This window comes from Mastacembelus armatus, chromosome 15 (assembly GCF_900324485.2).
Source record: "Mastacembelus armatus chromosome 15, fMasArm1.2, whole genome shotgun sequence".
NCBI lineage: Eukaryota > Metazoa > Chordata > Actinopteri > Synbranchiformes > Mastacembelidae > Mastacembelus > Mastacembelus armatus.
Genome location: NC_046647.1, coordinates 15,884,624 through 15,988,968, shown reverse-complemented (window position 1 = coordinate 15,988,968; position 104,345 = coordinate 15,884,624). Strand labels below are relative to the sequence as shown.

The following is a 104,345-nucleotide window of genomic DNA, read 5'->3' as shown; positions in this document are numbered from 1 at the left end:
ACCTGTTTTACGTATAGCCTACATTCGTGTGCTTGTGTGTTTCTCAGTGTATTCTCCTTCCTAAAATAGACCTGTGATGTCAATATTCTCATTGGCAAGTTCTTAGAATAAGTCATCAGAGTAGATTAAGGCTCTGTCTAGACACAATCTGTGGTTAGTTTTGTGTTTTCTCTACATATTAGTTAAGGCTTTGGTGAGGTTAAGATTATCCTAAGTCGCTGGCCCGAGTCTTAGGCCACTTGTGGCTCTAATCTGTGGGGGGACAGTTTAGTTGGTTTAGTCTTTGATGAGGTGCCCTCTGTCTCCAATACTGATGAGCTGTTAGTCGTTACCACTGCCCAGCCTTACTGCTGTGGTCTGGGTCTGCCGCCTCCCTCCACTCCAAAAGGCTCATTCATCCCAAGACAAACAGACAGTCATTACAATTAAGCAGGGCTATTAAAGGGACAGGCTACTGGCAAATTAAATAAGAAGAAATGAAGTGGTTCTTTGTGTTATTGCAAGAAGTCACCTCATTAAACCTTGAGGTAGTAAAGTTTTTTTTTTAATTTGTCCATCAATCTAAATTTGCTTGTTAGCTTGCATGTGGGGATTTGTCACGTTCCTGGAAAAATAGTTTAGTTACTCAAAAGTTTTTATAAGTTAAAATTGCACTGCTTTTGCTGACTAGTATCTCAAGAGCAAATCAAAACAGGCCAGAGGAGACACTGAGTGCTCAGACTCCGTTTTTAAAGGGCCTTCAGACTTGAAAGATTAAGATTATGGGGGAGGTTCTTTTAAATGACTGATAGTACAAAGTGCGAGAGGGAGCAAGGCAGGGCAGGGCAGGAGTCTCTGTGGCGGACCAGCAGCAGCTTTACTCTTCAATCAGTGAGATGAAAATTGCCACTCCTGTCAAAGTAGAGGTGTTTACTGAAAGGAGGACAAGAGAGAAAATGAAATGGTGAGAGACCTCTTGAGAGGGAGAGTTATGCAACCTGTATGGTCGAGGGATCCCATGCGGCAGGGCTGCTAAATTTGGTCAATCAAGGCTGGAGTGTGTGCCTCTCAAAGACTGTGGGTAGAAATAGCAGAGGTGTTGAGAGGTATGATTGGGTATGATCCTGCACTGATGTGTATTGACAAGAAACCAAATTGCACATCTCTGAATGTGGCGAAAATCTGGCAAACAGAACAGCAATTTTCAGTGAATAAAAGCAAGGCATGAGAGTGTTGGACACACACTATATCAAGGAAAGTGATGGAGAAAAGCAACTCTAGAAAGCTGTTTAAGGCTAAAAGAGGTTGTTGACATGTAAAATTTCACTCATGACCTCAGCTCTTAATCATTTACAGGGATTTGAGCATAAGTGATTCCCATTAGAAGTAGCCCAAACCTAAGCCTGGTGTGGTTTAGGAGCATGGTGGTCTCAGTGGTGATTTATGGTACAGTAGGGCCTTGTGGCGATGCTGCCCGCAGTGTATTTTGTGTCTGTCTAGATTTCATCGATCGCTCAAGTGATGGAGAGCTGCAGTCCACTTTCTTTGTCAAGGCAGGATATCATTGTTAGGGCACTTTAGGATTCCTTGTTTTATGACCCCAGTGGCCTTAGTGAATTGTTTGTAAAAATGTATTTTTAAATATAAGCTTCAAAACTTTCAAATTTTAGCATTCTTTCAAACTCTGCCCTCATGCTACAAAACATTGCGGCCTCCATAATTCAGAGCAATTTGCAATTTGATGTCACCAAAAAAGGCCACTTACATTAAATGCTCATCTTTTTTAGCTTTTTAGGGAAAGTGGATCATATTTTTGTGGACTGCATTCTGACATCTTCATAAATCAGTCTAATCATAAGGTTGTGGTACACCCCTGGCTTGTTTGTGTCTTTGTTAATGCCATACACATGTGACCAATGACATGCTTGCATAGATGAGTGAGCACCAGTGCTCTCCATCAGCTGTAGAGGCAGTCAGTGTATTGTGGGAGGAACATGCCAGACACTGTTTCGATATTTGACTTTTAGTTTTGGCATAAAGCAGCACGCATACAAAAGTAAATATGATCTTTAACTGTTTTAATTTGACCCTAAATGGTGACTTCTGCTCACCTTTGATCACCTAACATTTGATTTTGCCTTACACATTGGTTCCCCACACCGATAATTGATTTTATTTATTTATTTATTTTGCTTTATTTCTCACAGGTGACTATTTATGACTGTATGGGGGTGAGATTGTCCTTATAGCAGAACCATTATTGCTCCAATATATTTAACCACAAAGACTGTAACTTGCTTCAGCTGGGCACCACATGCCCCCTTATCCTCGGTGTGTTCCATGAACCTCTCACAGACAAGACACTGTTCCTATCTTTCTTTCTCTTCATTGGCTTCTCATTTATTTTTTTCTCTTATCCGAAGATTTATATCACTCACCATATCTACAGGCTGCACCCATCATCAGATACTGTATTTAAGTTCTTTTTAAAGAGATCCATGTTGTATAAATTGGAGGCAGGGTTTCTTCAGATAGCAGCTGATGAACACTGGAATGCTTTTGGTCTTATCACGTTGTCGTCAAGGTGCAGTCACAGCAGCAGGCTAAGCCTGAGCAAGACACAGTGTTGTCTTCAACTCAGAGATTGGCACTTAAATCACTTCATTCTGCTGATTTTACAGCTTGAAGTCACACACAAGCAGCTGCAGTCAGGAAAAGAAAGTCATTTTTGTATGTAGATCCAGGTTGCTGCTGGAGCATTTAATCTTGTCTTTTTTGTGATGAATTACGGCCCTGTTAAGGTTAACAGTCCGATATAAATAGCTCTATAAAACATTTATCTGTCATTTAAGTGCTGAAAATGCACTGCACCTGCAGTGTTTAATCAAAGGGAGGCAGTGTTTTTCCTATGAGATCTACTGAGAATATTTTGGTTATCTTGTCAAACTGCTTGTACAAAGTACTCTTCACTATCTCTTCAGTGCCTCATTAGTTTCACTTTGAATGCTCCAGTGTGCTTTTTACATACCTCACTCTTTTCCAATAGTCTTGATTTTTTTCCCCATTTAGTTCTTTTAAGATTAGTCCTACTCTGTGTTTCAGAAGGATTGTTACTATAATCAGTTACTCTAGTTGACCACATAAAGACAACTAAATATTAAATCTAGTGGGTGGATGCATTTGAACGGTGAAGTAACTATCAGCCCAGTTACTAAAACATGAACCAGAGTGCCGGTGACACAGGCGACAATAGTACGACTGGCTGTCGTACAAAGTTTCCAGCAGTCAATTGCAGTCTACGGTGAGCAAAGATCTGGTTGTGATTACTATAACGGAGACAGTAAATCATGACACAGCATGAGACTAATTTGCGGTGGGGAAAAAAAGAGACCTGGCCCTTTCCTTATGGAGTCGCAGTTAATTGCAGACGATACATTAACATTTGCAAAAAAACATTGCAGTGGTAGAGAATCAGATAAAAGGAGGAGCACCTACAAAAATGGAAAGAGAAATCTCGTGTTGTTTCGTGCTCGTGAAATAATACACAGATGGGAAACAAGTTAAGGAAAACCCCAACATTAGGTGTCTAAGTAAGATGTTGAGCCACCATAAGCCACAAGAACTGCTTCTTTGTATAGATCCTAGAAGTACGTGGACTCCAGTATCAGGATAAATGTCATTCTTCTAAAACGCATTCTCTCATTTGGTGTTTTGGTTATGGTGGTGAGAGCACTGTCAAAAAGCTGGACATTACGTTTTACACTAAAAAGAATCCTATGTACTCTGTACGGAAGCATCTGCATTTGTTATGGGTTTGTTTTCTTTCATTTTTGTGTGTGACAAAGAGAGATTACCAAGATTCATCACTCGGTCTCCTTAAAGGTCTTACAACTAACAGGAAAATGCAGCATGAGTCATTTGTGTTTGTTAGGTCACCTGAGTGGATGTTGTGCATTTAAACAAGAGTCCTTCTGTCTCAGCAGCACATCTAACGGCATTTAAATCAGAATTTTCCACTCTACTTGGAGGCCTAGTGAGTCAGCATCAATAAAATTTTTAGGGCCATCATGCATTCAGTGAGCCAAAATGCAGCACTACAAACTGCAGGCAGATAAAGTGGGATTGCTTCACATATCGTCTTTCTAGGACAGCCAGAATAGCTTATTAGGACACTTAATCCTGGTCTACTTGTTTTGGAATGAAAATATGCCTTTTTTAATTGTAAAACCACAAAATGTCTAACATGGCCCAAAAGAGCATCCTTCCAGAGAGGCTTCAGGGGTAAGGGATAACTAATAGGCATTGTAAAGACGCCTTCATTTTTCAAGTCTCTCATACAGCACAAACAATGTTTAAAGAAGTGCTCAGTCTGCCCCTTAATCTTTGGCTGTTGAGATGTTTTTGTCTCTAGTGCTCTGCTTTTCAGTGTTAACTCCTTTGAATCTACCTCTCTGGGTCAAATGATTCCTTGGCTTCACAGCAGTTCTGTGGTGGCTCCACTAATGGCGCTGTAATTTTGCATCTCTTTGAAGTTCTCCCCGACCGTTGTGTTACCTGAAGTCTGCGCTTCTCTGAGGTTTTGGGATGGGGCTGGCTAGCTACCCTCTGCAACCTAATTAAATGTAATTGCTCCATTTTGTAGTGGTGCCCGTGTGGAGAGGGGAAGCCTTGTAATAAGGGAGTTTGCATGAAGGGTCCAAGGATCACAGACGCCAAAGAGGAGCCATGAGGAGACGATCTGAGACGCTTCCCCCTCTGTCGCCTCCTCTGTCCTGAGCAGACCTAGTCATTACCCCCTCCACTCTTCTCACTCTGGCTCTTTCGCTCCTTTCCTCTGTTGCTCTCTCACCCGCTCTTGCTCCTTCATCCTCTCTGTCATCATCACTCTTTCTTCATTCACAGTCATTCATGTGCATAGCAGCAGTGTTTACAATATACCACTCAGGGACATGCTTCACTTGCAGTTAACCTGCTCTTCACCCTGATCTTAAATGTCATCTGGACAAGAAACAGAGCATCATGTTGCTGCTTGAAGATAAATCCTATGTGTACAGGAAGTGTATGGTATGATCTCCATGGCATTCCCTCAGGTGGCGTCACAGTTGTGGGTGTAAAAGCTGGAATTCTTGGAATCCTTTAAGCACCTCTGGGACTCCGTAACTGAGTCAGACACTGAAATGAGTTGTTTAACACCCACCCCCAAACTGTCGGAGCGACAGGAGACACATTATTTTCCGGGAAAGAGGGGGAGGAAATTAAAGAGTAGGAGTGACACCATGACACAGAGAGAGAGGGAGTGCTGGCTTGACCGTGACCCTGTGGCATGACAGGCTAACAGGGGATTGGTGATGATGTGTGTGCTGTGGGTGCAAAGGTGACTTAGATCGAGGGATAAGCATCATTCTCCCACTCTAGTCTTTTTTTTTTTTTTGTGGGGAGGTGCCAGAAAACCTACCAGTGGAGATGATGACATTCCTTCCTGCTGCCTTAGCTCCACATACTTTTCCTGCGTCAGGGTGTCCAGCTATTTGCCTCCCTCATTTTCCTCCTAGTCCTCCTCCTCCACCCGTCTTCTCCGTTCAGTGGTGCCAGTGCGTCTGCCACACGGCCCGTTAAGGCTAATGCGACACAGGCTCCAGATCACATTTCAGCCTCATATGAGCAACCCCCTACTTCACCCCCCATACACCATCCTGCCCCCCATTTCCTCTCTTCCAAGCTGACCAGACCTGGCCCAGGAAGTATACAGTACATTTGATAGGACAGTGCAGATCAATAAAAGTGCAGGATCCCAAAGCCATCATTTTGATGTTTTATGATCCAGGAAAGTGTCCGCTAAATGATTTCTCTGCTTGTTAAAATAGTTCTATGAAGATGGAAATGTTTGCCAGCAGCCAACTTTCTGTGCAGATGAAGAAGGAGCAGCAGCTGTGTGTGTGTCTCAGTGTGTGTGTCTCAGTGTGTGCGTCTGCTTTCCTGACAGTGAGAGTAGGGGTCTCTCCAGAAGCAATGATAAAAGTCAAGGAGTAAAACATCAAAAGTGCGATGGGGAGTTAGAGTGGTGAGATCGCACACAGCGCCGGGCCTGCTGTCTCTCTCGTGACCTCTCTGTCATGTGGCTTCCATGAGAACCAAACATCCAGCCACAGTTGTTTCCATACAAAACCAAGCCGTTTTTGTGATTTTTTTTTTTTTTTTTTTTTTGTTACCACAAACCTAATCTTTTGTCTGTTTCTGCATGGCTGCTTTTTTCATCCTGTCATGTGTGAAAGTTTCACAGACGGTGGCATGTTTGATCTTTCTCATTTGTTACAAAAAGCAAAATGTCACAACTATCCCTGGCATCTCTTCATCATGAACCACATTCTCTGTGCTCAGTTGTTAACCCCACTGTTATTCTCCTCCTTTAGTATCTATTTTGGTAAAGATAGGTGAAAGAAAACAAAAAACATGCCTCTTCATAACATTTATGTTGTGTATGTTACTGCTCCATAAATCTGTCAACCTGATCACGTTCCTGTTCTAAACATGGGGCATAACCAATTAACAAGGCCTACACAGTAATTAGCTGTCTGTGTGTTGAATAACTCCTCACTCCCAGTTCCCATTAGTGGCTTATAGCTGCAGAGGTTCATAATTATACCATGAATTGTATACGTGCTTGATTCATAATTATACCATCTATATAATTATAGATTCAGGCTTCCTCTGCAACCTGTTTTGACACATATTTCATGAACTCTTGTGATCAGAGCTATTGGTGTGTAAATGTTGAGTCAGGGATTTCAGTAGATCTTTCAGCAAATGTTTTTGTTGTTTCCAAACACTGGGTAAAAACTGTTTTGGTGTTCAAACGTAGAAACGTTTCAGTCCCTTTCTTTCTGAGGAAGAGACTATCCATCCTTGTGATAACGGTGAATGGCTCTTACTTATAAGGAGGTCAATTTTATTTCATTTTTAAATTTTTTTTTTTTTTTTTTTTTTTTGCTCTTAGCAAACATGTTTTTTTCCAGGTTAATACAACTAGAATCATGGGGTATCTACAATGTGAAATTACATATTTTCAAACCACGTCTACACTGTGATTTGTGCTTTTTCTCTCCACAGTCAAAATATAGTAGGGCCTGTATTAATGTTTGAAGTGTAAAGTGTAAAATCAGCATCAGATGGTGTTCATTTATAAGTTTATCAAATCCAGATGGAACTATATTTTACGCAGCATGATTCAAATATCCATCTCTTTGAGTCTGCTTGCAATTAAACCATTCAGTGAACGTTCAACAGCCTGAGAAAAATCTGGGCTTTTGGAATCAGTGGGACAAAAAGCAGGGTGAGCTGTTAACACCAGGAAAGACCACCCCTGATTTAGACTGTAAATGATATTATACGTCCGTCAGGCCTCAAAGTCCGACATCAAAGGAGAGGAGACAATGCAACTGTGACTGGTTTTTGCCCTGTGTGAGAAAATCAGTAATGTTTTGAGTGCTGTAGAGCTAATCTCTTCTTTGGATACACAACAGTGATGGTTTTCCTCTGGAGGTATACTATAAGAAACACTGCCAATCAGGTGAAAAATAGAGGTTAGTGCCAAGGGGACCAGTAAAAGGTGCATTATGGTAAACTCCAGATGTTTGCTGCAATTGAGGAAAAACAAGAATAAGCCCTGTCAGAAATTGTCCTCAGGCAGCACTGGGTTGTAATTTCAACCCCATTAAGATGCATTAGTGTTAATTTGTTTAAAGACAAGGAGCTGTTGTGTTGTGAGAAGAAAGCCTATTATATTAAGAGCAGGGTGTGGACAGTGCCAATTAGATTTATCTGCCAATGAGAACGTCAGTTCTTAATGAATGGAAAATATTTGTGTGTGTTCAATTAAAAAGGAAAAAAGGAAACTCAGAGTAAACCTATAGACACAGCGTATTAAAAATGTGTGTTTTATGGCCACAAGCAAAAATGTACCATATAAATATTTAACATTAAACTCTAACAGAATGAAACAGAATGGGTACAAATCATGTTCTAACCACATAATGAGATGGTATAAAGATCAAATGGCTAATCCTAAAAACAGCAAATCTGTTGTGTATCTTTCTCATGAAGTTCAAAAAGTAGTTTCTGATCAGGTGACAGGTAGCTCAAAGGGTTGAAACCATTAAAGTCTTGTTTTTTTCCCTTTCACTTTCAAAGTGTACTGTCCCAAAGTTAGAAATAATACCTGAAAAGGACAAATGACTGGAATTCAGGCAGAGGAAACTTGCAGCGTGGACTGTTTAAGAACATTTTGACACAGTAAGTTTAGAGATGGACCACTGTACACAGAGTAAACTTCACAGGGGTCAAAAGGGCGGCATCTAAATGGAAAAAAAATTAAATGCGTATTGGCCTCTCTCATTAGAGTGCAGTGCACCGTAGGAACTTCCTGAGTTAATAACTGGGATGGAGTTTGCATTACTTTGTGTCTCAGCAGCAGGAGAGGAACACAACCCTTTAATACAGCAGCTTCAATTACACCACATCAGGAAAACGATGTCCCCTTAGATCCCATTAACTAAAACTAATACTCAGAAACTGTGGTGTGTGTTTGTGCATGTAGGAGCAACTTTAGTGAGTTAAATGTGTCTCCTCAAGTCTGATCTTTGACTCCTCTACTCAAAGAACTGCTGCAGAATTCGCAAATTTGTCAGAATTGTCCTTTAGTACATATTGGAAAGACTGATGTGTTTAAAAACAGTGCAGCAACATCTGTTAAATTGCTACCATTGATAATCATCACAACTACCGGCAAATTGCTGCATCTTATCCTGGGCAATTAACAAAATACGGAACTTAAAACACCCTCCGGCTGTCTTCTCTCTTCCTGAAATTCTCTTTCTTTTTCCTTCTCTCTCTCTCTCTCTCTCTCTCTCTCTCTCTCTCGGCTGCTCAGCCATATGTGGCCTCATGTCAGGGGATGCCTCGTGTAGTGAATGCCCATTGAAGGAAGCTATTTTGCCAAATGCCAGAGCCATTGAGTTGCTTCATATCCTGTCAGATAAGCAGTCACAAAGAGCTCTCTTTTTTTCCCCACTCCCAAAATGTTCCTAACATCTCAACATCCTCTTCTTTTCCCCCCTTGTTCCCCTCCTGCTCCTCTTGTTAGTTGATAAAGAGTGTTGTAATGTCAGGAAGGACACACATTCCTCACGATGTACTCATGGATCTCTGAGGAGTAGGGGTTAGCTTCCGCACAATGTGTGTGACAGATCAGAGGGAAGGAGAAGAGAAGGAGGCAGAGATGAGAGGAACAGTGATATGCACCATATGAGTGGGGCAAAAAGGAATTAAACTGAGAAATATATGTGGTAAAATAAGTGGAGAGTATATAACAATAATAATTCTAACCTTTAGAACACCTGTCATAAGACTGCAGCTCAAAGTGTTTTAAATGAAGTCAAACAAATTTACTTTAGCATCATAAATAAAATCATAAAAGCATTCAATCATAAATAAGCTGCTATTTTTTTTAAATAATTCAACTAGTGGAAAAACTTCAGCTTTGAGTGCCAACACTTGTGCATTGTGCTGACTATAATGTCTCACTAGGTCCTGCTTAGCATCCAAAGGGCACCAAGTTAAAAATGTAAGTGTATGTGATTGCTCCACAGGAGTCAACAGTAGCGAGTCCATCAGTTTGATTGTAAATTACATGCACAGCACAATAAAAAGGCCTCTGTATCTCCAACAAGCAAACGTTTCAGAACCTCCCCTGTGCCTGCATTTGGACGTCTCACAAGTGGAACGCTCAATAAAAAACAGGCTTGGTACTTAGCCTCAAACCATTAGTAGTGAGCTGAGGCACTCGATGTGGTACACAGGCGTTAATTGCCTTGCTGCCTGTAACTTTTTTTTTTGTACTCTGTTTTAATGTTGTTGTTTTTGTAAACAAGGTTGTTTGGAAAGGATTGTAAACACCTGTGTGCTGGGAAATATAGTATGTCTGTCTCAGGCTGATAACTGTAATGCTACCAGTGTGTTTGTTCACAGACATGTGATCTGTGTTATCTCACACAAGCTTCTGGTTATTGCTGTCCATTTTAAGATGTTTATCACTTTATTTTCTTTAATCTTTAAGTCATGCTTTTGTTTCTTACTCATCTTCCCTTCCAAACCCAAAACTGATCTAGAAACTGTCTCCAGATGATCCAGTTGCTGTCACTGGCACTAGTAGTATAAATTTAAAAAAAAGAAGAAACGGCCCAGTAACAATGAGAAATGGAAACTGTTTTACATAGCAGAGTGTTAATATCATCATTCTTGAAATCCTGAAAATAATATGTTTTTGATATTTAACTCCAAGTGCATTTAAAATGACCAAGCCTTTTAATTTTTTTTTCCATTGCTGCACAAGTAAACCTTAGCCCATGCTCCTTACATTTACAATCTGTGACATTTTACACTCCATAACTGCCTCAAGTTTATTTTCATTTTATTTCACATTTTCAATTTGTCAACATGAAGTGTTTCAATTTAGTTGCCCTGCTGACTCTGCAGAAAAGTCTGCTATATGTAGGACTAACAAAAACAGAGTTACATATCAAGCCTTCCCATTTTGGCTCCTATCAAAATGGCTGAGATGCTTGTGGCTTTGTGATTAAGCTGCTGCAAACCACACAGCCCAGGGAGAATAAACCCAACATTTAAACCAAAACCCAGATACAGGCAGCCTGGGCAACAACAGTGGCATATTAGTAATTACCCCAAGACAAAATGTCCGTCATTTGTGTGTAACCCACATTCAGGCAATTCAGCTTCTCAGCACATGGAATTAAGTCTGGGATGCTTGAGGGGGTTTGGGGTAGTATTATGCAGCCATTTGACAGCCCTGAATTGTCTGGAGGAATTAAGATGACTTGTTGTAAAACTGGCTCATGTGATTAATGTTGAGAAGTTCAGCTTGACTGTGTCGTTGTCATAATTTTTTTTCACCTTAAGTTTTTCGCTGCTGTCTCTCTTATTAACAATCAAATACAGATCCAATCCTAGTTAGACTTCAAAGAGAGCAGCAATTGGATATCATCAGCACCATTACTTACCAAGTCCCTGTGAATCCCTTTCTGGCCATTGAGACTTTGTCTAGAGGAGAAAATAACCCATCTGTCCAGCAAATGCTTCCATATGGACACAAAGAGTGGGGCACATTCTTGTGGAAATGAAAGCTGGTCCTTTAATCTAAGAGACATAATCAATAAATGATAAGGGCTGTAGCCGCAGGACAAAGAGGTAGTTAGAAGATAACTTAAGATTAGTGATGGGACAAAATGGGGTTGTTGGGGGTGATGTTGAATTAAAACATTATGCATGGAGGACTAGAGTTAGCTGCTTGGTAATCATATGTTCCTATCAGCTCTTTAGATCACTTCCTGCAAGCTTAGCTCAGTCGTATTCAAGTGATCATTGTTTTATCTGGAAGGAATGCTAATTAGAGTTGTAGGGAAGCCAGCCCTTGCCGAAATCACCAAAATACACTATGTGGTCAGTTTAAATGAGACAATAGATGCTTTCACAACAACTATTATGCAAAGGAGACACTGGTGTACCAATTTGGATTGCAATCTCCATCTAGCAAATATTTACCAAGGGCCAAAGACATAGAAAATAGGCTAAAAAACTGCTAGTATGTTTAATGACTGAGTATAGAGAAGCACTGAGATGTACATTTCAATAACAGGGGGTTAGACTGAGGCTTCTGAGTGCAATTCAAGTCCCTTGGGAATGTGCTGAGTTGCACATTTGATGCACAAGATAACCAAAGTAGTAGGCATTTTCAATCAACATGTCAAACCAAATTTCAGTAGAGATTCAAAAATAACACCAAGGATGGAGCAAGGCTTGGCTTTGATTTCATGGTACTATAGATTTAAAGACCAGAATTATATTTGAATGCCAGGAGAATTTGTTCATCTCTGGAGCTGTTTCTAATGATATGGAATGACCCAGACGGGTGCTACTGGTCTTAAGGTCCCTAAAAATAGAGATGCTTATTTGCAATCCCACATTTGGGCCACACAAAGAATGGCAAATTGTGACACTCGGCACACAGTCTAATTTTCCCTCTTTCGTGGTCATTGCTGAGAATTCACTCTAACAAGCCTGGTACCATTTGAAACAATAAATATGGAATATATTCTTTGACTTTTGGACAGAAGTGATATTTTTTTGCCATTGATGTTATGTTTAAGTCTGTGAATTAAATGTAAAGACACTTTTGATGTGTTTCCTTCTTCCCAGCAATGTTTGTTTTTCCTCCAATCCAAAAAGTAGCCACCTATTCTTTTCTCTAATGTGTGACCAGCGGTTTTAGGGTGATGCTAAAATGCAGCAGAGGTTCTGTCCCAGCAGATGCATGTGTACTTTGTGGTTTGTGACAGTAGAGGCATGTGTAGGCAGGTCATTTTGATGTCCACAGTTTATCAAATTAGGCAAAACAAGTCATGTGAACCTGATTTAATTCCTTGTTTCTGACCGTAGCTGACAATGGGTGCTGGAGTGTGTGTGTGTGTGTGTGTGTGTGTGTGTGTGTGTGTGTGTGAGATTTATACCTTTCTTTTAATGTCAGCTGGGAGAGTGACAGTAATATGACGTTTCCCACCCACAACGGAGGCACACACACACTGTCAGCAACCTCAACATGGCTGTTAGCCGTGGCTATAGGTTGTTCCCAATCATTTCCTTACCCACAACATAGACAATGAGCATGCTGCACTATTAAGGTTTGGTCCCGTGAGCATACGATCCATACAGTGCATAAGGAAATGAAACAGATTTGAGTCAGGCTGTAATTTTGTGGAAATTTTGCTGTTTGATGGAATTAACATCTAGACTTTTTCATTTGTCCACCTGGGCAGGTCCTAATAGTAAACATTAGCAATGAGGAGGAGAAGAGTTGTGCACACGTCTATAGAGAGAGAAGTGAATCTGAACACTTTGCTCATTTACATTCACTGGGCGTTTCCTTTTGTCAGCTCATTTTGGCTTCCTCAGATGTGGGTGTGAACAAATCAACATTTAGATAGCGTACTAATGTGCCACTGAGAAGGCCCTCTGAAGATAACTACCTTTGATATGACCTCCTGCGTCTCACACTGTCCCCAGCTTAGCCCCACCAGCAGGGGCAAGACAATCCAATCCATTTACCCCCCAGAGAGATGAAAGCCCCAGCCTCCTCCTTTTCATTCTATTACCAAAGGCTCCACCTTTGCAAAGTCCCTACACAAATGAGATTGTGCATCTGCCATTTTCTTTGGTGCAGGTAAATACAGTGTTTTTGAAAGGAGTAGAAACAAGCAAAGACATTAAAGAGTTAAGAGATAGACGAGGGGGCAGGGTGGCATTAAACACTCTCATTAAGGCCTGGTAACTGTTAACAGGACAATGTTTGACCTGCTGGTCTGAGTAAAGATATGTCTTTAACCAGCATTCAGGGATTTTGATGCTGTTGGCTACAGATACTTTATTCATCCATGTCTTAGACAATAAACCCATCTCTTATTGAGGATGTTTTATGAAATGTAATTTCAGGTCACTGCTGAAATATAGTCTGTCTGCTGTGAAGCCTCCCAGTTTTAGGCATGATCACAGCACTGCCTACAAATGACATGCACTCACACTGAGGTTTACCTATCATCAGTTAAACCATCTCTTCTCAGTATTATAAGGTATTTTTCAAAGTATAAGGTTTCTGTGGTAACCTCTGTTCAATCAGCTGTGCTAATTGAGTGTGACTCCATAAGCCTGCTTTTTTTCAATGTCATATCACTGGATATAACTTTTTTATCTGAATAATGACTCAGTCCATGTTAGTTTTCCACCAACTCTCTTACTCTGCAATATATGTTTTGACTTCTTCTGAAACATCTTGAATAATGGGTAAATTGTATGTGTGAAGCAGCTTTGTGCAATGTGGTTGTGGCTAAGGCAGACTTTACATAGCAGCCAGGAGCTGAGCCAGCTCTGGCCCTGGCCCTTGTCCTAGCCCCAGCCCCAAGCCACCAACAGAAAGCTCCTGGACCAACCATAATGAAGAGTAGGCATTTTTAATCCCAGCTCTAACTCCAACCCAAACCCCCACCACCCATTGCATCTGTTCACTCTCTCCTTGTCTGGTAGAATGAGCAGACATCAAATGGTGGGATATTAAATGTATAAACAATGAATTGGTCAGCTGAATTGGTCACAGCTGCATAAGCACTGGGATATATTGCACGTCCAGGCTCTGGAAAGAGTGAGAGAATCCACCTGAAGGGTACAGGTGGTGTGAGGATGAGCTGAAGTATTTAAATGGTATTTGAGACCTGCTACCTCAGGGTTTTGATAAAAAAAAAAAAAACAGTATCAAAGAGAAAATAAACATGTACTTGAGTCCAGAGCACAGCAGAACACAGGGTAGCTCTTTATTTGGGCTTGCGGTGTTAATGTAACACGCAGTCTATGCAACATAATACAGCCACTTGTTTTAGTTTTAGCCTAACATGCCAACCAACCTTCGGCCTTACAGCTGAGGCCAGAGCAGCAGAGTTTTCTTCATGTGGTAAATGGGGACTGAAATGTAGTATGACCTCATGAGAGAGGGACTGAGACCTTAAAGAAGGTGTCAGCTGCAGATGGAAGGAACACCAGGATGGATCAAACCAGTCATCCATGAGCCTCCCCCTTGGTTAGTGAGCCCAGTGTTGTGCCTCTGTCCCTAGGATAACAGCGAGAGAAAGGCTTTTCCCCCCAAATCTCTAACTATTGCTTTAGGTATGGAGCTGGAGCCAGATTGGTTTAGTAAAGATTCAAGGCTTGACAGGTGCTCTCCAAACTGGAAAATATGCCTACAAACAGCTCTGTAGGTGACTAGTTTACAGATTGTTTCTTTCCATACAGAAAGTGTAAAAATGATTTGTGATTTTAAAGTGAGCTCTGGGTGCAAAGTAAAAACTTGTTTTTGTCAAAACTCTGTTGTAGCTGGGCACACAACACCAAAGTGCTTGATAAACTATTATTTGTCATTTGTCATTACTCTCCCTAAAACCAAACATTGCTGATTTGAAACTTTTATCATGTGCCAGAGTGTTGTTTTTTCTTGAGATCAGACTTTATTGTAGTCTGAAGAGATCATGACTCCTCAAATAGACATTAGTGATGTTGCATTCTTATCTCACCCTCAAAAGGAAAGCTTATGCAGTTAAACTGTGCTCAAACCTTTACAAAGACATGGAGAGAGAGGCAAAGTGAAGTGAAATACAATACACAAATACGTCGGAGGTGAGTGAATGGAAGGTAACATGAGGCCCTATCAAAGCACAATATGTCATCACGTTGATCTGTGTGTGTTGACATCACCCAGAAGTTATATTAGTGGAGCAAACCTGTTCTCCGCCTGTATTCACACACTCAACACATTGTGCTCAGTGAGGTGTTCTTTGTTTAATTATTATTTCCCAAGGACAGGGAGATTTCCCCTTATTGCTCAATCAAGGAAATTGTCATCCCGCAAAGATGAATAGTGAGCATTGTGCTTCTTCTCTTTTAAAAAGTGATCGGTGCCAGCACCCAGAAGTTTGACACCTCCCTATGAAATTTTGTTTACATAAGAGGTTTTTTTGATCTGAACAGTCATTTGAGAAGTATGCCACCCCTTTCATCTGACAAACCAACATGTATTGCCTCTGACTACACTGCCTTGTTTCTTCAGCTTTTTATGCAATTATCAGTACAGCTAGATCTGATTTTCTTTCTCTGGAGGTGGTGCTGTTGGTGGAGGGGTGGTTAGGAAAATAAAATACACACAAAAATGCATAGTGGCATGAAAACTGGCAGACTTTGTAAGTGTTAATCAGTATATTCATGCATGCATATTGTTTGCACTATTAATGTTTCCAGTTTTTGAAAGTGTATAGTAGCATGAAATGCTGATTCTGTTCTGTGGTATGACAGTACTAAGTGTTGTTGGTTAGGATGCCAGAGCGTGGGCAAGTGTGCTGTTCCTCCTAACACAAACCCAACATACCCCAAGATTCACCCATATAAGGGAGTGTGAATGTGTGTGCATGCATGTGCAAACATGTGAAAATGTGTTTGTATGTGTGTAATAGCTGTTAGGTGGCATGTAGGGACATGACTGTGTGTGTCTGTTGGCGTGGATGCTGTTTTTGCTGTTGTTTCTCTGGAGTCCATTGAATGTACCATGGCTGCGTGTGTGACACATACCTAAACACACACATACACACACCCTGCCTTTCCTCAGTTAGGGCACATGCCTGTGGCCTGTGTCAGTCTGTGGTTGGTGTAATGATGACAGGCTCACACACTCACACACAGATTCCAGGACCCCCACAAACATGACTTGGCTGAACCTGCATGGTATATTGTACTGCTGACAATGCTCTCATTACTCTTAATTGCTCTAAAGAGTGGACACTAAACTGTTTAAATGGAATGTGTCTCTCTGTATGTCTGCCTGCCTCCTTGACAATAGATCAACTCTGACCAACAATAGAGTAACCATGCAGATTCTTTACCTAAACAGTAATTCCACAAAATCCAATACTCTACTACAAATGTGCAAATGCACTGTATTTTATATATCTTTGCAAAAATAACAGGTAACAAAAGCTGCCAAGTTTAGTGGAGAAATGTTTCCCTCTAGGACTGAGTTATAAAGTAATATACAATGGAAATAAAAGCTCAAGTAGCTCAGAAACACCCTTAATTGTAGTAAATGTTCTTAGTTATTTTCACCACTTATCCAGAGTGACTGTAACAGAAAATATCACCGTGTCTTTCACAGACAAACTTCAAATAAGTGTCTGTGGATGTAAACAGAAGAAAAGGTTATCTGGCTTGTCTCTGTCTTGTGCTGCTTTTGATCTGACACAAGAATCAAGCAGAATGTACAGTAATTTCCTTACCATCTTCTAATCTAAACAGGCCTAATTACAGACACAAAGGTGTATTACACATTAGAGCACATCCATTGTACAACTAGGAAATGGAGTGTGCAGTGCAATTGAAGAGGCCGAATACCAAGAGCCTTTTTTTTTTCTTGAGTTGCATCACTCAACTCAAAGTGCTGTGGTACACCTCATTGCATGAATCTTGGTGTAGATTGAGTAAGATGTAAGTAATTAGAGGCTTTAGCTTGGATAGCTAGCTATCTGCTCCACTGCACATGAAGGCAGGGAAGTTATAATTAGAAACTAGCCAGGAACAACAAAGGGTTAGGTGGCAAACACTGCCCAGGATACACATACTTTATTACCTTTTTGCAGTTATCATTTGATATGGCAGCATCCTGTCCTCATTTTAATGTTCATCTAATGACATTGCAGTGCTGGATCATCCTCTGCTTCCATAGCAGGATGTGGCCTGTTGAGGCTCCTGTAAAGTTGTGCGATTATCGTATGTGTGCCTGCACATATTTCAGCATTTGTGTGTAATGAAAAAAATATCTAAAATATCTGGGCCAAACATTTAAACCATCCACTCAGCCTCAACCACTGATTTGTGACGTCTGGGCTGCAAGTAAACCCCACTGATTGTGGCTGTCCAAATCTTACTTTCCAGAGTGGGCTAGCCATTATTTTGCCAAAAATGTTTCCCATCTGTACCAATCACTGAATGAAGATTTTTGGACAAATCATTCAGATTTAAATGCTACTTGGAAATTTTTATTTGACACATCCTCACTGAAGTTCTCAAAACAAATCTCAAAAGAGATTTGTTTTTGTAGCATGGTAGATCAGAAAAAAAATACTGACAAAAAAATTAGGGCCAGAATGAATAAGGTGTTTAATAAAACAAATATATTCACATTTTTTATATAATAACATTTTTTATAAAACAATATATAACACATTTACAATGCATGCAGCACCATGTCTTTATAATACTGGTGTTGACAGAATTCAATAGCTCACTTAAGTGCCACCTCCAGTATAATATTTACAATACAGTAATTTACTGCAATAACTGAGGCTTGAAGTTCCAAAAAAAGAGAAACAAAACAGATCTGCCATTACTGACGACATAAATCGATGTTCCCAGGACTTCTGAAATGTCACTTCCGAAGTTATGACTCCTCATCTGTTGATGAGGAATTGGATCAGTCCATTTTGCTCTGTTGCATCCTTCTGGATATATCACTTTTCCAGGAATCATGTCTATCCTTCCGGGTACTGTGTTTGTGTCAGCAGCTTTGGCAGGAAAGAATGTCTTAGGTGTTGGATGTCTACTTCTGTGTGTGTGTGTGTGTGTGTGTGTCAGCATCTGTGGTGTATGCAAGTGTTTGTCAGTGTGTGTGACAGATTTTTTGGTTTGCTGGGTGTGTGTTTCTGTGTGTGTGTGTGTGTGTGTGTGTGTGTGTGTGTGTGTGTGTGTGTGTCCACATGTATGGGCAGAAACACACCAAGCCAACATCAAAGAACTAACGCTGACAAAGGCGAGAGAATATCACCTTTATCAGGGCCAAAAAGTGGCTCTTGAACAGACCACAAAGACTATTGCTCATATTCTGTTCCTGCATGAGAGGAGGAAATAACTCTCCATACTGGCAGGTGGCTGTAGTCTGTACTGGTCATTCAAAAAGGGAAAGCGTAAGATGTATACTGCAGCTATACAAACTGTAAACAAAGCAGCATTTGCTTACCATTTTCAGACCACTTACTCACCACAGACTGTTTACAACTACTCCTAAACGTCTGATAACAAGTTGGGTGGCACTGGCATTGTCAACCCTGGTTGACTCTGGTTTTTTGGTTATGGAAATGGAAAGGAAGTGGCAGAGGTGAAAAATAAGGAGAAACCGCATTAAATGGTTGAACTCATGGATACCACACTGATCCACTAAGCTGAACAGAGTGGTTTCTCTAGACAGGATCCACTGCCAATTTATCATACTGAATTGGCTGAAAAGACTTGACAGGACGTCAACTAGTGCCAACAGTGCGGGACACACCGCAAAAACTTGGGTGATATAGACTCAGCAGCCTGACATAGGCCGATGGATGACTGTCGGCTTGGTGTGTCACAGGCCTGTGTATCAGTGTCTCTGACAGGTGTGTAGGTTCCGGGCTGCAGTCCTGCTGACACTGTGATCTCGCTCTCCTTTGTCTGGCCGGCAGGTCAGGCCATCACCACAGTCGCAGCGCTGGAACAGCTCCAAGCCATGGTTGCCTTTCCTGCGGTGACGCGTACACACCTGGCCCTCCGTCAGCACAGGTTTACAGATGCGAGACCAGAAGTGTCTGGCACAGCACAGACCCTCAGAGCAGTCTGCAGATCTCAGGCAGGTATCCCCCTCCTGGCCTAGAAATAGAGGGAAGGGAGAGATGCCAGTATGTTAAATGAAACAGACCTCACAGAAAACATCTTGTGTTGTTACTTGAACTTTATAAAGATTGATGATTTTTAACAGGACGCTAACCTTTCACGGGTTGAGGCTGATGGCCATTGCCAGTGGGAGGCCTCTTGGCCGGATGCTCCATGGTGTTGTTGTATTTGTGCCAGCCTGTGACGCTGGATGCATCTGTACCATCTATGTCATTTGCTTGGCAAACACCTAGAAAAGTCAAAGGGCAAAAGAAACAGTCTTTAGGGTCTGATTGTAGCACCTTAGATATTTACAGCTCTGGGTATGTTAGATTTAATGGATACCAGTAACTACATTTACAGACATGCAAGACTCTGTAACACTGCAAGCAAGTGATCCCCAGCGAAAACTACATCAAAATCTAAGTATTTATTCCAGACGAGATGTCTCTGCTCACCATTGCTGCAGCGGTTTCCTCCGCAACACATGGAGTCCCGTGCGCAACGCTTCCGGCTCTTACGACATGGAAGACAGGCGCCTCGGGCTTCGTTGCAGAATTCATCACCCCCGCAGTCTTCATCATCCGTGCAAACACCTGACTGCTACAGCATGACAAAACGAAAAGCGTTGTCATTTAAGCATGGAAATTCCACGATAATATAACTTTGGCTAGATCGTGTCGCTCAGACTTGACTTTTACGCACGGGAAATTGAATTACCTGCAAGGTGTCTACGGGTGATTTGTGTCCCACGCTGCCAGAGGGTGAGGTACGCGGACTCGGACTGACAGTGTCCGCGACTTTTCCGCCCGAAGCACCGGGCAAGTTTTTGATGGAGTTGGAGTTCATCAGGACCGTCCCCGCGTAAACGTCCCCAAGGTATCCAAACAGCGTGAGATACACAACCAATAAGCTGTGCGCTGACGGTATCTGCATTACTCTTCCTTTCATTTCTGCGTTGCTGCAAACACACGAAAAAAAAAATCCCTCGAGTTTGACTGGAAAAAAATGACAGAATGCCAAAGTCCAAAGCGGCCTTGAGTCCTGAAATACAAAGTCTCCAGGGAGTTTCGGCACGATGCTTGGAAGTCTCCTGCCTCACAGTCCTGGGATGATCGCTTTATACATGTGGACCTGTTTGTCTTCCCGCCCCTCGCTGTGCACAACAAAGACGGAGGGGTGGAATTTCAAAGAGAGCCCCACTGTACGGAAATGACCATCTATTCTCCCTGCGCAGTACTAGGCTTCACAGTGTTTGTGTAATGGTAATGACCTGCAAAGTTTGAATCCCCATCATTTAGTGACGCGTTGGGGAAATAAATTAGGAAAAGAAGTGTCAGCATAAGCATCGTGTCAGAATGTGCTCAGTCTACTTAATATTAAAACATTTGAATAAAAAATATATTACATTATCTATGTTCCCTGTTTTAACATGTCCGTTTTAAGGCGCAGATTGAGACGCTTAGTTACATTTGCTAAAGACAAATAACATCACTAATCATTTTTCTTGTATTAGGGGTAAATATTCACATTATAGGCATTTGACTTTTTCTAAAGATGCTGACACCAGGGCTTCACTATATATGCTGATAGAAATCATTTCAGTGACTTTTAGGTTCATATAGGTCTAATTAAACTACAGTAACCATGTTTTATTTGTTCAATGATGTAACTTTAAAGTTGTAGGGAGACGAACTCCATTGCCCTGCTCTATAAGAGCTGTTTGGTTATTCCACTTTCTTTGACATTCAAGTAGCCTACCCGCCCTTTGGCTGTGCGAAGACACTGATTGAAGTTACTTGCCTCGATTAACTATTTCATTTGATCCTTCTGATTGCAAAGGGGGCAATTATCCTCCAAAGTGTGCGTGATTACACCGGTGTCGGACATCAATGTGTAGGATATGCAGACCATTAAGGGGTGTGAAAAGTTTACCGAATTAATGGACTTCCGTGGAGAGGCCTTTCAGGCTTGACTGGCACTTTGGAGATTAAAGGCAACTCTGATCTGTGCTGCTCTTTGACCCTTTGGGCTTCTCCACTGCAAGAAATGTCAAGACGAAGGAAAGATGTATTTAGAACATTTTAAATTAAACCTTAAAAAAAAAGGACCAATGTCTGATAGCAAGCCAGCTCGTTTCACATTTCACCTATAATCAGAACACCTCTGATTACTCTGTGAAGTTATACTTATTATTTACTACATTCTGAGGGACGCGATTATTCTGAAATGTTTTCAAACAAACAAACAAATAAACAGAAGCCTGGGGCTTATTAACTTTTCCTGTCCTACAAGCTGTTTTACGCATGTGACAAAGTCAGTTTACAGTGTTTAGAGAAGCTCACAGGTGCTGAAGGTGCCTTTAGTTTCTCTGTGGACTTACCTCGGCACTCGGACGTCATCTGCTGGTCAGCTACAGCCTCTGTTTCAGCGTGAGCATGTGTTTCTGCGTGCATGCGTGCGACAGTAGGAGAGAGATGCGCCATAGACGCTTGACAAACACACTGCAGCACTTTGCGCGTTTGGATAACTGTATATCTTTTGAAGTAGGCTTTCGTCTACACTTTCCTAAATGTCAGTGCTGGTAAGGTGAGCTCCTTTGATCCCCTTTGATCTAGCAGAAGTGTCACCTTGTTGTTATGGCTGAAGCCATTTCCCTGTCTCTCAAACAGATTTGTTGTGCGAATAACACTGAAACCAGAGAAGCTGAATCATCTACACTTAACCACTAAGTGCATGACATTAACTGTACGACTGATTATTAGATCTCAGGCTTCCCTAACCAGTTCACACCAGGCTGACACAGGAGTGTTGAGAGAGATGCGTTACCTGCAGCTCCCTCCTGTGGCAACTACAGAGAAGTGTAAAATGCTCACAGCACAAAGCCTCAGCCATACTCAGTTGTTTAAAATGAGTAAGAGACAAACACCACTCAAAAGTATTGTTTTTACTCTATAATTTTAAAAATCTTACACATTGTTCAGCAAAATGCATTTACAGCAAAATCAACAACATAACACAAGGCAGATATCAGGTGACATTGCAGAAGGCGGTCAGTATAAGACTTGAAACCAGTGAGTTGTAAAATGATGGCATACCTAAGGCTTTGTGTTAAACATAATCTGCTCTTAATGCAGTGAAATACTTACGGTATACCTACACACTTAACTCTCATCGACATTATTTATTGATTTATTCGATTTGAATGTTAGTGTGTATGTGTGCTCGGCTTCCTGGGATGAAATATAAGTTCAACTCTTCAGCTTTAGTTAAACCCGAACAATAAAATAAGAAATTGGATGATGATGTATTATGATCAGTGCTATCATATGGTCAAAGATTGTCAACAGTGGTAAACCAGAATATTGTTTTTTTTTTGTTGTTTGTTTGTTTGATTGTTTTTTTTTTTGTATTTGTGAAATGTTCAAAACTGCAAATCATTCTTACCATCTCTACATGCTCAGATTTCATAAGTGAAAGGGATGCTCCCTCAGAGCTATGTTTTATTCTTCATTTCATATTGGGCTTGTTGTGGTTGAAGTCATGTGATCACAGTAGATACTGATTATAGAGAAAAGCAAGTCATTGCAGCCAAATCAGCTATGATCGATTTTTTTTAAAAATCATTTTACTGTTAACAAATGTTGACGTGAGGGTACAGCAGGAAATTTATTTTGTATATACTCATCAACTATCAAATGACTAGAAATTCTCCTTCCATAGTGATTAATGTATTTATTAGATATAACAAAGGTTCAGAAGCAGCCCTCTAAGAGGACACATACATTTTTGAGGTGTTTATGTGTTCATGCAGCATCAAAAAGGTCTCGTGATGTTAATTTTGTATGCCATTGATTTAAGGCACTTACATTTTTTTTTCTGATTTTATGCTCTGAATGAGAGGTGATGAGCTGGGATAGACGTCATGGCGCAATTGGTCTCACAAAACATGATCTCTTTTGTTTCCTTTGCCATCTGTCTTAAGATAATATGAATGTAGCAAATGTTGTCGCGAAAAGAGAGGACGATTCATTTCTATGGTTGAACTGAACATGATTAAACCTTTTTAAAAACCTCGAGAATGCCACTTAGCACAACAGAGCAAGGTGTCAAGTGATATCAAACAAATCTTCACTCAAGTTTACAAATTGACACAAGTCTCCAACTTTCTAAAGAAGAAAGTCAAGTACGGTACAAAGAAATAAAGCACAAAAAAATTACTATACAAAAACAATAACCAGTACTGCCATCTTACTATCGCCTATTATAATTTATCAACAACAGCACCAAAGACGTCGAAACCATTTTCACAGTTGTGTCAGAACTACATAAGATTTAATAGAACATGTCTGGTTTGGTTAACTGGGAAGAGGCATTTGGGTGATTTAAAAACAAAATTAAAAAGTATGTAGGTAGAGAAGCATTCATATGCATGATTAAAAGCACATTAAGGAACAAGAACAGAGTGTGACTCCACATACCAAAGCTTAAAATTAGCTAGAACGGCTGATTTTCTCTGTTAATGGTCTTAAGTGCATAACGATGCATACTTCATGGAAATACTAGCTGACATTTCATGTGTGTCGGTGTGTGATTCATTAAATTTTAAGCAGGGCACTTGAAGAGTCACATCTCTTTCCACTGAATGCACAGCATTTGTGTTTTTCAAGGTAGGTTCTTCTCACATAAAGTGTACTAAGTATTTGATTTTAGCCCGGTTGTAGTCATGTGTCAAATACTATGTACCATACATACTGTATTGTCCTAGGGATATTAAACAAGAAAAAAAAAAAAAAAAATCAATGACATTCAGTTAAGTCTTGAGCACTTGATACCAGTTTTACTTGCAAACTGTAGTGTGTAGATCTCTGGAAAGTATCAGAACTTGCAGCAAGCAGCTGCATGTCAAAATTTAGGGAGGAACTCCCGAAATATCTTATGTCCCCCCTCAAAGTCCGACAAACATTGCAGAGAAATAAACAGAAAAAAATCAATTATCTGCTTCCTCTCTTTTTCAGCAGTCCATCATCACACTTTTCACACTCATATTTATCCTATAACCAAACATTAGATAGACTATCAAGCATTCTGTCACGCGCTAAACAATTTTCCCTATTACTTGGGAAAATCTGGCTCCATAATCAGCCTCTGTTGTATTGTATGTATGTGTGTGCATCCCTGCACTTTCTTTGCTTTCGCCTTTAGAACTGAGTGTAAGACAACACTGGAGAAGTGCTACAGCAGTCCCATTATAAATGCTTGATCCAGAGCCACAGTGAAATAAAGGCATATCGGTGACCCAGAGGGTTTGCCATGATCTTCTTTTCCATCTCGTCTCTTTCATTTTTAATGCAGTCCTCAGGATGGCCTCCAAGCCAACAACAGAAGAGTTTCTTTTGGTTTTAGGGGAGAGGAGAACATCAAAAATCAATGTCCCAGCCAGAGTTGTCATCAGGAGGCGGATCCTCATTGTCCTCCGGGAAGCTGTCGAAGTTACTTGTGTCAACTGCTGATGTGACCTGATAGAAAGAGCGAAAAACCATTCACATAAAGAACAAACAAGCATACAACAGATTTTTAGCATAAGGTTCACTACAAAAGAGCAAATAGAAAGAAAATGTTTAAGAAGAGACTTACATTAGGGATAATAGGTGGTGTCAATGTCCCCTTCTTCAAGCCCTCCCAGTTAAAGCCCTCAAACCATCTAAAAGGAAAAACAGCATTAATACTAATACAAATACTAATTAGATTTTACTGCACAATTATACAGTGAAAAGAAACAAATTAATAGGAGGATTATATACAGCTCTATGTATGCTTACTTGTGCTTTTGTATGTCTTTGACACCATTTTTCAAGTTTCCCAGTCTTTCAGAAGGATTATCCCTGCAGTACAAAAAAAAAAACCTTTATGAGGACTCAGCATGCAGACCACTTCCCTGAATTATTCCAAACTGCCAGAGGCACCAGTACTCACCTGCATAGCTTTTTGATTAGGTTGGCAGCATTTTTGGTAATTTTCTTTGGAAATTCAATCATGTCAATTCCTCTCAGGATGATGTTGTAGGTTTTCATAGGATCAGGGCCAGAGAATGGAGGACTATATGATATAAGTAAAAACATTAGTTTTGAGTAAAAAGTGCCTTAGTATGGGAAGTTTTCTTCTAACTGAAACTTGCAACTAAACTGTTTGAATTGTGACTTCTGAATCTGAATAATTTCCCAATTTAAAAGTATGTCATTTTTTAATTTATTGTTTGTTTTACATGCTCTATAAATTAGATTTCAGCCCAGACTCGTGTGTACCTGCCAGTTAAGAGCTCAAACATGAGGATTCCTAGAGACCAGTAGTCAGCTGAGATGTCGTGGCCCTTGTTCAGAATGATCTCTGGTGCTACATACTCCGGCGTCCCACAGAAGGTCCACGTCTTCTTCCCAAACCCGATCTTCTTGGCAAAGCCAAAATCCACCTGAAGATTTTGTCAGGCAAAGTTAAATAAGAATTTGAATTATTTTTATATTAATACCCCAAATTTGTAGCAGATTATGTTTAATCAAGTGTATAATAATAGTGAGGCTGGAAATAGTGTAATTGTTTAAGTACTACAGTTTTTCACTTGATGCTTCGGCTTTGAACAGAAGGAGTTGAGCAGATGGTTGCTGCTCTGCCAAAAACTACAAACTGCCCTCTCCATGAGCAGAGAAGGGAATGGCTGTACCCCAAAAAACACACTCAACTTAACCTAAATTATACTTTTCTTTATACTATAATTTTATATTTTTCTTCACAGCCAACATGAGGCGAGTGCTCATATTTCACTTGATCATTCACTGTAGCTTCATGGAAATATGCGTTTTCTTTTGTTTGAATCATTAAAGACTTCTCAGAAATGACAGAAGATGATTCAGCGTTGTTTTGAGTGGTTCACACTAATCTCTTACCAGTTTGGCATAGCCTCTGTGGTCCAGTATAAGGTTCTCTGGCTTGAGGTCTCTGTAGATGATGCCTTTGGAATGCAGGTAAGCGAAGGCCTCCACCACACAAGCTGTGTAAAACCTGGTGGTTGAGTCCTCAAATGAACCCCTAGAAACACAGCAGGTTAATTATAAAAGTGAAGATGCAAGCAAGCACTTGGGAACGTGCTGGTAGTGAACTGCTGAAACCTCAATTGTGTAAAGGCCTGCTCCTTCACAAGATTGCCCATGCTTTTCACTAGAGAATCAGAGCTTACCGGTCTCGGAGAATGGTCCACAGCTCTCCTCCTAAACAAGCTTCCATCAACATGTAGAGGTACTTGCTGTCTTTGAAAGTTCTATAGAGTCTGGGAACACAAAGATGGATGAGAAACAGCTGTCAGATGCAAAAAATATTTGATGAACATGTGGTAGAAAAATGAAATTAATTGTCGTGTTTAGTCCAAAATGAATATTCAAAAATTAGAATGGCTGATACAAATTCTTACAAACTCATTGCTAATTCCAATATATGCACAATAGACTTAAATTTAAAACTGTATCTGGTCACTAGGTCACTATTTCTATAAAACAAATACAACCGTCAAGGAGGAAACAATTTTACATCAACATGCTAAACAGTTATCTATTTTTAAATGCAGTATATTGACAGAATTAGAGTAACAGGTTATTAAAATGAACTTTATTTATACTTTAGCCAAGTGATTGTAAAAAGAGCAACAAAAAGAGCATCTAAAATGCTGTGTAACATTTTCTATACTTATACAGTATCCATCCATCCATCCATCTTCTATACCCGCTTTTTCCTGGCTCAGGGTCACGGGGATCTGCTGGAGCCTATCCCAGCTCTCTCTCGGGTGGAAGGCAGGGGTACACCCTGGACAGGTCACCAGTCTGTCGCAGGGCCACATATAGACACACAAAGACAGACAACCACACACACTCACACTCACTCCTACGGGCAATTTTAGAGTCACCAATCAACCTAACATGCATGTTTTTGGACTGTGGGAGCGAACCCACGACCTTCTTGCTGTGAGGCAACAGTGCTAACCACTCAGCCACCATGCTGCCCCTTATACAGTATATACATTTTATATTGTTCATATATAACATAAGCAAGACGTGAATTCTTTGTGCCTTCTCATTATCTTTCAGTGTCATAAGAAGCTGGAACTCTGGAACCAGTATACACAGTTTTTTTTCTGTGTATACTGGTTCCACCTTGTATAACTCACCAGAGTATCTCAGGAAACCACAGGTAAATACACAAGCACTCCTACTCACATTCATTCTGCACCTATGATACAAGGCAAGTTGTTTCCAATGTACTTGATTTGAGAGTGGGAGGAAACCTTTATTAACACAAGAGAACCTGCCAGCTCCACAGAGAAATATCTGGTAATCACGCCCAAGTCCTTCTGGCTCTGAAGTAATAATGTACTGATACTTGTGACATGTATAGAATATACAGTATATTGTTTATATTGCCTTTCAAATAAGTTCAGGCGGTGTACCTAACAATGAAGTCTGAGTGGGCCTCCTGCATGATGAGCTTCTCTGAGCGAATATGCTCTTGCTGTCTTGTGTCGACTATGTGCCGCTTCTTTAGGATCTTCATGGCAAAGGTTTTGTTTTCATCACTCTTGAGCTGAACCTGCAGAGAAAAGGAAAGAAAAAAAAATGTAGCTAAAAATCAGCCCTTACATTAACCAGCACAGCCTGTTACACAGTTGTGACTACCAGCCCCTACCAGCTCAACACGTCCAAAGCCACCAACCCCCAGAGTGTCAATGATGTTGAAGTCAGCCAGGTTGAGATTGAAGAAAAAAGCATTCTCCGCTTCATACCTGTGGTGCCGGGAAAAGAGGAGAAAAGACAGTATTAGAGGTATTAGAGATGAGATGAAGGCTGAAAGAAGAGATAATCCACTTTCAACAACCTGAGACAAAATATCCATCTCTCTTTAAGCTCATTTGTTTGCGAATCCTAGAGGATTTAACTCGGAGTAATTTATCAAAGATATTATTGATGATGTGGAGTGTATAAACATGAAAACGTGAACAGGATATGTTTTAGTTTAGCCCTCTGCCAATTCACCATGACCTCTGTTTGGGCACAGACTGAATGTCCCCAGCCTGTGCCCATATAGAAAAGAACAAAGACAGGACATCCGTCACACGATAAGACTGACTACTCAGCTGGCTCAGAAGACATGCCTTGGCTCTGCCACTGTACACTATAACATGCCATTGCTGACCTGCACATGCTGACAGCCAAGACTGTTTCCATGGGTCCATCCCTTATCCTCTGACACTCAGTGCCGTTATTGTTTGATGCAGACAGAGTTTCATTGACTCTGTCACTGGATCAGTGGGCTTAGGACAGATCTGAGTCTGGACAGGCCTTTGTGGGTCAGTCTTTACAGACCTCAACCATAATCTTTTTATTGCACCAAAACAGTAAAGCTGTTAATAACAGATATTTATAAAAACAAGGAAGGCTTATTTAAAAATGCCAGTCTCTCTTCAGTGGCATTTATTATGTTTATTTTTCTAACATTGTCTCATTTTATGAGAACTATTTGATAAACACAAAGGGAAATAAAACATCTTACTTTTGCCTTGCTTCAATATAAGATTAAAGGGCCATTTGAGAAGTGGAAGGAGAATTTCACCTCATCAGATCCACCAGATTCTTGTTACACTGGCAGCCCGAACAATAAAATCTCTTCTCTGTGCTGCATGCCAGTAGGCATTATGGTGGCACGTGTTGGCAGTTTACTGAGCATGTTGTTTCTCAGAAACAAATCAGGTTTCCAGGACAGACACTGTTTATTTTCATGTACACAGGCCCTACTACTATCTTAGATTCACAGGAGATCCTTTTATCTTTTTCTTTCCTCCTGTCATCTCCCAAAATACTCTCTTTGTAAGAAAGGGACAAAGAGAAATAGCAAGGATTACTACATCTACAAGGATTAAATCTTGTGTGTGGGACAGGATTATTAATAAGGTCAGAGTGACTGATGTGTGTATCCATGGATTTATGAATGCACATACAAAATCACAGAGATGTGGACATTTATATATAATAGTTATATAATAAACATAAAGGGATTTGTTTTACATTATTTAAAGAAAGTGCTTTAAAAAGATTTAATAGTAATTATATGATTTGGCCAGCAGGTGGCAGCACTGCTCTGTTAAATAACAAGGTAAGCTAACCTGATGAAGAAAAACTCCATGCTATTAAAACTTGAATCCCAAAATAAGGCTATAAGGCTAAAATTAAACCCATAATAATACATTATTCAATTTGGGGTTATACAAGATGACCCCAAATAAAGCAAATAAAACAAGACAACATTTAAACCAGCTGGTCATAACTGCCGTAGAAAAACACTTTCTGTCTCTCCATACATCTTAATCAAGGGCACATACAGTAAGCTCTCTGGGAGCACTTGAAGCGCAGAAATATTTACTGCAGCAGCAACACAAATACTCTTCTCTCTGATTTCTTTTTCAGAAAGGCAGAGAGCAGCACTTATGTAAGCCCATGGCTGAAGCACTAGATGTCAGAAACAGGAATATGATATAGACAAGTAGACCCTACGGGAGTCAAAGCATACATCCACCTTAAATAGATGGCTAAACCATGACCTTGAATGAAAAGTAATGCACAACTCGGCAGCACCCGACACTGTAATATAACCCTAGTTAATTACATAGAACATGTATTTTTTTGTTCCCTTATCTGAGGTTGAAGTAACATGTTAACTTATTACTGTGGCAAATCCATTACTAGCACCGCAATACAAGTGTTCTGCCAGCACCCCAGTGGGTAATAATCTGCATCAGTGAACAGATGAGATCATAAAAAATGATGCAATCCCCATGTATCTAAGTGTGTGTGTGTGTGTGTGTGTGTGTGTGTGTGTGTGTGTGTGTGTGGACATTGTCTTCATTTTCTTTCCTCTGGTTCTTCTTGGTCTTGCCTGACTCAAGAGACAGGAAAGCATCTCTGACCTTAAAGTTGACTCTCATTAAATACTGCTTTTATTTAACAGCAGTTCCTGCTAATTAAACACCTACACCTGCCCAATGGAGTGGTAAATACTGAGTCATCCTTCTCATCGATCTTCAGTAATAAAAAGTTTTCTTGTTGGATGGGCCATGATTGGAAGAAACTAGAGATGTAAAATATTTATATTCAAGTAATGGCATCTGCAAATTAACTTAGATTTGAGACATTTTAATGACAGCTTGAATACAGAAAAAGAATGCAGTTGTCGACGTAGTTTACATAGATGATTTTATTTATGGTAACTCTGCATTGTAGGTGAAATTCTTTGTCTCATCTACAGATTCTCACTTCATTTGGGTTTTGTGTCTAGAAATACAAGTGAAACATCATAACAGAGATGGATCTATTTGCTCTAATTTGTGTCACATGACATTCCTCCTGCAGAGAGAAGCAGCAGCTTGATCCAAAACAATGTGCACATATAGCACATAGCAGGAAGGTAATCTTTGAAGACCTGTCAAAGACAGCAGCTGTAGTTTGCTGTATACTTATAGTACTGCTGCATGGTGCTTATCCGCTGTGACCAATTAGTGATAGTTTCCATCACTGTAGGATCCTGACTCAGTCTTTCCTCACTAAGAAACGAATGTGCTCGCTGGGCGGGGAGCAGCATCAAGAGATGACACGCCGCGCGCACGGCAGGAGAAGCTACCTTAATCATGGTGGAAACGGCTTTGATGTGACAGATTTCAGGGAACAGAGGTTATGGCTCTATTTTAAGGTAAAAGTGAGAACATGGTTGATAATAAGGTCATTAATAATACCCATGGCAAAATATTATATGTTACTCATTTACATAAAATCAATCTTAAACTAACTTCCTGAAAGACCTAGAGATGGGAATAATGGATCAGTCAAATCACACCACAAGTCTGTTTCTATCACATCTGCTGCTGGCAGAGCACTCATCAGTGGTAGTGAGCCTGGCCAGGGCTGAATGCCAGAAACAAGCCACAGCACCACCCCAACCCCCCCACCCCAGCCATTATACCCATTCCCATTTTTTCATTAGTGCCTCTGTCCAGCATAGGAACTGGTGTTATGTTCTGCTGTTGGCTCCCTAAATGCACTGACTTGCAAAGATGACTGCCATTCTAAACAGTCAGACACAAATTTAAAGCACTGTACAAATGTCTAGCCTGTTCTCTCCCTGTCTGCACCCTGTCCATCCAGCAACATCTTTCTTCTCCTACTGTTGCGCTAAGATGTTCCTGCTCTCACGCACTGTATTGTGTCATTGCTGGGTTCTTGTTTCCCCTCACCTTGACTCACAGCATAGCTTGAAGTGAACAAGGTTACACATTATGCCAATACGTGGCTGTATGAACCCGAAGATGCCCACCTCATCGCCAAGGTGTCCTGTGCCTTCTGTAGTGCTATTCTCCTGTTTCCATAGCGACATTAAATAGAGTACATATTAATTCCTCCAGAAATAGAGGCGAAGGTCATAGCCTCTGCTTTCTGGCCTGCCACTCAAGTATTGTCTTGTTATGTAATAGACTAAAGGCATAATGCATTAATGGCTTGATTGGGGCATATTTCTTTATAAAAATGTTGCAGCTGATGGACAGACACGATATGGTATGAGGTTTTAAAAGTTTACTGAGAGAGAAAATTAATTTGCAGCATCAACTGATTAAAACAATACAATTTTCAATCCCCAAGCTCAAAACAATAAGATGCACTTGCATAGCTGATATTAATTCATGCATAACAATAAATTCTTATTGTCTTACTTGGCTTTCGCATCAGCATCCTCGTGGCCTTTACTGGACACATCTTCCAAGCCTCCAATCAAGTGCTTGAATGAGCTGCAACACAGAAAGTAAGTGTTAAATGTTCAAGAATCTACAATATATCCAGCCCAACATAATACATATATATTCCATTTATATTATCTAATGAATAGCTTATGGTTGGAGGGAATAAAGCAGTTTCTACACTGCAGGGAACCCGTATAAGAAGCTGGTGCAATATATGGCCAGACAGTCGTAAAAATCACTGCCAGTTACTATTAAATATTCATCAGGCTGCTTTTAGAGACAAGCCTCTAAAAATCACCAAGAAAAGACAAGAAACCAGAGCTACCTTATGAAACAGTGGCATAGGAGGCTGAGTGGGCATTTTGGAGACAAGTAGAGACTGTGTATACATTTTTAAAGTATAAAACAGAAAACATGAGGGATGGGGGATAAAAAAAACTAATTGTATATGACATTACACAATTGTTTGTATTTTTAGTAAAGTCTTGTTAAGTTGTTTAACTGAAAGAAACAATACAACCACATTCCTTTCAGATCTCTGTTGAATCTTATTTAATTAGTTAATTGTAGTGGAAATGAAAGCTGAATAAAGATTATGATGAGAAGTTAACACACTGAAATAAAATCTTCTGTTGTTCTCATAAGGAGATCTGGTACATGAAAAATTACAATTACGCTTTGGCTCATTTGTCTCTGAAATATGAATGCCTATGTAAAAGCCTCTGAACATTTTTGAAGAACAACTAATTGAGGCAGTTTTCATGCATGGCTCATCAAGCTGTCAGCCAGAAGATGCAATACATCTGGTGTTTTCTCCTGCTGAGACCATAATGCCTGTAAGCTGGGACGCCTTCCGAGCTGATCTTTTCTTTAAATGTCTGGCTGCTTGCAGTGTTTATTGCACCAAGTTGGCAACTCCCTGCCGCTTGTTTTTATACCATTTCACTTTCCCACTGTCTCTATTGCCTCCTTTTTCTACAGCACAGCTCCCGTAATCATCCTTATCTTACCTGTCAAACTGTAATGTTACCTTTTAACACATCACACAAGAGAGGGCACTCACAGGATGCATAAGAACACAGATTAGAAACCTTACATCTGCACCACAACAGGCCCGACCTGGCCTTGTGGGCTGAGGCACTGCTGTTATGACAGGGTAGAGTGAAAGGCAGTGGCAATGACCTGTGCTCACTGACTCACTATGCTGTCTGCCAGCTCTGAGGACGGCCCATGCTTGCTGTGTTGCTGTGCTGTGCTGTGCTGCTTGCTGTGGCCAGACAGAGGCCCTGGGTAACCTGATAAAATCTCCTCCTCACTCCCAACCCATCTGTCTATATCCTCACCTCACGACTTCATGACAAAGACAGAGATGCTCAGGGACTGAATGTTCACTTAGATATTGGCCTGATAGGAAGTTCTTTGGGTTTATATTACCTTTTTTTTTACAGGATGATCTTATCATAAAAACATTTAGACACTGTAATAAAATCTTAAACCACGTTACTGCAATAAAAGGAAAACAGCAAATATTTGAGCTGAGATTACTGTAAAGGTCAATGTGAAGCTGAAATATACAGTTATGCTCTTTGATGATTATTGCAAAAGTATCCCTTGTTAGTTGTTCCTGCATAAATCTAGCATGAATCTGAATTCTTCACAGAAGTTGATTAAAGATTTGAAACACATTTTACACCTGTCTTCTTGACGTCACTCAAGCTCAAGGAGGGGGGGGGGGGTCTGTCAGTCTGGAAACCAGATTCATGAGAGAATTATTTGACCCCTGAGCATAGAGGCAGAAGCAATCAGCTGACTTTAGGTGATGATGTGATTTCCTTTCATAACTCTCAAACTTCATGGGCAGCTATTTTAAGTTAGGCAAGCTTGCTGACACATAGCCACTGCATATCAGACACAATTAAATGTTAATGACAAATAGTAAAATGTAGGCTAAAATTAGAAGTAGGTAAGTGATGACAAACTGATGCAGTAATATCAGGTGCACAGAATATCTGTGTACAACTTTACCTACCATACTGTACTGGTCAATAAGAGAACCAAAAAGGTTGTAGGAGCAAAACCCCTGAGTGGTTTAAGTGAGTAAATTAGTTTTAATGTTTTGAATTTAGATTTTCATTTTAAAAGGAAAAATGTTGTCTAATCTTTTAAACACTTACATGGTCTTTCTTTAAGCCTAAGGAATTGCAGTTGTAACATTAAGCACATTCCAGCAAATAAACAACATGTTTTTCATTTCAGATTTGTTGAAATTGAATGCACATTATAATAAATGGAACATTGTCACGATGAGTTTCATGTTCACACTTAGATGTAGGATTGGGTATGTGTTGATGTTGCATTTAAAGTAGTATAGCCTGTTCCAGGAAACTGTCCTTGCCTGACCATAATGAGCTGAGCGAAATTTATTGGCTAGTTATGCATGACTGATACTTACTCTCTGTCGATGACTAGACAGGTGACTGCCTCTGCTGCGATGACGCTGGCCGTCCTGATGTCTTCCCTGGAGAAAGTGATCACAATCAGGCACAAATGAAAAACTGGTATGTTTGAATCACGCATTATGTAGTCATCATGAACTCAAAAATGACACTACTTTGAAACTCTGCATCATAAAAATAGAAGCAGTCAAAACGACAGGTGTATATCAGTAATGCTCAAATCCATTTACTCCATGGCAAAGGCATACAATGAAAATGTCCCTCTCAAAAGACAACACACATCACTACATGATTGGCATTACTCTTTTTTATATTTGACATCAAGTTCGTCTTCATCTGATGATGCTTCATCAGAGGAATCACCCCAGTCGCACGAATCCTCTGAGTCTGTATCCCAAGAATCCATCCTTCACAAAGAGTCCCACAGTGATAAGCTCTAACGCTAATCCAGCTCACTGTCCAGGTCGTCCAACACAAGACACCTCTGTAGTACTCCTATACTGTATAAAGCTTCAGTCCAAGTGTCATACACTCTAACGAGCACTAAAATATTACAGAAAGGCTGGAAATTCTTCAGGGTTGTCCCATAAACAGGTTATTTCATGCTGGATCTTTTTTAAAAAAATTATATTGAAAAAAATGAAGTGCTAATAGTAACTGACAATCACTCTCAGTGTCTGATGTGAACTTGTGAGCCTATTTCAATGAGCTGAGGTGACAATTCCGCTTCATGCTATGTTAACTCCCTCTGCTTTCTCTCTTCCAAATGCACACATGCCCGGACCCCCCAACCCCACCCCACAATGCACAAGCTCACATGCACACCCTGCCTCACTTTCTCTGCTGACCCCTTTGAATAAAGGTTGCAGCTGGTGACAGAACAACAAATTTTGTAAGGTGAGTACTACAGAGGAGATGAGAACAGAGTAGGGGGAAGGCAGTGTTTGCTAGGGGCATAGGATATATTAACCAATGATACAGTATTTCATTCAGCTCTGATAAGCACCTATGACCTGCATCCGTGCACTTAAAACAATAATCTGGCAAACCTTACACCACCTGTTCCTCTGTTTACCCAAAACAGCATACAGTATCAATTACATAAGAACATTTAATATATTATTAACTAGGTTAATGGGTGAAAGAACAACAAACGTGCCAGTCTGGATGAAGACTAAAGAATGAAGAATCCATTATTTGAAGTCCTGATGTGTGAGAATAAACTCACAATAGTTCACCTTGAGTGACTGTTAGAGTGTATAACTGAGCTCAAGGAAAGCATTTTTAGTGACAGGGTGATTGATATAAATCATTACAAATTATAAGATAGGAAGACAAAAGAATCCATAAAGAGAAGCATAAGAGCCCCTTATGTTATAGGTTTAAGATAACAAATGTTCAGAAGGTGAATAGGGAGCCAACTTGTTGAGCAATATGCCAGCTGTGAATTTACCAGTGACACTCTGCCAGCTGTAGTGAATTTTTAAAAAACTCTTACCCTCACTTCTGCAAATGTACCTGCTTCTGTCAACTTGCATAGACAATTTTTTTTTTCATGTCTTATATGCATCTGATGTCACAGCAAAAATGGTTTCAAAATACTAGATATTCACTGAAGATATGAGGAGTAATTATAATTCAAGAAAGCCAGATTTAAATAACTTTAAATATCTTTTTTACTAACTTTAGTACACATGCTGTAACCGATTAAAGATGAAATTTTCTAAGTAGTAGATAGTGTATTTAAATCAACTCATCAGGCGCAGACACACACATCAGTTTTCTCATCAGTGATAATGAGCAGCACCCCCAATCTGCTACATGAGCTAATTTGTCTCTTAAAAGAGAGAGCGTTAGTGTTTGTGTCATTTACTAACCATGGTGATCCAACAAAACAAAACAACACTTTAGGCTATACTGAAATAGGGGTTACATAAGCATGAATCATTCTTAAGGGACCTCAAGGGTTTGACATTAGAAGCTGCTTGTTCCACCTGTCCCCCGCTGCTTGAATGCAGCTGAGAAAAACAACTTAGAGTGCCACAGCGTTGATATGGGTGATGGTCTATGTAAAAGACAATCACTAAGTGTAATATCTGTCAGAATGATTCATTTGCACACTGCTGAGCCTAAATCATCCTTAAAGCCAAAAATGGCTCTGCACTTCTTAATTGCAGCACAACAACAAATGCATTTACACACATGCACACACACAGACACACTAACAGCTGCATGCTGTGTCTGGAATCTCCTTTGGACTTACACAAGAGGGAGCCTGTGGTGTTGATTTCCAGTAGATGGTTGAAATGAATCTGATAATTGAACGGTGATCTGGTGTCCCGGGAAGGGGGTTATGAAAATAATGTACAGGCTTGGAGGCTGAGAGTGGGACAGTAGCCATGGGTTACAGGGAGACAAGTTAAGCTGGGGTCAGGACTAGGGCAAGAACAAGCTGTGGCAGCCAGTGATTTACTATAACCTCTGGGTGTGCCCAGATAGCTGTGTATGAAACTATGAAACAAGTTGATATTAAAGCAATTAAGTAAATGACTGTGCCAATGTTTCTGTAGCTTTTAACCATTAAACTGTGCATTTGCTACATAACTGAAGAGTATGGCCACTTAATATAGCATATCATACATTTTTATAGGTGTTTTAATTGCTGTGACAGGCAGCCACTGATTCTATTATATATAATATTTAAGTGTTAGCTGCTGACCATTATGTTAGCTGCGAGATATGTTATTACAATAACCAAACACGGACTGTGTAAAAAAGAAATGTGGAAATGTTGCTCTCAGTTGTTTTAATATTGGACAAATTAAAAACCTGACCTGACGATGGCGCCACACAGAAAGTTAACAAATATGACACTAGAGATGGTGACACTAGAGAAAAAGGCATAGGGTGACTAAAAAAGTTTTAAGGAAATCCATCCACTACTTTATTTTCAGTCTTGGCTAAAGTGGTGGGCTGACAGCCAAACATTGCCATCCATAACCATGCTGCTTATACCTGCTGTGCAGTGTTGATGGCTGCTAAACCTTCAATGTGCATTTTGAAGATTACCCCAAGAGTACCCATGGGAACATGTCCACACTAAACACAGCTATAGTGATAACAGAAGGCTGCTGTTGGTCTGAAGGTGGTCTGACACTAATACTAATCCCATATCTGTCAGGGATATCATGCATTTATAAAACTGTTTTTCTACTGGAACATACTAAGGAGAGGCAGTCAGGGCACACACCTAACCGTGACAGGATGAATGTGACATCAGATATGTTGTTGGCTATGTCAGCACAACAACTTCAAACTAGAGGTCTCTCTTTTCCTGGAACAATCACCTACTGGGATGAGATATGTATGTACTGTAGTATAAATTCAGAGCTGTACATACATACATAAACTCTAGAGAAAACATGTAATCTAATATGTCTTTGGCTTCTTTATCACACGCAAGCAATCATACAAGTTCCATTACGGCTGGCAGGAGAACAGACTGATTTGTAAATATGCTGTTGTCACAGATCAAAGGCAGTATCTTCAAATTGACATAGTAGCCTTTAAACAGAGGCTATTGAGTTTCATCAGCAAAGACACACACAGTTAACTTGTAATTGGAAAGACAGCCCTGTAGAAGAGCCCTCTGATCAAAAGCCTGCATCGAAGATGGCCAGCATCTCGAATAATTCAAATTCATGAGACATGCTTGACCATCAAAGGTGTAGTTGAATAGGTTTCTCTCACCCAAGACACTCCAAAACAAAAGATTATTTGTGCCAACAGAACGCAGAGGTGGGGAGAGCACTTTGTTAGTTTGAAGTAGACATAATATGGTATTCTTGATTAGACAAAGCATAAGATGTTTTCAAAGGTGCTTTGAAGAGCTTTTCAAAACTACTCACTACTTGAAATTTGATCCAGGGATGAACACAAAAATGCATTCATGTATTCACTTAACGATATATGTAATGATTCATGTTATTGTATAAAAGCAGAGACAGTTTACTGTATCATGTGTGCACATACAGTTTCATAAGCATGATACATCAAGGCTGTTAACGTCTTCTTTTTAAGTGTTTAAGTAGTAACTGTAGTTCTGAAAAATTCAAGTACTTCAACATAAAAGTAGCACAGCTGAATCCATTATAAATTCATCAAACAGCACGTTTTTATGTCTGAAAAATAATCAAATTTCTACGGGGAACAACCTCCTCCTCCCACTGCCCAGCAATCAAGCTTCCTATTCCTACATCCAGGATGAATTTTAATGCTCTGTCATCTTTTATATCCTATAGTCATTACCCTCAACATATGGGGAAAGCCTAACCATCTGTGCAATTCCAGCTGTCAACTAAAGATCATACCTAACATCTACTTGGTGCCCTTTGAAAATAAAACTAATGATTTGAAGTGAGTTTTCACAACACACATGCTGCCATTTGTTTTTCACAGTAGACTACTTCAGCTGAGATTTCTTTGTGTTTTGCTGTGTTTATTAAATGCTATTGAGCTGTGACTGTTAAATGCTTGGTAACTGATTTGAGATCGTTCTCACCTTCGGCAACCACAAGATGGCAACATCTCCATGTTATAACGTTGACATTATTGGCTATGGCCCAGGCATTCAAATGTACGCACATGAGCGCATACTGTATGTTCACTATTTCTAAGTGACCCCTCACAGATATAACACACTCCAGACTATTTTCTATGTATACCCTAGGTCTGTTTTAATATTAGATCATCCATGGAGGCACAGAGTTAGGACAAGACAGAACAAACAGCAGACCAAAGCATACCCCTTAAGGGCACTGGTCTTTGATGCCCGGAGCCATATAAAACATTTTTATTACACTCAGGTGTTCTTTTTGGTGAAAGTATTTGATTGCTTAGATGGCAAGAAATGTTAGCAGTTACCATGAATGACCTAATTCCCTACAGTATATACAGTCTGATGACTTTAAACTTGGGTCCGTACATCATTAGAGCCAGGATACATGTCCCTGGCACAGGCTTATGTCGTAAACCTGTTTGGAATGCTGTATACATGAGCTGCTGTGTTAATAAAAGCAACTATGCTCATGTATTTCACACAAATGTTCATTAAACACAATCTATGATTACATTCAAGGACAGCATGGCGATGTCCTTGATATTATGATGCTCTAGGAGCCTATAATGAGTGAGATGAAAAAACAAAAGAATTAAAGAAGCTCATAGATAATATTGTCTAAGTGAAATGAGTTTTCAGCAGGCAGCACACTGTATGACAAACAATAAATGACTTTTTTTCTGTGTAGTTTCTTGTCTGTCTGACAAAGCACAGATGGGTTGTTACTGTGTAGTTGTGAGGGATCTCCACTGTCACTTGAACTTGAACATCACTTTTGATTTGGGAAAAACAGAGCTTTGGGAAGAGGAACATCTCACTGTAATTGTGCTCTCTTTATACTTTCTGCAAAAAGGGGTTGGAAATAAAATAGCTGCATCTCCAGATACTCATGCAATTAATATCCTATAAGCCAGAAATGTGATAACATAACCAATGACTTCAAAATGTCTGCTGTTCAAAACAAGCTGATAAAAATATTTGGATTTCCATGACAGTTCGAATTCTTTCTCTCTGATCAACTCACTTAAAAAGCTTTCTTTAGTTCAGAGCTATAGTTTTGGTCTCTGGAACAGAAATGTGTCTGGAACAGATACAGTAAATCAGCCCTGCAGCTGTGCAATGTGTGCCCAGCTTTAAGCATTTCTAAACATTTAGCAAGTTATCATGCCTGTCAAGAAGAGTGAGTGGTGGAAAAAGTAGGGATAGATAAGGGCTAGAGCCTGAGTGATAGCAAATTAAAAAGAATTGATAGACGTTAAGCATACAAGGAAAGATATTAAAAACAGGTTGCAAGGGAAAATTAGAATGAAAGCGAGTGAAAGTGAAGGAGACAGAAATGGGAAAACAGAAGATTTAAATTGAAAGAGGCAGTGTTATTAGGAACAATCTTACCCTTGAAGTGCTTTCTCTCCAAACCAGTCGCCTTTTCCGAGGCTCCGCAAGAAGACGGGTTCTCCATTGGGCAAGTCTTCCCTCGTCACATTAACCTGGTGAAAGAAAGGAAATGCAGGAGGAGGAGAGTTAAAGAGAAGAATAGTGTTACAACGAAGAAGATGGAACAAAAGTAAAGAAAGAAGGGGTGGCATATCGGTATGAAGCTGCATGCCAAGTAAAAAAGTTATTTCATTTGAGAGAAATAACATTCATTTACACTTCAATCCAAAGGGAAAATTGGCATGTCAATATTCTCTCAAGGTGGGAGGTAAATCATTCTATTACAATTGAGAGAGGTGTTTGTGTGACAGATGCCTCTGTGCATGGGTAGTTGGTCACGAACAGGTGACTGCCATCTCTATACAGGATACAGAGTAGCTGCTGACCACTTCATTTGCAAGATGACGTGTGAGTGATGGCACTGTGCTGTGCCATGGGACTTTAAAAATCAAAGTGATGGCACTTGAGTAGATTTTAGAGGAAGTAAATGGAGACGGTCGTTTCCCCTAATGAAGGATCTTGTCTTCATCCATTAGTCAGTCCTGCACAAGTGTAGCAGCGCATCGCGCTCCAGCATGGTGTAATGCTGTCGACACCAAGAGTGACAGGGTAATTGCTCATCACCAAATATGATCAGATGAGAGCAGGAAAAAAGCAAAGAGGAAGCAGGGGGTCTTAGAGAGGAGAAAATGTGTAGACCAAAGGGTGGATTGCATATATGTTGTGGCTTGAGTGGAGAGTATGGCTTTGAGAGGCTGGGAATTATGTTGATTAGTGTAGATAATGATGATAAAGAAGGGGGGTACTGGAGGGTGGAGTAACAAGTGAACCAAAAAGTGTGGAAGGAGGAACAAAATGGATTAAGAAGATGACAATGATGAGCTGCAGCTGGAAGAAGCGCTGTAGGTATCAAGAAATCACAACATTTTAACAACACAAGTACATGAAAGCCCTCAAGCAGTGTTGCTGGACGGAACAACATGAAAGCCAGTGCTGATGACAGAAATGTGAAATGAAAGTGACTCCATTTTCTTTTCTAAATGCTCCCACCGCTTCTGCAAGACATGAGAGACAAGGCACTTCTGTTTCTCCTCTCTCTTACCTCAAAATGATTGATGGCAGCCAACTTCCCCCAAAAAATATACTACCACTTTGCCTGAAAGATAGGTGTGTTTTGCCATGTGAGCCATAACGCCTTCTGCTGTGATGTCAGTGGCGATTATTTTGATGGTAGGCTACAGGCACTGTTCTCACCTTTCCTTTACTGATGATGAAGAAGGTATCTCCTCTGGCCCCCTGTCTGATGATGTACTCTCCATCTTCATAATGTGTCTGCCAGGAGAAGAGAAGAGAAGAGAAGAGAAGAGAAGAGAAGAGAAGAGAAGAGAAGAGAAGAGAAGAGAAGATCAGGCAAAATCCTCTTTTCTCACATTGAGAATGAGACACCAGAGACCAGGATGTGCTCTTCAGAGGAAGTATAGCTGGATTAGGTGCAGTGAGATAAATCACAATTAGATGCTAGCTCTTGTTAATACCACAGAAGGCACAAGCTGTATGTGGTGTTTCTCTGCCATCCACCTAGTGCTTAGATATGCTCTGCAACTTTAAATATGAATAAATGGGTAAAGAAAGCAAAACAAATCAGTAAATAAAATAAATCCATTTATCAATACATTTTATATACCCAGTAATCCTCATCAGGTTTGTGGGTGCTGGAGCCTATCCCGGCATGTACTGAACAGGCCACGCTCCGGCAGTCTAACACAAGACTAACACACATAGATAAGACACTTTCACACCTATGTTAAAGTGTTTCTGTTGAGTTCAAAGTAACCTTCAGTGAGGGATAAGGAGTGCATCTTCAGCAGCGACACTTTCCTTTAGGGTGTACTGAATCCCAAAAGAAGAGAACTTTATATGATGTGAAAAAAAAAATCTCCTGTCATCTAAAAACTGAATAGAAAATTCAAAAACCTTGATAAGGTGTCATGCATCAGTTTTGGTTTTCATAAACCAAGTTGTGTTTGTATTTCCATTTTCCTAGAATTAATAATATGCTGTTTCTCAGACCACAAGACAGAGCTTCATATTTTCTCTTTTATCACCAGCAGATTCCACGTTGTGTTTGACATTTGCTAGATTTTTTTATTCTCACACCATTTCACAGAGAAAAGGTACCTCACATCACTCCTGGTACGTACCTCATGTTGCTTCCAACCAAGCGATGTGTGTATGATTCATATCTGCTGTGCATCACTCAAAAGCATAGTTTGTAGTTACCGTAACTGTAGGTTGTTGATTAGTTCAGCTGTATTTATTTATTTAAGTATTATAGACCTTTTCAGTTTTCAGTTTCAGTAACAGTATCGTCCTCTCCTGACATGATGGGCGGAGTTAACATAGACGGGCGTGGTCACGTACGTGATTACGTATCACAGAAACATGTTTCTTACGTTAACGTTTCACGTTCAAAGTGTTGGTGGGAACAGCATAGACACCGCAAATAAAGCTTTGTTTTCAGGCACATGTCGACATCTTCTAAAAGCAGTCACGGGTCAGATAATAATGTCGCATGACATTTTCACGTCCACACACGTAATTGAGTCAGTTGTGCACGCTGTGTTGGACCATAATCAGAGTGGCGTCTCGTGCTAATAGTGGCGTCTTTTGGATGACGACGACCGCCTGGGGTTCGGGTAAGAAATTATGTTTAATACAGATTTCATTTATTTGCTATAAGCCACGTTAACTTAAATGGTGTTAATAAATATAAGGTTACCAGTTAAAGAAAAGGAAAATAAACTGGTAGCTAGTTTAAACATAAGGCTAACCTTAGCTAGCCTAGTTTAGCCAGGGAGCATGTTAAGCAATCTTCTTATAATTGGTAATGTAGCGTTAGCCCCATTATTAAATCCCGAGTGGAACAGATATTTCTGCTGATTTGTGAGGATACCCTGCAGAAAGGACTTTATGCCCGTGTAGCTAAGTCTTAATTCTGACATGATTAAGACACATGTAAGGAGCATAACCATATTTCACAAAGAAATTTTCTGTTTGTCTTCAGCAAAGAAAAAACCCAATGCCATCAATTACATGTAAAAATGGATGGACTCCCACGTTAAGTTCCTATGTGTATGGAAAACCTGTGCTGCCAACAATTTGGACATTACTGGTATGTAACTCCAATTATGTGTTTTTGACTTGTCATTGCAGAGACACAGTTTTTCCATGTGATGTGGGACAATTAAATTGTCTTGCAACTATGTTTAACCAAGTAGAGATGACAACATGTAAATAATGGCCATACATTTTACACTACGCCAGAAATAGAAAACCTGTAATACAATTCACTAAACTTCATTTCCACAGTTACTTTAAATGCAACGATTTAGAAACTTTTAACCCAAACCTGTGTAAACATTATCTAGTAAATGTTGAATGAAAAAATGTTCTTATTTATGGCTGTCTTTTTCTTTCTGTCAAAGTGATCTGTACCTGGCATTATTTCTATACATCATTATATATATAATGTATACACACACTGACATTGAATAACATACTGTAGAACGGTAGGGAAAGGCCAAATCTGGATGCTGTTCAACATATTGGAAGCCTCACAGTTAGCCACAAACATGAGAAGTGTGAATGAGAATATGTTTGCATAACTTAATTATGCTGGAGAAAACATCAAACAAAGTGGTGTGCAGATGGGTAGAAAGTGTGATATTGAGACACATCTCAAAATGTGCCCTGTCACCCCTGAGTGAATAAAACATTCAAACTGCAGTTAAAAGAACCTACCAGTGATTTTGCATCTCTTAGTGTGGAAACACAGTCTACATTAAAGTGTGTTCAAGCTTTATTATTAGGGAAATATGCAGTACTGATTTTCTAAATCAATCTGCAGGTGCTGCATTACCACATTATGATAATAGAACTGAAAAACTGAAAATATTTTGTTCACTTTCTATAACATAAGCAAATCCTAAGAGTGGGGTGATTTCCATACCTGTGTAAATGAATGGAAATCTATGGAAACAGGGAAAAGCAGTAAAACTTAAAAAAAAAAAAAAATAGTAGTAGCATAGAGAATTTTTGCAGGTCTCGCAGCAGTTGGACCATTTAGTTTAACATCACCACACTGAGCACATACTAAACAGCAACAATTGCTTTGAAATCCCACCTGTGCACCCTTTGTTCCATTTAAACCACAAAAAACATCTCCAACCACCTTCACCCAGTGCACATTATCTGAAATATACCCTCATTCCCGTTCTGACATCCTCCTCAATGCAAGAGAACTGAATTTCTGGAAATCAGTTAAAATTGTTGTGTGGAGTAGGCTTGGATTGTCTGTGGCATCTGCAGCTTTAGCACTTACCTCCTCAAGGACATCTGCAAGCTTGCTCAGAATATCTTCCTGCAAGCCGTGGAATGTGGGGACGCTGCAGGAGAAAGAAAAGAAAGCACTTTTAAATAGAAGGCTATAAAAATGATTGCATAATGATCAAGTGTTTCGAGTTTGTGAGAACAAAAAAAACCAGCATTGTAGCTGGCATCTTAGCATTAGTAGTATTAACTGAGACCTCACGTGAACAAAATGAAAATTATGCAAAAAGAGCAAATCCACATTGTTTTGGCATAGTTTTTCTCCAGACTGTATTAGAGTTTATGCGTATACATTTTTCAGCATAAATTGGACAGCGTGTCTAGTTACACAGCATCAGGTCCTTAGTTTGTATGAGCCCGTATGAGGATGTAATGTTTGTTCAGTTGGCTTCCCGGCAGCCTCGGTGAACGCTATCTGCCTTTTGTCAAGCCTACTAAATAAAACCCAATGTTTATCAAGAAGGAGAGAAAATAAGCCGTGTTGGTGAACAAAGGGCATATCTCCCCATATCATCTCTCTCTCTCTTTCTCCATCTCTCTCTCCCCCTTGATTTCCCATGCTTTATTACAGTAATCTGAGCAATCTTGTCTCGGCCCCCAACCCAGGCTCAAGCCACTGTTCTGAGTTTTGTGTTTTTGCCTTGTCAGCAGAGGCATTAAGTAACCAGCTAGGCCATGCTACATGTAACATAGTTTCAGCCCTTGAGCAGTTAAGTAAAAACAAAGAACCTCTGTTTTAGTAAATGTCTGATCCAACAGCTTAATTGTTTCAGCAAATTAATCCGTTATACAATACCAATGGGGGATCGCAGTTTTTACTAATGTGGTTTTTTTGATTATTTTAATCATTCAAACATCATAACACTCATGTCACTGTGTGGTTATGAGTAATACATAAAACATATAATTTAACAATTGCTTTGATGACCTTGCAAACAGTGATGAAAAGTGACAATTTTTTTGGAGTTTGAGTAATGCGTTTCACATGCTCATTTTCCATGTGTTTCCTCAAATTGTTGGGTGGAATGCTGTCTGCTTTTATTCCACAACTTATGGCTAGACCTTTATCTACAGTGCAAGGGAGTAGAGGGTTGAGTAATAGTCTAATAGTCCACCAACCTTATAAAGCAATATGTGTTTTTGTAGTCAGTTCATTTGACACTATGTTTGAAGTTATTCCTCCCAGTGCAGTGTGTTTTAATTTTAAAATGCATTCTAGGAAGAGAGAATATAAAAATCTTCTGTCTTTAACATAGTCCTGGGTTTCTGTGCAACTTTTTCCTCCTCTACAACCAATGAAATTCCTTAGCAGTTAACAAGTGAGTAAAATACTCACAGGGACAAGTATGTGTCCCTTTTTATACATAAACTACACTTCTACTCCTAGCAACACTAAGGAATATACAGCATTTAACTAACAGTATTGAGATGAATGAACCCTTTATAAATGAAAACAAATTAACTCTTTATAAACCAAGAAATATGTAAATCTATTAAATGTTTACAGCTGCAGCACAGTATATGTTCTTACACTCAGGAAGGAGCTAACATATGTTTTGTTTTTGAAGCGGTCAGCGACATAACTACAGTCTCAGAAAGGAGAATGTTTTTATCTGTTCTGAAATAGATTTTTGGTATACTATGCCAGAAGATCTGGTGAAAGGCCACTGTCTATAGAGCAAGGGCTAAAGTGGCTTTTTCTGTGACTGACCTGCAAAGAAAATACAGACATGTCCACACCAGGAAAAACAATACTTGTCATTATTTTCAACTGCTTAACGCAAACTAAATCCAGTAAAGTGTATGTTCTCTGAACAAGCAACATTTTGTGATTGTGCAGATAATAACCATCTTCTCTTTTTTGAAAAGGCAGAAATAATGGTGAAAATGACTAGTTGGGTCAAAAGAGCATAACTCTATATGACTCATTTTGGCACAGTCAAAGGAGTTGTTATAAAAGATAGACCTATTTTGGTTTTTTTTGTGGTGCTTGTTTAGTAAAAAGCTAGTGTCCATCCACCTGCCCTAAACAGCTGAACTGGATATGACAAGATTGATCCATTAGGTTTTGCTCAGAAGAAATGGTCCAATTCAGTGTGTGGATTTATGGTTTCAGATCTTAAAATGCAAACATGCAGTTATATGCAACGGATTTTGTACATCTGGGACATTTATGTATTTTATTTATTATTTTCAAGCGAAAGCTGTGGCAAAGAGACTTTTAAAATTCCACTTTCATTTGTAGCCTAATTGTGTAGTACATGCAATTTGGATCCCATGCCACTTGTAAAACACTAAGAACTTCATTAAGTCATCAACATCTTCAGTATTCAAAGGTGTATTTGGAGAAAATCAGTGCACTGGTTGAAAATATTCTGCTTTCGGGGTTGTGTGACAGCCAGTGGCACAGGAAACATAGTACAGATGGAAAGAAGGATAGACTTCAAGAAATATCTGCAAAATCTGGATGCAAATGTAAGGGAATCAAGAATGTCAAACTAAAGAGGTTTGCTTCTAAAGCAGCACAATGCTCCAAAACCTCCAAATCCACCATGAACTACTTCAACAAACACCATTCGCCATCCCCAGACTCAAAAATCTGTGGGTAAATTTGAAAACCCTATGCATGCAGGAGAGCCTAAAAATATATCAGCCCTTGCAGTACACAAAGATTCAATTCAGTTTAACTTCACAAAATGTGTTTATATTTGAAGAAAGTCTTAATTTTTTAGATGTCTGCATGAGTTTATTTTCTTTTATTACTGTATTTACTTTTCACTTCAAGAATCAGCACAGTATCTAATTTGCACAAACCTTTGCATACAACTGTTAATACAGTAATACATGTGTGAAAACAGTAGAAACTTCCAATGTATGTCCTGAAACAAGTCATGTAAAAAATATCGTGTTGCATATACAGGGAATACAATGTATAGTTTTCCTATTTAAGACTGAAACTGAATAATAGAAAAACAAGAAAGCTGAAGAGAGAGGGCATGGGGGAGCTTTATACTTAATTGCATCTCATGCATCTTGATCACTGCACACCACTCTCCAATCTTTTGATGCGTCTTTCTTTTATCCTATACTCCATCCAGGCCCAAAGAAAGTCTACAGGCCTTTTAAATGATAATAGGCTTCTCTATGGAGAAGTGCGTAGGATGTGGGGCTCTCATATAGATATGAATGTAAAAGAAAGACTCTAACAGTACAAGGTATTTTTCCAGTAGGATAAATGACGCTGTCAGGGACGCACCACAAATTAATGTTGAGTTATGTAATGTATTAGCAAAAATGAGAAGGAATGTTGTGAGAAACAGCTCAGACATATTCTCCTGAATTCATTTTGTTAATTCATTCATTACATTTCACATCAAAGCTCTATTCAGACCATTTGTCTGTCATTGTGGGACAATTTACCCTGGTAGCTCACCTTTTCAGGAACTCCATATACTCTGTGTGTTTGATGAGACCGGTCCTCATCATGATGGTCTGAAAACATTGTCGGTCGATGGCCCACAGCTTCACATTTGTTAGAGCTGGCAAGAAGAATACACATAAGCAAAGTCATGACAGACAATTTTTATCCTCAAAATAATAAAACCAACCTCTTTATGCTTTGTGCATAAACACTGTGAAAATACTGCATTGCATATATTTTCACAATATTTGATATTGAGCTTGAAACGTAAGAAGGTACATAAAATAGAAAAAAAAAAAAAAAGATGTCTGTCAATCTGTGAACCTTTAGTTGTAGTAACCATAATCCAGCAGCTGCTGATGAGCCTTAGGAGGGAGGAGGTATTCTGGACAATTATCAGCTGTTGGAGTTAATTGGTATTTTTGGAATAGCTTGCATGGATGGCTTGCTTCAAGTCATGCTAGAGTATTTTAATTGGTTTAAGGTCAGCAGTCTGACTTTTTTTATTATTAGTTTAAGACCTTAGTTACTGATTGTTCTTTGTGTTAAGGACAATTATCAAAGAGACAGAAGTTATGTTTAGTTTTTCTGTTGAATTTCCTGGAACAATTTGGAATTAATTGCTCCTCCGATGATTGTAATCTGTGCTGGCCCTGAGGCACAACTCCAAAGCATAACACGCTCTACACATGGAGTAGTTTGACGTTAAAGTTTTGGAATGCAGTTTTTTAAAAAAAAGCTATTTGTTTTAGCCACTTGCCTCATACTGGGTATTGTTCCACAAACTTTCATCCATGCACTACTCAGTATTACACAGTATTTTTGGAAAGTAGTTTTCCTTTAGTAGTATCTTTGCATGGATAAGCTCATCTTTGGTGATTTCTCTTTTTGGTTTGGATGGATAACATGGAATTTGAGTGCAAGAGATGTCCAGTTTGCTGCACTCTAACACTTTCTCAAGTATTTTACATCTAGTTCTTTAAAGAGCGAAACTTGTGCTGATGTTTTTTTGTTTTTTGTTTTTTTTAAAAAAAACCTTGCTGTTGGTTAATGGGGGGTTGGGTCTTTCCAAAAGAAAGGGTTCTTATCATTTCACTGTTAGTAGTGATTTCTTTGAGATCTTCTGTAGTCAATTATGATGACAGTATATTTCAGCTCAACAGATTTCTGTTGTCTGCAGCGCAGTTTGTGTGGATTTTTATGGACCTCTAACCCCACACCTGAATGTCATGCTGTATTTCCATTCAAACTCATTTAACTGGAAAAATTGGGTTGCTAGTGCAAAAATCTTATAACAAGAAGTATCAAATTCCCAAATTTTATCTGAGTGACATTGTACAGCCACTCCCAAAATTCAACAACTCCACGTTGTTCATACCAGTTTATTATAATTATTTTTTTTAAAAAGGCATTGCTCACAGTTGCCTGTATATTTGACTTCACTGCTTCAATTGTGCAGTGGTGCAGCAGACTGTGAGGAATAATAAGAAAGAAGATAGAGACAATCTACAAGCTGGCCCCAAAATAAATCTGGAGATCCCTAGAGAGCATTGTGGCCACAGAGACATGTAGTAATGTTTGAAAAAAACCATCTGATAACACTCTGCTTGGTATTTCTTCTGGGTATGTGTGTCTGTTGCTTGACTTTTAAAGATAAAACATAGTCTTGGTACTTGTGGTCTAGTTATTGATTTATAGAAAAAATATTTTTCTGTTCACTCTCCTCCATGGCGATGCTGCAGATAGGGAATCTGCATGTGTCACATCATAAGGATGTCTGCTGGACCTGGACCTACAGTTTAATATCCTTGTGAGAAACTCTTACCTTTTAAATAGTGAGGATATTTGTGCATAGAGAGGTGCTGTGATTTCTTCTGTAATTTAGTTTCTTTATGTTGATTTTTTTTTTTATTTCTACATTACATAGAAAATAAGCCAGAATTGGGTTATCGTACATTTGAAATGTCATTGATATTCTGATAAATATTTCGTTAATGAATGATATGTAATGAATTTATATCAGTGCATAACAACAAAACAACTTGTGCTCATATAAGAAGTATGCGCTGTATGTACGTGTATGTGACTGATTGATGCACACCCCCCCCCCCACAGACACACCAGATTTATCTCTCTGTAGACCCAGGGTTTGGCAGCACTTCAAAAATAGGTCCAGACCACAAGAGAAATGTCCTCATTATATAGCCTGACACTGTTTTTACATAGAGACACTTTCTTGGCATAGGAATCCCAAAACACATAGTTGACAAAGTATACAGACAGATGTCTGGGTGCACAGATATGCACACAAAGAAGTATGATTTCTTGGATATAAACACAAGTGCTGCTGTGTACATGCATATAAACATGCACTTATTCACAAATAAACCTTAAGCAATGATCCGTCACACTAAGTAAAAACACAAAACTGTTTTTGTATCACTGATTCCAGAGTCCAGGGCCACATATTCCACACTATTACATTTCTTCTCAACCATGCAAGCTTTGCAAAGGCATTACAAAAAAAAAAAAAAACAACAATAATAAAATAAGTAACTCCAACAATATCTATCTGTAGTTATGTTCTGCATCGTCTAGCATCTAGGAGGTTATTTCCATAGGGGGTATGCTGGACTGCAGACCCAACAGGCCTGGTATATGAAGATATGTCTAGTGAGAAATTATTAGATCAGCCTGCTAATTTTACCCCAAAGCAACTGGGAGGTAGATGTCATTGCCCACTATAGAGTGTCCAAAGGAGTGTTTTGGCAGAAAGTGGGAGTATAGGACACTGGGAAATAAGATATGTAGGCAGCCTACAGTGCACTGCAGTAGGTAAATGTATTATTCTGAGCCTTGACTAAATTGTGGTGAGCCTTAGGGAGCTAGTTATCCTGTAGTGAGGGTGCAGATGAGTGTTTTACTGCTTGTGTGTTGCTAGCTCCACAGCTTTCTGGATGCCCATAACACCCCAGGCAGAGATACAAGGATGTTGTCTGAAAGGTCTGGAGGAATGGGGATGTGCGCTGTTCCAGTGGGATAATGATAAGGGCTTTCACAGTCATGCAGTGGTGGATTGTAAAAGCATGCAACATGAAACCAGCAAGCATATGCTGTGTATACCCGAGGTAGATTTAAAAAAAAAAAAAAAAAAAGGAGAAACACTTGTGTAGTTTAATGCAGTAATCCAGTAGAGGCCTGACCACAAGTACTACTTTGGGGAACTTGGTAGTGAACATAGTAAAGGCTAGTTGCTCTAAACTGGATTGCATTGTTGCTGCAGCTGGTAACACCTGTTAATCTTGTCCACATCATGTAATGCACATCATATGTAGCACATGAAAAATACACTGGACTAGACCGGTGTTGCTTTTTAGACTGAATATGCTCATTCATTAGTCTTTGTAGCATTTCTTTCAGTTTTCCTGTTGTCACAGTGGTAAAATATTTAAAATGTATGTGTCTGTTTCAAGCAACATGGAAACGTGGCAAAGTAACAAGACATAAAAAAAATGGTTCTCCTTAGCACCGCAAAAGTGACATTATAAAGTGCAACAACTCGTCTGTGCTTAGATCAAAAATTGTTGTTTTGATGCGTGTCATATACCACCAGTGGGTGCTGTACTTTATTGTTCACCCATCCATTATCTATACTGCTTATTGCTGTCAAGGGTCGCCACCAGATAAAGTCCTTTGAAATGCAGCATGTGTTTTCTGAATTTTAGAAAAAGGTTAAATAAAATCAATACGAAAAAGCACTTTTATAATTTAACGCTCCACCACTTGCATGTGATATGCTTGCTCTCCTATTTTACCTCAAGATATGTCAGCTTTGAGATATTAATAGTGTGTGTGTGTGGGGGGGGGGTGTTGAGCATTATTAAGAACTGTACATGTCTCATTTCCTAACTTTAAGTAGGACAATTACAAAATTCAGCATAGCATATGTGTCTGCTGTGGACAGACTGCATCTCACCACTGATTAGAGATGAACAATCATGTATTACTATTAGTTGTAGGACTACCACTAACTATAGCTTTTATTATTGGTTAATCTGCCAGTTACTCCCTTGCACATTAAATGATCACTCACAGTTCAACCTTTTTACTGAGCAGTTATCCTCTAGTTACAGAGCCTTAGATCAACACGTATGTGTTATGTCACTGAAATCCTGGAAACATAGTGGAAAATAATTTCCTGAATAGAGCAGGAACCCTGCTGTTTGGATATGGTGTTTGTTGTCGATACTGCCAAAACTGAACAACCTGCTTCTTTAGCATGCCTGGCCTCAATAGAGAGTATCTGTGTTTAAGCCAGAGGAAAACAGGCACATATGCAGTGGAAGGAGTCACACATTCATTTGGTAAAGTTATAATTCACTGTAACTGAATTTCAGCCCAGGGCATTATGCAGATGCCCTGTATGTGTTTGTTCTTGTAATCTATTTTTTTTGCTCATGGAATTCTATAAATGTAGGATGAGATGAACATTTCTTTTCTGAACTCTGGTTATTGAGTATGAGTTTTGGAAACATCCAAACGTTTGTGTTGCAGTGACTGTAATTTTGATTTCTGTTGTGAGGCACTGTATTTTAATGCAGTCTGCAATGACTCAAAACTCTTGTCTGGCTCATGATGAGGTATAAGGCATCTGTCATTTGCACAATCCAAAATTCTGGAGAGGGGGATTATAATAATGTGGTCTATGTTTCTTTTTATTTATGTATTTTAATTATTATTACAAATTTTAATATATAAGACCACCTGTAATGTGGTTTCTGCCTCCACCAATCCTTTTGTGCTGTTATTATTATTATTATTATTAGTATGTGCTTGACTGAATGATCATTTTAGCACTTTTAGATGATTAACCTGGGGTTATATAGCTGTGACAGAGTAAGTGATGTCTCCAAAGTAATTAGTGAGGCCAGTCACCGTAAGAATATTCACTCTGGCATATTGTTGTAATGTTTGGGTTTGAGGGCAGTAGAAGTGGTTTTCACCATCACTCTAACAACCTTTTGTGCTGTCAGATGTGACTTTCTTACTCCTGCAACTTAACATTTTTAATTTCTCCCACTTGCCTACCATAAATTTAAAAAAAAAAAAAAAAAAAATCCCATTCACTTTACTCTGCTCATTGACTGAGACACACACAGTCACATTTATCCCATAGTCACGTGAACTGTACTCCATCGAGGCTTCCTACATGGCTTGTTTTGGAAGGCGTTAAGAGAGCAATGCTGTCAGGGCCGCAGGGTGGAAGAGTGTAATCTCCTTTCCCCCTAAGTCATTAATAACATCAGCCAAGTTTGATTACATCTGGATGAGCCCTTTAGAGCGTGAGAAAGAAAGACAGGTCATTTACGGTAGGCAGTGTCACAGAGCCTAAAGAAAGAGGAAAACAGAAGAATTATCTTCATAATTACAGCCTTAATTATAATTACTATCATTGAAGCTTAAAGGAACATAACACTGTAAGAAAACAAATACATTGGACCATGTTTGGCAATGACTACAAGGTGTAATAGCTTTCTAAAGTTATTATGCCAAACAACAACCTGTGATTTGCATAGTTTGTGAACTGGCCCAGTCTTTCTTAGGGTGCTAGCATGTGCTTGTATGGCAACTTAACATTTCACTGACTCATAAATTAGCTGGCTTAATCATGCATTCTCCCGCTGCTAATAGTCGTGCCATATTCAGTAACCCATGATTATGGAGCAACCATTGCTTAAAAAATATTTAGATGAACGTCATCCCACACGCCATCCATGCCTCTTGCTCTCCCCTGGTATGCTGCATGGAGTAACTAACTGAAAAAACACATTGTACCTTTTGAGTTCACGGTTTTGGTCCAAATTATTAATTTGGAATAAACCAGAAGAGAGAAAACAGTTATTTTCACCATAAAAGATGGATGTGTTGATCTATCGCCAGAGGAAGCTAATTTTGCTAATTATCACTATGCATAAAGTACAGCTGCCAATGTAAATTAGTTTTGCACAGAAAACCATGTATTATTAAATTTTGACCAGACGGTGAGACAGATGAAATTACGCATTAGGATGGTCAGTAGTCACTCATCATCTGGGAACAGTGAATAAGTGAAAACTCTTGGTTGATTATGTTTTCACTTAATTGATTAATCAGATTTTTAGAAAAGAATATTAAGAAGTCGTTTCAACATTTTGTTTTCAAAATATGAACCTTAACTGAGCTTGCCACGCATGTAATAAAAAATAAAACAACAAATAAAATAAAAAGGTTGCTTATTTAATAGGATTTCATACTGAAGGCAAACGTGAATGGCACCTGAACAGTTCAACATTACTAGACATTATCCTGGTAAGCTGCATGTAAAAACGTAATTGTCCGAGGAACACGGACTGGGTATTAGCCAGACATTTCTCGTAAGAGGTGTGAGCCAGCGGCTGACAGACCGTCTCTTTCCTGGGGTTTATATGTGAAAACGGCAACCTTTAATCTACACCAACTCCAATACGCATTCAGTCATCAGAACAGCAGTGTGTGTATGTGACATTTTGTCACCTTGACAGACACAGGTCTCATGCCAGTCAGTTTGGATTTACAAAAATGAGATAAAACACAAGTCTGCTTAATGAGATGCACAAGTTACTGTGTCAATTGGCCTGAGAACCATAAACATTTTACTGAATGACTGATTATCTTCTCACATAATAGAAAAACAAGAACAAGGAGGCACCACCGCTATTGACAAAGCAATGTGAAAACTGCTTAATTATAGAAAGTTGTGGCTTTTACTCTTCTCCACTTCTGTCATTTCATCTCCGCAACTGCTCATGTTGGCACCGTGTGCTGCAGCAAACATCTACATCATTAGACCTAACTAATCAATAAATACGTTCGATGCCAACTATTTTAATAATCGTTTTAATGATTTATTGTTGCAATGCTAGATTTGTCTTTGGGGAATCATCAATATTTGGCATAGCAATCCATCTAGTAGTTTTGCGATGTTTCTGCTTTGAAGTATACACCAGCTGACCATATGACTGGCCAACAGCCTGACATAGAGATCCTTAGACTAATGCTGCTGGCAAAGCCAAAAAGACGAAATAGGGATATGTGTTAACAGGAATCTGTGCTCAATCAGTATCATACCTTTTACAAAAAACGTTGTGTATTTTGGCAAAATTTTGCATTCTCGGACAAAAGAAGGCAAAAGAACCACTTGAGTGGTACAGCGGTGGTACAATTTTATGAGTGATAATTAATAGACTTAATAATTAGTAATATTGATATATAATTGCTGATGCTGGGTGTTGATTGTGGGGCAGGGTCAACAGGCAGACAGTTGCTTCAGTGAAATGAAGCAGCAATGTTCATTTTGGGGATATGTAAATAAAATGGTTAAAATAGTGACAGCTGTTTGGTCTTCATTGTACTTAAACGTAGAAGCACAAAGATGAATGGGTTTATTGTAATTTTTCTCTTTTCTATAAAAATGTCATTGCATCATAAGCTAAGCACTGCTAACTGAGCTGATACTATCAATGGTACAGACTACTCTTTTAGAGGGAACAAAAGAGCATACATTGATTTCCTCTCCCCACTGCATCTGACCACCAGTTTTAAAAAAAAATGACCTTTTCAGCGTAAATTTATTTTTCATTAGGCTGAGAGATAAATTTTAATTATTGTCCTCGTTGTTATAGACAATCAACCAGAAACAATTCGTCACAGAGGAAATCAGTTTGAATAACCTGATAAATTTCAAACTGCCTGGCTGTAGAAAATCAAATGGAGGAAATGAAGTGCGCTTGCTATTCATCAGCAAGTGGGTTATTTTTAGGCTGTGGTTCAGGTTGTATCAGGTAACACATTTCTCCATATAACCAGTATAACCGGACAACTCAAACACCACACTGTCAAATTATTCATTTGTCAGCCATATCCTGAGAGCAGTGTAAAAGCATGCGTCACACATTGTCATCTGGCTTTAGTCATGTAATAATAGTCATAATATCTTACTGAATAAGTGAACCAAAGTGCCTACTGTAAAATTACTACAAACACGAGTATTTTTTTTTTTTCAGCTCTGACAACAAGGGAATGGCTCGTTGTGCTGTTGTGAAATTTCATCAGGCTTTCTGTCAGTCAAAACTGATGTTTTGCACCCCGCTGAGGCAAAAACATCAAATCTCTGCACCCAAAAATACAGAGCGAAGCCAGAGCGATAATTCCCCTGACTGCTTTGCCAGAACGTGATGAATAAGTTTCTGTGTCTGTGTGAGTGACTGACTGCATGCCAGCATACACACTTTGTATATGTGTGCATGCCACTTGTGTTCATTTTTTAGAGAGACTGCAATTACTCTGACAAGGGACCTATTTACTCTGCTGGAGACTTGCATTCAGTTCAGTTTCTGGTATCACTACCCAGACATCAATCAAACTAAAGAGTGGCTCAGAGATTACAAATATTTTTCTGTTTAAGGGTTGTCCTTGGGAAAATTCAATTTTACCATGTTCAAAATATTAGGGATAACCTAAAAATTACAACTTCAAAACTACATAATAACCTGTGTCCTGTTTTATTTGTCTTAATCTCCAGTTTCTCTATCTCCAGCCTACTGGTGAGCTCTTACAGTGTTATTATTCTGCCACCTGCAGTTAGTTTCAATTTAACATGCTGTTGCCAGTAGCAACCAATACTCGCACAATTGTAGTAGTTTAAATGGCAATGTGGGTTGTATACAAAACACTTTAATTCACTCATTCGCTATTCCTGATACACAATGAGAGATATATCGCTATAGAAATTGTTTACTTAATATTAAGTTTTAAATTGAGATTTTGGACACTTATCATTACGAGTTGTGCCACTGTAAACTTTGCATCTTTAAATTGTGTGGCGGTTAGGAGAAAATTGTATTCATGCACAGAAATTGGATGCAGATTAACATGTCACATGTTCACCTTGATTGTAGGAGAAAAACATGGTGGCAACATGTTTTTTTGTGTGCAATTTGGGTTTGACAGATGTGATGTGATGGGAACCATAGCCATGATCTAAGCCTAAGTCAATTTGCTGCCTTCATTACTGGCAATATTTGCATGCCTTGGGGAAGCCCTATATTTTATACTTAGGCTTAGGTTATGGCTATGGTTCCCATCACATCTTTTTATTAGGCTTTTAATAATTTGTGACTCCAGTTTTGTTGTTACTGTAGTGAGTAAAGTTTTCCAGCTCCTCCAGTGGGACCCTGAGGCATTCCCAGAGATTTATAATCTTCCAGTGGTTTCAGAGTCTATCCCGGGGCCTCCTACAAACTTGGGCGTGCCTGGAAAACCTCCACTGGAAGGCACCCAGGAGGCATCCAAATCAGCTACTCAAATCACTTAACCCTTTGATGCAACCAAGTACATTTTTGTGTTTTTGGATTTTAATTTGTAGCACATTTTTGTGCAAAGGGAAATTAACATAACTTTTTAAAAAACTGATTCCTTTCAATGTAAAGGATTAGAGGCTCTACTCTGAGCTCTCTCCAGATGTCCAAAATCTGCTCCTTATGTCTACAGCCCATGAGGAAATGGATAGTAGTGAAAAAACTGTAATATTTAGTGTTATGTATAAACTTCTATACTTCTGCCATCATTATGTATATAATTCAGTTGTTTAGCCTTGCTGTAGGCTAAATGCACCTTGAATTAATGCAGAAGAATGAAGATATTTTAGGTGTTAGCACCCACCTTGGATATAGTAGATATAGGCGCTTGTTATTTAAAACTAAAAATTTCAAAGGCCATCCTCTGTCTTTAGCCATTATTAAGGTGCATTTATCCTACTTCAAAACACAGCAACTGCACTTTACACATAATAAAGCCAGAAGAATTATAGTGTTAAATAAAACAGTTCTCAATTATCCATTGCTTATGGGGCATAAAAGTAAGCTCAGTATTGCAAGGGTGAAAGTCAGCAAGTAGAACTTCAATTGGTTAGTTGCTTTAATTGTTTCTGTAATACCAAACATCAGACCATGATGTCACTGCATTTTATTTTATTTTATTTTATTTTTTTTTTTTTTGTGGTCAGCAGGATTTGACAAAGAAAAATGTGTCTGAAAACTGATGGAAGCAGGAAAGGAAATATTAGGGGCACGATTACCTGTTTACCTGAAAGAGCAAGCAAAACTTAGCTAATATTAGTCATCAGTAGATAAAAAAATATGCTTCATCCATATGTATTAAGCAATGTGTTGCTTCTAATCCTGCTCTTCACTGCCAGCCATACAGCATGTTCTGTACAGGATGTTTTTTCACCAGTTACGGAACAACAATCATTATTTCTTGGACGAACCTTCACTCTGACTGACTAGACATCAGTGAATATGGCCGTGTGGCTACAAATGGCTGGACCACTGGACCACACTTATCTTGTGGTTTCAGTTGAAAAATGGAAAAATATGACACATTTTACATTTAAATATGTAACACACATTATCAACGATTATGGATTTTGTCGGTACGATTATAATCTGAGGAATAACCATGGTTGCAATTATGCTTTCATTAAATTCACATTACTGATGTATAAAATTACATGAAAACTCATTAGGTTTTAATGTGTTATTTATTGCTGCCTTTTGAAACCGAGACAATACAGTAACCAAATGATACAAAATAAGTCCCCCTCTCCCCTGGAATTAAAATAAAGTGACTGCTATGTAAACATCTGTCTGTATTTCCCTTTTGAAAATAACAAATGGAATTAGATCACAAAATGATTTTGTGTTTTTGGTTTGTGTATTCTTTCTGCATTTCTTTTGGACCTGAGGTAGAGCTGCTACTGCCTGGAAGTCTCCAAGCTACTGATGTTATTTTAGTGTTTAACTCCTGGCGTATTAACTTATAAACCCCATCATTTCCTGAACACAGACAAAGGGGGAAGCAACAAGATGTAACATTCAATGTTCCATAGACTAACTTTACATGCTGCTTTGTTTACATTGTACTGAAAGCTCAACTCTTACTGCTATGGCATTTATTGTGATATATTTAATTCCCTACAGCCTCCAATGTTGCATTAAGTAATTTGGCATGTAATTTAACTCAGTTATCATCTTTACTTGGGTAGCTGGGTGGTGATCCTGCAGGTGATTTGATTTATTAGCTCCTTTAAGAGCAAATTTTTTACTGTTAAGTTTTCTAAACGTGATCTATCATCTTCAGTTACTGGAGCATTTTGGTCTACCTAAATTACTTCCACACTACTGACTACAGGCATTTGTAGACATTTTCTTCAGAAACGGCTCCATTACAGATTTGTTTTGACTTAGGTAGATCATAGTTTATATAACATCTGTAAAGCTACATGTGTTGAAATTTATGGAGCTCTTTTTAAAGGTGCATTGTGTAAGATTTGCAAGATTTAGTGGCATCTAGTTATGTGTTTGTAGATTGCAGCCTTTTAAGTACCCCCCAGTTTCCAGGCACAAGGGGAGAGTACGGTGGATGTCTTTAACTTTAAAGCAAATTACAATTAGAGCCAGTTTTTGGTTTGTTCATTTTGGGTCACTGTAGAAACATGGTGGTGCAACATGGCTTCCTTTGTTAATAAAAACCCATTCCTATGTAGATTTAAAAGGCTCATCCTGAGATTAAGAAAATGCAGTGGTTGTTTTCCATTGATTACAAATGAGCAACAACATATTAAGGAATGCCATATTCCATTTCTGCTAATAGCTGATTCTAAATATTACACATTGAACCTTTAAGTGCCATTGAACATTGAACCTTTAAGTGCCATTATCTCTATTCTACCTAGCTAGAATGTGTCTTAGTGTGGTATGAATGCTGCATGGATGTGTTTGTTCTTACCTTTTAAGTAGCTGTAGTATGAGATTACATGCAAGTACCACCTAAATTAAAATACAGCTAAGAGAAGCAGTCCTACAAAGTTACCTGACTCATGTTCTGCCACAGATACCCAGATACAATTCCAGCAAAATTGTTTTTAAAAAATATATAAGCAATGCAAATGTCCACTAGGTAATACCAAATGAACAGAAAGGAAATAAATCCTTCAGTACAGAGCTATCCCCAGTTACCCAGGATTATCCCCCAGCAAAATTCATGTTTATATGTGTTAGCCTGTCAATGTTGTCACATTAGGCTATTAGCATAGCATAAAATATTTCCAAGAAAAGCAGTTTGTGTGCAGCCTTTTATTATTTTTTTTATTGACTATATTATGCTGCTCTCTGAGGTTGCATCTCTGGTTATTTTAACCTTCCAAGCTGTCTAGAGCCCCAGAAGAGCCTCTTGCTCTGGGCTCACACCTGCTCTCCAGCTGAGAATCATGACAACAGCACCAGCAGGGGCCCACAGTCCAAATGCACACAAACACACCAGGGCAACCATTTACACATGCACATACACACTGGACAGGAATTCTGTCTACCAAAGGCACTATTTGTCTTCTCCTCTCTGTTCCTTTTTTTTTTTTTCTTTTTTCATCTAGCCAATAATTTGTTGATCCCTGGTCATGGAATTCCCCTTGTTCTCTGCACACATCAGTGAAAGGCGATGAAAGGACAATGATGGTGCCCTAGGTTTTTCAACAAAATATTGGGACATCATTATAGACATGTCAGTCACAGCATCTGAGATGCTTCTTTGTGGGCTTTTTTTTTTTTTTTTCAAGTCATTAGTAATTCCGGCCTCTTTCTTTAGTGCAATTTGAGATGTTATCTATATTTCTCTGCTTGTCTAATTGCTTGTCTGCATTCCGATGTGGCATGTTCACATAACCTTTATAGTTCGTTTGCCATTTCTCTCATTTTAGTGTTTATATGTTTATGCTTAGCTTACTCATTATTGTGAGTAGCCTAAGATTGTAAACAAAACAAAAAAACCTGTGGACTTTACTAGTTTTCCTAAAAGCCCTTATCTCTAGCTCTTCACAACCCAGCCCTGTATAATAATGGTGCACAGGTTCACAGAAAAAAAAAAACAACCTGAGTTTACAATAATCTAATTTGATTTATATATAAAAGCTGCATAGTTTTGAATCAGCACATTATATATTTCTAATATTCTTGGCCACTAGAAGTCTGAAGTCATTTGACAATTTATTCAACAGTACAGTCTGTCCAAATACTGAGCAAAACACTAAGTGTGGAATGACTTGCCAGTGGAAATGGAAGATGATTATTGCATATCTATCTAGCAAGCATCTGCTAAATTTAAAGATATAGTCCACTGTTTTTCAACTTTATGTCCATGACTGTAAAAACATCTAAAATTACACAACTGTAGATAAACTGAAAGTGTTGTAAGCATTCACCAGGTTTAAAACATTTAAATAATTGATTTTGACTTTGAGGCAGCTGTGACTGGAAATTAATAATGAAAATTGAGGTCTCAGATTAAACTATAAAATGTATACCTGAGGCTTAACCTGGGGCTAACACATCAGGTCACAGAAAACACTTCTTGTTTTTGTCCACTCTTACTAACCCAGCTGGTTAGTTGCTAATACAGGTCGCTATGATGCTGTCACCCACAGAGCAGAGGCCACAGTGGCCTGCTGTACCTCCACAGACCCACATTTATGGCTCGTTCTCCTTAAACATTTGTCCAGCAGCTATACTTGCATTATATCATTAGCAGCATTATACTGTGTTCTTGAATGCTAAATGTGGCTAATGTAGCTGCTAACATTTGCTACATTGGTATTGTTGTAAAACAGAAGAAACACTCACACTAGTATTTTTACTACATTAGCATGGAAAACTATTACTCTAGGGGAGGGCCCCATAGCTGTGTCACTGTTTTAGAATTCAGATGAATTTACAGGAAACTGCACATTTGAAATGCAAATTGAAGTACTCAGTCTGGCTTCCTAAAAGCACCAGTGTAATGGCCTTTGCTGGTAGGGTGCTTTTACACATCTTGCTTTCACTTGATTTTAATCGTTGTGAAAAAGTCATATAAAATACTGTTGTTCTTCTCCAGGGCAAATAGCTGGCACTTGATATTCTGCACTGGATCTGACATGAGAGCAGTACTCAAATGTAAAATAAGTCCAAACCAGAGTAATGACGTTGTGGAGCCACACTGATTGGGACAAAGAAAGGCTGGATGTGATTAAGTCTTAAGTGAAAATATTGCCTGCTGTTTTGAAACGCAACAAGAATGTTTTGTAAGTAATTTACACTCTTTTGTGATGCACAGATAATGCAGATATTTCACTGACAAAAAGAATAGGAATCATCAAAATAATTATGGAAGAGATCAGAGCCACATACGCACACAACCTAAAGCTAGGAGGGTAGGATTTAAAGGGCACAGTGGCAGTCGTACAAGCAACATGTTTTATTATTTAAACAAAACGGTGTCTTCAGCAAAAGGCTGGCATTTTCTGCCTTCAGCACCAGTCAAAATGTTTAATTTGGTGCCTGGTTCTCCAAAAAAGGTGAACCTGTAACTTATGTCTTTCTGCCAAAACATTGTCACTCAGTGGACAGTGTGATTCCCGAGACTGAGCAGACAGTGTTCTACATGCACATTTTCCTCTGTCAGGCTGATTATAAAGACGACTGTTTCCCCAAACCCCAACAGAAGGAAGGGTTTTTATACAGCCGAGCTATCGCTTTTTACAGGGACCATTGTTAGAAGTCTTCAGAACAATGCTGCTTATGTAGCTTAATTTTATTCCTGTGATGCCGTAACTGTGAAGTGCTCTTTTTAATAATACGAATGTATGCATGAATAATAATCCCCAGGCATAGCTAAACATTATGTTTCTGATAGTTGTCATGTTACATCTTCTGAGCGTGCAGTTTTACTTCTGAAGCAGCCATCAGAGGCTAAAAATGCAGGCTGAAGACCATACAACAGGAAGTATTTCGGCAACATGTATCTACTTATGCTGTGTTTGTATAGTTACCTGCTGTTTATATAAGTTTCAGAGTGCTTTCAGACGATCTTAACGTTCAGCAGGCAAACCTCATAGGACTGAATTCATTGAGCTGCCCAGGATGCACCCTTATAAAAATAAAGCCCTTAATTTTGAAGAACAAATTCAGCTTTAACTTGGATGGCTGCCATGCATGGGGAATGAAAATTTTCCATCATATTAATTAAGATGTGTGTTTTCATTTTTATCTCAAGTCCACATTATCTGGGGGAGATAACATATTAATGGGGCTCACTAAAAGAAAGGAAATGTCAAATGTAGAAGAATATCTGATGCACAGTATATAGCGTCTATGTTTAGGTTAGTTGACAGCAATATGCATCTAATACATGTATGCATTAGATATGCATAACATCTGTTGTTCCTGTTAGATCAGCCCAAGTACCCACCACCAGTCACCACCATGTTCCAAATGGGTTCATTTAACATTCATTTAATTTTTATTTAACACCATTAAATATAAGATTCTGTTTACTAGACATGGTAGACATTCTGATCCTAGAGTTGTTTAGGCTAGCGCCCCCCCCCCCCCCCCCCCCCCCCCCCCTCCCTTTTTCAGTAGCATTGATCTTATTTCTTTAGTTTGTGCTGCTACTAATTGGAGTGACAGATGTGTGTGTGTGTGTGTGTGTGTGTGTGTGTGTGTGTATTGATGCACACATTCTTATATTGGCTGTAATAATTTGAGTAATTGGTTGTTTGATTTGCATAGTACACTAAAAAAACAACAGAAGACAATAATAGCTTTGACCAGCACAGGGAATTTATCTATTCCAAAAGTACTTCCTATGCAAAAGCTTTGTTTTTAATTCCCAGTCTTTTAGTTTCCAGTCATTTTAATGTTACCATTTACTTGGCCATGCTTCTTTAAACAGATCATTCCTAATTCTCAAATGTGCATGGGAGCGTGGAAGAGGTGGTGTGTAACTAAGTATGGCCACCCTATGTTGTGTTATCATCAAAATAAATCCTTGTCAACCCTGATTAAACTATACAAAATTCTCTTTGTATGTGTATGTACGCAAGTGAGTGACAGATACTAAAAAGAGAGGAAGTGTGTGTGTGTGTGTGCATGCTGTGTGCCTACTGCTGGCAAACAGTCAACTGTGTGCTTGATGGCTGCCGCTAAATAGAATTTCCTTTCAAATGCACGCTGCATCCCGCCTCACCTGGATCTCCCTTTTAAAAGGTCTAAATGGCCCAGTGCTTCTAAAAATGAATCATCACATAGTTATTATTATAAACTAGTCATATGACAAAGCATTCAATATAATCCCAACTGAGTGCACAGCTGAGTTTCTGCAGTGACGTCTGAGGCTGCTTTTTCCACCACTATCATTAAGATGGAGCACACAGATAATCAGTCTCACTGATTATGTTAGGAATGACTGGCAGTGACCTCAGTCTCTAAGAGACAAGTGGTTGAAAACCATGTCAGGATTCCCGATAATCATTCGGAGTCTCCTGGACTGAGCAATGTTTTTTTTTTTTTTTGTGTGTGTATGTGCTATGTTCTCTCACCATCAACTATCCTAACCACCTAAATAACCTTTTAAATGATTAATTGGCAGAATATTTGACAGATTTGTTGACCATTAAAACAATTATTAGTTGCTGCCCTATTATTGAATACTCTTTTATTATGCTTTAGAATCTAGTGACAGTATGCATGGATGAATAAATAAAGCAGATGGCATGAAATAGGCTGGACCTGGGGAAACAATATTCTTTTATATATTTCCCACTGTTGTCATGTGGTGCAGTGACACATAGTACCGTTAGTTGACGCACAGCTTTCTGCTCAACAATGCTGAATTGCATCCTTTTATGCTGTCAATTCCAGGTCTCCATGAAACAGTGACATTTTGATTCTATAAATGAATGTTTTTTGCAGGCCACTGTCCTTCTGTCTTGTCTGTGTGCAGAAAAAAATGCCAATTTTGTCTCACTTCCCTTGAGATGGCTTTCTCATTTTGCTGTCACTGCTCTCCTGTATTTATCACCTCTCCCTTTTGTATCTCATTCCTACCCTTTTCTTCCTCTCTATACGGCCAGAATCTTCCCAATTGGCATCATGTGAAAATTATGTGATATGGATTTGATGGCAGGGGGGCTCATTTTGAAAACAGAGTCTCAGGCAACAGTTTTCAGGCTGCATGTAAAATCCTACCTCATTTGTCAAGATTAGCACAGCCAAACCCCAACTGAGGCCATAACTCTACACTTAAGTGTCTGTATCCTGAAACGAAACATAACATATTGGTTGGTGAAACTTATTGGGGGCACTACACAGCCTACTTGAATTCCTCAAGTTAGGGCAAGACTTACTTGCCATTACTGCTGGGAGTATCCATTTTGGTTGATGGAGTATAAGCAAGTGCACACATATGAAATTGACTCAGGAACCAAAAGGAGGGGGAGTGGTGGAAAACAAATATCTTTGTCAGTCTCTTCAAGAATTTCCAGTCATGTGAATACAAAAATTAATACAAATCCAACTACTCATTGTATATTTGAGAATCCTTGTTACATCTACATAAAACTGTGTAATTGGACGAATTGTACAATTACCAATTAAATCACTTTTACGCATATGAATGTAGGTATTATATATTTATTTACTGAGCCTTCTGTTTTGTGTGTTACGTCAATTTAATCAATTTAGCAGTGATTTTGCGTATTTAATACATTTTACTTGAAATCAAATGTAATGCCTTACTGCCAGCCAATCCAATTTTTTTTTTCTTTCCATGCACTGTTTGGTTTCCATTCATACTAGTATGGTTTAATAAGAAACATGCAGAGAATTGAAAATTATGTTTGTGAAAGAGAATTTATCTTAGTGAACGTTATGTCTGCTTTTATTGTTGTCCAAATCATGTTATTCCTTTGTTGTGAAACTGTTTTAAGTGCAGCTCCATTTACAGCTCACTCTGAATTGCCAAACTCAAGTCAGTTTCAAGTCAATATTCTGCCAGGAATAGAAACAAATGATGCCTGGAACATAGGAAAAACACAATGAAAAATCTTTAACTGCATAGTATGCTTTGGAAATGGGTGGCACTAACTTAAAGTAAATTTAAGTTAAAATGGATATGCTGTATCTAAATTATAGTGCTTTTAGTAGAAAGACTGACATTAAAATTCTATTCACATTTTAAACATTTGTCTTTAGCATTTATGTGCAAGGTTTAAAGGTTCAATATGTAATATTTGGAACAATGTGTAATATTGTCAGAAATTGAATATAATTTTCAAAAATATGTTGGTGGGGTCAGAAGGTTGCACTAGATGCTGCTAAATCTTTCACATTTTACACATTGCACCTTTTAAGCTAAGAAAACAGTTGAAATACCATCAATATACCTACCTAACCACAAAGCTTTGAGTTGTTATTGGTTGGGTGGGCTGTTCAATTCACTTTGTTCAAAGCATGACTGCACACATTTTCTCTAAATAAGCCATTGCACATAATCACTCCTAATTGTTTTGGTGAGTTTTCTTAATGGGTGACAGAATCCAATAATCTCTTCATTATCACAGCTAGCAATATTGCCATTATAAAGTGAGTTACGTTTGCAGAAAGAGAAAAGGAAATACTATACATATTTTTATGGATGAGCCCCACTGAGTCTACATCAGCATCATCTAAATTCCTCCAAGATGTGCTGTAATTACTCATGCACATAACTTTGGAGACCATGCAATGTAAATTGAAATTACATCGAGGATATAACCTCCTACAGGGTTCCACACACAGATCAAATTAAATTGGTTGACTAGAAGCTCAACCCCCACTCACACTCATGAAGTAGCTGCATACTGTAGTTTCCACTGAAAGCCATCACCTCTGGTAGCTACTGTGGCATTCCCTGACACATTCTTGTGCAGAGACATACATTAAATCAACTGTGACTCTCAAAGACAGTGCCAATGACCCTGTTAGGCTATAAACACACATCTGCTCATGTGGACAGTTTCATCATTCCTCCCATGCTGATTTTTTTTTTTTTTTTTTTTTTTATTAAATAGCCACCTCAACAGAAAAATACTGATAATATACTTGTAAAGATCATGGCAGGACAGGATTCAGGCAAATGGGATGGAGGAAGGAAACAGACAAAAAGACAGACACTGTCACAGTTGAGAAAAGGGAATATATTGTCCCATAAGAGTGGGTTTTTCTCCCTTTAGGCACTTGTTGCCATAGCGATGGGGACTGGGAATTCCATCAGGTTAGCTGGTCAGGACTAGAGGAACACGGGACATAAAAGGGGTCTGCAAGGGCTGTGCAACCTCTTTCCCACTGGTGTCAACTCTTTCCTCCACATTTGAACTCGCCTTGGTCTGCTGGCACAAAGGGGAAGCAGTTCATGCATTCATTCTTACCTAGGTCGCACATAGATCATCCCCCCCCCCAAAACCAGGGAAAAATCCCAAAGCTCACAGACTATGGATTTCTGTACCAATCTGAATGATGACAGTATGAGCAAGTGTAACACTGATACTGATCTGCATCCATTGTGTTTTTAATTAAAATGCATTAGCTGTATGTACACTGGCGCTTTCACACCGCAAACATTATCTCATATCATCTCACCTTTTGCATATTTTTTTTTTTTTTTTTTTTCCATCCCAAAGACACATTTCTAGGTATTCGCCATTTCCTTCCTCACATAAACACTATTTTTCATCCTGACACAACTATAACACACTAGTTCTCAAATGTGCATGGTCTACCATCTGTACTGTCTTTCCTCTGTCTTCTCTCCTTACTCTATTCGGCCATTCAAAATGCCAGTATAGTGATTGACCACCTACTCACCTACTTTGCATCCTTCATAATTGGAGCTTTGACACATGAAGAAGCAGAAGCAGTAAACCTTGAGATTCAGCTTACTGGGAGTCTAGAAAAATACCTAACTGGATTGTTGTGAAAAAGCAGACACGGGTGATGGGTAGTGTTTCAATATGCTGTGTTCATTGTGTTCCATGTACATGTTCATACAGAGTATGTGATCCCTCTCTCTCTCTGTTGATGTAGGTCTTTTATTTTAGATGCATGATAGAATCCTGATCCCTTTATACCCATAGATTGCAGGGGATGTTTATGTGTGTGAACAGGTGACATCATCTGTCACCTCGGAAATATGGATATTTAACATTTGCAAGCACTTTGGATGTTTTTCCAGGTGTCTGTGAAAACTCACTCTTGACAGTGGCAGTCCTGGTGCAGTTGTAGAGAATAGCCAGCTCTCCAAACACCTTTCCTGGACCCATGGTGCAGAGTTTCAGGCTCTCCTTTGTCACCTCCACTTTCCCATCTAAAAACATGCACACAAATATAGGTATGACATTAGAGATGATGGTGTTGAAATTGCATGTTTATTTTACTGCCTGATTACGCAAGTCTGTAAGTCCTCTGCTACTTTCAGTATGAGCAGCAGGCAAAGTTTGTGTGATGAAATGGAGTTGGATGATAGCTTTCCGACGGCTTTTGCTTCATTTTTGGGGGCAGCCAGCCAGAGTGCTCTTGACTCACAGACTAGAAAGAAATAAGATTATTTTGCAGTAGTGAGTTCCCAAGTGCTGCTGGTCTCCTAACAGGTCCTGTGCATGGCCCTGGTAAATAGCAAAGCAACAGCACCAAGATGAGCTACCTAAAGCTTAATACTCCCTAACTCATAGACACAGCATAGTATGCATCAAGGCAAGGTGAGGATTTCTTCTTTAAACTGTATGTGAAAATATGTCAATATTACCATAGTTGAAACATTCACAAAGACTGTCCTTTTAGTATCGTTTGAGCATGTATGGACTCGTATAGTCACCATGCAGGTCTGCATCCAAAATAAACATATTTTTGTGTGGAAAAAGCATTGCCTACTATTTGGGATATGTGGACAGGAATGATTGATTGACTAACTGCTTTTAACCTCATCAATCTTAACTAGTTCAATGATAGTAGTTATAGGTAATAATTTTATAAAAGATTTTTTTTTCCAGAGGTTGGTTATATATTTTACCACAGTACAAGTGGTCGAGCAGAGTGTAGGAAACTAAAGGCTCTAAACATTTTGTCATTGTTGCATCCATTTACCATAAATCCTAACCCTTAACATGTCTTTCACAACTGTGGTGGGTTGTTTACAGACTAGTATGTATGTTATGTTACATTATCCCCTCATTCTGTACAAGTGAAACAGACATGAACACATCTAAACACCATCTATGTATGTTTTATGTACAGTTTGTCAGATAATTCAAGTTAAAAGCAAGTGAATTGTTTTTTTTGTTTCACAGTTTAAGAGCCTCTTTGCCCCTGTACGCAGGAGGTTGTCTGCTGCCACTGTGTTTAGACGAGCCTCATCAAGGATGTATTTCCTGGAAACTCAACATTCCAGCAGGAGCATAACTCTGATTCACAAGGAGCAAAAACCCAAACAAAACAGTTAAAGTCAACCCTAGGCAACTGGTGAAATATGGCAAGATAAGTAGAGAAGACTAGTCATCCATTGAGGAAACAGTTTGGTGTATTATCTTTTTAGAGAGGGGCAGGAACAGCTCTGACAAAAAGGGTACCATATTTCAACACTAATGCTTTTCTCCACTTTGTCTTTGTTTTTTGTTTTTTTTTTGTTTTGTTTTGTTTTTTTTCGACCTTAGCAACTGTAGTGCACCTTCTTTTTTGGCATGGTAAACAATACATTACCCATTAAGACCTGGCATGAAAATCTTCAGCCTTTAAGGTGTGTTAGTGTATTAAGTTCTAAGTCTGCTGTTTTTACTGCTCCTGTTTAGCAGTCTTTTTATGTCAGACCCTTGTCTTCTGCTCAAATGATGAAACAACTGAAGACCAAATAAAACTGTGATGGGTCACCAGAAAAAGGTGCATTCAGATTTTTCAGTCCAGTTTTATCCACCATTCATTATCAGCTCAGGTATTTATAAAAACTACTAAAAATGATTGAACCACATACACACAATAAATCTTGCTTCCAAATATTTCTTTCTTTCTTTTTAAAAAAAAAAAAAGTATACTTCTTCCAAGTAAACTTTTGTAAACAGATCACTTCCTTTTGGTCACACAAGCAGCTATAAAATGTTTCATGAACTGAATTTAGCTGAATTAATTTTTGTGTCAATCTGGCCTCACAAAGTCTATGAAGACTATAATTAGAGAGCGCAGTTGACTACAAGATATAATTCTGGAGAAGAGCCACCAAGAATCGATTAAGCCCAACAAATATGTGTCAGACTAATCAGTGAACTGTAAGGGGGTACTGAGATTATGTGACTTGTCACATCTCTAAACTCCTGAGCCCTTATTATAAATTATTAAACCTGGGTGTCATAGATAATGAATGCTTTAGAAGAAAGTTGCTAATGATTTCTTGTCTTTCCGGTTTTTGAAAATTGCAAGCAAAGACGAAGACAACACTGTTTGTTGCCGTCATCTATTCATGCTGAACCCTTAGTGAAGGAGTGAACTCTTGATCATCAATTGTACAGTTTATCTGAAGTAACTATAGAGTCGTGCTTTATCAGAAGAAGCGAAACAAAAATAGTTGGCTGTTGCGGTGACGCTTTGATCCACCAGCAATAGAATATGGATTTTTTGTTTCACTTGGAAGAAACTGTAGTGGAGTCCAGGGGAAAAAAAAAAGGCTCCATGGTGATGCACAGATAGAAATAGATGCAGTACATGTCTGCATCTACACATAATTGCTACCTGTTTCAAAAGGACACAAAACGTCATTAAGTGCAATGAAGGGCAGTATCTGATTTAATAACAGCAGTGCCTTATGGATGAGTTTGTGTAAGGACAAAGACAGCAACACAACAGGCAGCAAACACTGCACTGACCGCAGGCTGTAAGGGAAATTAAGTACTCCAATTAGTCAATTACGGGTAATCTTTGAATGGTCTTTTTTTTTTTTCAGACAGTTACTCAGAGGTTCACATACCTCCATCCACACACAGATACATAGTCCAGTTAATTTTATTTTTTGTGTTTAAACAAACATGCCTTATTAGACTGCATTATCATAGCAGCTCTGAATTTATTTGAAGTTCCCCTTTTACAGGCAGGTGCTATTCAAATCTTATTCAAATAACACACACTGTCATTGGGAAGGCGATCTGATAAAGTACAGTACATTTGCATCTGACTGAGACACTCAACAACTGTGCTCTGTGTTAAGGTGACTTAAATGTGATAGAGCTGAAAATATTGCGCTGCGAAAGTGACTGCATGTAAAATGTTAACTGCCTTTAGTGTTTTTGCTGTCGATGTATCACAGCTTGTCTTCTTCCCTTGAGCTGGTGTAGCTGTTTTAATGACAGATCATTTCAGTGCGCTCCATATAGCAGGGCATCAGGACAGACCTCATAGCAGACTTCCCACTGGCTTCAGATCAGATATTATTCAAGCTGCAGTCCATTTCAAAAAGCTGCTGTCTTTTACCCTGACTTTATCTTACCCTGGTGCTAAAGACTTCACAGATAAAGAACAGTGTCAATGTGCATTTACTAATATTCTAACAGGAGTGATTTAAATAGTCAATTAAACCAGATTATAGATAAAAGCAATTTTTTTGCAATAATGTTATTACTGCTAAAGTAAACTATGTTAACATACAGTCTTTTGCACTGAGGCCATTAAGCTGTGTCCATAAATAAAGTTGAGTTTAAGGGATCAGATGCAGTTTACTGTCTTATCCCTCCTCCTCTTATCTCATTGATAGTTTTTATGTTTTTCAAGCAGCACAAAGTGGACATCAAGAAACAGGATGTGGGGGAGTTCAAATCCCATAGAGGATAACATACAACCACCATCTCATCCTGATGGGTCTTGTTCTTCTGACGTTGCTTAGGGGTCAGATTACTCAGTTCTGTCCCATCGGAACAATGGAGGATCAATGATGGTAGATCAAACAGAACATTTTCTCTTCAATCCCACCTCAGAAAATGAGGCCATTAGCACTGAAGGTTTAAAGTGGTACAACGCTGAAGTTGACACTTCTGACTTCAGGTCAGCAGTGATATGTCTGAGAGACAATAGTCACGTTCTGCCTGACTGTTTGAATGGTTTTGTGGTGGAAAAGCCATGGGAGAAACAAGACTGACGCTGAAAGCTCTTTTGGTTGAGCGTGGGATCTATTCGACAGGGACTGGAATGGGTTCAGAAAATTCCAGGCTTTTAAAAAATCACCATCTGCTATTTATTTATTTTTTTATAGATGCAGTTTGAAAGAGCTCATAAATTGTATTTTATTCAAAGTTTGTCTGACAGCCTAAAATTGTGGCCTTTGATATAATACATAGACTTTAAGCAATTTGTGTTTTCACCTTGTTTTTCAGAGAATACTTGGGACCACTCCAAAAATCCAAAAATTCAGCAGCAGAAAAGTAGTCTAGTATGAAAAATGAGACACATAAATTAAAAGGGAATACACATCAGGAAATAAAACATTTCTCAGGATGAATGCTGTGCTTTACTTCACATTCTGTGAAGAAATGTGCAAGCAGACAGTTTTTCTGTTTGGGTTTGAGTCATTTAATGATCTTCCTTATTATATTAATCTTCCCTCTCCCCAAAGTATTAATTCCTCATGATCACAGAGCTGTGACCATGTTCAATAATGAGGGAGGTAGTTCTGAAGCAGCATTCAAGCACAAGTCCTGCATATTTCTCTCCAGCTGAAAACAAACAAACCCTAGAGTTAAAAAAAAAATACAGATGTAAGCTTAAGCCAACAACAAGAATAAATAGAGAGGCAGAGAGAGTGGGAGCGCTATGTTATGTTATTAATCGGAGAGAACGGCTCAGAATGGGAAAGATTTGTATTAAATTCAAAGCACCCTGGCACTGGAAATAAACACTTGAGTGTTTTTGTTTGAGGGAATCCCTCTTTGTGTTTCAGTGGGCTGAATGAAAACAAACAGCAGGCTGATGCATAACTAGTGGCTGCCAGTATACAGACAGAGTGGGCCAACAGTGGAGTTTGATTGAAAGATGTGATGTATTTGACCAGTAGAAAGCAACAAATGTTTCAGACAGAGTGGTTACTTCTGCATCTGCCTCCCAGCACCGCAGTCATCTGTATTGTGAATGAACATCAGCAGGGTGCAACGTCACTGCTAACAGCTACATTTGAACCTACTAGAAAGCTTTTACTACTGTATATGCTACATGCGGCTGCTATCCACCTACTCTAATCACATCATGTAGCTAAACAGATGGCTACGAATGGCCACCATAAACAGAACAATATTATTTTTTTTGACCCAGACCAGATTGTAGTACTTCTGTCTTTTGTCACCTTGTATATTCTCGTTAGGTCTACACCACCTCACCAAGACAAATTCCCCATACATGAAATAACCTACTTTCATTAAACCTATTTCTGATCCTGTCATGTTGCTTAGTGTAGGTGTGGCAACTCTGGGTCTGTTTTTTGAAGGACACATGGTGGAGCAAACATAAAAAAACATTTGATGCTTGTCCTCCATCCCTCTTCCACAGTGTTATAAGTCTGCTTCATCTCCAAAAGTTATGTTTGTTGACTCTTCTTCTTTCTGATCTTTCTGTCAACAAACTTCTGGAGCAGTCTGTGGAGCTGTCTCAAGCTTTGGGAATCTTACCAATTGAAGGTGGCATAGGGAGATTCCAGTTACAGTACTTTACACATGATATCCATGAAAGCAAATGTTTTAAGAATTGGTACAAAAAGGATACAAGACACTTTGGAAATCACATTTCTCCTTGTTAGGGTTGAGTTATCTGATTTATCTTTAAACTTAGACTGAGCACACAGGAGCAGATTCAAAATTCAAAATAACAGAGTCAAATATTTGCTGCCAAGTGTAGCACTACTTTCTGCTGTTATGGCCACCATGCACTCACTTTCATTGTTTGTGTCTGCTGCCACGATGCCTTTTAAAGTGACAGTTTTGTATATATGCATGGCTCTGTGGGTTGGATCTGTAGACTAAAAGGTAGCTGATTTCAGCCTATGCCATTTTTATTACAGGAACAGAAAAGAAGCAAAAACGGAGAGGAGGCATGAGAAGTCGAAAAAAATGTATGAAGGCAGAGATGAGGGGAGAGTAAGAAGCCGAGAAACAGCAGGGGAGAAAGACACAGTGAGACAAGGAAGGACACCTGATGCTATAGGTAAGCACTGCTGCACATATTTGACATGAGAGCACTTCACATCTTTTTCAGTTCACCTGCGGCACATTCATGCAGGGCTCCCTGCCATTCGAAAATGATGTTGCACAAGTGGTTTGTCGGACCAAAAGACACTAAACAGTGCGTTGTCAATGGGATATGGAATATGGAGGACTGCTGGTTTCATCCTTTTTACATCATTTTACCTTGGAGGCAGGGATTGAGCAACAACCTACTGTACTATCATATGTCTTGAGCCTTTTAGCCTCACACTGTAGGCTACTTTCATTTAGTGGGATTAAAAGGACATGTAAGCTCAGACACAGCAGTTAAAATCATTTGTGTAGAGCCCCCCTATCCTATCTCTGTTTTCATTAAAACATTATAATAGGACTGGTGTCATCACTGCTACTCTCCTAGTTATCGAACTCTGATTATGGTTCCTGTGGTGACAAGCTGATTGATTGCCTGAGCGGGGGGCAATGAAAATGATCATTTTCACAGACCAAATCACAGCATCGTAATTAGGAGTTAGCAGCCATGCCATGTGCACATACTGTAGCTTTTCTTTTATGAAGGCCAGACTTAATTAGACAGCTTCAACATTAGAATACAGATTAACACGGCAACTGAAGCACTGCAATAACTGGCCTGTCTCATTTTCACATTTCCTGCTCTCATTTCTGTAGTGTGCTGGATCACCAAAGACATGAAAAGACATTTACAGGGAAATTTAGTTTTACTGCCAGTTTGGTCAGACTGTTGGCGCCACAAATAGTCATATAGTCTCATATACACAAAGTATTTACATAAATAAAAGCACATTTATTCACATCAAGGCTAATAATATGCTGTCATACTGGCAGCTGTGTGAGGCTGTACCTAGGCAAGGCTTTGCTTTAGGTAAAGTTGATCATGCTCACTGTCAGTGTTAGCAAACTGACATTTGCCAAACGATGTTGATGACTTAAACCTAAAATACTTGGTGATCCCCATTGTTATTACAGTTCATTCTGATGGGGCCATGATTGTTTGTAGCAGATTCCATGGCATCCAGCTGATATCAATGTTCTTAGCCTACATCTATGTATAACTATTCAAAATTATATGCCAGCCCATCTTGTAAATGTTGATATATTTTATTGGATCAGTAAAAAATTGACCTGCTGGCATCACTGTAAGAAAAGTCAGGGGTTTACATACACCATCCTCTGGGTACCATAGATATCGGTACAATATTTCATAGTAAGCCATTCAATAGTTGTTACAGTATTTCAGTCTGGACCAATATTGCCATACATGGAGCAATTTTCTGTACTATCATTGGAGTGCAGAGTATTTACATGCTGCTTGATGGGATCAAAATTATTTAACATTCATGAAACCATTTAGATAATGAGGCTAAAACAGCATATGCCTACGTCAGAACTATATACCCACATACACCCAGAACATCAGCTCATAAGAGTGGTTTGTACTTTACACACAAAAATGTGAGAATTCCCATGCAGGGGTCGAGGGTATTTAGCAGAGGCAATCGAAGTTCAGACATAGATCAAAGAGATGAATTTTAACTCAGGAGACTTCAAAAAAAAAAAAGTCTGCAGTGAGAGAAAAGAAATTTAATAGAGACCCTTATCTGAAAGTCCTGTAAACCATGACTCACTGGCACTGATTGATGAAACTGACCTTTCAAAGCTCACTGTACTTCTTCTTCTATGTATGTAAGTTAACAGTCATCAACCATGATCATTCTTTGAGGCTGAACACCCTGTCTTCAGGTAACTATGTTGTTTAGAGGCAGAGAGTACAACATTTTCTGCAGCTCGGTCACATATAAGAAGTATATGTGTTTGTGCGTTCAAGCTTATTAGTCTAGGGGTAAAGAAAGACATTTTGTCCGTCGCTTCAGCACAGCAGATTCCTCATGCCCTGTCTTGTATCCTCAGTCTGAACCTTAACAAACACAGGGTTTATTCAGTGTATAGGTCTAACCGCTATCCACACGCAAGCATACTGACAGAAACAGACAGGGAGTTTATACATACATCCAAAGAATGAAGCTTCAAACATTTACATAATATTCAGCTCAGATGATGCTCATGAGCTCTTTTTGTTCCTGGCTTTCTCTCCTCCTCCTCCACTCCCCTTATGTCTCACACACCTCACGAACACACAAACACATGCACACCGCTTTCATCGGCTTTCCAGATGAGGAACTCTGAAAAGCGGTGTTAACCACAAAGGGGATATAGGCTGAGGGATCATTCACAAATTACTTGTTAATTCTTCCTCTGAGGTGTATTCATCAGCCTCTGTGCAGTGAAAATGGTGATCAGTTTCAGATTCCTCAGATTCAGAGAAGGGGAAAAAAAAAAAAAAAAAAAGGTCATCTCACATTAACCGATGACTAACAAAAGACAGTAAAACAATAGAAAGGCAGAGAATATAAAGACAAAAACAGAATCAAAATGAGGTGAGATGGACAGATGGGTGGAACTATAACAAACAGGAGTAAGTCAGTAGAGGGGAAAAAAGAAGTGATGGGCATGTGGAGAAAGATGGTGACAAGAGGACAGATTGGGGTCAAAGCCAGTAAAAGGAGAAGTGATAGAGGGAAACATGCATATCTCTGGTCTTGTATTTGAGCTTTTTGAATTGATAACGTGTAGTCAAAGAGCAGGGTGCACTGCTCAGCGTAGGTAAGGTTACAAAAACTGAAGTTCTTCATAGAAGTATTTCCAATCATTAGGCTAATTTATCTTAGAAAGGGCAGGTAGATGTTTACTCACCTTAAAAATCAATGAGGCACCCTAATTGGGTGGTGTACTTTCTGGCTTTTAGGTCTTTGCCCATGTTTTCCTCTATTTTCAGAGTTTTCTAAATTAAAAATACATTTCTGATGAAGCCCAGATTTGTCTAAGCTTTGCTTTAAATTAGAAATCAAATCTCAAGATGTCAGGGAATGGAAAGCTTTTTCACAGTAATTAATTTTTTTTCTGTGTATTGTTTCAACGCCATCAGTCAAGTGAGTAAAAATAATGGATGTCTAAATGTGCAGGTGAGCGAATCCATGACTTTCTGTGACATTTCAGCATCACAAAAATGTCATTATATGCATATTGCCTTTTAATAAATGGGGGTGGGGGGAATTTTTGGTGGCATCTACGTGTAAGTGACTAAGAAACCAGGCTATTATTTGAACTTGACAGTTCCTTTTGACAAGCAAGTTTCATCACTAGTGTAGTGTTTAAATGTCATTCCAATTACAGACCCTTCACCTTTTCCCAGGATGATGCCTTAATAAACCTCCCCAGAGCCTCATTATAGTTATCATCAGAGCTGTTAGCCAGCTATAAACGAGTCAATCTCCTGGTTATAATGGTATTGCATGCCATGTTACATAAGCGCGAGTACACATACACACACAGACACATGCTCTCAGTGTCAATGTTACATAGCTGAAATTGAGTTCTCTGAGATGTCTTCTCAGCAGATGGGGTGACTCTAAGCCTCAGGAATGGGTTGAGGTTCATTATTAACTTATAACAGACTGCTGTACAGTGTTGTCAAGATACACTAAGCAGCAGTTGTTGTATCAAATGTTGGCTACATGCTGTATCCTCCAGGACCAATCCACCCAAACTCTGTGAGCCTCAACATTTTACTTTGTTGAACCATTTTCCCAAGATAGTACTTCAACAGCAACAGCAGCTACAATTTCAAGTCTGCATTCGTTAAGTTGCCAGGCAACAATGCAGTGCAGTGGGTTTGTGCACTCACGTTTCTGCAAACCAATGCATTTTCTATTTTCATATCACCTTATTAATATGCCAAAATATCATAATAACTACAGATGAGCTGATTTTTATTTATTTATTTTTTTTAACAGCAGCGGCTGCAGTGATAACTAGCGCTACGAGATGTAAGAAAATATCCCTCTAATATGCCGTTGTACTACATAGTGGTTCTAATTTACTTTACATATCATGTCTTTTCACACCTATGACACTAAGTCACACTCAGGTGCCCCTTTTGATTACATCTTTAAACTCTGCTCAAGGGGGAACAGAAGCCCATCTCTCTCTCTACTCTGCCTCATTGGTCAGTGAGCACAGAGAGCATCTCTCTGGAGACGCCAGCCTATAGCACAGTGAAAGGATGAGTCCTTTAAACCATAACAGCTGTCGGAGTCTCAGACGGAGGCAGTCATTCCTTATGTTTCTTGAAGATTATTTTGGAAATTGGCCAGCTTGTCACTACATTAGCAGGTGGACTGTTTTGCTGTGCAGTTGATTATTTTTGGCAGGTTAAGATTATTGTTAATTTGAGCTAATACATTTCATACTGTGGCTTATGATTCCTTATACATATAAGGAAATAACAGATATTGAGAAAATGAATATCTGTTTCCATATTTGGATTGAATCACTCAGCCTGAGGAATACAAGGTGACAGGGAGGTGATAAGGGCTTAGTAGGTTAAAGGGGATTATCACAGGATAAATTATGCCATGAAACAAAATATAAACAGTTCCAGTGCCTCTCATTTTCTAGTGTTTATATTTGATTAGAGATACATATTAAATATACAAATCAGCGTGTGATGCTTACACATACAATCATGTATACCAAGCATCAAATACTCGAGCATTGTGCCATAGTGGGTAAATATTGCTGTTCATTGTTATTCACAGGTATATCTCAGTAAAAGAAGCAGGAAAAAGAAAATGACTGTCAGGAGTGGTTCTGTGTAAGACTCAAAACACCATATTGTTTGTTTCTGTCATATTCGGACATTAAATGATGCAATTTAAGCCTCACTTAAACTTCAAGTCTTATATTCTCGCTTTTCTACAGTAGGTCAAATAAAATAATTGGGGCTCTCTTCAGTCAAATGCCAAATCCTGGGCTTTTTCTTAAATCCCTGAACACCTTCACCTGAATAAAATAGTCTACAGTGCATCAATGGTTGCCTGTCAAAGAAGCTGTCAATGTACTGTGAACACTTGGGGTTTGTTGCTGACTTATATTGTAACATCACCACTCCTCACTTTCTCCACTTTTCTGTCTTCCCTTCCTGTACACTTTGTAAAACTAATGCATGTGTACAGTGAGGGCAGACAGCTAGATCTCTCTAAAATATAACAAAAAGAAAAAAAAATACACAATTCAGAATCAATATTACAAATGCCTGCATCCTCTTTCTTTGAATGCACTCCATACAGGTGAATAGTCCAATTCAAAGCAGGGATCTTAAATGAATATTCAAATATCAATGCATAGGCTCCAGTAGATCCCTGTGACCCTGGTTAAGGAATAAGCGGGTATAGAAAATGGATGGATGGAATATCAATGCGGTGATGGGAACAGAACTTATTCAAGAGAGACCAGGAACATACCCCTTAGCACAATAAAGCTGTCAAACATATGTTCTCAATGGATTTTTTTTTTTTTTTTAAATCCAAACTATAGTTGAATTATTGAGAAATGAACTAACAGAATAATCACTCCTGAAAGTCTTTAACTATTAACTTCATATGTTTGAACTTTGGCCCAGGCCTAATATGTGTGTTTGTTTTCATGGCATCCAAAACTATCAAAAAGTAATCGAATGTCATTTCTCAAGGCTGAGGCTAAAGGTTAGGCTCTGCTCAACCTTTAAGTCTTATATTTAATATTGTGAGCACTCCATCTTCTACCGCAACGTTTGCAGAGGACATATGTGAATTGGCATACACACTTTGATTAGATTAAGTTGAATAACTAATATTAAAGAAATCCCTGAGGTTTAACTATCGAGGAAATACTCCATAGTAATTTGGTTTAATTATACTAGTTATTATCATCATTAACCACCTGTATGGGTCTTTGTGGACAACACAACTAATCAAATATTCATCTCATCTCCATGGAAACATGGAGACATTATCTCAGGTGCAATCAGTATTTTAAAGAGGGCTTATGTCAGTTACAGTGAATGTGACCAAATACAACAAACATTCATTACAGCTGCTTCAGACAAGCAGGCGGCCTCATCATAGCAGCAACCAAGTGCTAGGATTCATTCTGTTCCTGTAGTGCTTGTTTTGTCTGAGCTTTAACAATCAGGTGCGAAAGCTAACTACTGTGAGGTTGTTTAAACAGGCAGACAGATATTCTCTGAAATATCAGTGTAGTCTGGGGGAAAATAAGTTATGCATATGCTCATGTATCTAACAAAACATTTGAAACGAGAGCAATGATGTAACAACTTTTTATTATTAGCATCATCATTTGTGTTATGTAGCTACATGACTCATGATAAACAATCTAAGCTCCAGTGCAATATGTTAATAATTAGCCTGTCAAATCTGAATAAGAAAATGACACTGCTGCCTGAGCTGTGAACACTTCATTTGCCTGGAAAATGACGTACAATGTTGAGCTGACACAGCAGTGTGTTAAGCATGGCATGGCACAGTCAGACATCCTGTCAGTACAGATTAAAAAGTCACACACTGTGATGGGCTTCCACCGACATTGGCACAAAGTCGTTGTCCTTTGGGCTAATGGTTTTATTGCTAGTGGGGTTTTTTTATGCAAAGCAAATCCAGGCCAGGGACAGTTAAGGTGAAAACTGTAGGCAAGAGACATACTAGGACACAAGAGGGGAAAAAGGAAACGAACAAACAGTGGAATAAAAAGAGGTAGATGATGTTCATTAAAGATAAATATGCTACACCTACCCCTAAGGATTTGAAAATGGAAAATAATTAGCCAAACCTTTGATATTAGTTGCATGTGACCACTGTTGAATTGAAGCCCTATTTCCAATTATACTGCAGTTTTTTCCTCTATCAGTGTCGGAGAGGAAATCACAAAGCCCCTCGACAATTATTTCTTTTGCAGATTTGTATCTGTTGTTTCACTCTTTCTGTGGAGCTCAAGAGGAACCTATTCATTATGCCACTATGACACTTTCTCATTTGTGACCTCGCATGACGAGTCACCTCTGATAAAATCTTCTCACAGCCTGCATCATTGGGGGGGGATTAAAATTTACTGTCTACCTAAAGATCCACAACTCTTTAAAAGGACATAGTAGTGCAATAACTGAACATTTGTTTTCTAATTGCTTTCATCGTAATCAATGAGGTACAGATACAATCCCTGATTTTGTCACAGTGCCCAGTACTTTGAGGAATTCCAGAGTTTCTCCTCAGGTCACTGTTGCTCAGTTATGTTTTGCATTTTATTTCCGTTATAGCATTATAGCACCTCTTTACAAATGACTTTCCTCTGCAGCCTACAGATAAAGGCATCAAATTACATCCTTCTTGCAACAATGTTTGAATAGTGGTGAAAGATGTACTCAGATCCTTTATAAGTAAAACACCAGTACCACAAAGGAAAAAATACTCCATTTTAGAGAAGTATTTGCTTTCCCACTTAAGAACAAATACAGCTTATCAAATGTACTTACATCTGCAGAAATATAGCAATGTCAGCGTGCTTCAGTTTAGTAGGTAAAATGTCTTATTGTGTTAGCACGCAAGCATTTGCTAACTTAGTACAGCTGAACCGGATGACATTGTCATTATTTTAGCATGCATTTGGTCATAAAGTGAGTAGGACTAATCTGCTATGTCAGTCCAATCAATATTTGTTAAGAGACTTGAGTCCAAAGTGGACCAAAGTAGCTGACTGACTGGTATTGTCATCTTTAAAGCTGTAGCTTCCATGGCTAAAAGGGTCACGATAACAACACTTCTATATACATCTACAATTTTGTTTTGTATTATACTTTTGAAAATTATCCTTATGTTTCTCTAAGATGGTTATATTTGCTTCAGTCATAGTTAAGAGAACAATGCTAGTGTACTGATCAATATGACTCAGTAACCTCCTTAATCCAATGCTCTTTAAAGTCACAGCTCTTTAAGACACCACAGAAGATTTTTGAATTCAGACTCTGCCTCACTGAAGACTATATGAAACAGAAAGCAGCCATGACATTTCTGCTTGCAGAGATACTGCCTGTCTCTGGAGTCCTTTTAGATACACTACCTGCCTCTGCCTGAAGAAAACCAAGTGCATAGTATTTTTTTATATTATTATAGATTTGAGGCAAAATTAAACTAAAAACTCTCCCTTAGTTTAGTAAAATACCAGTCTGTACTTTGTCACATATATATTGACAATATTTGGATGCATCCAGGAAATCTTGCTAACCCAATAACCAAAGTAGGTGGCCAACATGAAACAGGGACAACAATCAATATGGGCCTTCTTCCTAGTAAGATATTAACCTTTAAATGCCACTGTCTATCTACCTGTACCATCCAACAAATACCAAGTTTATTTTATTCCAAGTTTTATTTCTTATCAGAGTTAACACTGCCCATGCCATGCAGTTGTCAGAATGCGTGTTATATAGTTTTTAGAGGGATAACACCTTCTGTTTTTATATATTTAAATATGCACTCTGTGTGTATGTCCATGTTCACCTCCATGTAATATTATACTGCATATTGTACAGGCATTGACTAAAGCTATTTCCCCTCAGGCCAGATCTATTGTCAGGAACAATGGCCCACGTAACATTTTATTGCAATATTGCTTGTTACAAATCCTGTGGTGAAAAATCCCTGTCACAAATCCTGTGAATGCTGGAGTGAATGTCAGTGCCAAAATTCATTTAAAAAATGAAAAGGAAAACCACATGCTAACACAGTACTGCCAAAAAAGAATAAAAAAGGGATTAGCCATTAGCACAACATCATACAAGTCATACAAGGTAAAAGTGGTAAGTTGTGGGACATGAGAGAATCATCACAAACTGTTGCAGTTTTGAGGTTTATTTTATCCCTGCAGAAATCTATCAATAATGTCCTTTCATGTCTTTTTCATCATGGATGTTTTTAAAGGTCTTGCTCTTCCTAGCAGCGGTTTTCATTTGAACTCATTTGGTCTTCCACGAAACACAGATTTTACATCTGTGCATGTGTGCTTTTACCTTCCATGACATAGACCAGTGAGCCCACATCGCCCTCCTTAATGATGCAGCTGTCCTTTCCATACTCTACAGGATACATGCAGTCCACAATCTCTTGGATCTGCGATAGCTCAAGGTTCTTCATGAAGTCATTGTCCAGGATGGCCTCCTTGATCAGATCCTTGGACCTGGAGACAAGGTAAAATAAAATTAGACTTCTGCTACACAAACTCATATGTCCATGCTCTTTTTCTTTATTGTAGAAAGACATATTGAAAGAGAATAAGAGAGAAATTAGTGCAAGAGTCTAAATGTATCAAACACAAAAACCTTGGCTGTGTCTAAATCGTTCAGTGTAAGATGTCAACCAGTTCAGTAAGCAGCAGGTTATTTCTAAGGCAATTAAAGCCTCTTTCAAGCTTCACAATAAAAATCTTTTTAAAAAGATGTCAAGGTGAAATCTTGTGTTCTCTCCAAATGCTGAAACCAGTAAGTAAGGAGTAAAAGTGATTCATATTGGAGGTAGATTGTTTCCATGTAGGGGTGCACTTCTGAAAGCCAAATCAGCCTTCAGACTGCAGACTTATTGGGCATTCCACAGGTAAGTAGCATATTTGCTGCAATTACCATGCAAGCAAGAGTGAAAATGTAATTAATTGTAGAGCTAATGGGCAGTAGTCAAAGTGCAGGTCAAAGAACACTTTGTCAGGCGAACTAAGAGGTAAAGCAGGGCAGATGACATTAGAGAACACTATGAAAGGGGGCATTATTTTAAATTTACGTCAAGGAATCCACATTAGACGATGTCTATGTACCACCAACGAAGGACAGACATTTGTTCATAAAGGATGTCCATATATTAACAGGTGAAACCAGGCCAGGTGCAGTGAGGTTTAAAACCGTCGGAGTAAGTGTCAATCTGATCCCCTCAGAAACCAAAAAGTGTCAAGAGATGGGTGAAAAGTCAGAGGCAGAGCAGATGCTGAACAGTGAGTCAAGATCACTCATTCATTGAAGCATGTTATCACCAGAGTCTGGGTTGTTTGGCTGAGTGGTGTGTGGCTGGTTTTGACAGCGTGTCAGCTGGATGAATGAGGTTAATAATATGTATCAAGGTTAATCCAACAAGGAGTCCCCTAGTGAAAGACATTTTTATACCCTAATTCAGTCCCCTGCTAGTAGGATTCAAAGGCACTGGTGAACTGCCTCTTGCCTTTTTGTGCTCAGTGCCCTTTTCAGAAACTGATTCCTAGGTGCATTGTTGACGCTGATCACCTGAGGAGCTTATGGCTAAAAGGACAGGCCTTCCTGTGATGCTGCCAGCTCACAGCAAAGTCCCACACAAACACAGTGGTCTGCAAAGCCCCACTTTTTATGAAGGCTGAGAAAAGTCCATTTCCTACTACCCATTCTCACCACCTCCTACAGAGGGACTATAGAGAACATCGTGAGCAGCTGCATCACTGCTTGGTTTGGTTTTGTGCTTTTAAAAATAGAAGTGCTACAACCCTCTGCACAATTATCTTAATGTGATATTATGTTTTTTTTTTTTTTGGTCACCCAATGTTTTACTACTTTTCAGGGACTTACTTTGATCTTTTAAGGTCACATGAATTTTTCTCCATTGAAAGACTTTACTGAATTTGTGAAGAAACTGTATTGTTCCTTCAGATGAAAAAGTGGCCAAACTGTTAGAGATGGACAATGTCTACTGAAAAGCAACTATCAACTACTGGCATGTAAACACAAACAACATCCTTAGTCAGCATCTGCAGATTTTAAAATGTGGAATCTCCTGAATGGTTACTTTTGGTTTGAGTTTTTAATAGCATTCTGAAATTTCTGTGACGTGGATCACGTAATGTAATGTACCTAATGTAGAGCATTCAAATGTCAAATGAATTTTGATTAGGGTTTCAATGACTCTGGATTCCTAAACAGATCTGCTTTTACTGTCTAACAGAAGGATTACCTGTATAAAAGTGAAGAACTAAATGACTTAAGACCACATAATTAAGTTGTTGCATACGTTATTTAAACAAAGTATTGTCCTACTTGCTGAAATGCTTTAACACTGAAGAAATCCTAGTACACTGCATTTTCTCTGTTGGAAGACTCTGTATATAAACTCTGATTTCTAGCATCATCATCCCAGGCTTCCCTGCTATTTGTTTACATTCCTTTTTAAAATGTATTTTAGGACACTTGCGGATAATTTTACAGTCATAAAAACGATGATGTTTCTTGTTTTTATGACTGTAAAATTATCCACAAGTGTCCTTTTTACCAACCGCCAGAGTCTCAGGATTGTAAACTGATTTGAAATGACAATGCAACTGTTCATTATAATTCAGAAGTTCTTCATTTGATATTTTTTATTCTGTTCTTGTGAGTCGGAAGAAGCTACAGCTACAAATTGAAAAGTGGAGACTGAGGTGTTGCACCTACTTTAAAATTCCCACTTTTCAATCTATGTTCAGATAAGCACTGTTCTTCCCCCATGATCCTCTCCTTTTCAGCAGAAGATATTTCTATTAGGTTTTAGGGAGTAAAACCTAAAATCTTAATAAAGGTGTGATTTGCTGTTTTTTTTTTTTTTGGTTTTTTTTGTTTTTTTTTTTTGTGACTGCAATAATGTTACTGAGTTTGTGATTGTATGTGTGGTTAGCAGACTGTGCATATGATTAACTAAACTAATAGGAACAAGCTGGGAATCCCTTATTTTCCCCAAAATTGCCCCCCATCCTCCGGAAATGGGCCTCATTGGCCCCGTTTGTGTTGCATTTACAAGCAGACGCTGTTTGGCCTTGTCAACCCTCATTGGGACCCTTCGATTTGACCCTGTAATGGCAACATTGAACAATGTCTTCCAACCAGACTCCTATAAAAACATCTGCCTTCTTCTCCTTTGTGAGGATGATATATTTGCTTTCATCCACTAGTGAAGTTTGGGGCAGAGCAATTCCAGCCTTCCTTAAAAGGAGAAAATATGCTCTTTTACAAGGAAAAGAAGAGGGGTGGCACAAAAGTGGGAGAGGCTAACAGAAATAAGAGGCAGACAGAGAGAGAGGGATGGATAGTGTATGTGTAAGGACCACTCTATGGGCCTTATAAAGATGATAAAGTAGGTGAGAAGGAAAGAGAAATATAAACACTTGGCCAAATCCAACAGGCATTATCGCTGCACATCAATAACCAAAACGAAAACGTAATGGAGCTGTTTTAATCCCATGAGGGCACTTGCATATTGTGTAAAAATTCTGTTCTCCATCGAGCAATAAAAAAACGTGGGTTAGACAAGTCACACAAAAAATAACATGGGTAAATAATTGTTCTGCATTTAGAGAAAAACATCAACTTTATAGAAGACATCTTCCAAATAAAATAATACTGAGCTACTAAAAGAACAATGCCCAAACAGGCACAACTCATTTTACTCTTTCTTTTACTCTTACTTTTTTAAAATAATATGTGTAAGTTCATTATAATAGAAACACAACAAAAAGCCATTCTCTGCCAGATGGAGAAAGGTGAAAAGTTGTAGGAGATGCTCAGCTAAAAGCCGGAGCCATAGATGAAGGGCTTTAATGGAAGTTCAAACAACCTCATGTTCCATCATGAATTTCCCTTCGTCATGTAATCATTCAAAACTGCTGGCACTCATCAACCTTTCCCCATCATAACTGACAGATGATGCAGTGAAACTCTTCAGTAGCTGAGACGTCACGCTCCTGATGGAGTGCTGGAAAAATGTCAAAAACAAAGGACAATTCCGTTTTTCCAGAGTTTAGATTTTTGAAAAACCTGTTTTCTGCTCTGCATGGTCTTACCAAAAGCCTCTTTGAGAAATCTCTTAATGGAAATAGGCATATACAGTGTAAGGTTTAAGGAGGATTATCATGATGAAATAGGGACATCACTGTTTACCTCATGTGCCAAACCAACGTCCAGGGTCTCATATTTATTTACAACAGTGCGACAAGGAAAACCAGAGAAAGACCCAAGAAATGAGTGTGCTTTCATACAGAGCTGGCAGGTATAACAAAGACTAATGGCTTTTTCTACTGAGATAAATAACCCCCTTCATTTTTGAATCTTCTTTGGTGAAATCCTTGGAGCTTTGTATGTCGACAGAATGACATTCATATCTGACATGTCTGATCTGTTTGCAAAGTTTGAAGGTTGTTTGGGCTGCCCCCCCTCCCCAAAAACATTAAACACCATGAGAATAGAATCACTTAATGTAATGCCCTAATGATGCCTAATGATTTAGTAGAGCACATAAATTCCAGTTATTTAAATTTGAACCTTCTGCTTGTGTTAAGTGACTTGTCTATCCCACTGTTCCTTTCAAAGGTGGATTTCATTTTTTAAATGTATTGAGCTGCACATTGATTATTTTCAATGCTGTTTCAGAGTAAATAGTAGATATTCTTCCTGTCCACCAGGGGGGTAAGTGGATTGGTTCATAATAACACAAGCTTTCTGTTCAAACTCAACAAACCCAAACAGACAGCTGGATTATTTCAGAGCAGAGGGCTATTTTAGTGCCAGTTTTGGTTTGAGAATCAGACCTGATGTTGAAGACCGAGTTAAGCAGGGCAGAGGGTGTTTGCTTAAGAGTTTGAAAAGAGGAGAGAGAGAGAGAGAGAGAGAGAGTAGTTATACACAAATCATTAAGTAAACATGCACAGAGAGGATGTTAAGACTGTCTGTCACAGAATCACAAATTGTATAAAATAGGCACTGGTACATTACACAGAGCTGCCACCACCAGCTCTCTAAACCAAATATTCATTGTCACTGGATGACATTTTATTTCTGTCGTGTTAGCTTGTGATCAGTCTTACCAACATCCAGGCTTTTATCACATGGTGATCTTAACTGACACTAACGTTTTTCAGATCATCAGGCCTCTCATTTTTATAGCTGAATGCATCTCTTTAAATTTCCTCACACCTCCTCTGTGTGTGTGTCTGTGTATCTTATGTGTTTTTGTCTGTGTGTGTCAGAGAGCACCACCTCATCCGTATGTGCTACAGGTGCCATACCTGCTGTGCCACACACTTAACATTACACACAGGAATCGGAAAGGTGGAATAAGGCGCAACAAGCCATGAAAAAAAATATAATCGTTCTGAAAAGTGAAAAATTTGCGATTATAATGTGACACCTACTGTGGGCTTTTGGGATAGAAAGGTAGGGTGACATGGCTAAGATCCTGGATGTCGAAGGCAGTGGGTTCAGCCGAAATCGCCTGCCTCTTCGTCCGCTGCTGTTCTTGCAGCTCATTCTGCTTGTGGACCTGCTGGGTTGCTGGTTTGATAACGGAGCGGTATTTGTCGAGCTCGTTCTGCAGTCTCTGTATAAGCTCGTCTTTCTGGTCGAGCTCCAGTTCCAGCTCGTCGATGAGCGCGTCTCTCTGGCGCAGCTCCTCAATCTTCTCCTGGAGTGCGTACTGGAGGTCGCGCAATGTGCCCATTTCAGTTGGCAGCGACGAGTGACTTCCCAATAAGTTTATCGAAAGGTCGAGTCTTTATCCTCTCTCCTGTACCACGCTGCTCATAAACTTTATCCGGCATGAACAGCTTCGGAGGATCCAACCACGTCTCTCCTGTTGGGGAATCCTCGCCGCTGTCGCAAGCGGATGTTGGGAATGTGAGCGAAGGTATGCTCGGTGGTTGCTGCGATTGCCTAGGTGAGCCTGTAAAGCGTCTCAACCACAATCACGCAAAGTTTGCCCCCTCTCGCTCTCTTTCTGTCTCTCCCTCCCTCCTTCGGCAATTTAACAGCGGAGGACCGTCCTCCCCGAGTGCGTCAGGCTGCGACCAGAGAGCGCGCATGGTGAGAAGGGCACCTACAGGAATCTGTGGCACAGTGCAGGTTGTCACTCCAGAGAGAGCTGCGCTCGTCTCACATGAATAATGAACTCGGTGAGAAAGCCACTATTTGCAGAACCATGTCATACCTCAGTAACTCGCCCTGAGGCTGCTGGGTTACAAATACATGAGCACCGAAGCCTTAATGGAAGCTGGATGTAATGGAAACTTAATGAACCTGGTTGTAAAAAATAAATACGCATTTTTTTAGTCTGCTGGGGAAGGAGACTCTGCTGTGTGCATAGTGTTGAGCTACTTGTGTATTGTGCCCGCATGGACATGGTGCAGATAGTCTACAAGAATCTAGTTAATGACGAATTAATGTAATGACTATCACATGGCAGTAGCAGGCACAGGACTCCTCGCTGTATCCCCACGTTCTTCATCTCTTCCGGACACTGAGCACCTCTGGTGTCAGTCCACATGACCCCAGTGAGTCATCTGAAGTTCGGCGCATAGCATTTGGCCTTACAGGCTCTAGACAAATTCAGAGGAGGATAAACTGCCAAGTACAATCTGATAGTACTGAGGCTAGCTGCCTGTGCTGGGATGGTGGGGTGTCACAGGCTGACAGTGAGGACAAAGAACGGGGTTTAAACGAGATTTATTTGGCTGTATAAGGATCAGGTGTTTTTGTTTTTTCGCTGTGGTGCTAAAAGGCATCCTCTTTCTGACAAAGTAAACAAAGATGGAATGAGACAGCTGGCTAGAAAAGATCACAGCTGCCCTCTTGTGGTGGGTTAAAGAATCAACTCAAGGTAACATGGACCTGTTCTGCGTATAAAAACGTCTTAACTTATAAACTAATGACCTGGCACTTTTGTGTAATATTATATTAATGATTCATATAAGAAATATTTGTTTTTTATATGGTGTATAATGATCAAACATTTCCATCATTGTAAATCAGCTACTGAGATACAGGCCTACAGCAGTCCTGTAACCTTTGCCTTAGCCATAATGCTCCAGTGTGGCAACCTTGAAGAGAGTAAAATAACAAGTGCACATCGGCACGAACGTGTTTCTGTTTTCAGATATGTCAAAATCAAAATGACACATTTCAGTTTTCTGCCAGAACTATGAGGAGCAGCTGTTTAATTCACCCCCACACCCCAATTTCCTGTGATCCTCCTCAAATGCCCCAAACTTCCCATAAAGCCAATGCAGTCTTTCTCCTGTGGGCTAATTAAAATTGGCCTTAATGTCTGTCAAGGGAAGGGCGCAGAGCGCAAAGCTGGAGCAGCAACAAAGTCTTTCATATCAGGAAGCTGCAGGTTCTTGGAAATGTCAAGATTTCCCCTGTCCAGTGTTACATCCCCACATCCTGTCATCATCAACACGCCCTCCCACTGTCCTTCAAAGCACCTCTGCGCTTTAAATTTCACCTCTTCAACCATCCAGCTCAGCCCTTTTCCTATGCAGATCAATAGAAACAGGATCCGTTGCTTCATGCTGCGGTAATCCGATGCGCGGGGCGGGCCGCCGGCTGGTGCCACGTCCTGAGTCTAATGGGGGTCACAGCGTCTGCGACCCCGCCGCTGTGCGTCGGGCATGGCGGCGCAGGTGAACGCCCTCCTCCACACACCGGCTGCACCGAGAGCAGTGACGTCATCTGCACACTCCACATGCCATCAGCCTATTGGTCCACTGATGGTTCATACACTCGGCTCAATATACGCAATTTGTCGGTTTTAGGATGAGCCCTGGTCCCGTGGAAAGATTAACAGCGCAGGATCATTTGTTACATACGTCAGTCATTATTTCTCAATGAACCCAGGCCATTCATGACCTCCATACCGCCTCCTTGTTCACTTTTTCCTGCCTCACTTTTTCTGAATGCAAATAAGAACCTGCCCTGTCTGCAGCTGATTCATGCAAATGAAGATTGGAAATTGTCTGGCCATCTTAATAAAATTAACCCCATTGTCTAATGCATAAATTAAGGAGATAGAATGATTTTTGCCTCTGTGTGTGTGCAATGTTAATATAAGAGCTAGGCTAAATTATGCTGATGTGGTTCTGATAACAGACAAGATTAAAAAATGAAACGTTTAAGACAAAGTCAAACTTTTTCCCCACATCTCAATCAAGCTGAGAAGGCTGGACCTATTTGAATGTGTGGGGTATTTACTGGTATCCAGTCTGGTGCAGGCCTCACATGAAACCCTCAAAATCAGGCAGCCATACTGTGAGGCTAAAACGAGCACCTGAAGGTGATGAAGGAAGCATATGTTCAAACAAAGCGTTTTCTAATGGAGTATTAAATATCCTCAGACATGCACTTCGGGTCCTCAGCGTCCAGCTACTAAAAGCCAATAATGCATCGCACTTCCTCCTGTCTGTGTCCTGTGGGACTGCCCTGATGGATCTGATCAATTAGAAGCTCTTTCTGGAGCTCGCCTTGGAGCTGCGTCATCGGCCCCAAGAATGAGAGTGCTCGTCCATTCATGGCAAACGTCTCCATGTTTCGTTTAGGAAGAAAACCAAAAGATAGAAAAAAAAAGACAGAAAGCTGCGTGGAGATGGGTCACAGAAGTGAAGTGTGTTTGAAAGTAGAGATTGTGTCAGGACACATACGGTTAATGTAAAGTCACATTGTGCTTCCTAATAACATGGATTCACACCTTTAAATGGGAATATTGTAGTTAACAACACTCAGAAAGAACATTTGAAGTGCAACACAGAGCAGACAGTTTGCCTACAGTAAAGTACCAACGCCTGTCTTACCAGTCGGACTTTGCGTATTTCCGAAACGACTGTCTTGACAGGTCCTGGTGCGTCTGAGGCTCCGCGGAGATGCCCTGCGCCCTGCGGGTCCGCGGTCCAATAAGTTGAGCGCTGGGCAGAACAGACTGACATTTGTGCAATTTTCTCTTCAGTTCTTGAATCTCTTCTTCCCTGTCCGCAAGCCGCCTCTCCAAGTCTCGTATCCTCTCCTCCTTTAGCAGCAGGATCTTGGCAAAGTCGTCCTCCAGGTCACTCATGTTGAAATCTGCGCTAAACTTTGCCGCGATTCTCCGCGATATGGGCAGAAGGATTAACTCCCAGCAGTTCTCGCAAAGGTTATTAAAACGGATACCAATCCTCCTCTAACTGCGCGCAGGGTGATGATGCTCCGAGAGTCCCCTTCACCGGCCACTTGTTTATTTCAGTAGAAAAGAGCAAAGCGGTGTTTAAAGACGGGAAGCGGGCGATTGATGGAGCAGCGCTACGCTAGTCCAGCAGCCCTCCGGGGAGCTGCTGATGATCCTTCATTGAGAAACCAATTACAGCAGCTCTTCCTCTCCGAGGACGCAGGCAGGCGGTCAAACTGGGCACTAGAGAGCCGAGACAACTCCTGTAGTTCCCCGCCTAGCACAGTGCAAACAGCACGGAGGAAGAGGGCTGCTGCTGTCAAATATTTGTTTACCATCTGCACAACCCTGAGCCCCCTTTGAGCGACCAAAAGCACAGATTTAAACACACTTACCACCTCCCCCACCTAGCCTCCTGCAAAAATCAATTGTCCCGCACTTGCACTGACTTCATAGGACAGCTATCTTTAGTTTGTTTGCAATAGTCACATTTTCTACATGGACTAAGCACAGAGCAGTGCACACATTAAGAAAATCTCCCTCTAAGGCAAATGACCTTTATATTTGGTTTGAAGCAAGTCAGCTGGTGATTTATTTGGTTTTTGTGGGGATTTTTAAGATGGTTGTGCAGTTTTTTTTTTTGCCAAGGATCCAATCTTATCTGAACTCAAGCAATTTAACAATGTTTACAAAAATAACAAAGATTTGGAAATGAGATGGCAAATTCAGTCTCATAACAAAACGTTGCAGAAAACAACATTTGGCAGCTGAAATCTGGACTTTATGCAGAAACAGGTCTAAAGTAAACACAATGCATCATTCATAGTTGGAGATAAAAATAGGTTGTTATTATATGCATCCAACATAAAGTTAATTACAAAACAGATCCAGAGTGTGTTATCTTGCTGATTAGAGTAATCGCTAATTACCTACTCTGGCAGCAGCGTTCATCACTTTCATCCTCAATATGTTATGCTGACTGAGGAGAGAGTTCAGTAATAGATCATTTCTTTTGCTGTAATATTAATCTCCAGCCAGTCATTTCCATGCACCGTTATTCATTCTACTGTCTAAATCTGTTTCAAGTCAATGAATTCATTGAGGAAAAGAAGGAGCTCATGGGTGCTAGAGGGATGTTTCATTAAGGTTCAGGTTTAAAAATAGGGTGAACATGTATCCTTTTAATAGTGTAGTTCAACATATCTCAACCTTGTGTACTGCTTGACTTTTTATTTCAACCACCTCTATAGGGTAGAGATGAACACGTATTTGGTATTTCCTTTAGAGAAGACAAGTTGAGGATCAGGATCGTGCTGTCATCAATGTGGGAAACAGTGATGGATTAATTATGTATGCAGCAGACAGTGTGCCCATTATGACAGTGGTAAATTGTCACGTTCTCTGCACGTTCATTATCCACAGTGAATATGGTCACAATGGAAAAAACTAGTGACATCCTATTCAAGACAAAAATATACAAATAATTAGTTTCTCATCAAAGTGTCCTTGAGCTTAACTTATTACCACAGTAGGTACCCACCATCAGTCCCTGTCTATACACACTCGTCATCATCACCACAGCTATATTAGCATCATTGGTATAAAATGTGTATGTGTTGCTACCAGACTATTTCTATGTTTGCACAGAGTGAATAATGTTGCAATACCAGTTTCAGCTTGTGTTGTCTGAGCACTACATGGGTCATCTCCCTTGGTTGTTGTGGGTTAGGTAATGGATGCCGAGTTAACCTTATAGCACCTAGCGATTGATGCTCTGACTGCAAACCAGAGTGGCTGATCATGGGCGACATCGAGTTCATGATTGGTGAGTGTGGCTGCGCTCTAATAAAGGGGTTCTTGTTCATTTCTTTGCAGTGTTTCTAAACATCTCCGGGTAGAGAGAAGCCGGGGCCCTCTCATTCACCTCAGGGACAGATCAGCTTACGGAAGAGAAGAGGGCAGACATTAGTCACCGTTTTCCTGTAATACTCACACTCACACACACTAAAGAAAGAGGGAGAGATGTCTCGGGTATAGCCAGACATATGCTTGCACATCATTATCACCCACGCACACGCTCACATACAAAGATTTATGTAACCATTCACAAAGCTAAAATCCCAGGAGACACAAATGCAATCATGCCAGCAGCTTGTATGGAAACCTTAGAGGGGATTACTGTAAGTGCAATAGTGGGAGTGGTATGTTGCTCTGTTGTCTCTGGAGAATCTCCCCCCTCAAGCCCCTACTGTCTTTGATACTTCATCTCACTGTACTCTCGGTGTCTCTGCTGCAGTCCCTCTGAGACACCACCAGCTGCCTGCCCGCCTGCCTGGGCCTGCTGTCCCAGGAGAAGTGAAGCGAGCGCTGGGTGAATATGAAAGACATCATGGGGCATGGACAGGAGCAGTGCTTTAGCCTGGAGCAATCTATTTTTGAGCCTCTCCAGTCCCATGAAATAATATAACCAATCCTGCACTTTAGTAGGAATATCATACGCCGATGTCACATCACATCAGTGCAGTCTCAGACTGTAACCTGATATCACATCCAAGGCCGCAGATTGATCACTTAGCTCACAGTGGAGATGGATAGAACCCAAGCTCAGGAAATTGACTAAATTAACAAACACAATAATAATACTTCTTGTCTGGCTTCCTGCATGTCTTCTTGTATTAGTACTGTCAAAATCAGATAGGTTAGGATAATGTATATTTCACCTTTTTTGTAACACTGCTAGAACTGCATCTAACAATTGCTTAGATTATTGATTGACGTACCAATGAATATGTCTGGAAACAATTTACTGTAACTGGAATTGTGGTAGATTATTTAAGAAGAGGCCAATCATTTCTAAAGTATCCATAATCAGTATTTTTATATTGCCAGTGAATCACATGGCTATTTGTAGGTGGAACGGGATTCTCACAGTGGAGTGGCACTCACTGCAATTTTACTCAGCTCCAAAGAGCATTTTCATCTTTTTTACACCATTGGTTTAAAACCCTAACATTATTGTTTTGCTTTGTGCTCTGTGCCCTTATCTGCGTTGTTTCCAGCAGGTAAACGGCTCTGATAAACTGTAGAGACAAAGTTAGTAACCAGGTGGTGGACACAGTGAAGCATACAGCATTTAAAGACCCAGAAACCTTTCTTGCCAGTTGATGGGACCAAAAACAGCTTAAAGGAAAATCTGTATTGAATTGCTTTCATCAGGTGGATACAAACATGACTGCAAATGAATGCTAATGTTGCTCCAAATCTGTTGCTGCGCCCTGTGATGTGGAGAGGACATGACAGTGAATGTGAGAATATACACTGGGTCTGATGTTACAACAAGAAGTGTTTTCTGCGAGGTGAACAGAAGGCCAGGGGTCACTTGCTGGAATGCCGTGTTCCTGTTCTGGGTGTGCTTGGTTAGTAACACTGGTAATGACCTCAGCCACATATTCTGTAGCCCTGAGAGCATAAGCAGTATGTTGAAAGAAAGCAGTGCAACAGATAAAACAGAAATTTTGAGAAACACAGCCAAGTACAGACACTTATGGTGCTGGTATTGGTAGTTTTGGAAAATTAGATTTTATGTTTATTGTAGTTTCAACATTCTGCTTGATTAATATATTGTTGCATAAATCTTCCTGCATTAAATGTAATGGCCTCTAAATTCAAATAAGCAAACAATACAGTTAACAGTTTGGTGTGACGTGCAGATTATAAAACAGGAGGCCTGGACACAGGCATGTACAAGACCCCACAACCAACTTACCTGGGAGCAAGACTCCCAGACTTACACAGAGTGCCTTTTATATCATTTTGTTTTTCCTTACAATACTTCCTGTACTTCCTGTTATTTTGTAGTCGATTTGTCCCCTTTTGTGTTTTTGTTTTTTTGTTTTTGTTTTTTTTTTGTTTTGTTTTTTTTTTGGTCCTTTTGTTGTAGAGTCTCTCTGTTGTATTTCATTTTGTGCCATTGTTGTGTGTCTCCTGCTGTTTTATAGTGGTTGTGTGTTGTTTCCTATCTCTGTTGTAGTTTTTCAGTTCTTAGGTCATGTGATATTGTTTTGTGTGCACCCTGACGCTGTGGGTCCATGGACCTGTGCCTGGTAAGCCAATTCAATAACCCATCATTGAGACTGTCGCTTTTTTTTGTTTTTGTTTTGTTTTTTTTTTTTAAGGTTTGGTCTTTGACAATTGTAGCATTTCACAAATTTAATTGCAGCATGTTGTATTATGCTGCATATGTGTTGTTAAATTGAAGATATGTTTATTTGCTTGTATTTTGTCTATTCACGTGTTTTCTTGAGTTGCATGCGCTGAGCGTTCAGGGCCAATGTGCACTGATGGTGTCCTTGACCTTGTGATAAGGGAAGCTATAGCTCAAAAGTGGAATCTTCTGTCAATAAATTTCTGTCTGAAGATGCCATGTTAGGCAAATTACATCTTCGTTATTCATGCAAAATGAGTATCTCATATCTGTCAGCAATCAAATGACTAATGTTTTGGTGATGTGAAGTGGCATTAGTATTGTTGTCACAGTTTAAATATTCAGCTGCTGTTTCCTGGTCATAATAAGTAAATGGGTCTGAAAATGTTTGCTTCAAGGATCAACGGACTGGACAGAGGATAATAGGAAAAGAAATACAAACAGACAGACATCATGATGTGTTCTTATCTCTCTGTCTGTCATTCCACTAAATCCACTCAGATCACTCAAATATCAGCCCTTTTTTCTGGAGAAAATGGAGGTTGTGCTACACTGTGCTTTTCTGACTCAAACAGGATTATTTTCTGCTTCTCCAGTAATTCTCTGGTGTAACAGAGGTGTCTCTTTTCACACCTGTCCCAGGCTGTCTGACACTGTACTGTCAAAGAGCAGGGACAAAACGGCTGTGATGTTGTTACAGAAGAAATGTTTGCTTTGTTTCCTGCATATGTGTATTTTAACTGCACTGAGGAATATGATGGTTGAGGGAGCAGATGCACAGGTTTTGTTCATGTGAGGAATTAACATCACCAGTAAATACAATGCTTAGGCTTTATTTACCCATGTTACAGACAAAATTGTGACTAATATGCAGTTTGTAGTCATCATATAATTGATATCCATCTAGAATAATGGCCAAAGCCCTTCCTGTGTTAAATTAAAAGAGACATGTTGCTGTTATCTGGCTGTAGAGAATCCCTCTGATCTCTCAGGCTGTAAGACAACAAATAGATCTCATTGAACCCCAGCTGGCCTTACAGCCACCGCACTAAAGCAACAAACTTGAATAGTGGTACAGGTGGGATGTAATTGATGGTTCTGTGTGAGATGAAATGACCCTGTTGATGGCTCAGGCTTACCTCGAGCCTCTCAGGCTCAGACATACATGAACGCCGTGTCACTCTCTCCATCTCTGCTTCTTTGTTTTTGTGGAAATGTAAGCCCCCACTTGAAAAGGTCGTCACCTGTGACACATTTGAGGTGACTAACTGCCTGAGAGGATGAGCTGCTGTGACTTTTTCTTGAACCTTCAAACGTGTTAGAAAGCATTGTAGTGTGTCTCCAGAGAAGCGTCTTTTTCTTGTGTATGAGGTGGTAAACACACCTGAGTGATGAGTCACATACATGGAGAGCTGAGACCCTCTAGCTTGCTGTTATCTGGCTGTTTGCAAGGAATGCGTTTAATGGAAGCTAGTTTGACAGAACACATTCCTCCCCCAGTGTAAACCATACCATGTGGAGGCTGTACATGAGGCTTTAGGCCAAAGCATTTCAGTGGTCTTCTGCAAGGGCCAGGAGAGAAATCTGGGACAGGATGTCTGGTGTACAAAGATTTCATATAGAATGCGTTGAATCTATGGTTGAAGCATCAGATTTAGGATTTGTTATCCCTTTCTCTCTTCAACTATTTAGTGTAGCACACAGGAACTCAATAATGTCATGGCATTCAAAGTCTGGTTATTATGAACTGCTGTCACTATGATAAATCTAATGCTATTTCATGTTCACTAAGGAGGATTCTTGAATAGAGGAGAAAGTTATTAAAAAGCTGAGCTGAATAAACGTCGTCTAAAAGCACATTGTCAGTTTCCCACTCAGCAAAATTAAAAATAGACAGTAAACTTCATTCGAATTGACACTTTCTATGCAAAACTTTCAGGCCTTCAGGGACTTGAAAGAAACAACAAAAAAAAACACATACAAAGAGAATAAATATGGAATACTAATAAGCTCATAAATGATAAAATAATATAAATAAAACACAGATCCTAACACAACTGATATTTGGGGAAGCTGGGGAATCAGGTTCATTAATAAATTAGTTTTCAGTGTTTACTAAGGCTTTGAATTGACTGGATGAATTTCTTTTGGGAGGTTTCTTCGATTTTGGGGTTCATATTCAGGATTTCTAAACTGCAGAAATAAATCTAAGACTAAAGTCTCAAGCCATTTCCATGTTGATTAATAACAATACCACTACATCCATGTAGACCAAGGCATCATGTGTGATTTGAAGAGGGCTGTAGTGCAGAAATATTCAAATGTAAGGTCAAGACACACACAGGTTAAATTGTTCTCATCACGTTGTGTAAATTATGAATGAACAGGAGGCAGGCGGAGATTGTGACTGCACTGTCTGAAGGAGATCATCATACCTCTTCAGTGAGATAAAAGCTTTTGTCTGCTGCTGTAGCTGCACAAAGCTCTGAAAATCTTTCTCAATAAACTTCAAAGCTTGCTCAGAAGTCAGTGTATTCTCAGAATATTTATTAGTCCAACCTTCACCTTAGGTTATTCCTGCTGGTGCATTATGTAAGCAACATTTACTGCTAGTTGGTTAAAGTGGTGCTAACTTAAAACTATTTTACACTTTCAACTAATGAATGATATTAATTATATTTTTATGGTTTGATCTATAAAACATTTAGTGCAATTTAAGAGAGAAAGCAGCAAATCTTCAGTTTGCAGAGAAACTGTAATCATAAAATGCTTGATGTTTTTGCATGGACACTGAATTAAACAATGCATCAAATATCTCAATATTTGCGGATTAGTTGTCTGTTGCTCAACTAATCATTTCAGCTCTGGATATAGATTTTCAGATAGTTCAACATCATTCTACTCACCATGTTTTCTATTTATAATCTTAATTCATAAAATTACATTAACAATAGCTGTAAAAGAAATAGCACTCAAGTGAAGTATAAGTACATAAAATTTGAACTGTTGAGTAAATGTGCATAGTTACATTCCACGCCAGGCAGGTAGAAAACAACAATACTGTCACAGTTGCCTTAAAAAAAACAACTACTGGAGACCTGAATTCCTCTGGCACATGCCTATCCTTGCAGGGTTCCCAGAAAACTAAGCAAACTTTGCTCAGTCTATGGAAGGTGGTGGTATAAAGTCAGGTCCAAGTGTCTGGAGCCAGTTTGGACAACAGTGCTACACCACGCCTTTGCTTCAACTAGCTCATAAAAACAGTGCAGCTAAAGATAGACACATGATACCAGAGAGACAGCAGTAAATCAGTAGGAGACCCCCAGGGGCCACGCAAAAAAGGATCCTGAAACGGTGTAGCCAGACACTCACCCTGTCACAGAACTAAAGCCCACATGTGACCTGATTGTGTGGTTTGCTACTCTGAGGCTCAAAATAATATTCAAAAGAATTAGTTTAAGTTTGTTTTTTTTTTTAATAACTTTAATATAGTACTATCATAAGCTTTTAACCAGAACCCACCCCTGCCTGCTTTGTGCCTAAAGGGCCTCCACATTCCTTCCTCAGCTGGACATTCAACAGGCCACCACCTGCAGCCTGTCAACGAACTATACAGGGTTAAACACCCCCCCCCCCCCCCCCCCCACCCCCCCCAGCCTGTATAAACCCCCTACTCCATGAAACCAGTTACTACTGGAAGGTACTGTAAAAACAGTGTCTTGAAGTACTTACTGAAAACAAAAGAGGCAAAGAAAGGAGTAATTGAAGAAATACACTGGAAAGATTAAAACTTTAATTTTAGAAGGTAAAGCAACACAAAGCAAAGAGAAGTTGTACTGTACTATATACTTGACAGAGTGACAGAGAGTGAGGATAGAGAAAATACAGTTAAAACAAAAGGCTGACGTCTTTGACTGACGTTCGCCCATGGCTGTGTGCGCTAACAGCCGGGGGAGGAAAGTGTCTTGTCTCAGCTGTCACTTCTGCGCCTGTGGTAAAAAAATGTGAGAAAAATGCCTACACTCTGCCTCTCAGTCACATCCACTTACTGAGATCCCCGTCCACCACCTTGATAAGTCCACACCGGAATAGCTTTTGTTTTTCTCGTCACTTTGTCTTGTCCTTATTGTTGTTTCATTCAGATCGGTGTGAGTCAGTGTGGCCATTAGGAGTTTGAGTGTTTTCCTAAGTAGTTCCATTGAAAAGATTGAGTGACTGATTTTAAAAAAAAAAAAAAAAAAAAAAACCCATTCATTTTCTTTGGCAGCTGAATGCACCAATCTGCTTTGATGTCTGATTCAAGAAACCATCCTTGAAGAAAAAGGAGCTGGCTCCACTCTTCACTCATTACGTGCAAATGTAATTTCGATATTTGCATAACAAAGACAAGACTGATTGATATTAGGAGAGATTGAGATCTTATCTGCAGATTCACTCGGGTTGATTTATTCTGCGTTACAGTTGCCTAGTAGCCAGTGACGCCCTCTTCATTTCTAATCAGCCTCACATGGCGCCAGAGGAGCTCACCCAGAATAACTGGACAGGCCTGCAGGGACCAACGCTCACTAATGTAATATGTAAGACCTGAGTGGCTGTCTCTTTTATACGTATCACGGCAGAGTGTTAGTTTGAGAGGCATTAAGAGAAACAGAGAGACAATTTTCATAGATGCTTGGCTGAATCTGGCTATATTACATAACAGCGTGCAGTATTTTTACCCTGCATTTAGTCAAGAGAGACCCTTCTAACTTTGCAAATGGAGTAAAAATCTGTCTGTGTTCTGGATGAGAACATATCGCTGTTTTTGCTGGGGGTGGGGGGATGTGGTGGATGACTCAGTCTGAAGGAGCAGATATCTGGCTCAAAGTGAGACATGGCTGTCAGGAAACACTCCAAGTGCTCATGTTCCAGGTGCAGTCAGTCTTCATTTGCGTGTTCTGCAGTAAATCAGGCATCCAGGTCTCCATTATCGCCATCCTTTGACCTAGTACATGCTTATCAAGATAAACAGCATCACTCGGTGGATCCAGTCATCATCCAGTATAGCTTTAAATTTCAGCTGCAGCGTTTCTCTAATTTCTACCATCGTTGCCTCATAAGCCACATCAAACGTTTGGATTTCTTTTTATCTGATCGCTGTTCTTTGCTCACAAACTCTTTTCTAGAGCAAAGAGTAATGTTACCATGGCCAAAGAAACCACACAGTGGAATTAAGAGGCTCAGGTACATAAATCAGCTTGTTTAAGAATGCAATAAAGATGAGTGACCTGAGTTTTATAGGCTCTACTTTTGAGACTGAACAGAGCAACTACAGAATATCAGAACATCATATTCTCTGAATGTCATAGATTATAGGTTATGGCTATGACATTCAAAAAACAGTTGTCTCGAAGATTGTCTTGACGTAGAATGAGTCGTGATTTGGTGCTTTGCTGAGCTACAGAGGAGCACGCTGTGAAGCTGGACATGTTCCAGCTTTTTGGTCAAGGACACTTTATGCAGGATATTTTGTTGCTTTTACAGTCTAAACACTCGATATATTGCTTTGTCCTGGCTAATGTTGCAGCTTAGTGAACTAGCATGACAATCACATACAGTCTTAGATAAGACTGAGCCTGTGTGAGGAGCCTGTGCTTATTGCTGACATTTCCCCATCTGATGACCAAACACTTTGTTCTTCTTTCATAGCGCCCAAATGCCATCCCAAAGCTCAAAAGTCACAAAGTCGTCCTGGATCAAAGGGCAGCTCTGCCTCTGTGGCTTTTTGAGGCTTTTGGTGTTCGAAAATGATCCATGTGTAGTAGTCAGACAGACAGCGGGGCTTCAATACAAAGCTTCAGAATGCAGTGATTGACAAGAATCGTCATCAGTGCTACTCACCACCCCACTGAGAATCATCAGAGGAGCAGAAATTAGAAGTACAGAGTAGAGGTTCACGCTTTCATTCAGTGTTCCAGTTGGCTGTCATGTCAAAATCATTCTGTATTTACTGATTTCCTGTATGTGACTGTATCTGACTCGAGATGGGACTTCCCAAACCCATTCACATCTGGATTCTGTCTCGCCTGAATTTAGATACATTAAGTTGTGAGCTTCTACCAGAAGTTGTAAATTTGATTGACCGGGAAGTAATGCTTAAGCCACATTATTGTGACCAGTAGATACTATTAGAGCCATAGTTCAGCTACAGTGTGTGGTCTTTATCTAAATGTCACTTTGACAACCAGGATCTGACAGGAATCAGTCTGCCATCTGCTCACCAGAACATGTCAGCAATGTTGCCCATTTCCAGAATCCTTCAAAAGAAACTACTCAGCAGCCAGAGACATCAGTGTCTGTTCAAGGATGATGCATCCAAATTACAGTAGCCTTCCAGGTAGAGCAGTAAGATGTCTGAGGATGGCTGTATTGGTATAGTCTGCTGTGCCAGCACTGGTGGTAGTGAACACTGTCGACAGATGGCACAGAAACTGTTTCCATCAGTGGTGAGAGTGTCCCCTCAGTTGGTGTGAGTTGACTTTTGACTTGTTACATCACATGGTATGTTGTTCTCAGAGATGGTTCCAGCTCGGCCAGGGACCAAGATTATAAAAGGCAGAAGAAGCAAAGCGTATTGCAGCTTAACAGCACAGTCTGAGCTGGAGCTTTAACTTCCAGCCTCAGATCTCTTCAAAGCATGACATGGCCCATGACCTCCACCAGTGAAAATCAACACCTTCTTATATTGGCTGATATAAATGCCAGTTACTGTCACTCCTCCAGTGGCAGATGAACTGAAACTGCAATGCAATTTCAAGTAGTCGGGGGCTGTAGGGAGTGTTGGCCCAACTGACAGAGTGTGTCGAGATGAAGCAAGGATCAACTTCAGCGGTGAGCAGGGAGAAGATGATACAGTCATCTCTCTAAGCTCGGGTCATTTTCATGGCCTCTTCAGACATGTGTGGTGTCCTGATGGTGGGTGAGGTGGCATTACATCTCACCAGCCACTGATAATGGTGTGTGATGAAAATAACTCCCATCATTACAACTGTCTGTCTTCAGCAGCAGCAGCAACATTCATTCTGAACTTCAAGTGCTTTGATGATATCAAGTCTCTTGAGACGCAACCTGAAATGGAAGAAGGCTTCAGTCTGTAGTGTGGTTTCTCACCTGACCTTGTTGCATCTCAAAACTAGTTAGCAATAACAGAGATGTAAAAATTGATATTGATATTTCTGAAAGCTGAGATTTTGGCCTTTTTGCAGTCCTTCAAATCCATGCTTACAACAAAATAAATCAGCACAGAGAATATAAAGCTGCTGCAGACTATCAGTGTTTTTATATTAATATAAAAAATGATCATGTGTTAACAGTGCAGCAGTGATAAAGGGGTTACCCCCAGGGATTCATTTACAGAGATTAGTTGGTAGAGAACAAAACAGAGCTTAAAAAAAAAAAAAGTGCATATTCTATTAAATTTATGGATTGGATACAAACATGACTTTAAATGAAAAATAACAAGCAGCTGTTTGCTAACAAGTTAAAAAAGTGGGCACATGTGAATGTTAAAAAAAAAAAAAAAAAAGCTCAGTTGTTGCAGGTTTAGGTTTATTCTGGTTTGACCAAGCAAAATGAAAGGA

General features: G+C 39.4%; 2 protein-coding genes across 5 annotated transcripts; both read right to left on the bottom strand.

Annotated features, from left to right (window-relative positions):
• Positions 1 to 17,882: 17,882 nt before the first annotated feature.
• LOC113131897 (dickkopf-related protein 1-like) lies at positions 17,883 to 20,428 on the bottom strand. 2 transcript variants are annotated; one of them, XM_026309649.1, is made up of 4 exons: positions 20,029 to 20,428; positions 19,767 to 19,911; positions 19,424 to 19,558; positions 17,883 to 19,305 (listed from the first exon to the last, which is right to left on the bottom strand). In XM_026309649.1, the coding sequence occupies exons 1-4, from the start codon at positions 20,257 to 20,259 to the stop codon at positions 19,040 to 19,042; spliced, it is 777 nt and encodes a 258-aa protein (XP_026165434.1). In that variant the 5' UTR covers positions 20,260 to 20,428; the 3' UTR covers positions 17,883 to 19,039. The 2 variants fall into 2 exon arrangements, with proteins under 2 accessions (XP_026165434.1, XP_026165435.1); XM_026309650.1 differs by having other exon boundaries at positions 19,767 to 19,908.
• Positions 20,429 to 23,178: 2,750 nt separating this feature from the next.
• LOC113132124 (cGMP-dependent protein kinase 1) lies at positions 23,179 to 92,432 on the bottom strand. Of its 3 annotated transcripts, none has more exons than XM_026309987.1 (18): positions 92,176 to 92,432; positions 83,591 to 83,757; positions 68,628 to 68,741; positions 48,462 to 48,567; positions 45,021 to 45,084; positions 41,894 to 41,971; positions 40,598 to 40,692; positions 34,584 to 34,649; positions 32,105 to 32,179; positions 28,036 to 28,132; positions 27,800 to 27,939; positions 26,540 to 26,629; positions 26,250 to 26,391; positions 25,614 to 25,777; positions 25,285 to 25,407; positions 25,131 to 25,193; positions 24,946 to 25,012; positions 23,179 to 24,827 (listed from the first exon to the last, which is right to left on the bottom strand). In XM_026309987.1, exons 1-18 carry the CDS (start codon positions 92,430 to 92,432, stop codon positions 24,729 to 24,731), a joined length of 2,007 nt encoding a protein of 668 aa, XP_026165772.1. In that variant the 3' UTR covers positions 23,179 to 24,728. The 3 variants fall into 3 exon arrangements, with proteins under 3 accessions (XP_026165772.1, XP_026165771.1, XP_026165773.1); XM_026309986.1 differs by lacking the exon at positions 92,176 to 92,432 and adding an exon at positions 88,747 to 89,331; XM_026309988.2 differs by lacking the exons at positions 40,598 to 40,692; positions 41,894 to 41,971; positions 45,021 to 45,084; ... (2 more) ...; positions 83,591 to 83,757; positions 92,176 to 92,432 and adding an exon at positions 34,890 to 35,287.
• Positions 92,433 to 104,345: the final 11,913 nt, after the last annotated feature.

What these genes read in the sequence shown, in the direction of transcription:
- LOC113132124 (XM_026309986.1), bottom strand. Translation starts at nt 89,051, where the DNA reads ATGGGCACATTGCGCGACCTCCAGTACGCACTCCAGGAGAAGATTGAG. An exon ending in TTGCAGATGTCCTTGAGGAG is followed by an intron (nt 41,972 to 45,020) that starts GTAAGTGCTAAA and finishes TTCTCCTGGCAG; the next exon opens with ACACATTATGAAGATGGAGA. An exon ending in CACTCAGACTTCATTGTTAG is followed by an intron (nt 26,630 to 27,799) that starts GTACACCGCCTG and finishes TTGTGTTCCCAG; the next exon opens with ACTCTATAGAACTTTCAAAG.
- LOC113131897 (XM_026309649.1), bottom strand. Translation starts at nt 20,259, where the DNA reads ATGAAAGGAAGAGTAATGCAGATACCGTCAGCGCACAGCTTATTGGTT. An exon ending in AGGAAACCGCTGCAGCAATG is followed by an intron (nt 19,559 to 19,766) that starts GTGAGCAGAGAC and finishes TGACTTTTCTAG; the next exon opens with GTGTTTGCCAAGCAAATGAC. An exon ending in TCAGCCTCAACCCGTGAAAG is followed by an intron (nt 19,306 to 19,423) that starts GTTAGCGTCCTG and finishes CTCTATTTCTAG; the next exon opens with GCCAGGAGGGGGATACCTGC.